The sequence below is a fragment of the Phoxinus phoxinus genome (genome assembly GCF_949152265.1).
Source record: "Phoxinus phoxinus genome assembly, chromosome: 5".
Taxonomy (NCBI): Eukaryota; Metazoa; Chordata; class Actinopteri; order Cypriniformes; family Leuciscidae; genus Phoxinus; species Phoxinus phoxinus.
In genome coordinates this window covers 15,579,820-15,723,998 of record NC_136880.1, presented here as the reverse complement: position 1 = coordinate 15,723,998, position 144,179 = coordinate 15,579,820, and the positions used below count along the sequence as shown (strand labels likewise).

At 39.8% G+C, this 144,179-nt stretch overlaps 1 protein-coding gene across 1 annotated transcript; it reads right to left on the bottom strand.

The window, feature by feature from the left end:
- Positions 1-34,184: 34,184 nt before the first annotated feature.
- Positions 34,185-95,913, bottom strand: tmtopsa (teleost multiple tissue opsin a). Its single transcript, XM_079613181.1, has 4 exons — positions 95,226-95,913; positions 84,941-85,269; positions 48,901-49,134; positions 34,185-34,902 (listed from the first exon to the last, which is right to left on the bottom strand). Exons 1-4 carry the CDS (start codon positions 95,704-95,706, stop codon positions 34,657-34,659), a joined length of 1,290 nt encoding a protein of 429 aa, XP_079469307.1. The 5' UTR covers positions 95,707-95,913; the 3' UTR covers positions 34,185-34,656.
- Between the last annotated feature and the right edge of the window lie 48,266 nt (positions 95,914-144,179).

Genomic DNA, 144,179 nt, shown 5'->3' with positions numbered 1-144,179 from the left:
TCAATGTACGTATAAAATAAGTATAAAAATTGTATACTATTTTCTTTACACATTATGTCCTATTTGTCCACCAGGTTTGTGCAAGTATTCTTCAGTCAGTTGCTAATAAAAGTTTAAACACCGAGACAAACTTTTAAATATTTAGCACAATCAGAGGTTAGCTTTCACTCAAAGATCAGGTATGAAGGTGTAGAAGCATGCCAAAAGAGTATTGATCCAAGATAAGGCTCTAATGACCCCAAATTCACCTAAAGACGGCAGAGGTCCCCGTAATAACAAACTAAAGGATTCCTCAGAGAGTGATGAATGAGACAGAAAGCTGAGACAGCTTAAAAATATCATAACAGCACTTTTCCGCTCTGCCACACTTCGCTACATTTTTGGAAACAAACTGATAAGCTCTGTAAAATTGCGTTGGTAGTAACATATGCTTGCCAAATTTTTCCAGGTGGGAGTTTGTTACTTGAAGCGAATAAATTCAGCACACTGTAAAACGTATGGATGATGTTGAACTATGTTGGACATCTTTGTTGTTGTGCACAGTTCCCCTCGTAGAAGCTGAAATGAGTCGTGTGGCACAGAATTCCCTCCTGAACAGACACCTGAGTTATTGAGTTATTGATTCATTCAGAGACTGAATGATATATGGACTCTACTCAAGGGCAGTCCATTTTTAGAAAGTAGGAATAAAGGAGGAAAATACTTGCAAAACAAAGATTTAGACTTTGTGTCTTGTGTTTCTCACTGGCTGCATGCGTTCATGTTATCTTGTTCTGTGTGAACATGTGGCTTATGAGTGACCCTCATTAGCTGCATGTTCGTGTCTTGTTCTGTGCACGCTCATGGCTAGCGATTGGTTATGGTTGGTCATGTGCTTGTGTGTGATTTCAGGCTTGTTCGACTTGAACCGGCGCTGCACAGACCAAACGGTGAATGACATCAAAGTACCGCGAGGGCAATTAGAGAGCAGGCATCTCGTATGCTTTTGAATCTCTCTCTAGCTGTATTTTGATGTCATTAACCGATTGGTCTGTGCAGCGCCGGTTCAAGTCAAACAAGCCTTTCATGTTTGATGTGAGCACATGGCCTGTCTTGTGCTGCCATGTGCTCTCCTGTCTATTCTCCCGCCCATCTTGTTATCTCATTATTGGTTCGGTTTCCCCACCTATCCTCCCTCGTTACCTGCCTTGTTTGCTATCCTATCCATTCCCCTTGTGTTTGCTGTTCTCAGATTGTTGTTGCACATTGTCACATGCTGTTGTTACCCTGCCTGTCCAATGATTCCTTTTTTGTACGTTTCCTGCCTAGTCAGTTGTGTTGTGAGTCTGCCTGCCTAGTCAAGTCTAGCCTTGCCTTGCCTGTAGTGTTTTTCCCCCACGGGGTAGTTTCTGTTTGTGTTTTGTTTTACTTTTATATTAATAAAGCCCACATTCCTCTGCATCCTTGAGTCCTCAATTCCACACCACCTCAACCCGTGACAGAACGATCTGGCCACAAGAGGACTCAGCGGGAAATGGGCACCTTCCTCTTCCCGTCTCCTGCCTATTTGAGCTCTGTTAAACAACAGATCCTTCATGTTGTCCAGCCACTTTCCCTTCGTCAGGGGCGATCTGATGTCATAGACTTTGCCCATGACTTCCTAGCTGTGGTGGACGACATGGACTATCAAGACAATGCTGAATTGAAAGAGGTTTTTAACATCTGCCTCACAAAGCCCCTCAGCATTTGGGAAATTGGAAGGCTGTGACACCTGCCATTTTGGGAATTTGTGTACCATTTACATCAGCGTAGAAAGGTGGACTGCTACCACACTAACTGTTACCTCCTTCCACCTGCAGTCAGTGGAAGTCACAGCCCTCCGATGACCTGTAAACAGAGGAGGAGGAGGAGGAGGAGGAAGAACCCGAGGACGCAGAATGTGAGCACTGCGAGTCATTCCCCATCAATATGTTCTGCTCAAGACTTGCCTTAGGGAAGAGCGAGCCTGGGCGTCCTCGATGAGGAAATCCTGGTTCTCGCGTGTTGATCTGGCTGAGGAGCGGGACACGGGTCCTTCCCTTTCTATTGTTCTCTCTCCGGATCGCGACGTGCTCTCCTCCGCTGCTGAAGACGGCGCTTCTTCAGAGCAGGCTGAGGACATGGGTTCTCTTCTCAATAAAGAGTCTAGTGGCTCAGATCTCACGGCCCACTATATATGTACATAATGCGAGGGAACTGAGTACAAGGGAGATTCCATTTCTCTCTTGTTCCTATGATCGCGTGCAAACAAATTGTGTGTGTTTGCAAGCTATGATTGTATGACTTGAAACTGCTCTAATATGAAAATATAACTATATTCAGCCTTTTATCCAGACCATTTTTACTTGTCTGGTTGATATTTGGCTGCATTTAATTCTGAGAAATTATTTAATACTCATCTGATTTGAAAAGTTAGATGTTTGTATTAATATGTTGTCTGGCTGTTCTTTGGCTACATTTAATTCAGAAGAATTCAATGGCGAAATAGACATCTAGAGATGGACTTTGAGAACGTCACCTCTGAGCGTTCCTCCCGCAATGATGAAGCACATGAGGAGTTACTCAAGGTGGTCATTCATGCAGTGGCCAGATTGCAGCTTTACTGGCCACAGGAGAAAGAGCAAGCGCTGTAAGTTAGAGCAGATTTCGTTTGGTGGCCAAGGGAAGGGGACAACACGGCGGTAGTCGCTTATATAAATTACCACGGCAGACTCAGCGATGGTATCTCCCCTTATTCAAGGATCTTCGTGCCCTTTCTAAAATCCAGGTTTATGGTAAGGGTTACGCACTGCGGGCTTCGTACCCTTTCTATGTCAAGTCAAGTCACCTTCATTAATATAGCGCTTTTAACAGTATGGATAGTTTCAAAGCAGCTTTACAGTGATAATAGAAATTAGTGTAACAGTGAAGTTGCGAAGATCATTAGTCATTAACTCAGGGCCGTTCAAACATAATTTTCTTGCAGAAAACCCCCAGCGCGCTCCGGCCGCCCATGGACAGAAAAAGAGCCTGGTGTCTCGAGAACACACTTCCCGAAATAGGCTTGAAGGTGCAAACGATTATCCGTTTTCTCTGCGCAAACCTCAAAAACGCAAACACGCGGAAAAAAACACTCATCACGTGTTCAGTCGATAGGTAAGCTTCCCTGTAGCTCAAACAGTAGAGCGCCAGTGCCCGCAACGCCAAGGTCATGGGCTCGATTCCCAGGGAAAGCAAGAACCGATAAGAATGCAAATGTGCACCCTGAAATGCAATGTAAGGCGCTCTGGACAAAAGCGTCTGCCAAATGCATAAATGTAAATGTTAATGTGAATGCACATTTGAATATATATGTGCGTAGGCATGTAGTTCACAAATCAACCCTCAACAAACTACTTGTTAGGCCTTAAAAATGTATCATTCAGAAATTTTGTCACGTCTGCGTAGCCACGCGAACCGGAATTATCCCGACAACGTTTTATGTGTAAAGAGGTAAAGGTAAGGAGGTCTTCACAGGGGAGAGACTAGCTGACACTTCAGGACTGCGTTGTCGTCGTGTCCTGATGCTGGTCCTTCATCAGATCTGGATCCGGCGGACAACGGTAAACCTCGGGATAAACAGAGAGACTAATATTAGCGTAGACGCCATCCTTCTTATGATGTACCAAGTACATCAGGATTAATGGGAAGTGTTCTGGGAATTGGGTCCTGACACATGTTGTCTAACTCCAATAGAGATAAGAATGTCTTTAAATGCCAATCCCAATTAATCTTTTTCGTTACCAACATGTATATTAAAACCACCAACAATTAAGGCTTTATCTGCAGCCAGTACTAACTCTGATAGAAAGTCAGCAAATTATTTGATAAAGTGTGCATGGTGCCCTGGTGGCCTGTATACAGTAGCCAGAACAAATCTCCAACGTGATTTATCATTTACACTAGATATTGTTATATTAAGCACCAACACTTCAAAAGAATTATGTTTGAAACTAGACTTCTTAGTAATTCTGAAAATATTACTATAAATTACAGCAACACCTCCTCCCCCTTTGCCTTTCAGAGGAGGTTCATGTTTATAACCGTAATCTTGTGGGATTGACTCATTTAAAGTAATGTAATTGTTTGGTTTTAGCCAGGTTTTTGTCAAACACAGCACATCTAGGTTATGGTCTGTAATCATATCAATAACAATACTTTTGAAGTGAGAGATTGAATATTCAGCAACCCAAGCTTTATCATTAGTGCATCAATTAAATTTTTACCAGAGAAAAATAATTCTAGTTATTGGACAAAAAACTTCCACACGTAATAACCTAGAATACTGTCTAACACTTGATGGCTGCTCTGTTAAGTCTTCGTCGTCGGTTAGGAACCTGGGTGTGCTCTTTGATACCAATCTTTCATCTGAAAGTCACGTGTCTAGTATCTGTAAAACAGCATTTTTCCATCTTAAAAATATATCTAAATTACGCCATATGCTTTAGTTAATTAGTTAATGCGTTCATGACCTCAAGGCTAGATTATTGTAATGCTCTACTGGGTGGTTGCCCTGCACGCTTAACAAACAAACTACAGCTAGTTCAAAACGCAGCAGCTCGAGTTCTTACCAGAACCAGGAAGTATGACCATATTAGCCCCGTTCTGTCAACACTGCATTGGCTGCCTATTAAACATTGTATACATTTTTAAATATTGCTGATTACTTACAAAGCACTAAATGGTTTAGCTCCGCAGTACTTGAGCGAGCTCTTAACGCATTATAGTCCTACACGTCTATTGCGATCTCAAAATTCCGGCCAGTTAATAATACCTAGAATATCAAAATCGACTGCTGGCGGTAGATCCTTTTCCTATTTAGCACCAAAACGTTGGAACAGTCTTCCTACCATTGTCCGGGAAGCAGACACACTCTGTCAGTTCAACGCTAGATTAAAGACACATCTCTTTGACCTGCATTCACATAATGCATTATAGACTTCTATAACTCAATGTTAGGCTGCATAGATTAGGTCAGCCGGAACTGGGAACACTTCCCTTAAATCCTGATGTACTCGTTATATCATAAGAAGAATGGCATCTACGCTAATTTTAGTGTCTTTGTTTATCCCGAGCGCTTAAATCAAGTGCAGCATCTTGTTCCCACTTTTTCAGGGAACAGGGTTAGAGTCAAGTAACCCGAGATGTTTTCATTTAAGTATCTGCCATTGCATTGGTGGGACAAACAGCTCTACCACTTAAACCAGTGGTAAGCCAGTGTTGTTATTCTTTGCTGACTACAATGGGCAAACAAACAGAGCAAACTATGTTTTCAAAAAGCATCGCATATTCACAATCCTTACACTTTTCAAGGAATTCAATGTACAATTGGCGTATTTATATTTGTAAATAAGTCTAACTAAATCTAAACATTTGCAAACCATAAAACTGAAAACTCATCTGCATTTCAGTGTCTGTTTTTTCATTCCTCCAAGACAAAATGCATTAACATTATCATCCATTACCATGCTAAAAATATCCCACAAGTTGTCATGACAGAAATTATATTAACTGATCCAAATATTCATAATTAATTATAAAAAGTTATAATGAATTATTAATATTACCCTTTTGAGCAAATTTGCTACACCTGGAAAAGTTGAAAAGAATATTGTCATAAGATTGGTTGTCTCTATTGCCTTGTGTGCAGACTGACTCCCCCGATTAAAACATGAAATCTTATCCTCTAAAGATGATTCCAGATATTACCTTTAACATTAATCTTAATGAATCTCACCCCAGAGGCATTATACATCTTATTGAAATGGCATTAATGTTATTAAGTTTAAAAGGCCACTGAAGATTTACATAACCTAAATTGAATGCCATTCTCTATGGGTAAAATCTAAATAAGCTTGATTGACACTTGTTTCTGCCTCAGCTCTTAAGCAGCAAATGATAATGTGAAAGGAGGCAATAAAAAAGGCAGTTTATTACTCCATTTATTAGTAGAATGGGTTTGTCCATATTGTATAGTAGACATCAGTTAAATAAGCTGTTTCCGATGTTGGGAGTTGAATTGGAAATCTAAATCTAAAAAAAAATGTTGTAAGAATATCATTAGTGTCTTTAAGCAAAATCACATGAATAATTTTTTTGTCAACAGTTATCAACAGTGCATCTTTAATATATCACTGTCAAGTTCAGTAATCTGGAAATGCCACCTTGACAAGAGTTATGTTCTTAAGGTTTAGCAACTTTCTAGAAATTTCTTACATGGAGTGATGAAAGGAGACATGATGCTCAGCATTTATTTCATTTGTCATGCACCTTTTCCTAGGTAAGGCAAAACCCCCAGCGACTCCGTCTCTTAGCACTGAGCTGCATGTCAGTCCTCTGCGACAGCATAATATACAGCACGGCAGGAGATCTAGCACAGACAGCGATGACTTTCAATTAACCCTCAAAATGCTCTCATTTATTCCCATTTCTCAAGCTTTTTAAAATTTGATTAAACATCTCTCCTGATTTCGAAGTAGGAACTTTTCTGTAAGTTTCACAGCACACAGAGCATACCAAATACCACGATTCTTTGATATGTACCATGGAACTGGATGATTATGTGCATATATGATGGTATTTACATGGTATTCCAAGGGTACTTAAAGTCCCTGTAAAGTCAAAACGAAGTTTGTCACACCACAGAAAAATGTGTTATTAGCCTCCCAAACAAGTTTGAATAAAAAAGCCGGCAAGTACATAAAAAGCTATCAAAATCTTGAAAAAATGAGCAGTAGTCTCAGCTCTCAAACGCTGGGGGCGTGTCCGCTGGCTGCGCTGAAACCACGCCCACTCGCGGGAAAGCTGCAGTCGCCACACTCAACTGCGGACTACCTACTATAATTATAACATAAGCACACAAGCCAACTTACACTCATTGGTGGGCACGCACTGCTGATGATGGCACCAGTTGTCGGAGCGTCGGGAGGATGAAGGCCGAGGCGGGAGATGGTCGGTTCGGCCCCATTCACCAGTAACAGCGGATTATCAGCGAATACCAGTTGTCTCCGACGAAAGTTTAGAAATCTATCCCGTGTAAAATTATCACTACAGAGGCGGGTTTTGGCGGCGATCCTCAGCTCTCCATTAAGGTGGCTCTTCACAAAATGAATACATCTCTTCTTGATGTGATCGTTTTTCGGAAATTTATTAAATAAGGACACCGATCTGTTTAGTACATGATCGCATCCAGGTAGTACGCATTTCCGTGACGAAGGCATAGCTAGCTAGCAAACTGTAGGCTGTAGTAACTAATAGTAGCTACTGACAGTAACTCGCGATTGAGCTGCAAACTGATGTGAATGTGCGGCAAACTGATGTGAATGTGCTCTATTGTTAGGGGAGGGGCCAGCGTCAGTGGCTACAGTGCATCATGAAGTAGGGGCGGGGCCAGGAGCTCAGGGGCTCCAGTGCATCATCGAATCACCGGTTTAGCCCCGCCCAAAAAATCCAGAACACTGGAACTCCACAACTCAGTACTTCACAGTTCCCAGTCTTTATAATATGTTTTAGAAATACATTCCTTATAATCTGTTTAGATTTTTTTTTTATGCTTTTACAGGGACTTTAAGAGAATCTGTCACAGAACACAGGAGAATGCGGAGTACAATGATGAAACAGTTTATTATAGAGTGGATGAATAATGGAAAAGTTCAAACCCCAAATTGTTCAAATTGCACCACACACACACACACATTGATAATCACTGATGATGATAATAATACTAATGTCTCTTATCTTTTTATGAGCTGAACAAAGATGATGCCAGTAAGTAGCGATAAGCAATACAGGCAGTCCAAATTAGCAAAGACAAGGCCAGAAAACACCTGTGTCTGTGGTGCTGGCTTTTATGGAGAGTTGATAAGTATGATGGTAGACAGGTGTGGTGATTAAGAAGGGTGTGCAGGTGATAACCAGGGAGGATTATGGGAAATGTAATGTGAAAAGGAAACAGGCATGATAACTGGTCAATGGTGATCCTGAAAAATACCATATTATCACAGGTGTACAAAAATTGAGAAAGATGTGCTTGCATGTACTTCTATTCTGCAATATATACAGTATAGCACAACTAATAACATGATTGTGGTGAAACAACAAATGAGCTTTTTATGATGCGAAATGTACAATACAATTTTACTAGGAGATTCAGATTCAGATCAGTATGATATTTTGAAAGAATTTTTGAAAGAATTCCAATTAAGGCTGCACTTATTTAATAAAAAATACAGGCAAAACAGCAATATTGTGAAATATTTTTACTATTTATTAAATCATTATTTTTTAAAGACATTATCACTTGCCATTATTCTAGTCTTCATTGTAACATGATCCTTAAAAAAATATTGTGAAGCATAGTTTTTTTCTGAATTTTTTTAAATACTTTGTATCATTTCATAAATATCTGTTATTTTAAATGATACACTATGTTGTATCATTTTAAATGTAGGCCTACCATCATTATGTATCAATTGAATGTATCCTTGCTGAATAAAAGTTTTGAACAGTAGTGTAGGCCTATATCAACTCAGCACTTCTATGCATTACTTGTGGCCCATTAATGTGTGTTTTAATGCTATAATCGAACTTTACACCCTTCCCTTAAAAACCCTTTGTATGCTGTCTCTCAATATTCCGGGTAAATTGATTTTTTGTAACCTTTAGCCCCATTTTAAAGAAATCAGTATCAGAATTAATTAATGTGCACAAGGTTCAGTGCTTTGTATTATGGCAATATTACACGATACATTACATCTCATACTGTATGCTGAAATGAACACAACTGAACGTGCATTACTTACAGTAGAGTAGCAGTCATACAGTTGCTGTTTTGAGTCATCTTTGAAATTGCTAGCGTTCCCCTGTGACAGCTAATATTGGTTTAGTGGAGTTGGGGTGAATTTCCCAAATGGCAGTTCAGCGTAAATATTATAAGTTCTTAAACTGACCAGCATTAGTGGATATTCAGGCCCATTTGTGGTAAGAACTGTTAAAGTTGGTAAAGAGGAATAAAGAACAATTGTGAACTCACCAACTTGGTAACACTTTCTATGAAGTCCATGCTTATATTGAATCATAGCACCAACACAACATGCTAAGCAGCACATGGCTTAGATATAGATTTTAACAAATCAAAATGACCATTTATGACCTCTAATTCATACATTAGCCATGAAAGACATAATTGATAACTAATTGGCACAGAAAACAAGTCTCTGGTGTAAATAAGTGTATAATGGATTATGAACATGCACATTGAAAAAGCAAATGCATGACTTAAGTAATTATAAAAAAATTATGCAAATGTAACTATAACTTTTCTGGTGATGCAGTTATGTCTTAATGAGTCTTTATAAATAAATTTATAGAATAGTAAAACTTATAAATATGTATAAATGGGGGTATAATACATTATAAGCATGGTCTGTCACGAGTGGGAGACGAGAGACATGGATTCAATGGCAGAGTGATTTAATAAAAAGACAAAAAGGTAAGGTACACTCCAACACTGGGGAAACAACGGGAAGGTACACACGAAACACGTAACATGTACAACGAACCAGCACAGGACAGCAAACACAGGAAGACTAAATAGGGAGGCAAACAAGGAGGGTAACGAGCAGGACAGGTGGGACAACTAAACCAATAATCAGATAACAAGGGGGAGGGACCAGACAATGACAAGAGCACATGGCCCCAAAATAACAAAACACCCATGTGCATCACAAGACAGGACAGACATGTGACATTACCCCCTCCCTACGGAGCGGCTACCGGACGCTCCATAAGACCAGGGCGGGGCGGGAGGGACAAACCAGGGCGGGACGGGAGGGACAGACCAGGGCGGGAAGGAAGGGACAGGCGAAGCGGACAGTTCATCGGGCGGCCAGGGCGAAGCGGACAGTTCATCGGGCGGCCAGGGCGGTGAAGACCCCTCGGGCGGCCAGGGCGGTGAAGACCCCTCGGGCGGCCAGGGCGGTGAAGACCCCTCGGGCGGCCAGGGCGGTGAAGACCCCTCGGGCGGCCAGGGCGGTGAAGACCCCTCGGGCGGCCAGGGCGGTGAAGACCAAAGCGGAACAGGAACAGACCCTTGCTCAGGAACAGTCACAGACACCACCGGCTCAGGAACTGCAACAGCAACAGACACCACCGGCTCCGGAACTGGGACAGACACCACCGGCTCCGGAACTGGAACAGACACCACCGGCTCAGGAACTGCAACAGACACCACCGGCTCAGGAACTGCAACAGACACCACCGGCTCAGGAACTGCAACAGACACCACCGGCTCAGGAACTGCAACAGACACCACCGGCTCAGGAACTGCAACAGACACCACCGGCTCAGGAACTGCAACAGACACCACCGGCTCAGGAACTGCAACAGACACCACCGGCTCAGGAACTGCAGCAGACACCACCGGCTCAGGAACTGCAACAGACACCACCGGCTCAGGAACTGCAACAGACACCACCGGCTCAGGAACTGCAACAGACACCACCGGCTCAGGAACTGCAACAGACACCACCGGCTCAGGAACTGCAACAGACACCACCGGCTCAGGAACTGCAACAGACACCACCGGCTCAGGAACTGCAACAGACACCACCGGCTCAGGAACAGCAACAGACACCACCGGCTCAGGAACAGCAACAGACAGCGGCTCAGACACCGGCTCAGGAACAGCAACAGACAGCGGCTCAGACACCGGCTCAGGAACCAGGGCGAGTAACTGGGACGGTCCCGGCAGGGCGAGCAGCTCGGGCGGGGCCGGCAGGGCGAGCAGCTCGGGCGGGGACCGGCAGGGCGAGCAGCTCGGGCGGGGGCCGGCAGGGCGAGCAGCTCGGGCGGGGGCCGGCAGGGCGAGCAGCTCGGGCGGGGGCCGGCAGGGCGAGCAGCTCGGGCGGGGGCCGGCAGGGCGAGCAGCTCGGGCGGGGCCGGCAGGGCGAGCAGCTCGGGCGGGGCCGGCAGGGCGAGCAGCTCGGGCGGCGCGGCAGGGATGGCAGTTACCTCCGGGCTGGTCTCTGGGTTAAAACCCACCAGACGACCCGATGAAGAGGCTCCTCTCCTTCTCCTCCTCCGTCTCCGGACCACCGAAATCGGAACAGCAGACACTGGCTCCGACTCAGGAACAGCAGACACTGGCTCCGACTCAGGAACAGCAGACACTGGCTCCGACTCAGGAACAGCAGACACTGGCTCCGACTCAGGAACAGCAGACACTGGCTCCGACTCAGGAACAGCAGACACTGGCTCCGACTCAGGAACAGCAGACACTGGCTCCGACTCAGGAACAGCAGACACTGGCTCCGACTCAGGAACAGCAGACACTGGCTCCGACTCAGGAACAGCAGACACTGGCTCCGACTCAGGAACAGCAGACACTGGCTCCGACTCAGGAACAGCAGACACTGGCTCCGACTCAGGAACAGCAGACACTGGCTCCGACTCAGGAACAGCAGACACTGGCTCCGACTCAGGAACAGCAGACACTCCAAATAGTCCATCATTGCCTGGGCGGCTCCACAAATGGTCATCTCTAAATCTGTCTCACACTGGGCAGACGGGACGTGAACGGTCTCTGACTGGGCAGACGGGACACGCACGGTCTCTGACTGGGCAGACGGGACGTGAACGGTCTCTGACTGGGCAGACGGGACGTGAACGGTCTCTGACTGGGCAGACGGGACGCGCACGGTCTCTGACTGGGCAGACGGGACGCGCACGGTCTCTGACTGGGCAGACGGGACGTGAACGGTCTCTGACTGGGCAGACGGGACGTGCACGGTCTCTGACTGGGCAGACGGGACGCGAACGGTCTCTGACTGGGCAGACGGGACGTGAACGGTCTCTGACTGGGCAGACGGGACGTGCATGGCCTCTGACTGAGCAGACGGGACGTGCACAGTCTCTGACTGGGCCGGCGCAGATCTCCTCCTCCTCCTCCGTCCTCCCCGACGGACGCCTGAAGACTCGAGGCTGGCCAAAACCACCGATGACGTCCCAACGCTGGATGGATCCAGTGACGAAGAATTCCTCTCCAGATTCCTTTGGGCGCACATCGAAAAATACTTGAACAAGGAGATCCCATTCTCCCTCTCTGCCGGACAAAGTTCGCTCCGCTGAATCCACATGTGGCTGGTTCGTTCTGTCACGAGTGGGAGACGAGAGACGTGGATTCAATGACAGAGTGATTTAATAAAAAGACAAAAAGGTAAGGTACACTCCAACACTGGGGAAACAACGGGAAGGTACACACGAAACACGTAACATGTACAACGAACCAGCACAGGACAGCAAACACAGGAAGACTAAATAGGGAGGCAAACAAGGAGGGTAACGAGCAGGACAGGTGGGACAACTAAACCAATAATCAGATAACAAGGGGGAGGGACCAGACAATGACAAGAGCACATGGCCCCAAAATAACAAAACACCCATGTGCATCACAAGACAGGACAGACATGTGACATGGTCTTCATGGAAAGTGTTACCACTGACTCTACTACCGTAGTATTCCTTATTTGTAGACTAAACCTGTAATCTTTGCTCAGAATCTTAACTTTTAAGACCCCTTCACTCCAAGAATGATAACTATAATGATAACTAATAGCACCCACACCATATCATTCTGGTTATTCTAGTGTCACTTAAATAGCTTGAGCTCTTTAAAGCAGGATGGATTCTGATTGGCTGTCAATATTTTTATTGTTCATTGCCCGGAAAAAAAGAGCTCTGCTATTCTTTTACATTGAGAACAGTTTTTAACGGTTTTCTTGGTGTACACGGGCCTTTAGTCTACTTCAAACCCTACATACAATATAGGGTTCTAAATCACTACTAACCACATTTCACATTTAGTCATTTAGCAGACACTTTTATCCAAAGCGACTTACAACTGAGGACTACAGCAAGCGAGTCATTGTGAAGAGGCAAAAACAATGCAAGGAGTGCTCAAAATACAAAGTTCAGGCATTGCTCAGAGTAGCATAAGCCAGACAAGGGAGGATTAAAGGATTTTTTTTTTTTTTTTATGTCAAGTGCTCACGGAAGAGATGAGTTTTCAATTGTCTTTTGAATGTGGTCAGGGATTCTGCATTCCGGACGAGGGTAGGGAGGTCATTCCAACAGCATGGAATCATGAATGAGAATGTTCTGGAGAGTGATTTTGTGGCTCTCTGTGATGGTACCACGAGCCGTCGCTCATTGACCGATTGCAGGGATGTAGACTCGTAGGAGCGAGTGAAAGTAGGAGGGAGCTGAGCCTGTGGTCGAGCTGTAAGCAAGCGTCAATGCCTTGAACTTGATGCAAGCAGCGAGTGGTAGCCAGTGCAGAGAGATGAACAGAGGAGTGACGTGGGCCCTATTGGGCTCGTTGAAGACAAGACGTGCTGCAGCATTCTGTATCATTTGAAGAGGTTTAGTTGCACATGATGGAAGACAGCCAGAAGAGCATTGCAGTAATCAAGCCTAGAGATAACCAAGCCCTGGGCGAGAAGTTGTGTTGCATGCTTTTTATGTCAAGTGCTCACGGAAGAGATGAGTTTTCAGTAGTCTTTTGAATGTAGTCAGGGATTCTGCATACCAGATGAGGATGGGAACCATAACGTTTTGGTTACGTACGTAACCCTCATTCCCTGAAGGAATGGGAGGAATTGGGATCGCCTTGAGAGACCAATCTACTTTGAGTGTATTCAAATGAGTCGAGTCGTCGAGGTAGTTGAGAATGAGAAAACCACGCTCGCATATTGGAGCAATAGCAACCTCTGCAACTTGACTGCGAAGACACAGGGTGACAGGGCCAGCCCGAAGGGTAAGACCTTGTACTGATATGACCCTCGAACGCAAAGCGAAGAAACGGTCTGTGTCAAGGGAGAATCGGGACATGTAGAGTACATGTCCTTCAAACCAATCTTGAGGATGGATGCATTTGAAAATGCTTTTCTGCGTAAGCATCTTGAACGGCAGCCTGTGAAGGGACGGGTTCAGGAGACGCAGGTCCAAGATTGGTCATCATTTATTTTGGTCCTTTCTTGGGTACAATGAAGTACGGGAAGTAGAAGCCAGTCTTTAAATCGGCTAGACGGACCGGCTTGATCGCCGGTAGTACAGCGATCTCTGCCCAGTGAAGGCCGGGGGACGCCGGTCGAACTGAATCGCATAGACAAGTCGGATGGCACGGATGAGCCAGCGAGACGGGCTTGGAAGCTCTAGCCTTGCTCCCAGGAACCGTGCAAGCAGGAATAACGGCACCACAGACGTACCCTGCAGTGGGGCAGCGCGGCGGAGGGCAGATACCCGACTCGGACGGCATAGCGGCCCGAAGTGGGGTCTGAGTGTGCGGTGCAACACTAACCTGACACCACCGACCGGCAGGGGATGAGTGAGACGGCATAGATGCGGCCTCGAGCACATCAGGCTGCCGCTGGCGAAGCAAGAAGGGGCAGAGGGTGGCAAGGCATAGCATCGCACACTGCCAACCTCGCTCCTGGGACCCAGAGATAGAGAAGCTGCTTTTGCTGAGAATTTGGTACCCAGTGGCGGAACAGAAAGATTCAACGAAAGGGCACGAGGGGGCGCTTCTGAACCACTAGGGTCAATATCATCTGGCTGAGGTCCAGTGCTGTGACTTTAAACACGGTCAGTCACCACACACAGCTCAACCCCGACTCAGAACTACCCTCATGCATTATGACTGTTTCGCCTTCCACATTATTATTATTAAGGCTGTCAATCGATTAAAAAATGTAATCTAATTAATTACATACTCTGTGATTAAATAATCTAAATTAATTGCATACATAATTTTTGCTGTGAAAGTATTTTAAATATTTCAATTCAAACGCATCAATGAATAATCAGCATATAGTGACATTAAAGTTCAAAAACTCTTTTATTATTATTTTCACTGTTCAAATAATGGCCATAACAATCAACAATATGACCTAATATGCTGAAGAAATAAATTCAAAAGTGCTTCAGGAAGAATATTTTATTCATTTTACATACAAGGCATCTCAGGCCACATTTATAACCTAGGGGACACAATGAATAGATTAACACTCCCCTCAATGTCAACACTATTTCTCTTGTATGTGCCATAAACTCAAAATCAACAAAATAAACAAAAAAATCAACAATTTCTCATTTTTAAGTTGTAGTTAGACACATCTGTCTCACTTCTACTTCTCCTTCAGCCAGTCACTGAGACAAAGTAGCTTCTCTACATTCTCAGAGCTCAAGGCTGCCATCTTTTTTTGGACTGTTTTCATTCTCACACACGCACATACACACTCACTCACATACACACACACACACACACACACACACACACACACACACACACACACACTCACGCACATACACACACACATGCAGATTTGCTAAGTTTGCGTTTCAGTGTTTGCTCCAGTGTTGTTTGAAGATGACGTTGACTACCAGAGTTGGTATCACGAGACGTGCTGGTCGTACCTCCGGATTAACGTTAACTATTGGATGCTTTGCATTGATGTGGTACTTGAGAGTTGACCAACTCCGGTCATATGCAAATTCCCTGCGGCAGACGATTTTATTTTTATCAACACTTCCATCGGGCCGTTTTTTCAACACGATCTCATTAAAAGTGCGTATCTATACCACGAATGTTATTTCTCATACCATTTATACGTGCATATATGCTACGCACTGAAAACCCTTGGGTAGGATTAGGGGTGGGGAGTGCGTACGTATTACACGCCATAAAGTGCGTATCATATGCACGCGAAAACTGCATATCATATGCACACAAAAACAATTTTTGTCGTATAGATACGCACTTTCATGAGATCGGGCTAGTTTTTTTATAAGTAAATATTCCAATCAATGATGGCGTTCGCGCTGCAAGCAGAGCAGCTGATGCAATTATCACATGCCAATGTGCATTGGCTCTTTTTAATACACTCAAAGTAGATGTGCATGTTTATAATCCATTATACACTGATTTATAAATGATCAAATATAAAGTAGTTCCAGAGACACTTGTTTGCTGTGCCAATTAGTTATCAATTATGTATTTAATGGCTAATGTTTTAATTAGAGGTCATAAATGGTCATTTTGAAGTAGTCTCTTAAGGCGATCCCAATTACGTCGTCATGTCGACGTAACGTCGAATGTGAGCGACTGAAAGGGAACTATATAAAAGTCCAATTAAATTTAAATGCTGCCTCTTCAGTTGTATACATAACTTCGTTATTTGGTAAATGGACTGCATTTATATAGCGCTTTCACAGACCCAATGGCCACCAAAGCGCTTTACATGTTGCCTCACATTCACCCATTCACTCACTCATTCATACACCGACGGCAGTGTCAGCCATGCAAGGCGCCATCCAGCGCGTCGGGAGCAGCTGGGGTTAGGTGTCTTGCTCATGGACACCTCGACACTTGGTCAAGTGGAACCGGGGATTGAACTACCAACCTTCTGGTTTGTAGACAACCTACATGAACCACTGAGCCACTGCCGCCCCAAGATTTCATAATCAAGTAAATTATAATTTTGTTCAAGAGTGCTGTGTAAATCTTTTCTTTCTAAGTTGATGTTAATATGTAACACAATAAAAATTGGATAAATACATTATAATTATTTAATGGGATGTCTAAACATGTCTATCTGTCCAGAAAAGTAATTCCCTGGCTATTAACACAACAGCCATTTTAAAAGACCTTTCATTCTTTCTGAGAGGCTGGACTAATAAATGATGGTGGTGTAAAACATAATTTGCTCTCAATGTGCCACCAGGTCCCAAACCCCTGGCAGATCTGTCTAAAAGCCTGAACGATGATTTCTTATTGGGGGAGCAGCAGATAAAGGTGGGGGAGTGGGGCTAGAATGAACCGTTGATCCCACCACTGCAATTTGGAGTAAATGTCAGAGGTAGGATGATTTATGGAGCAAAGGATGTGAGGTGCACCATCTGTTTTCTGGCCGATCACAGCACCATCATGAGCCAAAGCTGATGTCTGCGCTCGAGTTCTCTTGCCATTCTGTTAAACTATTACCATAGCAGTTAGTAATACTAGGACACTAAAGAAGAACAGAGATGGAGATGGCCGAGCAGTGAAAGCTGTAAAGACTAACTTGACCTGAAAGCATGCAAATAAGTTTTTTATTTGTATTAATTATAATAATAATAATCATTTTCAACTTCCATTTTTACCTCCTTCAAAACAAGAGCATCATCTGTATATATACTGTCACTTATGGTCTACCTTCTCCATCTTACAGTAAATGCACTTAAATTGTAGAATTGTAAATTAAGAAATTGTACTCTGCAGAATAACAATACAGTTGAATCTAAGAAAAAGAAGAAGAAGTCAAGTCAAGTCAAGTCTTAAGATGACTTGACTTGACTTGACTTCTTCTTTATATAGCACTTTTAACAATGTAGAAACAAAACAGAGATTGTTTTGGCTTTATATAGCGGTTCTTGAATAAAGACATTTTCCAGCTAAAGTTAGTTTTGATTGATTCACTTCCGTCGCAAGGACCATTAGTTATTAAATTAGACGCCGCTAAGACGACACCATTCTCTCTACACAGACTTTAAACGTGAACCTATGAGAAACGCTGATGTGAAGTGAAATAACAATACAAAATAATATTCAAAAAACGGCAAATAGTACATTATTTTTTCCGCCTTCTGTTTTCATTTACATTTCCAGATTAAAAGGTAATGATAACAGGGCAGAATGAATCAAAATAATTTGAAACCTCTTTATAATTAAAGTTTTTCATTAGGCAATGTACCAGCAAGGTTTACTGAATTAACCGGAGGGCCAGAGATTGTCTTTAGAGTAGTTTATCAGATTTGTTGGGAGAAGAGTAATAGAGACCATTACTGATTCAATTAGGCAATTCTAACCAGACATAGAATAATATGACCGTGTGTGTGTGTGTGTGTGTTGTGTGTGTGTGTGTGTGTGTGTGTGTGTGTGTGTGTGTGTGTGTGTGTGTGTGTGTGTGTGTGTGTGTGTGTGTGTGTGTGAGTGTGAGTGTGAGCGTGAGTGTGTGCGTGCGTGTGTGTTTATGCTCTTGTTGTTCAAGAGCATAAATCACTTGTTGTTTATGTGATTTATGTGGACACAAATTTGTATAATGACATGTGTATTACACTCGTATTACAACTTAAACGTGGTTTACTATCATTCCTTGTTGTTCATTTTGCTAAATATAACTTACTCATCAACATATATTAGATATTGTCTAATATTGCCTATCACATAAATCTGACATCGCTAGCTTTCATCTAAATAGTTATCGCTAGCACAACACGCTAGTATCTCGCTAGCCTGTTTACCTGCCATCCGTGCTTGTCGTCTTTTTTTTGCGCACACACTTGTGCCTTTTCGAGTCTATCAAACAACTGTGGTAAGTAGGATCAGTCAACAAACATGGTGAGTAATGTCTTCTCCTGTTATTGTCACTTGCACGTCGTGTCACATGTATAGTATAGCATTCTCTGTCAGCACTGAGGGCTTTACATGTGATAAATGCAGGGAGATAATGAAGGCTGACGGAGAAGATTTCAGAACTAGAAACACGCATCCAAACTTTAATCGAGGATAGTAAGAGTGCAAGGGCTTAAGATACTGCTTTGGATGTGACTAGCGTAGTGAACTCTGTACATTGTTCGGTTCCAGCTGTAGATCCTGTGCAGCAGGGCAATTGGGTGACCGTGAGACGCTGTAGTCGCGGGACAAAACACCGCCCTTCCGTTCCGATTACAATAACAAATAGATTTTCCCCACTCAGTGAAACACCCACTGAGAATCCTGCTGAATGTGCCCTAGTTATTGGCGAGTCTACGACACGGAACGTGAAAATGGAGACACCAGCCACCATAGTCACATGTTTGCCGGGAGCCAGAGTGCCTGACATCAAAAGCAAATGTAAAAGTGCTGGCTAATGCTAATCGCAAATTCTCTACGATTATTATTCATGTCGGCACTGATGATGTTCGACTTCGCCAGCCGGAGATCACTAAAATTAATGTTAAAGAGGTGTGTGAACTCGCAAGTACGATGTCAAGCACTGTAATTTGCTCTGGCCCCCTTCCTGTTCGCCGGAGTGATGAGATACTTTGTAGACTGTCCTCACTCAATGGCTGGCTTTCTAAGTGGTGTCCGCAGAATAATATAGGGTAATATAGGACAATTGGAAACGTTTTTGGGGCAGACCTGAACTAAAAGAGATGGTATTCATCCCTCCTGGGATGGTGCTGCTCTTTTCTCTAGTAATATGGCACATAGTCTTAGAGCTCGAACATGATGAATTAGGGCTAGATATCATCATATAGAGACTGTGTCTGTTCCCCGAATTAGGGGGAAAAAAAACTCCCAAACCCATTTAAGGGTCAAATTCCCTCAAATTTTTCACATTCAATCTTACTTCAAAAGCACTTATTGTTAATGATATGATTACAAATTATAACTTAGATGTGCTGTGTTTGACAGAAACCTGGCTTAAAACCAGACGATTACATTACTTTAAATGAGTCAACCCCACAAGATTACGGTTATAAACATGAACCTCGTCTGAAAGGCAAAGGGGGAGGTGTTGCTGTAATTTATAGTAACATCTTCAGAATTACTGAGAAGTCTTGTTTAAAATATAATTATTTTGAAATGTTGCTTAATGTAACATTATCTAGTGTAAATGATAAATCACTTTGACATTTGTGTTGGCTACTGTATATACTGCACCATACTGACACCATACATACTGATTTTCTATCAGAGTTAGTACTGGCTTGCAGATAAAGTCCTAATTGTTGGTGATTTTAATATACATGTAGATAATGAAAAAGATGGATTGGGATTGGCACTTAGAGACATTCTGAACTCTATTGGAGTTAGACAACACGTGTCAGGACCTACTCATTGTCGTAATCATACTCTAAATCTAATATTATCACATGGAATAGATGATGATGTTGAAATTCTGCAGCAGAGTGAAGACATCTCAGATCATTATCTAGTCTCGTGAATATTTCATTTAGCCACGGCTGCAAAGCCAACTCTAACAAATATGTTAGACCTATCACTTCTGCCACTAAAGATTACTTTATTAATAATATTCCTGATCATTTTAATCTCTTCAGCATCCCAGATAGCTTGGAAGAACTCGAAATTACAACTCTTGACTCTCTCTTTTCCAGCACTTTAGACAGAGTTGCTCCTTTGCGCTTAAAGCAAATTAAAGAAAATAGTCTGACGCCGTGGTACAACGAGCACACTCAGGCCCTTAAGAGAGCAGCCAGAAAAATGGAGCCCAACTGGAAGAAAATAAAACTAGAGGTATTTCGAATTTAATGGGAAAAGAGAGCTCGATTGCTTACAGAGAGGCTTTAAAAGCTGCTAGATCTGCTTATTTTTCAACTCTCTTAGAAGAAAATAAACAAACCCTAGGTATTTATTTGAAACAGTAGCTAAATTAATGAAAAAGAAAGCTTCAAGCCCAGAAGTTTCCAAGCAGCACAGCAGTAAAAACTTTATGAACTTCTTTACTTACAAGATTTATAATGTCAGGAATAAAATTATAACTGTGCAACCGTCTACTACAGTATCACATCAGGCAGTGCATTGTTGTCTCCATGACGAAAAAATTGATTCATTCATTGCTATAGTAGAGGAAGTATTGTCTAAACTCGTTCAATTATCTAAATCGACAACATGTATGTTAGACTCATGTATGTTAGAAAGCTATTGAAAGAGATGCTTCCAGAGGTCATATATCTTCTTCTTAATATCATTAATTAATCTTTGTCATTACGATACGTACCAAAAACTTTTAAGCTGGCTATGATTAAACCGCTTGTTAAAAAAACGCAACTTGATCCTACAGAATTAGTAAATTACAGGCCGATCTCGAATCTGCCTTTTCTGTCAAAGATACTAGAAAAGGCGGTATCCTCACAACTGTGTTCCTTTTAGAAAGAAATTGTATCTGCGAGGATTTTCAGTCCGGATTTAGACCGTACCATAGTACCGAGACAGCTCTCGTTAGAGTCACAAATTATTTGCTCTTATCATCCGATCATGGTGGTATCTCTCTATTAGTGTTACTTGATCTTAGTGCTGCATTTGACACTTTTGACCACAATATTCTTTTAAATAGACTTGAAAATTATGTTGGCATTAGTGGAATTCCATTAGCATGGTTTAAATCATACTTATCTGACCGTTGTCAGTTTGTAGCAGTAAATGAAGAGATGTCACCGACGAGTTCATTATGGAGTACCACAAGGCTCGGTACTAGGACCGTTGCTGTTCACTTTGTACATGTTACCCTTGGGAGATATCATTAGAAAGCATGGCATTAGTTGTCACTGTTATGCTGATGATAATCAGCTGTATATTTTTCACACCAATTTACGAACTTACCAATTCACAAAATTAACGGAATGCATAGCTACAACGGTCTTTTTGTATTGAGCAAAGGATGTGTAGTATGTTCAATGATGTATTGTATCATGTTTATTCACAAGCTACAATGTTGATATATCAGTGCAGGTTTCAAATTAATTAAATTTGATGAGTGTTGTCACAGACCAAAAGAGTTTACTTATAAAGGAAAAGCATTTTATTTTAGATTTATACACAACCAGAACAAGTATTATGGATATTTAGAAAAAGTTGGAAGGTTACGATGATCACAGAGGGATGTGCAGTAATACCTCACCATGAGACTCATGGCTTGGTATAAAAGTGAAAAGTGATTAATAATGCAGGGCTTTTCATAGTGTGTGGAAATCCCTTCCAGATGTTGACTAGAACTGCGATACTCAGTCAGAGCCAGTTATCTGAGCTATGCTGATGAGGATGATTATGGCTCCCCGATTGAAGAAGACACTGGGAGAACAGCAGTCTGTTCTATGTAACACTTGTTTGCTCTAACAGTTAAGCATGTTTTAATTCCAATCCTTCCCTCTTAGCACAGGAGAAGTCATCATAGTCCACATTACACAGTGCTGTGATGAGGTTAAATGAAAGAAACTCAGTGACTTTACAGAGGATGTCTATAAAATATACATGCCATTTTGAGAATATGGAAAGTGAGTTATAGAGAGTGACATACTTGAATTATGAACTTTCTGCCAAACAGCCCATCCAAAATAAGGCTAAGTAGCCAGTATCAGGTCAGCTTTAGACTTCGGACCAATAAGGTCATCTGCAAATAGCAACTAGAACTCTTTAAGAAACTTTCACCCTGTGAAGAGGAGCTCCCTAGATACTGAATGCCACAGTATAGGGAATATTTCCTTCCAGCCATCAAGAACGTTATGTGGAGCCTCTTAGCCACTTTTTGAGAAGCTTATAAACATACTGGGTCAGATTATTTTATTTTGAGGGAAAAAGTACGGTTCTTTCTCTTTCTCTTTATTCTTGATCGGTAGCATCATTCGGTTGGTGTTGACGATGACCTGAAAGGGGAGATTTTTGTTTATCCTGATCATATGTGCGTTGCGAGTATTTGCAGCACGCTTTTGTATTTGGGTGCACAGTCATTTCCCACCATGGACGGACATTTCCTTATCACACAACGCTTCCTACCATTAGCAAGATTTTCCAGCAAGATGTAGGGAGCGCTATTATGCATCTTCAGTACAGAAACTCCGGATACAAAAACAAGCGAAGATGCAGAAACATGCGATAGAAGCATTGCTTATGCACATGTAATATAATGCGATCATCAAACATTAAACAGCATTTAAATCAAAACTGCCTAATGTTACTGAATGAAATGTCGACCCAAGATTAGGTATAGCACTGAGCATGCTTTGGGGGTGTTAATAGACTCAATCTACTCCATCTATGTTTTTTTATCATCGTTCTGAATATGATCCGGACGAAGTATTTGACAAAAACGAAAATTTCACAACTTACTGTTCAAAATGTTTTTTTTTTATGTTTTTTTATTAAAACAGACCCACATTCAAGTGTTAATAAAAAAGAATGTCTCCGATGCATTTATCCAGATCTCCAAAGCAAGTTAATCTACATTCAAGGTTTTATCAATTTGAGTGTTCCCTGGGAATTGAACCCATGACTTCAGTGTTGCTTCTGGCTCCAAGTTCAATCGTTTGAGTCCTGAAGGATATTTCACTTATGTAAAGCAGGCTAGTAATGATTACATTTTCACTCTAGTTTTAGACCAAGTTATGCAAGACAGTAAATGACTGGGAATTAAAATAATCACTCATCTTTGTATTCATTAGGAAAAGCTGGAGCTGTCTCTGATAAGATGATAATGTCTTTTGTAATGGCAGCTAATAAACATCCTGTTGTGAGCACAGCACATCAGCTTTCTGTATATTCTGACTTTAGTCTTGGATAGCCAGAAGGTCCTCCATTGCAGCTTTCATTGGCCAAGGACCGCCCAAGAGTAAGTCAGGCCGATATGTAAAGCAAACACAGTTCGTTTTTATCAACATCATGTTTAGAGGCATGGAATTGTAAAGTCAATACATCCACAATAACAGGCCGGCGAGCAATTCATTCAAGAACATTTAATGTGGTTGTCTCACAGGCTCTATAAATATACTCCAGTTGGTTTAAATTGCTGCAGCAAGAGTGCTTTCTAGATCCAAGAAATATGTTCACATCAGCCCCATTTTATCTCGCCGCTCCCAGACTGTTGCAAAACCTATATCTGCCACACAATAATTGATACTTAAAATGATAGTAATCCGATCTGTAAAGCTACTTTAAATGTGTGTTGTGAAAAGCACTATAAAAAGAAACCTGACTTGATTTGTGCATTCTGATATGATATGAGCAAAAGTTTAACACAGCATGAAAATGTTGCAATTATGATGCAGTGGCCAAATGTTTAAAAAATGACTAGTCAGCTGCTAGCAGAGAACAACTGAATAGGCATTTTTTATTTTTATTATTATTGTGGCTTTGCAGACAATTGCTGTATGAGGATGTGTTGATACTACTCTACTACGACCACCGGTGGAAGCAATTTACCCTTCACAATACTGCAGTCTAATAATGGCTACAACTATATCTAGAAGACGTCAGGGAGAAAAAGTAGAGCTACGTATAATCTTTTTTGGTAACAGAGTGACGGAGTGAAAAGGATAGCCTACTGAAGCAAAAAGACATTAGTGATGGTATTTCATGGTCGTTTTATCAGTGGAGACAAGTGCCTCTTCAGAATTCAGAGAAAATTCAACCATAGTACACAATATAAAATGAAATGGTGTAGAGCTAATTGTTCTAAAGACACACTGTCCGAAAGCAACATCAGCTAAAGAATAAAGTTTCAGACGGAGGAATAATCTTTTGATTAATTTGTCATGAGCTCATTGTTTGAAAGTGAGGAAAGTCTGTGTCTTCAACACAGTCTCATGTCAATTTTTTAAATCTATATTTAAATCTTTAATATTTTTAGGTTATAACTATTTTATGTTTTAGCCAATTGGTGGCACACTCATTTGAAGTGTACAATCTCATTCTTACGTTTTCATAAGGTCTGCTTATGCCCCAGTCTACGATTCATATTGTACAAATTCATTCGAAATCACCACTTCTTAGGCCCCGTTTACACGATGGGAAAACGCAGATATTTCTCTGCGTTTTGGCCTGTCATTTACACGAAAACGCCGTTTTTATCCCAGAAAACGATTATTTCTAAAAACTCCGGCCAAAGTGGAGATTTCTAAAAACGCCGGTTATATGTTGTCGTGTCAACTGGGAGAAACGGGGTTTTAGGTTCTCTCTTGTCGATTCTGAGGATTCTGATTAGCTTGCATGCCTTTATCCTACTCCCTACACTGCCGCCCATAGGTTTGGCATAGCTATGACGGCACTCGACGGCGTATTTATGCGGGTTGTGTGCACGATGTTATTATTGAAAACGGAGGGGGGGAAATATTTGTTTCTCTAAATACCCGGCTATGTGTAAATGTGGCCTTAAAATACAGTAGTTGGTGCTTACGATCTTCCCCAAATGCTTGCAATCACTCCACAAATTGTTTTTAATGGGTCAGTTTGATGGGGCATGCGCCAATTACAACACATACATCACAGCTTTCAGTCACAGCTGAATAAAAATTAACTTGAAATGATATGTACTGTACTGTACATATTTTAAAATGTGAGGTGAAGGCAAAAGGTGAGGGAACAGCTTTCATTGAATTGCAATACAGATGGAACAAAATGAGTTTATTAGCTTTATTATAATTTAACAACTTATACTGAACATCTGGTACATGTACAATTAATGTCTGATATTGATCTTTCTACTGTTGGTTCTTGGTCCATTCTGGGAATGTATCCAAGTGTCTCAGAGACAAGTGTGGCTGTAGACCAACCGCAAAACAGCGCGTTCCTCCTTAGCTGAGATACACTGGACCGTTGTCTACATCAGATCTGTGTGGGTTTTCTTGAGTTCTTCTTTGTTCTATCAAGTCAACATGTTCCGAGGTGCCATAGGTCTCAATTCTCAGGGAAAGGCGATTACTAATGTATGAGAGTTTAGGCATTCTGTAAAGATTCAGCGTTAGAATGCTTTCTGTGATTTGTAAATCTGAAAGTTGCAACTTCTTATTAAACTTACTTTCTCTCTATAAAAGAATAAAATAAGATAAAAAGGAAAAGAAAAGAAAGAAAGACACTACACTGAGCTGTTTGATGTTAAAATCACTCTTTCGCCTCGTCTCGGTTAAGGATTCTACACCACAGACAGTAATTACACCTTTCAGATGAGCATGTCATCATCAGTAGGACAAATGATTATTCTGCTGTACGACAGAATCAAAATGACAAGTGTCACATGTATGGCTGAATTCCCCCTGTAGTGGTTCTGGCGTGTATAATATCAATCATATATGAAGGACCATATTGCATGTCTATCACCTTCACTTATTTCTGAATCTGCTTAGCTGTGACCACATGCTATTAAGTTTCAAAACGAGAACGGAACAGAAAGGGACAATCATTTGCACTTCATCTCCTTTACCTGCAGACACTATTCTATTTTATTTTATTTTTTTAATAGAGCTGGTGTAACCGCATTCAAAATGGCTCTAAAGTCATTTAACTATGTGGGGAATTAGTTATTTTAATCAGGAATATGATTAAGATATCTTGCATATTACAGTTACGTTAAATTATCGAAACTGATAATGGATCAATTGTATATATGAATGATCATAGTGCACTATGGTTCTTCATTAATATATCAATAGTCCAATTACAGATCGATTATAAGATAATTCTGATTGGAATTAAGTTAGTTACGTTCGTCCAGCGAACGGGCGTTCGTATTAATTCTCAATAGGATCATCGATTTTATAAACACAGAAGAGATCATCCTCTGGCCAGGAGAATGACGACTCCTATCCTATCCTTATAATGTGAGCTTGAGACAGTTTAATCAAATCATATTTGTATTTTAATGAAACTAAGCTAATGAATACATAATTCTACATCTAAACACGTGATATAGGTATTTACACGGGGTAACGTTACGTAAACACATAAGACAAACGGATAACGACATGGAGTTGCGCAGGGGAAAATGGAAGTGAATTAAAGCTAAAGAAGATTGGATATCATTCTCTAAATGATATCAGGAATATGAATTATTATTTTTTATATTCCTTTGCGAGCTGTAGGCCCGCGGCCTCATCTTCCGAAGGCGTCCCGTTCAGCACGTCAAGATGTTGGAACCAGAGCAAGGGCAAGAGAGAGAGAAGTCGGGCTCCTCGCTATTTGAGTGTGAAGCTGTCCTGCCCTCTGGGGGGGTGTGAGCCAATAGAAGTGCTCCTTTTGGAGGAAGATTTTATGGCTCTTTGTGTCCAGGACAGAGAATTTGAATAAGTAATTTGAAGGGTTTTTCAGAAGAGACCCTTCAAGGTTCTGATAACATACAATACTAATTCTTATAACACAACATTAGTTAAATGTAATGTAAATGAACCAGTGGCCGACGACGATTAGGGTTTAAAAAGACTAAACATGCAACACATGAGTGTGTCAAGTGAACATCAAGTCTTAAGCATTAATGAACACATAAAAAGGAATCCCACATTAACAAGTTTTACAATCATGAGATGGGAAAATTAGATACATGTTTAACACAATTTTCAAGTGGTTATATTTCTAGAATATAGGACGACAGGGGTTCATTTATCTTTCTCAGCAGGCATTGGGTTAATGGTCGACTCTCTCTGTGCATTCCTAAGCGTCGTAAATGGCTGTCGGTGCAGGACACCATGGGACACAGTTAGGTCACGAGATTTAAGATGATATTAAACACATCATATGAAAAATACACACTACATAAGATTTGCATTTTAGAAGCTTTCACACTTAGGTTGATGTACAAATACATTGTGGCCATTTTATATGATGAATTTAGAGAACTTGTGTGTGTGTGTTTGCCACATGTGTGTGAGTTTGTCACATGGCTTTCTCTCTTGCAGAGAGGAAGTGAAGAAGGGGGTTGGAATGTTTTTGAGGCTGGTCACATGGCAATGCGTGTTGTTTTAATTGGTGTTCAAACTAAATTTATAAATGTACCAACCATTGTCGCTACACTGGCCGTTATTTTTAGCCTGACAGAAAATAAATCTGTCTGTATCTATAAGGTGTTTATGTAAAACTACGTAAAGCAGAATTGTATGTCTCTATCATGATAATTTTGTGTTTGAATTGGTCTACAGTTCACACAGTTTTCCTAACCAACGTTCAACTTGGCACAGCAGTTCATTACACGTTCAAAAAGCACTAAAATTACTAAAACATTTAATAAATATCTCAAACTGTAAGCAATTCAATTATTAAAGAATTTCGGGCAAGATGTACATACATTTGCGAACGCAGCGTTAATAGCGCCATGGCCAAGGGTCAGAAAGTGCTTGATGTGAAACCGCATGTGCGTGTTATGTACCAAACCTGCAGTTCATCAGGTAATCAGCGGCTGTCCCCACCCACTACTATACCGTTAATTGCGCGTATTTAAACGCGCAATTGAATGGGCCTCCTCTCTTTCCATCCTGCTATGACTGTTTGTAATGATGCTGATGCCAATAATTGTAATGTGGCGAGGAGTTTAACAACTGCTGGAATGGAATGTGAACGCTGAGTCGGAGATTCGATGTCATCTTTGATTTCTTCCAGTAACTGTAATATTGCGTACACGGCAAACAATTATGGAGATCAGTGTTTAGTTTAGTTGGACTCTTGACCCTTACTCTTTTAACTTTAGATTTTGTTTGGCTGCTGTAACTCAGTTATAACAGCCAGATGAACAAAGGCAAAATGTGATCTGATGGTGTTAGTTGTGTTTTAACATAATCAATAGCCTGAAGCACTGAAGCACTGAACTCAAAGACAGCACAATTTCTGAAGCACTGAACTCAAAGAGAGCACAATTTCAGAGTTAAGTTTACCTTATGGATAACAGCAACACTGTCTTTGTAGAGTATGCCCTTTTAACCTTTTCAATTAAATCCAAATAATCAAATGAATTAAAAAAAAAAAAAAAAATCCTTCTTTTATGAAGGGTATAGTGAGAAGTCGTTCAGGTAGGCACACACAGAGATCAATAATTAGCGTAAGACTCTCAACAATGGTGACAAACAGATCACCTTTGAACATAAGCTCATTATGTATTCATGCAGCAATGCATGATAGGAGCCATGAATGAGATTTGATTGGTGGCATCCAGAATGCACTGCAAAATGCTTTATAATTGTCACCATTGTTGAGATTCTCAAGCAGATTCATGATGTCTGTGTTTTTAAAAAAAAACAAAAAAAAAACAGAAGCATCATCATGTCACCTTCTCGCTTTGTTCATCTGGCTGATATAACTCATGTAAAGCTAATGTTTTAAGGGTCAAGAGCCCAACTAAAACAAACACTGATGTCCATAATGGTAACATACCAATTACGATTTTCTCCTTCAGTGATTCTGCTTGTTATCATCAGGTGTCTTCAATAATGCTCAATCATAACTCAATTAATCACTTAATTATCTCATTAACTTTAACACTGCTTCAGTGTTCATTTAACACTCTCTGAGTGTGGACTCATATAAACACTTGAGCAGTGTTAATTTAACACTGGGGATTTTGCTGTGTAGCTGCTTAATCTGTAACGCTTAATGATTTAGTTTTCACTCAACTGAAAAAGTGTCTTCGTCTTGCTCGGATTACTGCTGCCATTTCACCAGGAGGCATATGACAGGAAACCCGCTTCCTACACCTGCTTTTAAGAGGCGGAGAATTTTCAGCGCAAAATAGAGGCACACTTTCACCGGCTTTTTCTGTACATAACGCAGAATACATAATTAGGCGCAGTTTACGGTTCCCCTCCCATCTCTTTATGTGACACTCCCACTTTCCCCTTGACCATCCCATGAATGCATATGCATGACACGAAAAGCGCATTTTGCCATTTTCAGTTCCCGCGACAGGCAGTCTGCGCTTTCATCTCTGTGCGTCCCGTTCGTACATACCCCGCCATGGTTTTATGTGCACTTTGCGAAACAAATACGTCTAAAGTGGGCGCAAAAGCGTTAGTACATCTGGCCTTCAGTCTTAATACCTTCATGTTTTATGATTCCACAGTCAGCGCAGCCCCATCTGCTATTCAGGCAACATGCCTCTCCAAAACCAGTCAGAACTGAGAGCAGTTCTCAGTTGCCATTCAAACGTGACACATTCATGCTTCCATAAAACAGAAAGCTGCAGCACAAAATAATTAAACTGAATGCAGGAGTCGGTTTTTAATCACTCAAAATGGTTGTCTGACATTTGTACATAGACCAATAATTAAGAAATAGTGCAGATGGAATGCAAGAACACATCAATTGTGAAAGGCCTCCAGCTCCACCACGAGTGTACAGTATTGACTGAATGGATTCCTGTAGACTGTTGACCATTACTATTATTAATGATCTAGAAATAAAACATATATACTGTTTATGCGTGTGATAATTGTGATCAATTTGATAAATCAACATGACATGTGGATGCAGGTAATTATGAAAAAGAGTTAAATTATGTTTCAAGTGTCTCAAGTGGTCCACTTTAGATGTTCTAATTATATGTAACTTTGCAACTACATGTCAACTGGCAGACATTATTCCAGACAGTATTATTAGACTCTCTGCTGACCGTTTTTCTTTACAATCTCTAGGACACATTTCTTGATACTTGGCTCACTTTTTCAAAATGATTGAGTACAAACTTTTGTGCTTTGGCACACAATGATGACATATTTCAATTTATATGAATTACTTTCTTACTTAGACACAAATAACACCAAAACTCCATGTACCTACTACAAGACAATTCGCATGTTTACAGACTTTTTACAAAAATGTTAAACGTGTTCAAAACACAACACAAAAATGAACAAGACAGCAATTTGCTACATTTCTACTTATAGTGAAACCATAGTGCAATGCGTTTCATTGAGTATTTTTATCACATAAAGTCTAAGACAGACTGTACTAAATCTTTGCCAGAGGTGAATACAACCAATATAAAACATGCTTGTCTTGTTTCCAGGAATTCCCTCCTCTTGTCATTTTACTGAATGTTAATTAGCTTATCCCTATTATAAGGAATGGACAATGAATGCTTGCAATTGACATGAAACATATTCACTGAACAGGATAAGTGAATCCAGATAAAAACTTAATTCGACACACAGCGGGCACAGGAGGAGCAGGTGAGTAATAAATAACTGAAAAAGTTTGTGGCTTTATTTAATGAAAAATAAAGCTCTTTTTCTAACTGATGACTGATGGAGAGCTGGCTGATGAAGCACACACCTCAGTCGACTGGCGTTGGAGCAATGAACAGGTAAGTATAGCAGGTGAATACACACTTGGAAGCTGATTTGGAAACACAAGAGGCCCTATTTTAACAATCTAAGCGCATGGTCTAAAGTGCACGACTTAAGTGCACTTAGGTTGTGTCCGAATCAACTTTTGCTAGTTTAACGACGGGAAAAATGGTCGGCGCACCCGGCGCATGTCTACAAGTGTTGTCCCTATTCTCTTAATGAGTAATGTTTTGTGCGTAACCTGCAATAAACCAATCGGAGTGTAATTTCCTATTCCCTTTAAAAGCCAGTTGCGCTCGCGCCATGGCGGATTCGTTATTTACATGGCGGAATTTGCAAGCGGAAAAACTGAACACGTCTCCAGAGAGGAAATGGATCTGCTCGTGACAAATTGTACGTGCGTTGTGGGCCCGCCTATAAGCGCAGGTAACAAACGCACTCTATAAATAACAAAAAAAATATTGCACCATTGACCTTGACCAGGTTTATGTTGGTCAATGGCGCAGTCTATTTCTGTTGCCTCAAAATAGCAACGCTCCAACAATGCGCCTGAACACACCTCGTTTTCAGACCATGTGCGCACAAATGGGCGCAAATGCATTTGCTATTTAAACAACTTGGCGCAGGACGTGAAAATGATAACTGCGTAGGGCTGGAACTAGCAAAATACACTTGCCTGTCGCTGCATTGGACAAATTGTACGCGTTGTGGACCCGCCTACTGGTGATTAGTACTCCAGCGACAGGGATCGGTGTGTGAGAGAGCCTGGTGATCCCATTACAGTAATGCATTTGGGAATTGATTAGTTCAGACTTGTAAATGCTCCTATATGGGAAAGGGAAATCCTAGAGATAGTGGCTGTGTCCGAAATCGCATACTTCCCTACCATATAGTAGGTGAATGACAGTATGTGACAAAAGAAGTATGTCCGAATTCACAGTACTCATAAAAGAGTTGGCTAAAAGTACCTACTTCATCCAGTGAGATTCTGAAGTGTGCATACGGTGGACACTTAACTATCCCATGAGGCCACAGGACAAGATTTATGAATGACAGTGAAGCGACGTACTCTAACTGATACTGGAACTTTACATGATAATGGCAACATGGCGAATGTAGTACATTCGGGTTACATTCATACTACACAGAACATACTTTTTTGGTGGTTGTGAAGTAATTACTCATTCAAAATAAGTACCTACTCAAGGGAGTATGCGATTTGGGACGCAGCCGGTGTGTCATTGCTCGTCTGGGCACATGGACTCCAAACAACTCTGATTTGTCTTATGTGAAACCAATGTTATGCTTTAAGATGCTGCGATTGGATCGCTACAACTGATTCTATCTCTTGTCCTTCATAAAAAAAGACTTTGATGAAGACTTGCTTTGAAGTGTTTAGACCTAAACAGGAACCGTCATGCATATCAGAAGAAAAACACGGCTTCTAGAGAGATGACATCTTTTGGTAAACCATAAATTCCTCTTTTGCCTGCTGACTGTTTGTTTACTTGTTTTGAGTATGTATTAGTATTATTATTCTATATAATGGCAAATTTAAAGTTAAAAGTTAACTTTAAAGCATAGGTTCATTTCTTAGGTCCATAAAAACAGAAAGTCTTCAAGAAACTTTTGCTTGACTAACAGTTTACACACTGCTATCATCTTTTACATTTAAGGGATGATTGAAGCTCACTAGACTTTTGCCTGTTGACAGAAGCCAGAGGTTATGTTCTGGAAGGCAAAAAGGGAAATAAATAATGAATTCTCATTTGAAAAATGCCACACTCCTTTCAAAAGACCTTTATTGATCAAACTGTGTTTGCAATCTCAAATGTAACAACTTTGGATTGAGATCTTCACACTTTACAAAGATAAATTAATACATTTCAAATCATATCTGACTAAACAAATCAAATGATTCACTTCACAAAGGTCATAGAAGTCTGTTTTCAACCTCTATATGACATTGTGAACAAGTGATGTTTGGAATTTTAGGAATTAAAAATGTGAACAATTTTTTACATTCCTTTCATAGTATTATTAATTGCACACGGTATAATTATAATAAATAAAAACACTTTAACAGTCTTAAGCTACAGAATTAAAAAATAAGAATTCAGACTTTAACAGTCTTAAGCTACAAAATTTGCACTTGATTTGCAGGTCCTCCACATCTCTTTTCCTGCCTGTAGTCCTTTATATGTTTATTGAGATATTACTGCTATGGCAAAAAATACTGTAACTGTGGGGTTCTCTGTATTATTCTGATATTTGTTATTACTGCATTATTGTATCAAACATAAAGCAAATGCAACTCCAGCATCTCTGGGTGAATGAACAGAAACACAGGTCATGCACAACTAATTAAGTTCATTTATATAAACCATACACTGAGCACAAATAAGCAAAGCTGATTAAAATGCTTAAAGGAGCTTTTAAAAACATCTTTCTCATAAAATATCACAGAGCCTTGAACTTGTGTTCTGCTCATCTAGAACATCTTAAATTTCAGACGCGTTTTTCTAAAAGGAATGTGTTTGGAGAGCGTGACTAATTGAATGTTAATTGAATGATAAAGCTGGAATTCTTCACCGTCTCGTGTACACACACGCATGCACACACACACACACACACACACACACACACACACACACACACACACACACACACACACACACACACACACACACACACACACACACACACACACACACACACACACACACACACAAAGAGTCAATTACAATAACTTCTAAGTCAAAAATACAGAAGACGCTTCCAACGTGGAGAACTAATAGATTGTCGGCTATAATAAATTGCTAGAGACCAGATTTGGATTTAAACCTTTTCTTTGTAGATATTTGAATGTAAAAAATTGATATTAAAAAATAACATACAGAGAAGTGAAGTATGCTTAAAAAAAAAGTGCTAATGTACGGGTTTGCAACAGTAAAGTTAAATGTCCTAACACAATAGTGTAATTTTTTCTTTTCCTTTTTCCTCTCTGTTTGGTCTAAAGAGCACTGGCTTATATCATGTAATTATATAATGTAATTTGTACAAATTTAAACAACAATAAATTAACACAAACATAAATTAGAAAATATTTTTAAGCTTTCCAGCTGTCCAAATATCTTTAGACTTATTCATGAATATAATATAATTGTAATTAGCCTGGAACATTGATCATAAAAAACATGATTCTGTACATTCACTGTATACAGGCCACACAGGTTTAAAAGCCATCATCAAACCCAACTTCCCTCTTTTTTTTGTTTTAAAAAAAAACAATACATGTAGAAAAACCCTTTTGTTTTAATACCATTCAAAACATTTACAAGTTGTACATTGTTACAAATATGTGTTTTTTTTTGTTTTTTTTCAGGGGGCTATTACAAAAAAAGTGTCTTTCGAAGAGAAATTTAAGAGCTGTTGTTTACTGTACTCAGAATAGTCTTTTGTTTTGTCTTTTGGACAGGTCTACAAAAATAGTAATATCAACATCTGCAGAATCTGAGAGAAAATTAGGAACTGCTACATATTACTACTAGAATATAACACCCTGTGGTTTATAGCAGACACATATTGAACACAAAAATAAACTCCAAAATCAGCTTCCCTCAGGATTCTTTCCTTTTCTCGTTTTTTTCATAGTACCGGTATTTAGACGCCATATGCCTGTAATATCCTCCAAATCTCACACTGCATTTCCCTCATTTAGTGTGAAAAGTTTATTCAAGTGTTGGCATTTTTGAAACAGAATAACTCTCAACCATTATAATGGGCCACAAGGGAGACCACTGCAGGCCTGGCGTTATCCGTTGATAGAGGGCCGTCCTCCACTGGGTTTGTCTCATTGGGGACGGCTGTGGGATCCACTGAAGCCACCACAAAAGTAAAGTTGTCTGTGCGCCGTCCAGGCCGAAAAGGTTTAGTTGCCTTAGAAGAACTTTTCATACTGGAACCTCGCTGGGGTTTGTCACAGCTGAGAAGTGCTCTGAAGCACCTGTAGAACTAACACAGATACACACACACACACACACACACACACACACACACACACACACACACACACACACACACACACGTGAAGGGCATTAGAGAACAACAATGCTGGAATTCATTCATGCACTTGCTATCAGTTTGCAGGAAACATACTGTTCACCTGTTTCTTTATGCTTTCATTTACACATTCCCATGCACGTCGAATGCGCTTCACGAGTCATAATTACTATGTAATTACTAACTTTTAAGGTAAAAAAATCACCCAATATGGTCAGAACAATGTCAGAAATGAATTCCACATACCATAATAAGTCTAAATGGAGGTATTACATGTGTATTCAGAAACAAAGAAGTTGGATTTTCATCATCATCCATCGGCGGCCATATTTGATTTGGCCATTATGTAATTCATGGCACTGTGGCGGACGAGCACCTCTGTGATTTTTCATGTCTAGGGACTCACTAACTCAGTTCAAGTGAGAAATTCCCACAACACAAAATTGCGAACTGGTTTACAGGCCACGTACTGGATTATAAATGTTAATAATACATTTCACACTTGCTGACGATTCTAGGATTTCGTTCAAATACATGTTAATTTCGGTGTGTATAAAACATTAGGGGTGTCACAGTATATCGCAATACAAAAATGCATCAATATGTATTATGGAGAGTGACAATATTTGTATATTAGTTCACCTAAAATAAAAATTACTGTGAGAGAAAAAAAAACGTTTTCAATAAGTTTTAGTGTCAGTACTACATTAAACTACTATGATGAATATGATGTATAATAATGCAATGGGGGAATATTTGTGTAACACGTTATAATAATGTTCAGTTGTAAGTCATTTATAAGTGGTTAGTTAATGATGATCTAATCATTTACAAAACATTCAAAAATGATATGCTAACATGTCACATTTATGTGTTTTGTAAATTCCGTTACAAGTCATTTACAAGTGATTAGTAAATGATTAACTAATAATTTACGAAACATGACTATGCATTCATAAATGATTAATAAGTAATATGTTAATTATTTGATGTTTTGTAGATTCAGTTTTAAGTCATTTACAATTGATTAGTTAAAGATTAACTACAAAACATGACTACGCGTTTCATAAATGTTTAATAAAAGATGTTACATTTTTTTTTGTATGTTTTGCTCACATCATGTGCACAGTGGTTAAAGACTCCATGTGTCTCAGAGAAGACATCTGTCTATACCCTCACCAGTCAACACTTACACTGCAGTACACACTACAGTGTCCAACACCTGAATGAATAATTTACAACACTTTCTGCATCCCCTAATCTAAAGTGTAAACTATTCATCACTTGTAAACGTGTTACACATCATTCGTAGATTACCACTTCAAGAATCAATACGGCATAAGGTCTACGAATGTTATCTACGAATGATGTGTGACTCATTTACAAGTGATGAATAGTTTACGCTTTAGATTAGGGGATGCAGAAAGTGTTGTAAATTATTTACTCATGTGTTTACACATCATTGTGTTGAACACTGTTTCTTAAATTTGCCCAGCAGCCATATCACCCTGTAGCCCAAGACATGATCATGACAGGACCTAACACCCCAGTGACGGGACACTATACTGCCAAAGAGCGCCGTCCTTCGGATGAGACGTTAAACCGAGGAATCCCAGGATGTCTTTCGAAAGAGTAGGGGTGTAACCCCGGCTTCCTGGCCAAATTTGCCCAGTGGCCTCTGTCCATCATGGCCTCCTAATCATCCCCATACACTGATTGGCTTCATCACTGTCTCCTCTCCACCAGTAAGCTGGTGTGTGGTGGGCGTTCTGGCGCAATATGGCTGCCGTCGCATCATGCAAGGGGATGCTGCACATTGGTGGTGGTTGAGGAGATCCCCCCCCCCCCCCTTCTATGTAAAGCGTTTAGAGGTCTCAGAAAAAGCGCTAAATAAATGTAACAAATTATTATTAATTATTATTAAATGATTTTTACATGTATACAAGGCATGTACAACACTTTCTGCACCCTCTAATTGCTACATAGCCTACATAAAAACAATTTTTTACATAATTTATTAAACATTTTAGAAACCCATATTCATGTTTTATAAATGATTAGTTAATCATTAACTAATCACTTGTAAATGACTTATAACTGAATCTACAAAACATACATAAAATGTTAGCATATCACTTGCTAATAATTTATGAATGTTTTGTAAATGATTAGTTCATCATTAACTAACCACTTATAAATAACTTACAACTGAACGTTCTTATAAAGTGTGTTACCCATTTTTTTATCATATGTTTTGGAGTATCGCAGTAATGTTGTGTCGTGAGTTCATAATCGTGATATGTACCGAATCGTGACATGAGGATATCATTACACACCTAAAAACCATGCAATATGCTTCAAATGTTTATTCATTTGCGTAAATATTCACTGACGAGAAGGCGATGTAGCTGTTGTGGAAAAAAAAAACTAATAAAGAATAGCAGTCGCAGCAGAAATAGTGAAATCGTTCTCCCCTCCGTCATGTTTAAGGCGCCCAACTCGGAAATCGAAAGTTTCCCAGTAATATTTACGATAATCACGATAGCACACGAAGTCAGCATAAGCTCTTTAAGCCTCTATATTATTGATGTTATTATTTAAATGTAACACTAATCTTTTTCATTTGTGCTTTGTAATAAAGCAATACTTCAGAGAGCATCGTTCTCATAACTTTGAAACATTGTATCAAACACTATAAGTTTGTGGTTTATGACTTTTTTAGATTCGCTCAATGCTTTGATTTCATATGACCTTGCAAATGAAAACATCCGCATTCATTTCAGTACCTGCACTTCATAAGAGCCGCGCGCCGCTAGTGAGTCGTTCCCCCTGCTAGCAACGAAGAATAAGCCCATCAGCCATGGCTGGGCTTAGACAACAATTACGGCTCATTTAGGATTTCTGATTAGAAAAGGGCTCTCCTCTTATCCAAACGTCCCCATTATCACAGCTGCCTTTTGCAAAGAGACTGATGTCCTTTTCATATTCATCATCACACCATTTCTAAATGATATCGAATCCTCCCTTAATCACGTTTAACGTTTACCTCTAAACAGAACAATTATGCAATTTGCAACTGAATAATTGCTGATAATGTACACCGGCTCTATCATTTCCATGGCCGTAATTAAATGTCTGCGAGCAACGTGAAGTAATTGCGTCCGAGTGGAGAAGAACAGGGAAGAAGGAAAAAGGGGGTCATTGGGAATGCAACAAAGGTAAATGACATTAATAGGCAGTGAAATCATAATAATAACTGGTCAGGCATAAAAAAAAGCACAAAGCCAGACTTATCATTTCATGGTGCTGTACCAATGAATGATTCTGTTTTTATGTAACATGAATAATAGATGTACAATTATTCTTGAAGACTGGAGAACATACATATTAAATTTTAAGTAAACAAAATAACAAAGGTTAAAGTAATAACCAAGTTTAAAAGTTTCAGACATTGAAGTGTACAAAAAGGACAAAAAACACTTTACAATAAGGTTTCATTAGTTAACATTAGTTAACTAATTTAGTTTATGAACTAAGAATGAACAATACTTCTACAGCATTTATTAATGTTTACTTCAACATTTAATAATATATTATAAAAATCAAAAGTTGTATTCATTAACATTAGTAAATGCACTGAACTAACATGAACAACTGTATTTTTATTAACATTAACAAAGTTTAATAAATACTGTAACTTCCTCATTGTTAGTTTGTGTTAGTTAATCCATTAACTAATGCTGACAAATGAAACCTTGTAAAGTGTTACCGGAAAAAAACGAAACTTTAAATGAAACCTTCTCAATAAGATTCTTCTTTAGACAAGTGAGAAGTTATTAAATGAAAGACACTGCAAGGTTTGTGATGTCACTTCCCTTAAGAAAACGTAGTGTACTTAGTATACGCTCTCTGTTAAGTATACTTATAGTCAACTACATTTCCTCAAGAAATAGAAAGGTGCAATGTTTACACATGGTGATCATTCACTGTATACGTGTGTCACGGGTAGTCCAAGAAGAAGACGAAGAGAGTAGCGGTGGATCAAAATAGATGAGTCTTTGAATAAAACAACACATAAGTCAAAGTAACAGTGGGAATGAGAAACCAACGAGACAAACTAATAATGGGAAACCAAAACTAAGCATACCTGTGATTAAGGGCAATCCTGCTCTACCAGACAAGTAAGTTTCAAACAAGACAAGTAAGGTTTTTTTGTAATCTTGCACCCTCTGTTGTTTTCTCTTTGTTGGGAAGAAGACTGACAGGTTGCTTGTTGTGTTAAGACTTAGCAAGTATCTGACCCTGCAGTCCATTCATTTTTAAAGAGGAACGGGAGATCACTGAACATCACTGGTTCATAACACTTCTGATTGGGTCAGAGACTCTCACATTTATTTGGCTCCGGTCAGAAAAGCCAGAGGGTTGTTTCACACCGCATGCGTGAGCAACAGCAGGCTTGTGATGTCCTTTCACACTGAGAGTGTTTCTGCTGCCGAACAGAAATATGAAAGCCTGTTTCTACCAGAGAGTAACGTAAAAAAAAGGGAAGTGACTTTATCCCTCACAATTGCAACTGTTTCTCGCAATGTACATTTATTTCTCATTTTATACTTTATACTTCATCTCACAATTTTGTATTTTTTTACTCTGAGGCAGAAATGGGCTTTCATACCGAAAGTCAGACTCAACATGAAACGAAAATTGCAATCATCTTCCCTACTGTTATATCAGAGTGAAACCAGGACTTGATTTTGTCCATCGAGAATTGATTGATTTCGTTGGATTGTTGTCATTTGCTAATCTCGCATTAGTGACAGGTTGCAGGTGTACGTTGAAAAGGGGAGGGGAAGTAAAAATGTTTTATTTAAAGTCCCCCTGTGGTGAAAATCTAGTTTTTAATGTTGTTTATATGTCTATGTGGTGTTTTTAATATGCTTTCACACAGACCATGTGCAAATTCATAAGTCAACACCATTGTTGAGTATTTTCTCTTTAAAACTGCAGTGAACCAAAGCAGTCTCAAAAATGCGGTTTGAAATCGCTGGTGTTTCTGACATCACAAACTACCTTGTAACCAATCACGTCAACTTGTGATCGTCAACGAGTGGAAAGGTGTGTTGGACATCGGCTGGATGTAACTGAGCGGCGAGAGTTGCCGGGGAGAAGCTGAAAACGGAGACGTGAAGTCGGACACTTTTTTCAATACTTTATAAGTTTTGCTTAATATAGCGTCTGTACAAGAATAAAGTTTTAATAAGCCTATACTATAATGTAGTGGGTTCTACATTTTTTTATCAGTTTTATTTTGATTAACATGACACAATATTACATTGAAAATACATGAAAAGAGATTATAAAATGAAAATACTGTTATAAAAAAACAGATTTGTAAGCATTAGTGGAACTGAAGGTGTGGGAATAAACACAGAACACACGTGATTGTTGTCATGCGGTGAATCCGGCCAATCGCTGCTCTCGAATCGCTCTCGCTGTACTTTGATGGCGTATGTCACAGTCATGTGGCGTCGGCGCTGTCTCAGCGTCTGACAGAAGTCTGACAGAATTTCGAACCGGCATACACTGCTTCAAGTCAGCCGCCGATCGGTCTGTGAGAGTCGAACAAGCCTAATCTCTGAACTGTGTGAGTGAGTGGAGGCGGGGATAATGGAGGTGACCCGATCTGGAAAACTTACATAGTGTGGTTATTGCAGATAAAGGGCCGCAAAGCGGAGGCTGAAGTGCCTTTCACCCTGTTACGACTTGATGAACCACTGAAACGATTTTGGAAACATTATTTTAAGGAAAAAAATCTTCCTTATTGTTGCTTTAAGGCATGAATATGCCAATTTTTTAAAGCGATCAAATTAATGACTATAGGGGGACTTTAAGCATTATTTGGGCATATGAATATGATTATTAATAAGAATATTATTTTATTCATAATTTCAGTGTGTTATTGACAAACAGGTTTTGTGGAGCATTTTTCCTAAGCTCTGCTTACGCAAACAGTATAAATGATGTAGCTTATAATTATGGTCAGTGAAATAAATATGTGCTGCTTACATATGCGGTGTGGAAGAGACATGGCATTTGATTGCTTTTACTTTCTTTTTTTTTTTTCACATTTAGTACAGATAAAGGCCTTAAAGAAAAGACTATTGTAGACATGACATTACTAATTATTTTTTTCACCAGAATAATATGGCAAGAAAACAAACAAACAAGCACACAAAAAAAGTAATTTCCACATGCAATTTTCTCTGCATGCTTAGATTAGTTATGAAATCTTCAATTTACAATTGAATATAGCTTACATTACTTAATAAAATGAGGACATAATTGCCTTCCTCTCCAGCAACATATCTGTCATCCACCATTTCATATGACAGCAATACTACTTAATTGGGTCTAATAAAATCTCAGATGTTGAGAACTATTCCACAACTGTGCAAAAGTGATAATAAATATTGATGGCTCACCACTTCCAAGAATATTTTGCTCTCTGAGTCATAAATGGAATGCGAATGTTATGCCAGGAGCACAGTTTTGCAACATCAGACATTAACATTTGTAATATGCATACTGTATTTATCCCAGTATTCAAATACATTCTGCTCTTCATTGGCTTTATACTGAAGATTACAGTAATTCAACAGTTGGTGAAAATCCATTGCTCAAGTTTCATATCTAACAGATGTTCGAGCCACAATCATCAAATACTATGGGAGAAAACACAGGGCCTGACTCACCGAAGATGTTCTGTTCCCGCACTCTCTGATGGACGTTGCTGGCCAAAAAATGTTACTTGTATCTGTACAGCATTTTTAGTCTTCAACTCGCCTCAACTCACAGTTTCCATAGTTACGGGCTGGGAGGAATTGAAGACTGAAAATGACATACAGGAGAATCTTTCCTCATCGACTGGAGTGTGATGTATATCCGGAAACATCACTCAATCCTTCGTATGGATTTGTACCAAACAGAATTTGTATGACACGTAACACTGTGCATGACTAACCCTTCATGCAAAAGAAAAAGGAAAAAAAAAGGTTTATATCCATCTTTGTGGTTTATTTTGAATGCAGACCATTTCTAAATTGATTTCTGCATCTTCAGTGACCTTCTGAAAGACAATTCTACTGTAGAAAATATTTTTGCAATTTATTGAATTTTAGACAACAGATGGTTCCGGCCTAGAACTTCCACCAGACTTAGCCACTGAATTAAAGTTCATGTATTACACTCTCAGCTCCCTCACATATGTGGACTGCCCGCTGTGAACTCGACAGTCATTGACAGGCAGAAAAGCTTCTCAATAGCCTCCTGACTGGCTAAACCCAGTTTCACACACTGAGGTTTGCGAGGGAGCAGGGGGTTTGTGATTTGATGGACAGCTAAAAATGTATTAAATAATTGAATCATTATTTAAATAATTTAAAATTAAATGTAAAATAAAGGCAATTTATCAAAATGTTTCCTTACATGTGACCATTGGCCATTGACCGATAACAGAGATCCATGACATGGGTTCACATGGGTTCAGACATAAAAGCTTGGGAATCCCTGGGTTGACAAAGAATCTGGCCATGGCCTGCAGACATGTTTAATTTTATTTATTATGAATTATTAGGAGGCAGCACACACAAGCTCTCTGTTCTCTGCTCATTTTCTGTTGGACAAGAACACACATCAGTCATTTGAGACTTGAGACTCGCTCTGACCAAATCATTAAATTATATGAGTTACCGGCTGCTATCAGATGTCAAATTCACAACATTGAACCATTTAATGTGATTTGAAGAAAAAAAAACAGCTCAAAAGGATTATATTAGAGTGCAATGGGAGATATTGATTTTCTTCACATAAAAATAAAGAGGAATGGCCTGTTTTTCTGAAATGTGGAGGACTGTAAGATATAATGATTTGGAATGTAGTGAATTACAATACATTTGGAAGTTTTCCAAAATAAATACTTGAAAGTGTATGGTTAGGGTTAGGGTAAGGGTTAATGGAATCAAATATTTGTTACTGTCCCCCATTGCTCAGAATTAAGTCATTTACAGAACTGTTGGATATTATGATGGACTATCAACATTAGAGTTGTCAAAAAAGTACTTAAACTGAAGTTTAAAAAATTTGACGATACCAGCATTTCCAGCATTTTGAGTGCTGTTGAACGGATTCAAACACCTTTGATTGGCCATTATGTTGACGTGCTCAACATACATGTCTGTGAATGGCCATTCTCTTGACGTGTGCTTTCAAATGCTACTGTGTGTATCTGTATAAGTGCTCTGTGAAGAGCGTCAAAGACAACATGTTTTTGAAGCATTGATCATTGTAGTCAATCACAGACATATGTTGTGCGTGTCAACACAATGGCCAATCACAGACATATATATATTGAGCGCGTAAATACAATGGCCAATCACAGACACATATGTTGAGCACATCAACACAATGACCAATCAATCACAAACATGTTGAGTGCGTGAGCGCAATGGCCAAACACAGACATGTATGTTGAGCACGTTAACACAATGGCCAATCAGAGTTGTTTAAGAATCCGTCCAACAGCGCTCAAAATGCTGGTATCATCACATTTTTTTAATTTCAGTACCGACTTGGTACCGAAGTCAGTACTTTTGACAACTCTATTCGACATAGACATACAGTATGGCAGAATCACAGCTGTTCTGATATTCAGCATATATTCGTGCGAAATTGCTTAAATGTACACTGTTCTAAACAGTTTTAAACAAGCACACTGCTTATTGAGGCTAATCTGTCAGAATATGCGATTCTTCAAACAGCAGAAAAATCTGAAAAAACATTCTTCAAAAGCTGTGCAACAAAGCGGGACAGATGTTTTGATATGATATCGCATCTGACAAGGGTGACTGAACAGTCTTGATAGATCTGTCCCAATGACAGACATGACTTTACATGCTTCTCAGCAGTTTCTTTGTTGTCTATGCTTTTGGTCCATCTGTATGCAACTGGCACAACATCTTTTCTGAACTACTCTGAAGTTTGCTCAACTTGGATAAAAGCAACTTGCAGTAGATCTATTCCTTCTACATTGACACACACAGCCAAAGCCCGAGCACTGTGTCCACACCGGAGGAACCGTGCTGACAGTGTTGCATTATCATTTATTTCAATAATGTTAAAACAGCACAATCAGTTGTTGGACGAAGCACATCAAAACAATGAGGTAATTAATCAAGCAGGATGAATGCTCTCTTCCTCTTTCCCTTAGTCATTGAAATACTATAAAGAAGTAAGAGCAGGATGCTTAGAGCTGGACACAAAATTAATTAACCTCAGCTGAACAAAATGCACTGATGTAGTGTCTAAACATCTCGAGACAGCAATATCTGCATTTCTGCTGGACCAAGCTTAAAGGGCAGTTTTGGGATCTCGCTGAATCAGAATCACAATAACACTGGGCAATAGAGACTGGATCAAACAACAAATTATAGTCAGCATATTTTAACTGTTACTCCAGGAGAGCGATAACAGTATTTCTGTCAGGACCGCTATCGTCAAATATGATTGACAATTAGCATACAGTTGGATTGGCGGTATGGTTCCGTTCTGGACTTGAACTCCCTGCGCATCCATGCAGCCTAGCATGGGTAAGAGCAGGGAGAGCAGCAATAACCCCCCTTAGGGTAAACCGAGCATAACCAACATGAATGTATGCAAATATAATTAATTCAAGATTTTAAAATACAACATAATTCGAGAATTTATTCTGATTCAAGAGGAATCAGAATACCACATCCTGACTGGATGAGAGGAGGAGCTGGGGATGGAGGAGAGTAATTCACTCCTGAGAAACGCGATAGCTGCTGATATTACTGAAGGAGCTTATATATGTATACAGTGATAGGCGTCGTATTCCTATAGATTCCTATAGATGTGGATCAGCTGAGAGTCAGCTGATGTGAGCTTGACTAACGTGACCTGCCAGAACTAACGCTACGCTTGATGTTTTGAAGGGTGTTATAGGGTGTTTTGGATGGTTGCTAAGTCATTGCTAGGAGGTTGCTAGGGTATTCTAGGAAATAGGTTGTTGACTTCAAGTCAAAAGTGCCAAAGACATCAGCATAGCTAGACACTTTTTTTTAGGAAAAATGCACCCCTGTCATTTATCTCAGCTCGATTAAAAAAGACTCCTCAGACTCCTTTAACCCCTTTAAAAATCTGTGAAAACAGCAACGGCAGTAAATTGTAACAGGCCATTTAACTCTAAAACATTCCCTTAGAAGCAGTTGAAAAAAATTTATTATAAGTTTGTTACATTTTTGTCCTTGGTTAGCACATTTTTCATTCCCTATCTTTCATCTGAACGCTCTCCATCCTAGGTTAAATCAGTTAGGTTAAACTATTCTAGGGTAAATCATTTACAGTCTCACAATAAAAGTGCTTAAAAATTTCAATCTGAATTCAATATAATAGGGTAATAGCCTACGGGGTGTGTTTACACTTGGCAGGTTTGGTTCAATTTGATCATTTGAATAAGTGTGAACGCTGCCATTTGAACCCTAGTCCGTACCAAACAAGCAGAACGAGTGGGTTTTGGTCTGTTGCCAAATTAACTTTGGTGCGGTCCGATTGAAATGTGAAACAGACCGGATATGTATTTAAACAAACCAAAAACAGGATGAGGTGTCACAAGATGCAACTCCAAAAAGGACAGAATGCTCAAGCAAACCTGTTTTTTTCTCGTCATAGTCGCGATATTGCCCTTTACAGTTCAGTACAGCCATCAGAACCACATCTTGCCCAGCACACAGCGTTGTGTATGGATGTTCGTTAAGGTCTGTCGCAAAATATACATCATAAAAGCCTTTTTTTTATCTTTAAGTTTGGTCTTATTTGGTCCGGACCAAAAAAAACAAGAGAACCAAACCAGTGATAATTTTGACAGCTATTTTTTATTTAATCTTAGTCTTCATCTTCAGACGAAAATGTTTATTAGTCTTAGTCACATTTTTGTCTTTTATTGTTTTAGTCAAGTTTTAGTTGACAAAAAAAAAATATTTCATTTTAGTCAACTTTTAGTAATTTATTTTAGTCAAACTGCAGTTATACCAACATTCATTTTGGTCACTATTTTATATGTAGTCTTTAGACAAAAACAGTTATTATAATTTCTCTCTTCAGACCAATTCAGTTAAGCTTATGAGAAATTTGAATCAAGGTAACAGGCTGTATTGACATTGCACTCTTAGCAGTAGCACTCATTATATTCTACATATTCCTAGTTGGATATCAGCCTGCACTTTCATCGCGGATTTAGTCGCAGCAAACACCGCAAGCGGTTCGTGACAGAACAAAGACCGACTGAATGACACTTTAATTTAAGCAGAATATCTCAATGATATTAAGAGAGCGCATGCGCATGGTTGCCAGATTGCAAAGATCAAGTAAATAACCGGGTAGAAAACGTGTTCTTTTATCAAAAAAGCTTTGATTGAGGGATTTAAATTCTTGAAATATGACCACTGTAGACATGAAAGCTCGTACACACAGTCTGTAATGTTGTGTCTCCTCCTTTATGCGATAAAAACAAAGAGTGATTTTTACCACATTTAGTCTCGTCTTTTTTCGTCAACGATATTGCATGTTTATAGTCACAGTTATCAATTAATGACGTTGGTGTTGTCTCATCATCGTCTCGTCTTAGTCATGGAAAAAAAAGGTTGTCAAAGAATAATTTTTCATCGTAATTTCATTAATGAAATTAACACTGGAACACACCACACCCTTAATGAGTGGCTACATATGGTCCATGTTTGGGATTTACAATCACTTTTACTTACAGTGAGTCTCGAAATGTTCCGTTCACAAAGCAGTTCACAATAGCATCTTGAAATTGCTGGAAAGTCTGGAAAGCCTTATCACATTTAGCACAACATGATACATTGGTTCCAGTCAAGGCGCATGTTCATCCATAAAATCTTAAGGCCACGTGTCATAATAACAAGAAACTATGCGTCTTACTACAAGTTTGTTGCTGTTTGTGATTTTTTGTTGGTACTATGATTTCAAGAAACAATTATTTGAAGTAGGCAGTGCATGTAAAAGTACAAAAATAATAATTCATGGCTGTACAAAAAAGTGCGTTCCAAAAAAAAAAGGTAATAGCTTTCCATTCTGTAGCAACATGGAATGTGCAGATGCATGTTGTGCTCTTTGGTTCATACACTACACTAGACAAGACAAATGACAAGCTCCATCAATCAAACCAGAGTTTTGGTACCTAGAGTGAAACATATCTGGGATTTAGTGGAAGTTAAGCATCTCTCTGATGTGGATTTTCAGACTGCAGAGCTGACAGACCGTTTATGACCTTTGCATGGCATTCCATCTTACTCCAGTGAGACCTACTTTCCTGCATTGAGACAACTCAGTGGAACACTCCACGAAAAAACAGACTTGCCCTAAAAAAACATCTCTCAGAGCCAAACAGAGTCAACTTTATTGAGTTAGGGGAGTGTTAACGTATAATGCCTTCTCCTTAGTTGGCAAAAGCTTGAATTGACTACATAAATAGTAGGTCCCTAACCACAAGTGGAAGTGTAGGGCTGCTATTTACCCTCTTCATCAGTGCCACATGGCACAGCTGACACTTTGACGGATGGTGCAACAAGCACAATGAATTGGATTGTTTCACATGAGAGTAGGCCAGTAAACCAGTCGCATCACTTTTATCAAGCTGACAGTGTAGATAGATTGGACCACAACATCCCTGGCACCCAGTTTCTAGAGACTCAATGAATGGCTCAGCACACTCAGCTTTGATGGAGATACTTTCTGTTCATGATGGTATGCAAAAGTCTGGAGAATCTGTAAGTTCTGAGCACGCCCACACAGAATGGGTACACAAAAAAAGTTTGACAAAAAAAACAAAAACCTGTGTCTAATAATGACGCTATGGGGGAACGTCCTTAACATGGAGTCAGAGCGTCGGAGCTCAACCAGTCCGAGCGTCATCTTTCCCCATGGCACAAAATGTGACTCATAGACCGCTTAGTGGAGCTACTCCCTAAGCCCAATGTTTTTCTCTAATAGCAAGAGAAGGTATCCTAGCTTCTATGTTATATTGCAAGGGAAGTCCTGGGCTTTACAACCGTCCTCCCTCCCTTGCAGGGCAAGCAAAAAGCCGTATAGCATCCAAGAGCAAAAGCTCTAATAAAGTGCTGTGTCGATACTTTGACAAAGCCCTTTAGGGAGTAGTTAAAGTTCCACTTCAACAGGAAAATTCATTTGCAGTATTTCTTGCCTGGTTTACCATAACATGCTAAACAAAGGATTGATCACTCAATGTACTTATATGTCCATTAACCATATCTATTGGATACGGGTTCTCAAGACAGTGGCCTGAAATAAAAAGATCATCAGATAACTTTTGGAAGGGTAATATTTTTAAGTTTGTCATTTTGAACAAGTGATTTTAGTTGAATGAACAAATTATCTTATGTTTATGTACTGTATAGTACCCATGAACCATTTTGATAATAGTGCCAAAGTGATTGTAAAAATTGGGTTATATGTACACGATTGTTCGCTCATGTAAATTAATACAACTTGAAATGTTAAAATCAAATGTATGTTGAAATTAACATCCAAGTTGAAATTAATAAGATCAAATTTTAAATGCAGAAACATCTGATCAATTGTACTTACATTTTATGGACCATTGTGGAAGGAAACATATTTGCCACAGAATAATTTATCTCAGTCTCAACATGGAGCACAACATAAAAATAGGCTTAAAAACATTATACAGAACGCCTGATTATGACCGTTGAATTTCTTTGTACAGAAATTATTCCACCATTCATTTAAATTCAAATTCACTTACAAATCCAATCCTGAAGTTCTGAACTTCTGATTTTTTCCCAACCTTGGGGCTCCTGCTTTCTTTATGCTCACCTGTTTATTCATGAAGATGTATATGATGGGATTTATGACAGTGCTGGACTTCGCTAAGATGGAGGGCACTATGCTTGCCTCCACAGTCACCAGTCCAGGGGCTCCAAAAGTGGCCAGCAGAGCCATTATCCCATAGGGCAGCCAGCAGAGTAGATAGAAGATCACCATGGTGATCACCATGAGAAGAACCCGGTGCTCTCGTTTGCGGCTCATAGTCGTGTTCACACTGCTGACCTTCATGGAGATAAAGAGATTGATCATCAGTAACATTGTTAATTAATAATAATATCTGTAATATAGATTTAAAAATTATCCACAGTATAGTAGGTTTAACTGATTATTGTAGGTTAATAATATAACAATACATATCAAAATAGTATACTATTTAAATTTTTAATCATCAAAATCTGGTATAGCACCAATACATTTTGGCTGAAAAAGAATCTGTTAAGTTAATTAGTTATGGTCAAGCGGTTAGGTGATGGATATTAAGTCATTCTCTGTAATGGCTAGAACACTGCTGACTAAGAAATCTTCCTTTCTACTGAATTGCCCCAGGAGGATCAATAAAGTATTAATCAAGAGCTAATCAGTATCCTCCCCTGAAATTGCTCAACAACTGTAGATGGAATGCTAAAGGTTTAGGGACTTCATTTGCCAAGGGAACCACAAGTAATTTTACTTTTCAACAAAGATTTTAAACGTTATCTCATTGGTACAGTTGTCAGCTTCGCCATTTATAATAGATTGCTGGAGGGATGATGTATTATTGTAGGCCAAAAGCCAGAAACCAGTTATGGGTGTATTTGGATTGGATCTTGGTCAAAAGCCTGGAGTAAGTTCTGTGGTTAACACAAGCTCACGATATTATCACATTTTATTCTACAACATAAAATACATCATTATTATCCCTTGTGATTTTTCTAAAGCTGTTACTTGTCTTGAAAAAGGCTATTGCTAAGGGCTCGTCCACTTCCCCCTTCCCCTAGAGACACATGGACTGGTAATTAGTGAAGAGAATCAGGTGCGCTCGTAGTAAGTGGAGCAGTTTGTTCGTGTTTGGCTTCGGACACTTCGGACAAGTGGCTCATAATTTATTTGGTATGCTCCCCGGGTAGGCTGTAATTTTTTATTTGTATTTTTTTTGGTGTATTCCGGGGTTGAGTAAACGGCCGTGGCTGCAGGTCTGGGCCGATAGTTCCAATAAAATCTGTCTGCAGCCTGCAATACTTCAAGTTACGCCCCTTCAAGTTACACCCCTTCAAGTTACGCCCCTTCAAGTTACGCCCCTTCAAGTTACACCCCTTCAAGTTACGCCCCTTCAAGTTACGCCCCTTCAAGTTACACCCCTTCAAGTTACGCCCCTTCAAGTTACGCCCCTTCAAGTTACGCCCCTTCAAGTTACGCCCCTTCAAGTTACACCCCTTCAAGTTACACCCCTTCAAGTTACACCCCTTCAAGTTACACCCCTTCAAGTTACGCCCCTTCAATTTACACCCCTTCAAGTTACGCCCCTTCAAGTTACACCCCTTCAAGTTACACCCCTTCAAGTTACGCGCCTTCAAGTTACACCCCTTCAAGTTACACCCCTTCAAGTTACGCCCCTTCAAGTTACACCCCTTCAAGTTACGCCACTTCAAGTTACACCCCTTCAAGTTACACCCCTTCAAGTTACGCCCCTTCAAGTTACACCCCTTCAAGTTACGCCCCTTCAAGTTACGCCCCTTCAAGTTACACCCCTTCAAGTTACGTCCCTTCAAGTTACGTCCCTTCAAGTTACGTCCCTTCAAGTTACACCCCTTCAAGTTACATCCCTTCAAGTTACGCCCCTTCAAGTTACGCCCCTTCAAGTTACGCCCCTTCAAGTTACGCCCCTTCAAGTTACGTCCCTTCAAGTAACGCCCCTTCAAGTTACACCCCTTCAAGTTACGCCCCTTCAAGTTACGCCCCTTCAAGTTACACCCCTTCAAGTTACGCCCCTTCAAGTTACACCCCTTCAAGTTACGCCCCTTCAAGTTACGCCCCTTCAAGTTACACCCCACTTCAAGTTACGCTTACGCCCCTTCAAGTTACACTTACGCCCCTTCAAGTAACGCTTACGCCCCTTCAAGTTACACACCTTCAAGTTACGCCCCTTCAAGTTACACCCCACTTCAAGTTACGCCCCTTCAAGTTACGCCCCTTCAAGTTACGCTTACGCCCCTTCAAGTTACACCCCACTTCAAGTTACACCCCACTTCAAGTTACGCCCACCTCAAGTTGCTCACTTTTTTTTCCGACTTAAAGCAGTGCTGCACAGACCGGTCGGTGTATGATTTCAAAGTACCGCGAGAGCGATTAGAGCGAACAGACAGTTCTGTATGCTTTTGAATCACTCCTGCATGAGTTTATTTTAAACTGAATATACTAGAGTTGATTAAACTGACTCTTAGCTGTTCAAGAACCGAAATGCTTGTTTTGGTATACAGTAAAGCAAGCTGCAATCTGCATTAGTGCCAGGGTACTGATAATGTATTGCAAGAAACCATATTGCAATGTATTGTTTTATCAATTATTTGTCCCAACTCAACTAAAGTGTGGAGCAAGCACAAATATATCCTTTTGGAATTGGGCTTTATTTCTTGCTTTTTTTTCATAAATATTTTTAAACCTCTTTTGATGTCTTATTGTATGTCTGATTTGCTGATGATATCAACAGCAATAACGAACAGCTAAATGCACCGCTGACAAACAAATCTTAACCCCTTAACGCCCACTGTCTCAAATATGCGACAAACCGTTTGACTCAATCAACCAGCCGAGATAGCGTCTGCATTCCCCCAATGCTTATTCGCTACGGACCTAGGAACCTTCGACAAGCACTTGTTTCTAGTGGGACCGGAAAGTGACGGACTTATTTCCTGTTTACACACCAGATTACTCCGGTCGCGAAGTTATGGATATTTTACTGTGTTTTTTGTTATCTTATTATTGACCATTATGCCCGCTGTTGCAAATTTGCGACATACCAAATTGACCCCAAATTCACCCCAAATTGACCATTATGCCCGCTGTTGCAAATTTGCGACATAACAAAATTTATATTTATTTGTTGTGCAAAAGTGAAATTGATAATCTCAACATTATTTACCATCTACTTAAAGGCGAAAACACACATACATTTTTTTTTTATATACAGCTATATAAATTCAGGCGTTAAGGGGTTTAAGATACTTTTTTTTTAGACAAATGAACAACAAGCACACCCATGACAAAATTAAAGGACAAATGAGGAATCGTCACCACAGCTGCACAAAAAAACAAAGAGGAAACGATTGTAAACTGGTATAGAAAACAATAAATTATGTGACATCTATGCATGTACATCTACAGTATTAGGGGACATCTTTACCCATGCATTTATATTTGGCAAGTGACCACTCCAGGGCGATCTACTACTATGTTGCGCTGCTGGCATCTGTGGGACACTCAGCGAGACAAGCTCAAAGTTCAAAACGCTTTGCTTTGCTCTTGCTGCAATGTAAAAAGCGGCAATATGACTTAGGCTATACTTCGATTTACACGGTTATCTCAGGAAAATATTCTTACCGTTGTGTCTATACGAGCTGGCAACTTGCCGACAACATCTCGTTTTGAGTTTGACATATCGTGTGGTTTTGTGTGATTTGGACAACTTCAAGTTACGCCCCCTTCAAAGTTATGCCCACTTCCTGTTACGCCCCTCTCTTGCAGTCCGCAGACAGGCCCATCTCTATAGTTCAGCTCTGCACCAGCTGTATTAGATTCTTAAAGAGGCTTGAAGGAAAGGAAGACTAGGAAGAATTAGGATTGAGTTAGTTATTTAGTTGGGATGTGGGATAGTTAGGGGGAGATTTGATTGTGAGCCGAGTTGTAAATGACGTGATTTTATCTGTCAGTCACCGTGTTAGTTTGAAAATGATTTGATTGGTTATGTATGGCGTTGTTAGAAGAATTTGTTAATTCCCCATCAGAAAAGGGAATGTAGGACATTATGGGGGATTCTTTTTTTTTCATTATTTGAGAGTGTGGTCAATGAACGAGATTGGCCTAATACTGATCGAACAATTATGTTTCAGTCAGAATGTCTAATGGTCCTCCAAAAGCTCTTTCTGACTCCATGTGCTGCCACTGCTTTGAAGAATGGTATTGGAAAAAGTAATGTCCTGTCCTAAAAAGTAAACAAATTTGTGGTAAGGGATCTATAAGATCGCAAAATGTTTTCTCCCCGGTATTATTGAGTGATTGTGTCCCCCCGAGCTTTGTCCTGCTGAGAAGCCGTTTCAAGTTGTCCCGCAGGATGAATGTCTAACCGGGTTAAATCCAAGTTAAGCTCTGTTTGTGATGAATGGGTCTCTTTCGATGCTAGGGGGGGCTGAAAATGTACCTGTTAAGATCTGCGTGATGCAGGTGCCTCGGGATCATTTATTTTGGAATCTACCTTACCGTTTTCATCAGCCTCGAGTTTGGAAAAAACTGTACTGGTTCAGGGAATAGCACGTCCGTTCCATTGCACAAAGTTGTTTTGCAATCTGAATTTGTAAAGGTGAGGTGATTATGGGTGTTCGACCATCACTGCCAGTGAAAAGAGTGGATGTGGGTAATAATCTGGCCGGAGAGGGTGTGTGGCCAGATGTATCTCCGTCACCTATTGTCGCTCCACTACCTACTGTCAATTCGTTTGATGTTGCTGCTGAGGAATATCCAGATGTGTTTTCATCATGTGCTGTGACTCGTTCTAAAACAAAAGCAGCTAAGAACTCTATTTATGGAGAATTTGATCAAGCTCCTGTGCAAAAGTCGTGTAATTATGCTGTTCCCGGCCTTTCTTTTCTTCCAGCTTCTTTTTCTCATGCAGAGTTGGTAGCTGCGCAGCGGGAGGTCTCAACGCTGTCTAGCTTATTTGAGGCTATGTTGTCCCCGGATGATGTGCAGAGTGCAGCAAGCTGGTATTTTGTGCAAGGTGGGACGCTGTTACGGAAATGGATGTCCCAGAGCAAAAACAGCGGGGGTGAGTCGTTGGTGCAGATTGTAGTGCCCACAAATTGTGAGATGAAGTACTCAACATAGCGCATGGTCCCAATGCAGGGCATTTAGGTGGTAAGAAAACTTCTGACCGCATTTTTTGGCCCCTATTAAAAAAAAATGTTTCGTGTTTTCAAAGCAGCTTTCCAAATCAGTCTCTTAAAGGGGTCATGACATGTTTTTTTTATTATTATTATTATGTTCCCTTAGGTGCAAATATAGTATTACTATAGTTTTTTTTACAAAAAACTTTTAAAATGTAGTTATTTATGACCTTTTCCCACCCTGTTTCTCATCCTCTGATTCAAACAGTCTGTTTTGGGGGTGTTTCCCCTTTAAGAGTTCAGTGTTAACGCCCACAGTTATGATTGGCTAACGTCAGTGCCTATGCATCAATTATTAACGCCCCCAGCCAGAACATTTGCGGATTCAGCGTATTTAAAAAGTAGTTTAAAGTTTTAAATACATTACTTACAGTTTGCGTCGTCGTTGTTGAGCCCAGAATAGTCGGCACGGACTTATCTTTGAGCAACAGTTTTCTGGCAAAGCCAGCATCATTTTGGGATTTGTTCTCAAAACAGTCATCCTTCAAATGTATAGAACAAACGCTTAAACTAACACTGTCGTGACTGAGACGTCCGCAAAAAATAAAGTGCATCCATTTTTCCCTGACGTCTGGATCTTTCGCAGCGTATTCAAAGATGTTGTTTGTCCACAGCCAGGAACAGCACATCTGCGTGGCATCGTAATTTCCCTGTACACAGACCCACTCGCTGTACGTCGACTGAACACTTGTGAGGCGCACAGCGTGCGGGCGCGACAATGATACGAAATGAGCGTAGTTGTCTTGCGCTTTAAGCGTAGTTGTCTTGTGCCTGGAGACGGTCATATGCAAACGCTGGTACGTCACTTCGTACCGTGAAGTCACTTCTTACCATGGATCCAGAACGAGCTGTATTTAGAGCTTGATTAAATAAATGATTTGTTTATAATGGGGAGGAAGTCTTAAGCTATGAAACTTGCAGGACGTTTTAATGATACAAAGACCTCTTATATACTAAAAGATCAAGGTAAATTTGGTTTCTCATGTCATGACCCCTTTAAAATGGCTCTGTTATGTCCCATACCAGCTATGGGGCAACCATTTGAGCATCTTTTGATTGACTGCGTGGGCCCGTGGTGTGAATGGGTTTAGGAGGAGATTGTTTTTGGCCGGTCAAGTTGCGCGAGAGAACTTGGAGTGAACAAAGAAAAGAAAAAAACGATTATTTGATCATGACTTCTCCAGGTGACCAGGTTCTGATATTGTTGACTTTCCCTGCTTCACCATTTATTGCAAAATTCTCTGGACCATAATACTGTCACTCGGCGAGTATCGGAGTTGAATTATCTTATTTCTATACCCGATCAAAATAAATCTGTTCAGCTCTGTCATGTTATTCTGTTAAAACCATCTGTTTTAACCAAGTTTTCAAAAGAGAGAGTTAATAAAGGTAATACATGAATGTCCAGCTTTGTTTGGAGATATCCCATTGCATACACATTTAATTGAACATGATGTGGATGTAATGCGTTACCAAATTCGTCAACATTTTTACCGTGGGCCAATTGTGAAGCAACAAGCATTAGAGGCTGAGATTCAGTATTTATTGGATAATGGTTTAGCGAAACCATATTGCTCTAGCTGGGCTTTAACGTGTTAACTCCTTAACAAATCTGATAATTCTTACAGACTTTGCACAGATTACCAAAAGGCAAAAATTACAAAGCCTAATGCTTTCCCCCTTCACCGGATTGAGGACTGCGTAGATAAAGTACAGCTAAGTTCGCCCTGTTAATTATACTGGCAGGTGCCACTAACATCTTGGGGGTAAGGAATCACTTCCTGGGTTATATGCTTACTCCGTTATGATTTTCAGATCAAGAAACGCACCAGCAACGTGATGAACCGTGTTGTGTCAGGACTTGCGCAGTTTATTTAGATGATGTAATTGTTTACTGCGATACCTAGGAACAGCATTTGGTGCGTGTTTGTTCTTTTTTTCCCCGTTTAACTGAAGCTCAGCTAATTGTCGATCTGACCAAATGTGAATTTGCGAAAGCAACTGTGGTCTACTTGGGAAGGGAGGTGGGACACGGTAGTGTGCGTCCGTTGCAAGGAAAAGTGCGTGTGATTGAACGATTCCATGTTCCTTCGACGAAAAAAGAATTAATGCGCTTTTTGGGTATGGCTGGATTGTGGGTTTTGACAAAAACTTGTTTGTCTGTAGTTTGCACATTAATGAATCTGCTGAAAGGATCTGTTAAGTTTGTTTGGTCTCCAGGTTGTCAAAAAGCTTTTGACAATGTAAAGCTTTTGCTGTCCTCTTCTCCAGTCTTAGCGGCGCCGCAGTTTGAAAAATATTATAAGACTCAGGTGAATGCGAGCCAGAACGGGGGAGGTGCGTCTCTTCTCCAGGCTGAGGTGGATGGGATTGATCACCCAGTTTGCTATTTCTCACGTAAATTTAATTATTATCAATCAAACGACTCTATCATTGAAAAAGAAGCACTTGCATTGATATGGGCCCTTCAGCATTTCGGTGTGTATGTAGGGGGAGGAGCTCAAATTGTCACTTATTCAGATCACCACTGACCTTTCTACATTTGTTGCAAAGCCCGTCAGCGGTTGATGAGGTGGGTTTTGTTTTTGCAACCTTATAATTTGCAAATTTAGCATATTTGAGGCACAGACAACATGTTTGCTGACACTTTGTCTCGTGCTCATTGCTCTGAATGATACAGGGGAGTAGGGGTGAGTGAGAGTCTCCTGTGTGGTAGTGCATTAAGTGTGCAATATCCCATTTGATGCACGGCTGCAAGGCAACTCTGGGCAAGCATGCATGTACATCTGTACTGGCACCAGACTACCATAGAAGAAATATGGCTTTTTAATAAAAATAAAGGTCCATGTTTAATAAAAATTTAATTAATGAAATTAAAAGTAAAATGTCAAAAATAAAGACATTGTTGTTTCATTTAGTTTTATATACAGTTCTCATTTCCATATATTTAGATCTAATCTAATGCCACAAGTAATAATCTGAAGGTTTACTGGGTTTTACACGATTCTTTGATTATTTTGCAGTGTGGGTTTGGTGAAATGTACCAAAAACAAACATTGTCTGAATTAAAAATCACCCCCTATACCCTCAAATAGGGCATTATTTGAGGGGACAGCCATTTGTAGGGGTGTCCGAAACCATAGTTTCAGTATAAATCATCACTCGTTTTCATTCACTCCAAGTGAACTGTAGGCTATTAGTTTGTAACGTAGAGAATAGTGAATGGGGGTTTAGGGGGCGATTTCGAATTAAGCCCCTGTGTACATATGATCCCAGTGTTTCCTGTGTACTTTGTCAGATCTTGTCCATGAATAGATATCTTGTTGGTTTCCTAAGTTTTGTTTCCTGTGTTCCTTGCGTTCCTTCGTTTCTTGGTTTTCCGAGTTTGGTTTTTGTATCTGATTTTTTCAGACAAACTCTCTGCATTTGGATTCTGCTCACCCTTGTTTCTGAGTTCACCGATGTTACAGTTAGCAAGAAAGATTACATTTTAAATATGTTTTATTTAGTGTATGACTGCATAAAATTAAATGAAAATGAAGGTGAAGGTCAAATGGACAGCTGGTTAGTGCTAGAGAGCAGATTGACGTGGAATCTGCACCTACAGAACAACTCTGCTATTACAATGCCTGTCAATCAAAGTTTTTTTTCCGGCATTCTGCATCCTTCAAATTTTTGTTTTATTGCATATTTTGGCTTAATTAATTATGTTTTCAGATACCATGACACTCTCAGCTCTTTGTAAGACATTTTACCATGTTTACTATATATTCAATTTCCCCCCAAAAAAAAATCTGTGCAGGAAACCACCAGGGAATTCCGCCTGGGCCTGCTGGTAGGGCAATAATCTTTCCTAAACACCAAGCCCAATACTCTTCAATGCTGAGAACAAAACAACAATTAGCCTACATTACTACAGTATATCTGGTAGGGGATGCAGGAAGGTTATACTGTATATATATATATATATATATATATATATATATATATATATATATATATGTTCAACCCTGTTGTTTCCATAAGTTATGTCAGCTAAGTAACCTTAGTAAATTAGGATGAAAACGGCACTTTTAAGATTGACCGTATTTTAGTTTTCTGTCAAATTGCCTTAAAAATCTTAAAAGTGGCGTTTCCATCCTAATTATGCTTTTAAACGAACGTTTACCTCGGGTAGATTCACAAAAAGAACCTAGGTTGCATTTTGGCGAAAGTTACGCTTAAGCTTCCAACAAGCTTGTTTAAAAAAATTTGTAAAATTCCTGAAATTTTTCATTAGAATGGTTGCCTGTTCATAAACACGATGAGGCTGTAGAAGTGGACTAGAGAGTAGATGAGTTTACCTGTTTGGCTGAAGAAATTTAATGTCCCAAAAAACCTCTGGAGTCTTATTTAGGCACTTGTTAGTGTTACAACTGGCTCACAATTGCAATATGAACGAGAGGCAACACGGAGGGGCAAGGAGTGAAATAATGAATTTATGAATTTAAGAAATAATCCAAATTAAATAAAAGTGTTCTAACAATCAGTAATCAGTATTAGTGGAAGTCATTATTGAAAGTGTGTCCCTCTCCCACGCTCCAGCAATCCGGATCACAGAAGGATACTTTTAAGGAGAAGGAAGAAAACGGCACAAGAACAATTACCGCTTACACCGCGATGACCTAATTTTTGCCGTGGACGCGGCGAGTATAAACCAGGCTTCACAGTACCTTTCACAAAGAGAATCATTGTACAGACCAACAGACCAGAGGAAGCAGGAAGATAGACAACATAGGTCAGAATAGGTCACACATGTGCATTTTTTTATTGTCCGAGTGATTTATTCTCTATTGGAGAGAGAACCTGATCTGGACACAGTCATCATGATCTATTCACTACTGAAGAATACTATGTGTCATCTACAACATTGGTGTCGAACCACATAAAAACTACCAAAACAAAATGGTAGAGAGTATTGATATTTTTACTTCTGATCCCAGCTTGTAGGATTTATACACCACTACTTGTCATTGTCAGTCTGTTTTGACTTCTGTCTTTGTGTGTGTTCTGTAAATTTCAGTTCTGTCTTTCTCCGCCCCCTGCCAGTTTGTTTCTATGGTGTTTGATTGATTGTTAGTTCAGTTCAGGTGTGTCTTGTTAATTCGCTCTTCAGTTCTGTCTATGCAAACCCTGTGTTGTCAGTTATTAACGTTACTTGTTTTGGTTGTTCAGTTCCCGATCTTGTTCCTGAGTGTTCGTTTGTTAAAGTTTGAGTTTGTTTTTTTGTTTAAAAAAACCTCCTGCATGTAGATCCTGCTTCCTCCATCTCTGCAAATGCTTGTAACAATACTCCTTTGTATAAGGACTCATTCACACTTAAATAGCCGCTGCGTTTAAAGAAATAGTGTAATGCTAGCCAGCTACATGGCTAAAACAAATCACCATAGTGGTGATTAAAGTATGATTGAGAACTGGACTCTCTCAGCTCATGAATATAACACAAATCACATTGTAAGAATCAATGTAGGCTAGCGGTTGACAAATTCATAGTTTCATTAGTTTGTGTGCTATTGGGGATCAGTGCAATGACTGATGGTGAAGAGCATAAACTTGTCCAACACATTTTATCCTGCCGTATCCGTCAGTGTTCAGAAGAAAAAGAGATGCAATAAAAGGTAATGAGGAAATATTACGCATGCACAGGGTGTGCTGGACAGTAATTGATTTAGGTGCAAAACTAAAAAAGTGGCTTGTTTGAGGCTATTTGGAACAAGCTGGAAAATCAAACATTAACCTCTTGTGTTCAAAGCTGTCCAGTGAAGGTTTTTCATATATTCAGTTTTATCACAAAATATGTGACAATATATTTACTTACACTGTATATCATAATGTACTGTATGCAATTTTATTAAATAATACTCTTCATAATATATAGATGTACACGTGATAAAATATGGTACTGTGTGTGTATTAATTTGTTTGAACATACTGTATATGCACTGACACTACATTATATATATATATATATATATATTTCACATTTATATAAGAACATGTAATTGCAATATGTGTACACATTAATGAGGAAAATATATATTGAGATATGTATTTGTGGAAACCAGGGCAGATTTTTTTTTATGCATGGGTGCACTTTTTTTGGACTTCAAAATCAGGAGCGCCCTTTAAAGGGTTAGTTCACCCGAAAATGAAAATCTTTCATCATTTACTCAACCTCATGATGTTCCAAACCTCTAATGGTGCGTTCACACTGGACGCGAATAGCGCCTTGATTTCAATGTTAAGTCAATGCAAAGACGCGTTACGCGCATAAAAAAATCCTGCGGCGCGAATGAGGCGTAGAGTGCGGCGCAATAGATGCGAATACGCCTCATTCGCGCGTCAAGTTCACGTGAATTGCGCGAATTGAGTGTCTGGCGCATTACGCGCAAATGATTTTATAGTGCTTTTTATGCATTCACACGTTTGACGCGAATTCGCGTCTGCCGCCCGAGTTGAAAAATCTGAACTTCTGCGTCAATTCGCGACGCATTAACCAATCAGGAGCCTGCTTGCTTCACGTGACATAGCATAACAAACTCCTGCTCGAAGTCACTCATTCAAAATGGAGGAGAAACTAATTTTAGCTGTGAGTGATCACCCGGAATTATATGACTCAAGTTCATACTTTTATAGAGACAGGAACAAAAGGACCTCACTTGGAAGAAGATAAGTGAGGAGATTGTACAACCTGGTAAGTTGTAAGATATATTTCACTTTTGTGTCACGTTATTGACCTACTAACTCGCTAGTAAGCTACCAGTTTACAACTATTTAACTGATCTATCAACATCAGACATCTTGTAAAAAGATGGCCACCAACGGGTTTCGAAACTTTCGCCTCTGACGCGCGTAAATTCCGCTTCAAATGTATGTTTTTACGCGAATGGACACAAAGTGATCAAGCGTATAACTAGACGCGGCAGGCGCGAATTTGACGCGCTATTCGCGTCCGGTGTGAACGCACAGTAAGACTTTCGTTCATCTTCGAAACACAAATTAAGATTATTAATGAAATTTGAGCGATTTCTGTCCCTTCATAGACAGCTACCCAACTACCACTTTGATGCTTCAAAAAGTTAATAAAGAGATTAACTAATCCATAAGAATTGAGTGGTTTAGTCCAAATTATCTGAAGAGACCCGGTCGTTTCATATGATGAACAGATTGAATTTAGGCTTTTATTCACATTTAAACATGTCAACCCACATCTCAGTTTTGGTAATTGTGTGAGAATGACGTGCGGTTAATTCTTGTGTTAGGCAGCATGTTTCAGCTTCTGCAAAAACGAACGAGGTTTGTTCTCAAGAATGTACGGTTGAGATGTTTGTGTTCGCTGAACTATGTCACTGTGAATAAAAGCCTAAATTCAATCTGTGCGTCTTATAAAGTGACCATGTTTCTTCAGAAAATTTGGACTAAACCGTTCGATTCATATGGATTCGTTTTACGATCTTTTTAAAGCATCAAAGTTGTAGTTGCGTAGCTGTCAATGGAGGGGCAGAAATCTCTCAGATTCATTACAAATATCTTAATTTGCATTCCGAAGATGAACGAAAGGGTTTGGATAGACATGAGGATGAGTAAATGATGACAGAATTTTCAGTCTTACTTATGGGCACAAGGGGGATTGATCAGAAATGTGAACAATAAGATGAATAATGAAGAATTTAGTTTAATTTGCATTCCCAATTGCAAGCAAAGTCGGATATTCTTGCCATTGCAAAATTTAGTGCATATTGTGCATTTTATGCACAATAGTAATTTTCCTATTTAGGCAAGGCATCTTTAGCAAGCCTGGATGTGAGCTTAATTTTAATTGATTGTTTTTACATTTTTGATTGCGAACATTGAAGCCAGTTTGGACCAGTGCATATGGACCCCTGCCAATCACTTCCAGTTAAAGTTCTCATGGGATCATTTTCTTGCCCATCCACATAATCTCCATAAAACCAACTGCAATAAAAGCAATAGTAAAAGTAAAGCTGACCCCATTCTCAAATTGAGCCAGGCTGTATCAAAAGAATCCAGTAAGTCTGTCTCTAGTGAAGTTTACAGTCAATAAGAAGACAGATGGTGTCTGAGAGAGCAAGAGAGAGTCTTCAGCGAAGGACATGCACACGGTCGTCCTCAAGGTTCTCATTAGCCCTAAGCTATAAAACATATCCTACTATGCAACCCACAGCTGATTGGAAGTCCAAATTAGGGTTCTGGACTGTAGAAGTAGATCCGAAGAAAAGAAATGAACTCGCATGGGGGGCTTTGTGTAATCTGTGCTCGCAGCCTGAGCTGTCACCTCTTTTCATCAGAGAGATACGGACCAAGGTGGTGATTATACTGGACTGAAGGGAGCCATGTATAGGTTTACCTGATGAATACACTGAGAAACACAACTTGACATGGAGCCTATACACATATTTCATGAGTTTGGCGGCAGGCATCTCTACAGTTTTCTGTCGTTGGCCCTAGAATTGCTCAAAAACAACCTTACCAACAAATAATATGATCACCCTCAGTCAGACAGTTGAGTTTGAGTTTCAGATTCTGGCTATTAGTGTTGTGGTTTTGTTGGACTCGCAAAAACAAACTGAGCAAAGTGAATATGACATATTGCTGCTTGCTCAAGAAAAGACAAACATATTGCTACCATCATATGGGACCTGCCCATTTGAATTGCAAAGGCAACACAGACTACGTTCACACTAGGAGCCTTAGTGATCAATTCTGATTTATTGCTCCGATTTTTTGTATAGCCGCTCACATTGTTGTTTTAAATGTGGCCAATATCAGATTCCAGTGCAAACAGATAATGGTCCTTTTATTCCTCCTATACATACAGTAAATTATATTCAAGCAGTTTGTGACTGTAATTTGTTCTTATATGCGTGCGTGTGTGTTATACGTTTGCGTAGAATTAGTGGTGTGGGGTGCGTGTGTATTACACGCAATGAAGTGCGTATCAAATGCACGCGAAAACTGCATATCATATTTGTAAAAACTCGTTTTCGCGTATAATTTGCACGATAAACACTGCGTGCTATAGAGACGCATTTACAGTACGTGAGAACAGGCTGTAAAACCTTAGGTAAGGTTAATGCTAGAACAAAAGCTCTTGCTAAACTAATTTTTTATCTACTTGAATCATGTTTAGTGCAATGTAATTTTGAGTATGCATGCATTTCTTGGATGTCTTATCTGTCTCGTGTACGGTTGGATAAGTTACAGAAATCGCTAAATAAACTGATAAGTTTGGTTTTAGGTTTTAATAGTTGTGCGGGTGTTGATGTATCTCATTTTAGACATCTGGATTGGTTACCAATAGAAACCAGAGTAGCACATTTTAAACAAAAAATGGTACACAAGTTAATTAATAAAAGAGCTCGTACATATTTTAACCCATATTTCTCTAGTCTAGGGTAAGTGAGAGACATCTTTATAAGGCAAAGTCTCATGGATATTACATTTTATCGATTTAAAACTATGGTCTTGGTCTTTTGAGTACTCAGGGGCTCAATTGTGGAATTCATTACCTCTGGATATCAAAAGTATTTCTAATATGGTTGGTTTTAGTGCAAATGTTAAAAGTTGGTTATTAAATGGGTTGTTTTAGTGATGTATTTGTATTAGTGATTAGTGTGGATGTTTAATTGTGATTGTGAACTTTGCAAATGTTGAAACCTATTGTCGCTATATAATAGTATGCAATGCCAAAGTAAACTGTCACTATGAGTGAAGTTTGTGCTTTACATTAAGGACCGCAATGGAAACAAGTTTTTAACTTTATTGTGTTATCCTTGACAAATGAGTGTATTTGACTATTTTGTCCTATAAATCAAATCAAACGATAAAAAAATCTCACGCAGTACGCTGTCATATGGAAGTAAACATGGAGAAAATTAAAGTAAGTGATTATGCGTTTATAGTGTGATCTGCCACGAAAGACAGCTAATTTATGCGCAGGCAATATAAAAGGCGATGATGCGAAAAAAGAGTCGAGTTTTTAAACATTTATGATACGAGCCCTCGTGTTTTGCTTTCATGAGCTGTCAATGTAATAGTTATGAGCTCTGACACACCACTGTCCTTGACTACCTTTCACAAATGTCTCGATAACGTCAAGTATGTTAAATCTATGAAGTGACCGTGACCCGCATGAACGCAGAATTGTGATGCAACCTATAGAGCGACGCAATAGTCGCATGAATTTCGACTTGAGAGTTCACTGCATTCGTATTGCAAAACATCTGACCTGTATCAGATTTAGTACCACAGTGCCGCAAATCAGAACGGAAAAGATCATATTCCATGTGCTTTGTCACACTGTCATGAGAAAAACGGTCACAAATGGAAAAAAAAATGGATTTGGGCCACATTTGCTTGCAGTCTGAACGTAACCATAGTCAAACAAAAGGTGAATTCTAAATGGTGTTTTTGCTCCCTTGAAGGGCACTTCAAGAAAGATGAAGGGTAATTCCAAATAAAAAGAAAATTATGTTGTTTTTTATTGCTCGCATTTCATTGCCACTTTATGAGACACTATTGCCTAGCTCCCACCAGAGTTCACACTTCAAGGGTTTCACTTCAAAGTGAGCAGGGCATAGGGAAAGAATTTTCACATTTACACATTAGGCAGACGATTTTATCCAAGTAAGGATACACAAGTGATGGTATTTAAAAAAGTTATTGCTTTCCCTGGGAATGAAACCCATGACTTTGACATTGCCCGCACCATGCTGTTTGATCTACAGGAAGACTTCGCCCAAAGACTCACCACACTCCCCAAAATATAGTACAGGCTGAATCAATCCATAAGACCGTCTGACAAACAAATAGAGAAATGGTGCCGCTTCTAAACAGAGAAAAAGAAAGAAACACAAAGAAATGGTCAACAACCACATCAATCCAGCCGTCCTAATTATCTGCGAACTCTCTTACTACAATGTAAAAATCGGAAACTGACTACAAAATCACTCAAACTCATTGTCCTTTTACCCAATATTCACTGCATTATAACTTGAATCTCTTTGTCATAGAGCACAGTATTTGCGTTCCAGAAATAAATAGGCTATCCCATTCATTTTCTCAGAGAAATAGATTTTTCTGACAACTCATAAAGATAGACCTATGAGGGCAGAGGTTGTTCATTGATAATACATATGCTTTTGTTGAAGCCATCACTCTGCGTGATTTCAACTTCATTAAAAATACCAGTGAAAGTTTAACAGTGAACAAATACATTAAAGGTGCACTGTGTAGTTTTTTAAGTATTTTATTAGCTATGTCCTCATTGGTGTATATATATTTGCTTTATGCGCACTGTCATAGCCAGATTCACTCAAGAGAAACAGAATAAAGAGAAATTCATCTCAGCCTTAACTATGTGTCCACACTCCACATGGAGTATCTGTCAATCTTGTCTCTTTTGGCCTTAATCTGACGGACTGAATGCCCAGGTCTTTGTGTGTTTGCTGACATGGGGCTTCTTCACCCTGTCAGGACTTCATGTCTCCAGCAAAGACAGCGTCAGGCTCCTCTTCAGAAAGAAGCCTTTGCTCAGTGTAGACATGCTCGATACTCCCTACCCATGTCTGGCATGCCTTTTAAAATCTCAGTACGTTGCAGTGTTGCCCTATCCTCGGATGGGAAACATTATAATCCTTTAAAAAGACAAAAAAGTCAATCAAAATGAAGCTTTTAAGGCATTCTGTTGAAAAACACTGCAATCTACGATGCCTTGAAGACGCTGAAAGTGGTAGCGAAACAGTTATAGCGACTCCTTTTCTATGTTTCTAAGGCCTGTTTCTAAAGCATGCGGCAAATGCATCTAACACTTATTTCAATCCTGTAATTGTGATGTCCACTTACGAAGAAGTCCAAAAGCTGAGCAAATGCACCCTTATTTTTTCAAGGAAAATTGCAGTACTGACAGGAGTAAATGCTTAGACTGATGCATTGTTTGTTTGCAGCTCCCAAACTAAAAAAGAGGTTTTGAGCCTTTGAATGCAACTATGATGCGAGAAAAAAAAAAGTGGTGCCTCCCAATGAAAACAGATTGCGCATTATACTTTCTGATTCACTCACGTACTCAGTTTTGCTCTCTTGTTAATCAGTGAATTCAGGTATCTGCAAAAAGCCTTGTGATGTCATGAATATTGAACAGAGACTGCATCCTACTAAATATAATGAAGTTTTAGCTGGTGTGACAGTAAATCTCATTCCTACGACTGAATAAATACAAATGCACTTATGCTGACATTAAGCTGGCTATAATCATCTTCAAACAGCTGATTATTATTCATTGGATTATTATTCACTCCATCATAATATCTTGTTAGAACACTAAATTTTTTAGTAGGAAACTAATTAAAATTATGAATAATGTTATGTTAAGCAAATAATGGGACATGGGTGATTAATAAAGCTGAACAAACATACATTTATTACGTTCCAAAAACTCAAAAAGAGATCGGACTGAACAGACAAACAGTACAAAAAAAACATTTCTGTGATTCTGTATAACTTTTTTTTTTAAGTAGCTTTACCTTCAGTTCACCAATATGTATCCTCAATTTTTCTTTTTAAACAACTGATGAGTATCAATATCGAACCTAGTGTGAAGGGTTAATTTGGTCAACAAAGGGAAGTCATTAATCCTAAACTTGGAATCACCTTGCATGGACTGTATAAGCACTGTGGTATTATTTGGCAATACCAGCTTAGATGTGGCTTTTAAAATGTAAACTTTAAAATCAGTAACAATAATGGTAGTGATATTGTTATTGTATTGACCAATAATTGCAATTGCCAATAATATATCCCTTATAGATAAAGTAAAGCTAGTAAAGCTCTGATTTTAAGTTGAGATGCAGATACATTTATTGATTTTAACATCAATAACATCTGAAAAGTGAATTGACCTATCAATTATATAGAGCAAATAAGTTCAAGCATTCTTAGAGTGGGACTGAGTTGGGACACCTTCATTTTAAAGGATTAGTTCACTTTCCAAAAAAAAAAATCCCTGATAATTTCCCACCCCCATGTCATCCAATATATCCATGTATTTCTTTCTTCAGTCGGAAAGAAGTTTTTTGAGGAAAAAAATCCAGGATTTTTCTCCATTTAATGGACTTCCATGGCAACCAAATATTCCAATGTTCAAAGAAGTTTCAAATGTCCGTCTCAATGCAGCTTCAAATGCTCGACACAATCCCAGTCGAGAAATAAGGGTCTTATCCAGAAACGATCGGTTGTTTTCACACAAAAAAAAAATTAATTATATATTTTAACCACAAATGCCCGGGTGGTTTAAAAGTATATAATTATTATTATTTTTTAGAAAATGACGATATTTTCGCTAGATAAGACCCTTATTTCTCGACTGGGATCGTGTAAAGACTTTGAAGCTGCATTGAGACGGACATTTGAAACTTCTTTGAACATTGGGATAGATGGTTGCCATTGAAGTCAACTCTGTGTAGAAAAATCCTGGAATGTTTTCCTCAAAAACCTTCATTTCTTTTCGACTGAAGAAAGAAAGACATGGATATCTTGGATGACATCGGGGTGAGTAAATTATCAACAAAAACAATTTTGAAAATGAAAAGCAAAAAACTAATCCTTTAATGTTCAAAGTATCAGTCATCTCCTGGATAGAGTTTTAAAAATATATATATGTGTATATATATAAAATATATATATATATATTCAATGCTGTTTAGAATGTCGGTTTAATGTGTTTTTTAACCGGTGTAAACACCTGCAAATTTGACTTCTCACAGAGAGTTTCCAATATGCTTGCAGAAAATGATTCAAAATACAATCAGAATTTGGTCATATCCTGTTTATGTACGTCTGGCAAATAGTGCGAGGCCGAGAGCCGTGGGAGCGGAGCAAGGCCGGTGGAGCGAATGTTAATGAACGTGTCGACACCTGCGCGACACAACGGTCTCGAATCCCATGGAGGAGCTCTGGAAGGATATAAGGAGGTACGAAAGATGACCAGGTCTGGGACATTTGAGTGGTTGTTTCGTTTACATTTATTCATCAGTCAGGCTGTGATGCAGCTGCCGCTTACTTTCGCTTTATTGTGTTTGTTTATTTTGTTATTCAAATTGACTTTTAACATTTGCCGGTTCCCACCTCTTTTTTCCCTGAGCCTTGAACTTTGTTACAGTAAGCATCATGTTAACACATTAACCTGATCATGCCAATTTTCGGTTTTAAGCCAATAATCTGGTTTCTAGAATTCAATTCAGATCACGTATTTACTGTATACATGTAGGAATATTCCAATAGGTGTTAAGCATGTCAAAAAAAAAAATCTTTTTTTTTAGTTGAACCACTTTATTTGGAAAATAATGTGCATGTAAATGTGGTCAGTATAAATCCTGGAATTAATACCTACCTATTTATACAAGTATTACAAGTGCATATGTGAAAGTAGGTCGAATGGAGCATTTGATAATCAGCTCGAGTCCCTGCCCTGGTTCCTTCGTGCAACTCCCAAATGAATTGGGATTGATACTCCCTGCAGGAGAAATTAATAGTGACAGTATACGCTGAATCCCAGTCTCACTCATTTACGAGGACCACATGTCATTAGCCGTGTCCTCTTACAAATGCCAGGGAGTGAGGACACAGGCTGTTCAGCACTTTCTCTACTCATTTGATTTTGGACTGTGGCTGTGAGAGAAAGGGCTGTAGTACTTCTTCAATCATCAAAACCACAGTGGTGCAAACAACCTAAATGAATTAGCAAGGCCTCAGTGACTAATTTCACAAATTTTTGGCAGAAGGCGAGGGACCCACATGATGATCAGATGCGAGATTCAACTCCTTTGCACAAAGGATCTTGCGATGTGCCATTTCTTTTGATTGCTGCAAATTAAGGGAATTATAGGACCTGGAAGCTGACTGGACTTTATGTAATGTGCAGAGACTACTTGACTTATCCAAAGGAATGAGAATTGCCTCGGATACCCTTAGCTTTCCACACAAAAGACTTTCAGTCATGGCTTAAGATACAGTTTTAAAAATGGTTCTAAATGTAAAATAGCAGGGTTATTTTAACCAAGGTTAGAACAAAGCTGTGAGGGCTGAAGGTAGAGAAGCCAGTTGCAGAAATGAGAGCTCAGTCAGGGAATACACATAATGTTTCATTTAATTAGTCCAGAAAGTAACTCCAAACAGAAATTCCAAATTTTCCAGAGGAGTCAATCCAAAACAAATCCAAAAGAGGGTCTGGAAACATCAAATGGTAAATGATGTTTCTCAAAAAGGTAAAACCAAAATCCAGAGAAGTTCACAAGATAAATTTACCAAAAGACTGGAGAGGTTGGTATCAACATAACAGACGCTGAGCAAAAAACAGAGGCTGCGTCCGAAATCGCATACTCTCTTGAGTAGGTACTTACTTTGAATTTGAGTAATTGCTGCAGGGCTGCTAAAAAAAGTATGTTCTATATAGTATCATATGCACACCATATCTCGCTGGTAGTAGTAGGTCATCCAGGTACTTTTTTGCCTACTTTTTTATCAGTACTGTGATTTTGGACGTATGGCTTTTGTCACATACTGTTTTTCGTCTACTATAGTAGGGAAGTATGTGATTTCGGACGCAGCTAGAGGCACAGAGCAACTTAAATACACTCACGGGAAATGAGGCACAGGTGAGAACAATAGCACATGATAAAATGGCGGGAAACTGAAATGAAAGCCAATGAGGGCCTCTAGCGGCCAAAACTCATCCAAAAACCTAAAACAGAGTCCACATCACAACTACAACAATGGTGACACTGAAAAACATTATCATTGCTGTGTATGCTAAATCGTTATCTATATAGTTATTGCTCTTAGTGTGAACGGCCCTTTAGTCTCGAGACAGACTAAAGGGATGGACATATGTACTGCATGTTTCAGCTTAAACCCTCAAGATCAATTACTTCAGAATTGAATTGTCGCTTCAAAAATCACAATAAATTGATTGAATTAGTTTGTCACTACAGCAATCATGTCCAAAACCATTGGTGGTTTGTCACTGTGTTGGAAATTCCAAATGTGTCACATCTTCATTTGGGGGTTGGATGGAAGATAGAAACGCAGATGGTGTGCGCTGCTTGACATAATCATCTGGCTCTCTGTTCACATGTGAAAAAGTGTTTACAGATCAAAACACAGCATCATAATTTCACTCTTGGCCATTACTGCAGTCCTCTCCAGATGAAGGTTTTTATTAGAAAACTGACTTAACCAATTAACTCTCATATAGCCTAAGCTGCTTTTGGTAAATGTAGAGATAGATTAATTGACTTGTCTTGTTTTTGAATGCCTGTCCATCTATTGCCAGGCTTCTGAATTTGAAATGGAACATTTTTAAGATATGTATATCCTTTGTATTAGAGCGCCAATAGGAAATATACATTTTAAATTTCCAAACAATTATCCACATTTTTAAATAAACAAAGTGTCCTACTACAGAAGGTTAGGCCCACACAAAGATCTGATCTCACCATCATTGAGTCAGGCTGAAATTATATGAAGAGACAGACGGCCTAAATCCAGTAGAACTGTGACAACTTATGCCAGATGCATGGAAAAACATGTTAAACAAATTCATCACACTGTTTTCAGTCAACTCTATACATTACAATTACATAACACTTTTATGAAGTTATGTAACACTTTATTTTACAATGTCCTTGTTACACATTGCATGTGCTTGCTATAGTAACAACAGTAAATTTGTAGGAATTACTATACATTGTGCATAATTGCATGCAATTAACCCAAAAAAACACACTAATCCTAACCCTAGGGTAAGTACTAGTTCATTATTATTACTCACTACATGTCTCGAGTCGTTTGCAGCATCTCACGCATGACATTGCGTTCTAAAAACTCAACGCTCAAGTCAAAATCAGTTAAACTTTTAAAAAATGAGTCTCGAGACCTTGCGTTCCACTTTTCCCTGTTCCACTGGCCACGCTCTATGCGTTGAAAAACATGTTCTGTGTGAATGGCCCTTTAGTCTGTATATATACTCCCTGTTTTGTTCAGTTCTCTGTCCGTTCTCATTTGTGGTATTTCTCTGTGTTCTCAAAACTGTGTTTTGTAATTCAAAACTGTTCTATTGGATTTTCTTTCGTTGTGTGATTTATATGCGCTGTCATGATCCCAGGTCCATGTCTTCTGTTTTGTATGGACTTTTATGTTAAAATGTAGCCTACTCTCTGTTCTCAGTGTTTCTGTGTTCCCTTCCTGTAATTAGTTCCTGTTCCCTTGTTTGCAATAGCTCCATGGTTTGCTCCCATTGTAACACTTGTTTGTTACCATAGTTACCCTGGTCAGTTCACACCTGTTGTTCATTAGCCCATTTTCTTATGTACTTAAACACTTGTGTTTCAGTTGTCTTTCATCAGTTTTTTTATTGGCGACTATCTGAGCCGCTCAGTTCAATCATGCAGGTGCATGACCCTAATTGGACTTTTATATCAATCTGGCACTGCAGCTAAGCGGCTATGCATTCACTGTGGGAGTCGCGGAGGAGTGCCCAGCCATCATGGCCGCCACACCAGAGCCTCTTCATGACATGGCCGCCATTCCAGAGTCTCCAGCCATCAAGGACACCACACCAGAGTTTCCAGCTATCATGGCCACCATGCCAGAGTCTCCAGCCGTCACGCTTGCTTAGGCAGTTCTCCTCTGGCCAACTGACAAACAGTGTATGATTATGATTTAGGCAGCATTACAGGTCAGAAGTCAGATTGGATCGGAACAATCAGAATATTATCCAGTTCCATCTGGTTGAAGATCGGAGTCACGCCGGTATGGAGACGGGTTTGTTGAGGATCCGTGCCGATTTCTGTTGTGTCGATGAGGTCTTCGCAGGGGAGAGTCTAGTTGACACAATCTCTGCTGACACTTCGGGGCTGCGTTGTGGTCGTGTCTAGGCACAGGTCTATCATCTGATCTGGATACAGCCCAGATCTGGCTGACTACATCATGCGTTGTGGTTGGTCTAGCTGCAGGTCCACCATCTTATCTAGATACGGCCAGAATCCGGCTGACTACATCATGTGTTGTGCTCGAGTCTAGGCGCAGGTCCACCATCTGATCTAGATAAGGCTTGGATTCGGCTGACTACAGTAAACCTCGGAATAAACAGAAAAACTAACATCAGCCTTTCCTAACTTCTCTGTCCTCAGTACTCTCGGTTACAGCGACAGCCATGTTGTGTGTTTGGGCTCTGCTCTCCAGCCCATGAGTTACTGTCCCAGAGCTCAGTCCTGTGTTGGTTCCAGTCCGTGAGCTCCGTCTGCCCTGATACGACCACGAAGGTCGTCCTTGAACTTCCTGTCTGCCCAGATACGACCATGGAGGCAATTACCTGCCCGTTTCATTCCAGCCAGAGAGGCAGTTTTGGGTTCCTGTGTTTCAGCCGAGGAGGCCGTGATGACTCTGCCTGCCTTGCCAGCCCTGTTATGGCCACGGAGGCTATAATGGACTATTTTGACACAGTCCCTGAGGGCAACCCTAACCTCTCTGTGCCCTGTGTTCCAGTTTCGCCTGATCATGTCATGATCCCAGTTCCGTGTCATCTATTTTGTATGGACTTTTATGTTGAAATGCATTCTCTGTTCTCATTGTTTCTGCTCCCATGATAACCCTTAGTTACCCTGTTCAGTTCACACCTGTTGTTCATTTTGTTAGTCATTTTTATTGTATGTTTGTGTGAAGCTGTTGTGTTCCCAGTATTTGGATGTTGTTCCGGTTTCTGGTCTGGAATTTCAGTGCGTTTTATCTTTGTTTGCGTTTGCAAAAAAAACTGTTCTGCAATTGGATTCTTGCTGCTCCTCGTCCCTTTGCACATACACAACCGTCCCGTGACATTGATGTCTCGATGGCTGGTAATTGTTTTGACAATAAAGAACAATTTACAGAGATGTGTAATCGATTGATAAAAAGGTCTTCTTATCATGGAATAAATAGGGCTTTATGTAGCCCAACTTTATAACATAATTGTTAATGTTTTGTAGCAAATTGTTTTGTGGTAATGAAATACAAGTACAAAACTAATAATTACACTAATAAAATCTGTGCGTTTAATTCCTCATCCTCTTTTTAATTCAAGTTCCAAGTATTGAATTGAAAAGAAGTATTTCTTAAATTCAGAATTTTGCCCAATCCTAATAATAAAAGATACTATACTTTATATGGGTGTCAAATCTTAGAGCATCCCTCCACCACCTCAATTCCATTTTTACTTGTGTAATTAAAGGAGGGAAACTTGTGCTTGAGATAAATTATTACATAAAACCTGAAAAGGGCATTGTGAAGGTTATTTAGAAAACGCACTCACTAAACTCATGTTTGTGACAAATTGTTTTCAGCCTGGCCGAAGGACTGTAAAATACTACATCTGAGTTCTGCTGACTTAAGGAATAAGCGCTGGGCATAAATAGATAGTGAATTCATAGTGAAACTCTGCACATGCACCTACACAAGATCATTAAAAATATATTTCACTTCATCAGTCAAACTTAGAAACGTATCGTCTATGTGCATGGATGGATTCCGTGAACTATTGTATATACCAGCCCATCACAAACCTCAGCAGTTAATCGTTTTTACAACAATGTTAAAAATTTTGATTCTTGAATGGTAAAAATCTCACAATTAAATCATTACCATGCTCGTTCAAATCGAAAATTATTTTACAATAAACTAAGAAGTGCAGTTTTGTTGTGTTACTGACATTAACCTGATCTGTACTGTAACATCCATCACACACTATGCTCAGCCCCTCACAGGTGAGGAGAGACTCATGTGCTTGCAGAAGTAAGATGGGGCACTCTGACACAAATCATTTTCAATGAGAGCGGCAGGTGGAATTTAGAGCAGGCACAATCCCATAAAACTGCTGTGAATGTGTGATAGATAAGTGGAGTGTGCGTCTGAAGGATGCAATGCTGCCTACAGATATTGTCTCTCCAGAATCCGCAGCCTAATTAGGCTGGCCCGATGATGGGGATTTTTTGTGTAAGTTGGTACATTTACATTGAATACATTTGCTTTCGACAGCTGGCTCAATTAAAAAAAAAACATTTACATATAAAACTATTTACATATCCCCGGTAACACACAGACACACACTCACACTCACGGCCCACTTTATTGGGTACCTTGCTAGTACACGGTTGTAGGGCTGTCAAATTAAATTAGATGATAGATAGATAGATAGATAGATAGATAGATAGATAGATAGATAGATAGATAGATAGATAGAGAGATAGAGAGATAGAGAGATAGAGAGATAGATAGATTTAACATATATCTATCTATCTATCTATCTATCTATCTATGTTATAAACATTTACATTTTCTTGGTGCCATATGAACGCCATAAAAATATTTGCTGTAAAAAAAAAAAAAAATTACTCAAAGATCTAGTTTTCTCACACACTATACATCATATTTTGCAGTTGTTATATTGTCACAGGCCAGTAATTTTAAGCTATTTTCCTTTCCAAGAAACAGTCAACTGTCATCTGAATAAATATTTTGGATACCTCACAATTTGCGAACAAAGACATTTGGATTGAACAAATCACAGGAAATTATCTGAGAAATGAAGCTGTCAACCCTTATTCCTGCAATTTCTGCAGAACAACCTGAGATGTGGGAGGGAATATAATTGAATGTAAATTACAGGCATGGGACACTGGCTTTATTGATGAGATATGGATGGAAGGCCATATGCACCCTGTCAGCAATTGAAAACGTTCCTCAAACTCAAGTTCCTGTCACAACCACTGTCATTGACTCTCAAAAGAAGCCATGTACAAAAGGATTTCTCACAGGTAAATTATGTATTTTTGCCTCAGTGTATCAGTCAAAGCTCACACCATATGGAAACACATTTGAATTAAATAAAATGACAGTGAATTAATAGGAAACCTGCTTTCAAGGATTTTTCTTTTTTTTCTTCAAGTGCTCAAAGATTGCATGATGTTATTCCCCATGAACTTTAGTTTCCCGTGATTAGTCCATATAATGAAATGCAAATTGCTGAAGTTGATAATGCCTGTAAGTAGCAATAATGGGCTTTGGGTGTTATTAGCATTACATGTATCACTGCTCACACACACCTAGGTTAGAGAGGCTTGTATTCAACATGAGCAAATCTATAAATTAAAAATGTTAACCCTTTACGCATGATGTTATGCACAATACGTCAACTTTTTTTTATCTATGAGTTAGATTAGTCTCAGAAATACTTTTGTTAAATATTTGTAGTGTCTTTCACGTTTCTCACACACACCTTAGGGACAGAATTTGGTTGATAAGCATGAATATGCAAAAAAAAAAACTAAAACATTTCTTTATGAACCTGAAATTTTTTTTCAAGTAAAATGCATACATTTTGTTTAAAAACATTCCAGTAGTTTTTTATTATGAAATTCATTTGTAAGTTCCAAAAAGTTGGACTGTTTTTGAGCAAGTTATAATATAAAAAATAATGTCGGTAACACTTGAAGGGGTGTGCATAAGATGCAATATGAAGGAGGTTTTATGCATGTTTATGACAACTGTCATTAAGTGTCATTTGCTCAATTATGACATTTTTAATGCAAATATGACACTGTTAGATATGTCTTTGTCATGACAACTTGACATAAACCAATACATCATAACCTGTCAGTGTCTTTATCATGACAACTTGACATTACCGAGACAACATAACCTGTCATAAATATGTCATAAACATATCAAACTTAAGAAACTACTTAGCTTTATGGATTGAATTTGTCATTAAAATTACATTTTAATGACAAATTAAATGTCTACCACTGTAGTTGAGGTCAATAAAAGTATACATGACACTGTTATACAATTGTTTGACAGAGTATTAACACTTAATGACATTTTAATGCCAAATTCAATTTGTACCACTGTAGTTGAGGTCAAGAAAAACATTCATAATATTATTATAGTTATAATGGCCTCTGTCAAAACCAACCACATGACAGTTTAATGTAATGTTAACCCATAAAGCTAAGTGGTTTATGTTTGACATATTAATGACAATTTATGCTGTCTTGGTATTGTCAAGTTGTTATCACACTAACAGGTTATGATGTATTGGTTTATGTCAAGTTCTCATAACAAAGACATCTCAAACAATGTCACATTATTTGCATTAAAAATGTCATAATGGAGCGAATGACACTTAATGGCAGTTGTCATAAACATGCATAAAACCTCCTTCATATTCATGACATATGTCAGTATTATGCACTTCCCTTCAAGTAAAGTGTTACCATAATTTCCTTTAGTTAATGCTAGTAATTCTCAGGATCTTAAAAAAAAATCATATAATGACATTTTTTATGAATAATTAATATTTGTCTTGCATCAGTGTTGTTTTCTGTTGTTCATGTTAAATTTCAAAATTCACAGAAAATTGAATTGATAATTAAATTAAATGGTCGCATTCCTTTTTTAAGGTATCATTGTTACAGTGTAATTATGCATTTAAGTACTGAGTAATAATAGTTAACTGCATGTACAGTAGTTATAGGGTTAGGGTAAGATTAGGATTTGGTTGAGGGTTTATTGCATGTAATTGTGCATAATTTACTGTTACTATGGTAAGTACATGTAACATTTGTAACAAGGAAACTGTAAAATAAAGTGTTACGTTGGTTTAGGGTTAGTAACTTGTAATTATGCATAGTTTACAGTTATTAAAGAAAGTACATGTAGCAATGTGTAACTGCATCACCTTAAAATAAAGTGATACCTACATATCTAACAAAAAGACTATTTAACAAACTACTACAAAATATACATTAGAACCCCTATGACAATATGATTATATATGCTACTCACACCCAGGAAGGGGAAAATAAAATAAGTTGGCTACTCATGCATACTCATGGCTTGCTAATGACACATGGTGCACACAATCTGCCAGGTACAATTTATACTAATACGAGGATAATATGTTCCCCGGGCATGAATAATACACACGCACATACTGCGTTCACTGCAAATCATAGTATGTTTTATCTCAGCATACAATCCACAAGGTGCTAAGTCATTGGAGTTCCAGAGGAGGCTAATTACAAGCCAATCAGAGTGACCGTAACCTGATGTAAGGGAAGCCTGAGAGAGCCACTTCCTGAGCTTACAAACATCGATTACATGGTCATATACTTCGAACCCCAGTAACATTAGCTGTAGCTCATAGCTGATTAAATCCAATCAAAAATCACATCGTGAAAATCCTTGTAGAGTTTTTCAGTAGAGAATTACCAGCAGGAGCGCTTGTTTCCTTTTCTATTTGCACGCTACACTTTTTTCTCTCTCTCTCTTTCTCCCCTGTAGGTCTGAGTGTTAGTCCTCAGGCTGTAAAAACACGTGTGGATTTGTATCTGTGCGCGAGGAGCCTTGCGCCCAAGGCAATGAGCTGGCCAGAATGTAACCTCCACACAGCTGCAGCAGGACTGATAATATCCAAAGCGGTCCGTCCAACGTCTCTGTAGGCCCACTAACACATCCAGCACCCGAGGCCAAACTCTTAGTTCTGTCATGTCCTACACTGTGCTGTCTCAAAGTACTGCTGAATCACACCAGTGCAGGCCCTGTTGGTGATGCAACCCAGAGCAGTGAGGAACCATGCACCAGTACAATGGCTTTTTAATTAGAAATTATATCTACACATCCCCAGCTTCTTCTGACAAGCAGCACGTGTCTCCAGACCCCCGTGTTCTGACACGTGTAGACGTTGCGGTACACGTAATAGTGTTGTTTACTATAAAACAAGTGATATTGGTAGCAGCCCGTGTTTTCTGAGCATTTGAACTGTCACGTTATCGTGAGCAGCATGATGGATATAGGACATTCTTTCATTCTCTTGTTATACAAACTTACAACTTGTACAACAAGTGACCCTTGTGAATCAAACAATGATCGTCGAATTCACTTTGACAGCTGTCACGCCATGACACACTTGACTGACCTTTTCATGTTGGCATGAGATCAATTATCTATCAAGAGTTTCTGCTCATATTAAAAGTGCTTTAGGTGATTTCAGTCATTTTGTTGATTTCAACCACACACCTTTACTTCGCAAATCCAAACACATCCAAACACATCATAAAGTTTTGCTCTTTACAGGGCAATGAGCTGTCACAGAGCAGAGATATGTGGGATTTTTCCAGGAAATTATCAAATAATTTTAAGTCATATGATCAAATTCAAAACTAAATTGTTGATTGAAGACATTTGTTGATGTCGTATATGAATCAGAACGTTAGCCGCTAGTACACAAACATACAGCATTGGAGATTACTTTAAATGCTGTCAAACATGTCAAGTTGATGGTTTAGAAAGCATGCCTAAACAGCTGCTAGATCATAACTCTATGGTTATGATCAGTGTAAAATATGCACGAAAACAGTGATTGAGATGTCAAAGCAAGAGTCAACACAGAGAATGTTTGACAGAACTGCATAAAGATGTAAATATCCAACTTCATCCAACTTCTCCAGAAAAGTTACGAATGAAAATATTTTTCCTGAGTCTGTTTAACATTTTTTTTTTTTTAGATTTGATGCTAAAAATTACATTTAGGCCAAACTTAACATATACTGATGAGCCAAAACATTATGAGCAGTCACAGGTGAAGCGAATACCGTGATCATCTCCTAACAAGGCCACATATTATGGTCTGAGGAGATTAGATGCAAAAAATCGGTTAGATAAATGTGTTGGATGCAGGAGAAAAGGCAGGAATAAAGATGTGAGTGACTTTCACAAGGGCCAATTTGTTATGGCAAGGCGACTGGGTCAGAGTATCTCTGAAATGGCAAGGCGACTGGGTTGATCCTGGTCAGCAGTGGTGAGAATTTACCAACAGTGGTCCGAGGAGAAACAAACCACAAACCGGCAACAGGGTGTTGGGCGCTTAATGCTCATTGATGCATGAGGGCAACGAAGGCTATCCTGTTTCCGGTCCGAGCCAACAAAAGGTCACTGTGGCACAAGTCTCAAAAAATTGTGATAATGGTTATGGGAACAATTTGTCACAACACACAGTGCATCGTATTCTGCTGTATTCTGCATATTTGGCACGTGTAACCTTCCTAAATAATGTTAAAAACCAAGTACACCCCTTCATGACAATGGTTATCCCTGGTCGAAAATGTCCTCTTTCCGCAGGATAATGCACAGTGCCACACTGCACACATTGTTCAGGAATAGTTTGAGGAACATGAGGTTTGAAATGAGTTCAAGGTGTTGCCTTGGCCTCCAAATTCAGAGGTTAATCCAATTGAGCATCTGTGGGATGTGCTGGACTAACAAGTTTGATCCACGGCGGCTCCACCTCGCAACCTGCAGGACTTGATGGATCTGCTGCTAAGGTCTTGGTGCCAGACACAACAGGACACATTCAGGTGTCTTGTAGAGTCCATGCCAAATAAAACTTTTATCTTAAATTACTTTTTTTTAATACTCAGAATTTGGACATTCTATTTTTTACTGAGGCCTAGTTAAAAACCAGGGTGCAGATTGTGCCCGATTCATATTTTATTTCTGTGGTATTCAATCAGTTCACTTTCACTTCAGTCTTTAGCTGAGATCATTGGTCAGCTGAAATCTACTCAAATTGCTGTTGTGATATTGTTCCATCAAAAATCATTAAAGAGTTTACTGACGTTAGTTAATAAAAGTCTCACATCAGGAGTAGTTCCAACGAGTTTTAAATATGCTATTGTACAGCACCCCTTGAAAAGAACAAATTTGGATCCGAGTGTTTTATCAAATTATCATCCTATTTCAAAATTGCCATTTTTATCTAAAGTCTTAAAAAAAGGTTGCAATAAACCAAGTGCAGGCTTTTCTAGTTCAAAATGACATTTTTGAAAAAATTTAATCTGGGTTCAAAGCAAATCACAGCACAGAAACGGCCCTGGTTAAAGTTTAATTATTTTTTTATATAATTCTGGTGATTCTAGTCTTGCAGACCTCAGTGCAGCGTTCAATACTGAATGGTTTAAATATTTTCTCTTTAATAGGACCTTCTCAGTTAACACTGGTCAACTTTACTCCAAATCTGCTTCATTGATTTGGGGTGTTCCGCAAGGCTCTATTCTTGGTCCAATTCTGTTTTCACTTTATATGTTACCTTTAGGTTCTTATCAAAGGCATGAATGATCTTTTTACTGTTATGCTGACAACACTCATGTGTAACTTCCTGTACAAAAACAGGACAGGAGGTCAATTGAGTCATTGCTAAACTGTTTACAACTGTTTACAAGTTAAATTAAGGATGTCAATTATTATTTTTTTAATGAAAGCAAAACATTAATGAGATAATGTTTCATTATAATGTTTAATGATAATGTTATGAGATAATCTGGTTCGGGACCACGGTTTCAAAAAATCTTTCTGATATGGGAAATGTAGCTCCCCTCTGCAAATCAGTGGTTAAGAATCTTGGGGTGCAGTTTGTTGATCTGTCTATCATGGGTCTGAAGAACTCTCCTCGTGTGTTTGCATTTTGCAGAATGATGCATTTAAAATTGAATGACCAAACATTTAATTTCAAAAGTTCTGTGCTGTTGCAGATAAAATGTAATGTGAATAACATTGAATAAATATATTTTGTCAGGTTAGATACTGATAATTATTCACTTTAACCCCTTTATCTAAACGTCGGACTTCCATGCCCGCCACTTTTTATTTGAGTTTGCAGTGATTGTGATTGTAATTGTGATTGTGATCTGTGTCCTGTGTCCTGTGTCCTGTGTCCTGTACTCTGTCATTGTTTGCCTTGATATTAAAGGGATACTTCACCGCTGGAAAGATAAATGTGTATTTAAATTGGGTCATGCATGTAGTAGAAATGTGAAATTATTTTAGAAGTTGGTGCCTTCTAGACTGAGAAAAGCCTCTTGGATGTGGATGAAAGACAATAACTCCCAGAATGTACCTGCTTCGCTGCCACGTCTACCGGTTACAGAGGCCAGTATTGGAAGAATTGATACATATAGGTTACAAGTTGACTCGAAACTGAAAAGACGCCGTTTTATTGTAAATCTCAGTGACGAGTCTGCCCAGGCTCTACCTCCTGACCGCCGGGTGGGTCTCGCTACTCTGCTGCAGCGGCTGCTCCGGCTACCTCTGGTTCCTCGTCCGCGGCTGTTCCTCGCTGTTTTGCGGCTCGTGCGGGTGGTCACGAGCGGCGGATTTGCTCGCCGGATTTCGGAATGTCCGGGATTCGGCTTTTGGTTTCTGCGGTCACCATTCATTATGTTTATATGCACACCTTTCGTTTGATGTGCGTTGTAGCAATGCTAAGAAAAATTCCTGTGTTTTCGTCTCGGTCGGGATCCGCGTGAAGCAGAATGCATGACCTCAAAGCTGGCACGAACGTGTCAGTGTCAAATAATGTAGGCGTAGTGAATGGCGACTCTGGAAAGCAGGAGCCGAGTCCCGGACATTTTGGGCCATCTCGAGGTCTGGTCAGGTGCGTGGGTCCGATGCTCGTGGCTGCCTGTGCGGGCAGCAGTGCAGCGGGGAGCAGTTGCGGATGGTGGGGGAGCGGCCGAACATGTCCGTGAAAAAGATATATGGTCACCCCTACTACTCCGCTTTCTCCACAGAGCAAGACCCTGTTAGCTTAGCTTAGCTCCAAAAAGATGGCTGACACTATTTGTACATTCTGTGAGTGAGATCCCACCCTCTATGGGCGGGCTGAAAACATGCGGAACTAGCTCCTACTACTGGCTGTAGTTTTTAGCCTCTGGCCAGGAAATACTCAGATGATGCAAAATGACGATTTTTGCGTCATTGGATGATTTTTTTCTAGACAAAAAATACATAAATACATAAGTCTCAGGGGGACATAAGGGGGGGGAAGCATGGTCATTCAAAAATATTACCAGGTTTCTACTGATACAAAGCTTAATGCTAATCAGTGGAGTATCCCTTTAAGCCTCTGTCTGTCACATGAATTGTGATATTTGGATTGGCCCAAAAAAAATGCATTTGATTCTTTGAAAACTGATTTAAGCTTGTATTTCAGTTGCCTATAAGAATTGTAGTAACGCAATACGTAGCTTGGAGTTCTTTCATCAACTTAAACATACATCTGTTAAGATATGAGAAGCTATAAGAAATATAAAACTGAAGAGAAGCCACAATTGCCCCTCAAGAAGAAGGAAAGAGATAAAGAAAGCAAGAGAGAACCCACACAGTTTGTCTACTTGGGTTTCCAAGCACACACATCAACAGCAGCCAGCTGACCTCTCTAATCAAAGTACGTAATGTATTTTCACAAATCTCTCACACATCTAACACAGCGTTCTGAGTGCATTCAACAATTCCTGTGAACTTAACATGAACAGCTAGCACATTCAAGCAAATTAAGTTGCATACAAACTAGTCAACCAACTCCAAAAAACTAATGACAAGATTTTGGCAAATAGTCTCATTTTGTGACAATGAAATATGTCATTCAGAGCACTTATTCCCAAAGGTAACAGCAGTCCTGAGCTCAACTTCATGACTTCCACTTCCAACTTCTTCCATAATGAATTATTCTTCTGTGAAAAGCCAGAGAAAGGACTAGTCATCTAATTTAAAGCAGATTAATTGATTTTACTCTCACTGCATCATACAGTCAAAAGAAGATCGCTTTATTAAATCGGGAATTCAACACCATTAGCTAGTTTGATTTATTAGTGTGCTCTCTGCAACAAGGGAGGACACTGCAGTATTTGTGTAGAGAGTCCAGATGTATGTAAATTAGCTAAATAAATAGATAAAATACCCAAAGAGTGCTATTTTTGCCTGTAGCTGCAGCAATCTTGAGGATGCATGGGCTTTGTGAAGTCAGACTGTCTTCATCTGTGAAAGAACGACACTAGCGATTATGATGCAATGGTAAAGTGAATGCTAATACAGTAGCAACAGAAGCTTTCACTAAACTGGACAGGCCACTTAAAAGATTCTGCAAAGTGACAACTATTGAGTGCAGAAAAACAGCCAAAGAAAGACAGAGACTGAAAAAAAGATATAGTGATTTTTCCTTCGACTTTTCCAAGTGGATAAGTAAACTTGTGGGATGGCTTGAAAACAATTTTATATCCTAAGTAAATACACCAGAACATAAAAGAAAAAAACAATCTGTCACAGTCAGGCTGAACCAATGTTCTTAGACACACACTCAACTTATTTCACAAGTTCACATTCATAAGTTATCTCGCTCTAAATTCCACCGACCGTCTCATTGAAAATGAATTGTTTCCTAAGAGGCAACTTATTCCAAATATCTCCTCATACTTCCCTCCCATACAGTCTCCTTATCTTCAAGATGTCGAAATTGTACATCCTATCCTATCCAACCTTGCTAATTCCACCGCTCAGCTAATTTCTAACGAGCTGATGGTCCGAAACAGGTGTGTTAAATAAAGACATGCAAAATATCAAGAGTGGTGGGTCCCAAGGACCAGAGTTGAGAACTACTGGTTTATTGTAAAGTAAAACATTTTCATCTGGGATTTCCACTTGGGTGTCTATGATTTCATTAGGGACTGCAGATGTAAATTAGCCTAAGGCTAACTCTGGTGTAATGCATCAAATGTTTACATTTATGTTTTTAATTACACATGGTCCCTTCTAAATAAAATATCAATCAATCAATCAATCAATTGTGACATTCGTTATATGACCATCTAAATCAGAGTCCATTCCAAGACAAGCTTCCTGTAGAGTTCATCTTCAACCTTTTCCAACACACCTGTCTGGAAGCTTCTAATAGGTCCTGTCTCAATACCCACACTTGAGGTCTTGGCCACTTGAGAGCGCATGTAAGTATCAGGAAGTAAATGCGCAAGACTGTCTCAGGTCTGAAAAATGCCAAACCTCTGTTACCTTAATGCACTCTAAATCCACGCTTCATGTTTGCTGAAAAAGGTGACTGCATTAAGTTATAATAAGTTGTTCCACTACTTTTACCAGCAGTTAAAATCCATCTGTCACATTATTATCCTTCCCTCTGAGGGCCAGTGGTCGGTACGCACACAATTTGCATATAATTTCTCATCTCTCTTCAAAGCGCTTTGCATTCCAGTGAAATCATAAATAAATGCAACCAAATGAGATTATACATATGCGTAATATACACACACACAAACACACACTCACATATATATATATATGGCAGAAAGTAGTTTCAGTGGGTATCCACTATACATTTAGGTTGGGCAACAATTGTCCAAGTAAACTGAAACCATGAAAAAACGTTGTATGAAGACCAGAAAGATATTTAATCTTCCCATCTGCTGCATCTCTCAAAATGTTTTCATTTGGAATCTTTTACGAAACTGGTGACGAGACATGCAATGACTAAAGCCATTTGCACCATTTATTTTCAATCTATTTTGGAGACATTGTTGAATACTGATGAAGAACCAAAGCTATTCAACCACTGAGACATGTCATATGGACAACTTTTATGGTGCTTTTATAGTGTTATCGTAATGGTGTTGTGTTTTTCATAGCTTCATTGATGCAAAAGGAGATGTTGAAAAGGAAGATTTTGGGGTGAACTTTTCCTTTAGGGATCTTGGCTGGCATCCAGAACTGGAAAGTTATTGAGATCCCCTACCAGAATTGTGCCCTTGCACAAGGAACATAACCCCAGGTGGACTATAAGCAGCTGCTAAATGACAAACAACCTAACCTTAATCAAATACTGAAATGCTAAGGACAAATGCAAAGAGGTTTAGCATATAAACTGATTTCAGAAAACCAATGACAGTGGATAATGTTTCACTCACCTGTTTAATGGCATGTAGCAGCTTACCATAGCAGAAAAGAATGACCAGGAAGGGGATAATCAGGCAAAAAATAAAGAGGCAGATGATGTAAGAAATGTTATTGGCGGTCTTGGTTGTCCAGTCTACAGAGCAAGTTGTTCCAGGGCCTTCCGGGCCATAGCGACTCCAACCAAATAGAGGGGGCAGAGTCCATATTAAAGAGTAAACCCAGGACATCACCACCCCACAGGCAACCTTCTTGTAGTTGGTGGCATCAGCTTCCGTGGAGCCCATCATTGTGCAGTAGCGTTCATATGATAGCACGGCCAGGGAGATAAGCGACACAATGCCTGCAGAAAAAAAATATAAAGATATTTCAATAATGTTATAATTTGATTTAGATTTAAATAGTCGAATGTGACATTCCATTACCAACAGACTGCTGCACATTAAGTTCAATTTGGAGTATTTTTCAGCAGGCATATAAGACATTCAGAAGAGCAGAACTCATGTCTTACTATTAATTCAAGACCGGCACTGACTGATAAAAAGCAGATCAAAAAGTATTTTGGTAGAGTTCAGTTGAGTTGCCTGATAAGTAAGGCTTTGGTTCTTTATAATTTGTTGCACAATTGTAGGTGAAAGCAATCCACAAGCCCATTCTTAAAGCTGAAGTGTGTAATTTTTGTGCCACTTTATGAATTACAAAACTTTATGACATTAAAAAAAAAAATCCCAAGCCCTCTTTGTCACAGTGTCTGGTTTGTGTATCCCCGGGTATCCACTAGAGGTCCTCGTCCCCCACGGTGTCTGTCACATTATGAACTGCATTCCCCACAATCCTTGTCTGCACTAATCACTGTTCACTGCACTCAGCTGTTCCCCGTCATCATTGTTCCCAGCTGTTCCCTGTTTCATTGTTAGTTCTGTGTGTATATATACCCTGTCTGTTTCAGTGTTTGTCACGGAGTCCTTGTTTAATGTCCCCACACTTCCGTTCCTGTTTCGGCCTGTTTCTTGTGTCTGTTGGATTGCTTTACTGGATTTTGACCCTTGCCTGGACTGTTTTGTGAGTACGGATTACCCTATTAATAAACTGCTATTGGATCTTACCTTTTTCCTGTGTGTGTGTTCGTGACAGAAGGACTCCGTCACACCTAGATCCAGCAGTATGTGTTCTAACCTCTCTTCCCCAGCCATAGAGCGGGAGAGGAGAGCTTTTTTTGAGGGAACCCGTCTAGTTATTTTTCGTGGGACCCGGGGAGGTCGCAGAGTTGGAGGGGGTCGAGAACAAGTTCAACACCACCCTCCACCTTGGCCCCCCTTCGTCCCTGGACTGGTGAGGGACGGATCAGAGCCACCATCTCGCCATCGCGGGCGGAGAAGGGGAAAACATATGTCCGCCCATCCGGAGACTGATCACACCCCGGAGGCCGTCCCCTCCGAGCAGCCCGCTGTCGTCCCGGAGGCCGTCCCCTCCGAGCAGCCCGCTGTCGTCCCGGAGGCCGTCCCCTCCGAGCAGCCCGCTGTCGTCCCGGAGGCCGTCCCCTCCGAGCAGCCCGCTGTCGTCCCGGAGGCCGTCCCCTCCGAGCAGCCCGCTGTCGTCCCGGAGGCCGTCCCCTCCGAGCAGCCCGCTGTCGTCCCGGAGGCCGTCCCCTCCGAGCAGCCCGCTGTCGTCCCGGAGGCCGTCCCCTCCGAGCAGCCCGCTGTCGTCCCGGAGGCCGTCCCCTCCGAGCAGCCCGCTGTCGTCCCGGAGGCCGTCCCCTCCGAGCAGCCCGCTGTCGTCCCGGAGGCCGTCCCCTCCGAGCAGCCCGCTGTCGTCCCGGAGGCCGTCCCCTCCGAGCAGCCCGCTGTCGTCCCGGAGGCCGTCCCCGAACAGCCCGCTGTCGTCCCGGAGGTCGCCCCGGGGCTGTACACCATTAGTCCTGCCACGGCAAGGAGGGCTGTCTTCCTTTTTTATGTGGTGGTTGTACTGCACAGAGGAAGCACATGAGTTCCGCCCAGCCAGAAACTTCTCACATCACGCCTGCCGAGCCTGAGCTTCGCGTCACGCCTGCCGTGCCGGAACAGCCCGCTGTCGTCCTGGAGGCCGTCCCCGAACAGCCCACCATCAGTCCTGCCACGGCCAAGAGAGCGGTCTTCCTTTGTTATGCGGTGGCGGTACTGCATGCGTGGAGGAGGCACAGGCTGTCTGCCGTTCCAGAGACTGTCCACTTCACGTCTGCTGTTCCGGAGCCAGTGTCTGCTGTTCCAGAGCCGGAGCCAGTGTCTGCTGTTCCAGAGCCGGAGCCAGTGTCTGCTGTTCCAGAGCCGGAGCCAGTGTCTGCTGTTCCAGAGCCGGAGCCAGTGTCTGCTGTTCCAGAGCCGGAGCCAGTGTCTGCTGTTCCAGAGCCGGAGCCAGTGTCTGCTGTTCCAGAGCCGGAGCCAGTGTCTGCTGTTCCAGAGCCGGAGCCAGTGTCTGCTGTTCCAGAGCCGGAGCCAGTGTCTGCTGTTCCAGAGCCGGAGCCAGTGTCTGCTGTTCCAGAGCCGGAGCCAGTGTCTGCTGTTCCAGAGCCGGAGCCAGTGTCTGCTGTTCCAGAGCCGGAGCCAGTGTCTGCTGTTCCAGAGCCGGAGCCAGTGTCTGCTGTTCCAGAGCCGGAGCCAGTGTCTGCTGTTCCAGAGCCGGAGCCAGTGTCTGCTGTTCCAGAGCCGGAGCCAGTGTCTGCTGTTCCAGAGCCGGAGCCAGTGTCTGCTGTTCCAGAGCCGGAGCCCGTGTCTGCTGTTCCTGAGCCGGTGCCCGTGTCTGCTGTTCCTGAGCCGGTGCCCGTGTCTGCTGTTCCTGAGCCGGTGCCCGTGTCTGCTGTTCCTGAGCCGGTGCCCGTGTCTGCTGTTCCTGAGCCGGTGCCCGTGTCTGCTGTTCCTGAGCCGGTGCCCGTGTCTGCTGTTCCTGAGCCGGTGCCCGTGTCTGCTGTTCCTGAGCCGGTGCCCGTGTCTGCTGTTCCTGAGCCGGTGCCCGTGTCTGTTGCAGTTCCTGGGCCGGTGGTGTCTGTGACTGTTCCTGAACCGGTGGTGTCTGTTGCAGTTCCTGAGCCGGTGGTGTCTGTTGCAGTTCTTGAGCCGGTGGTGTCTGTGACTGTTCCTGAGCCAGGGTCTGTCCCTGTCCCTCCTTGGTCTTCACCGCCATGGCCGCCCGAGTGGTCGTCTTCACCCTGGTCGTCTCCGCCATGGCCGCCCGAGTGGTCGTCTTCACCCTGGTCGTCTCCGCCATGGCCGCCCGAGTGGTCGTCTTCACCCTGGTCGTCTCCGCCATGGCCGCCCGAGTGGTCGTCTTCACCCTGGTCGTCTCCGCCGTGGCCGCCCGAGTGGTCGTCTTCACCCTGGTCGTCTCCGCCGTGGCCGCCCGAGGGGTCTTCTCCGCTGTGGCCGCCCGAGGGGTCGTGTCCGCCCTGGCCACCCGATGGACTGTCTGCTTCGCCCTGGCCGCCCGATGGACTGTCTGTTTTGCCCTGGCCGCCGCTTAAGCCGTTCCCCCTTGTTCCTGTTCCCCTCCACGGACCTGGCCCTCCATCCCACCCCCTGATCCTCCACCTTTCCACCTTCCGCCTGTACTCTTGTTTTATTTGTTATGTCTTGGAGCGTCTGGTAGCCGCTCCGTAGGAGGAGGGTTATGTCACAGTGTCTGGTTTGTGTATCCCCGGGTATCCACTAGAGGTCCTCGTCCCCCACGGTGTCTGTCACATTATGAACTGCATTCCCCACAATCCTTGTCTGCACTAATCACTGTTCACTGCACTCAGCTGTTCCCCGTCATCATTGTTCCCAGCTGTTCCCTGTTTCATTGTTAGTTCTGTGTGTATATATACCCTGTCTGTTTCAGTGTTTGTCACGGAGTCCTTGTTTAATGTCCCCACACTTCCGTTCCTGTTTCTGCCTGTTTCTTGTGTCTGTTGGATTGCTTTACTGGATTTTGACCCTTGCCTGGACTGTTTTGTGAGTACGGATTACCCTATTAATAAACTGCTATTGGATCTTACCTTTTCCCTTGTGTGTGTTGTGACACTCTTTGTGTTTTCTGTCTTCCACTGGTGTTTGAGAGCACCACAGAGCCCAAGCATTTACTTGTCAAGGGAATCAATTCAAGTCTCTGAGATTCAACTTTACCTCTTACTGGTGTTCGATTATCAGAGAAGTGGACTGAAGTAGTGTTGTAATTTTAACCATGACGGCTGTAACTGGCCTGACAAAAGTCTTGGCATTAACTGCAACACTTTTGACCATTTCTCCTAACCAGATTAATGAATATGAAAGTGCACGTAACTAATGCGTTTTGTTCTGAAATCAGATTATTATTATTTAAAGCTTCAAGCTATTGTTCATGAGATATTTGAGATTCTGCTTATTTGTTGAGCTCTATGTATGTTGAGCAGTGTTTATGTGTATAAAAGTCTACATTAACCCTGTTTATAATATAAAGCAATCATGTCTCTTCAGAAGACCTTTTAAGCTTGACAATGTTGTTTGAGTGGACTTTCAATGGATGTGTTAGCCAGGTGCAGGCAGATAGACAGACGGTGATCAGGAACAAAGTTCAAATGCTGCGTTTAATAACAGTCCAACAGGTAATACATACACTAATGCAAACAAGAAGGTGAGGAACTTTATACACATGGTAATTACCTAAATGACGAACAGCTGTGATGATGATTAGTGTCAATGGGAACTGATGAGTGGCGGGAAACTCAAACCAAGGAATACATGTGACTAATGCAAACAAACTAAAAGTCCATGAAAACGAAACTAAGAACAAACACATGTGAATAAGTGTAACAGGGTAGGATAAAATGAAGAGAGATTAAAAAATTTATTAGAAATATAATTTGTTTGTGGTCTGAGAGGAATGAAAGTCTTATGGGTTTGGAAAGACATGAGGTTGATTAAATGATAACAGAAATGTAATTCTTTATTAAAATTTAAAAATGTTAATTGGGTGAACCTGATTACGTTGGTCAGGTAAAGGTAGTTAGAGTTGGTTTAATCTGAAGTTAGTGAAGACCTACTGTAGATATTGAGCTCACCTCACCGTGTGATGGTGTGATAGGGAGGGCATAAACTCATAAACTCAAGGTCATGACCGCAGCGGAGCTCACCCGAAATCGAATCCTTCTACAGCCCGATTGCTGATCCATTAACTGAAAACCACTAGACCATGCCATAAGAACCAAACAGTCCATCTCTGAGAATCTATAGGGAAAACAGCTTGGTCTGTATATCTCAAGATGCATTGGTCTGACTAATATGGTTATGTGACACCTTAAAATAGCACTTCCTTAGCACTTTCTAGAACTTTCTAGACTTTTCTAGGACTGTTGAGAACTTTCTAAAATGTTCTAGAACTGTTTTCCTAGAACAATCTAAATATTTGTACACATTTACCATTTGTACACTGTACATATATATATTGTAGAGAGGGACATAAAGAGAGGGAGCTTTATGAGCAAACAACTCAACTTGATACTATTTGATATTTGTTTCAGAAGCAATATATAATGTCCCACAAGACAAGTGATACCACCTTACAGAAAAACAAAGCTATCTGGACAAATAATATAGTGAGATTTCAGCAATCACAAAGTGGAAGTGTGCCTTTAGAAGAATCGTCACTAAAAGAAAAGTGCAGAATGCTACTCCAAATGCAAATTATTGGAAGTTGACAGTTTCTTGGAGCAGAAATCAAAGGAAGAAAGGAGCGAAGAGTGGAAATGATCATAGAAGTCACATATTAATTATGGAAGAATCAATTGAACTGGAAAATTGTATTTATTCTTCCATAATTTACATAAACTCAACTTCACATTTATGTCACAAATTGAGAAATGAAATTCTAGTTTTAAATGTTTAGTGGTTTAATTAGAAAATACTGTTCATTAATGTTGTCAAATAACCCTTAAAGGGGTGATGAACTGAGAAATCAAATGTCATATAAGACATTTTAATATAAGACATATAAGACAACTTTTGACATATAAGAGGTCATCATACTATAAGAATATCCTGTAAGTTTCAGAACTGAAAACTTCCTTGTTAGTCCAATAAAAGCTTTTATTGACACCCAGACTCAGCGAACGATGTTGCATTACATGCAACTCATTATAATATGCAAAACTGTTATCCAATCATAGCAGTGGGCATTTACTTTCAAGTCTTCAATGCGGCACGCCCATAAAAACAGCGTTTCAGGAGCTAGGCTCAAAATCAGGGTAGAAAATAGCCGATTACTTATTCATTTTGATGTTTTTGAATGTAAAAACCAAGCGAACATCATTAGTTGACCTCAGACAACAATATAACCAAATTAAAAAGCCAGTTCATGACCCCTTTAATTCCAATCATAACAGATTCAGACCCATTTAAAACAAACAAACAAAACAATCTTGTTATTGTTATATTATTCATCATGATCAGTAACCACAGTGCTAATAGAAAAAAGAAAAAAAAAACATGTAATACAAATGCATTTATTTTCTCCACAGTTACCTTGAAGAGTTAAGATTTGTGATGTGTTCCTCTGGGACGAGTGCTTGAGAACACAGCCCGTATGAAATTACATTTTGATTACTTTCTTCAAAATCAAGTGTAGCGTTAGTTCTGGCGGGTCACATCAGTCAAGCTTGGATCAGCTGACCCTACCCATCACAGCATCCCTATATAACGTCCATTCAGTATTATCAGCTGCTTTATCGCGTTGCTCAGAAGCCAATAGACCCTTCGCAGGGAGCTTGATTGACAGGTGATCTGACCATTCATACAACGCCATCCGCCATTTTGTCCGACAAAGCCGTCAGGAGAGTTAGTAGATTAACATGGGAGGATTTGAACTTGAGAAACGGAGTGTACTGACGCCTTTCCGCGGTTAAAACAACATTCCTTCTGATGTTCATTCATGTTTATTTGATGCTATAAATGAACTAGAAGGAAGAGATGATCGGTTCACGAGCAGCTTTAACTGATGCTCTACAGCGATCTGTCAGACACATTAAAGAGCCACAAAACGGTATTTATTGCTTAAATTTCTTTTAAAAAATGAGAGAGCGGCGTAGCTTGTCGGACATAGCGACAGTAACTAAGGTGGGCGGGTCTTTGCGAATGGTCAATTACCCTCCTCCATCCCCAGCTCCTCCTCTCGTCCAGTCAGGACTCGGCCTTCTGATATTACTCTTCGAATCAGTCTGTCATTTATCTTTATTTATGTTGATATTACATTAAGAACATTAATGATATCTGCAATACATTTATGTTCTGTTCTGTTTACCCTAAGGGGGTTATATTGCCCAGAACAAAATCACACCGACAATATGCTACTTGTCAAACATCTTTGACAATAGTGTTCCTGACAGAATTGAATCCAAATAAAACCAACAGTCAAACATTTTATGAGACACGAGGCCTCTTTTTTAGCTTGTTTTAATGATAAATTGTCCACATAACATCTCAGAGGAGATGAATCTGATGAAGTAAGCATCTGAAAAATTGCATAAGAGCTCAAGCAATAGAGAAGTGGATTCAAAATCTAATATTCTGGCTATGTTAAGCTGCCAAGAAGTGATTTTCCCACAAACAAAGCAATCAAATGTGATTTGTCTTGCTCTGTTGCATTCGCTGGCAGAAAAACATTCTCTGCTCAAAAGAGACTTATTGGAAAATATAACAATGGTGATTCTTCTTTAGACTTTTTCATTTTTTACCTAAATCTGCCGTGGCGTATCTTGATCCTCAAGCAGAAGATTTTTTTTTAAATATATTTTCAGGTCACATAGTTTGACTTGTGATGCAGAATCACACCGTGTTCTTCCAGAGGAGAACTGGCACACTGACTGAACCTGATGTGAAAATAGCTGGATGGCAATTTTGAATTTGTTTCATAACTTATTAACTCTGCAACATCAACACTGCTATTGAACTGAATTTAATCAACACTGAACTGACTTGTGCTGAATAATGACACTTATCAAACTTCTGTAGAGCTGATTATAAATTGAATTACTGTACGCTTGTTTCATAATTTGATGCACTATTATTAAACTAAACTGAATTAACACTGACTGACTTGAGCTGAATAATCATGCTATTATCTGCTTAATAGTTGAACAGTTTGCTTCCTAACTTTACATTCATACTGTTATTAAACTAGACTGAATCAACACTGAATTAAATTGAGCTGAATAATGACATAGTGCTTACATATAGATGTACAGTATTCATTTCATAACTTAAGAACATTATTTCTGTGAAGAAGCTGATAAACGATCTGTATTGCATAAAGCACTATATAAATAAATGTGATTTGAGTTGACTAGACATCAGATACTGTAAAACAAGGTAAAGTGTGAGGTTCTAACATGGTTAAAAAAAAATTGCAAATATGATTTATACATCCCCGAGGATGCGAAAGCAATGTCCCTCCAACATGTTAATGCTTTACTTACTGAAGTTTATCTGGTGTTTAGCAATAATATATATCATAAGCTATTTCCTATATTTCCTCCCTGCACAATTGCAGTGACTGCATGCTGACACTAGTATTATTGCTGCGGTCTCACTGAGTTCTGTTTTCCTGGCTGAACGACAGATGACAATATCTGTATTAATATCAACATCAATGTTATTATCTTTACAGCCATCTGAGTCCTTGATTAGAAGAGACAATCATTTCCAAGACATTCTGCAAAAGGAAATGTTAACAAAGAAATGTATTTCTCTATCACAACCCCACTATGACCACCATAAAATATAATTTTGCATTCCAAAGCTCACATATGTGCTGATAGTGAATAACCCCAAAGATGCTGTGGTGCTCATGCTGTCCTTTCCCTGGTCTCTGCTCTTGGACTCTAGCCTTTCTCTTTACCCGCTGAGCTCTGTCTATCAATGCCATCTCTCTTTCTCTCTTCTGAGAGTCTTTATTCCATGGATCCTTCTCTCACGTTATCACATTTCCCTTCTCCTAGTTTTCAGACAATATAACTAATGTAAGTTGGCATGCTAGTCAAATGACAACAGTTAAACATGGTGAAAGTCATCCACATCAAACACTTCATGCCTCATTTAAGTTAATTTGTGATAAAGGTGGACACAACAATTCTTGAAAAATGTTTAATCGTCATTTATCAGTCTGAGATACTGCATTTGCTCACAAATACAGTTTACTGCCTTCAGAAAGAGCCAATGTCATCACCTTTAGATGCATTTGCAGCTATAAACTACACCTCTGGCTGTGTGTGTGTGTGTGTGTGTGTGTGTGTGTGTGTGTGTGTGTGTGTGTGTGTGTGTGTGTGTGTGTGTGTGTGTGTGTGTGTGTGTGTGTGTGTGTGTGTGTGTGTGTGTGTGTGTGTGTGTGTGTGTGTGTGTGTGTGTGTGTGTGTGTGTGTGTGTGTGTGTGTGTCCTTGTGGAGACATTTTTTGGTCCCCATAAATCATACTAAGTGATTTTTTTATTTTTTTGAAAATGTAAATACGTAGAAAGTTTTCTGTGATTGGTTTAGGGGTCGGGTTAGTGTAAAGGGATAGAATATACAGTTTGTACAGTATTAAAAAATCATAATGTTCTATTGAATGCCCCCATAAAACAACTTGGAAAATGTAATGTTTATAGGAGCTGGCATACTCTTTAATCATTTGTTTAAAAAAACTGCAACACAGTTTTGATTTAAATATTCAAATATATCCACAAATTAAGAGTCAATGTAATACAGCCAACGTGCAGAAAATCATTTGGTTGTCACATGATGAAATCAAAAGTAAAAAAAATGCATATGACATTTGTATGAAAGGCAAGTTTTAACAAGCTTATGGTAACTGGTAACTGTCTGATAAGATTATAGCCTTGAAAATAGTTATTTAGTTGTGCACATTCACGCGCATTCCAAGTATTTTAATTATTTTTCATTTATGCTTACACAATTAGCATTTTAAAGTCATTACCGGTAAATCAAGATATTTGTAGAAAATGGTAGACTAAAACCTACATGTTTTAGAATAGTAAAACATTTATGTACGTAACATACAAAAATAAAATGTCTAAGAACTTAGATGTCCGCAACACGAAGATGCCATATAAGTTTTGTTATCCCTATTCATCAAACTAAACGTTCAAACGGAGACAAAGCTGGACACTGTGGGTATTTATGATTAACATGTTTTTATCATTTTAATGATTTATGCCAGATAAAAATAACAAATCCCGATAAATCAAACTTCCATGCATGCATGCAAAACCATAACAGAATGATACAATGGACTACGTGTAGATAGATTCCACAAAAGCACTCACCTAACAACGAGTTGGCAAAGCCGTACCACACACATCCACTCTCGCCGATGAGCCATCGCCCTTGAGTGCTCGCCGCGAAGCTGAACGGCGTGCCCAACACGCACACCAGGAGATCACTCAAGCAAATATTCACCAGCAGAAAGTTTATGGGGGACCGCAGCACCTTGTAGCGGCAGAAGAGCACGAGAACCAGGAGGTTGTTGAGGAATCCGAAAGTGCCGATGAAGCCCAAGCTCATCGCCACGAGCAGGTGGCCGGTGGGACTGAGAGTGCTGTAGGGGGAGGACGCCTCCAAATGTCCCTCCACTGCACTGAGGCACAGCGCGCCGCTCGCCCGCCTGCAGCTGATCACACTCAAGTTGGACACAATCATCGCAATCCGTTCTGGGTGCACATTGAACAAAAAGTCACTGCCTTGTTTTCTGGGGAAAAGCGCAACATTTATAGTGCTCTTGCGTTTTGACAACAGAATACAATCCATAGAGAGAGGATATTATTTGGAGAAGAGTTTAAGTGTTAGAAGAGCTTTTTTGTTTTTTTTGCAATTGCTAAACTTTGTTGCTCGGTTCATCCGTTCAGAAGTGGGAATAAAGTTTGGCGTCCCTTTGCTCCACCGTGTGGTGATGATTACACTCCTCATATGCGGTTGGAACTGTACTGTGTAGATGTTAGTACCTCCTTCTCAGCTGACGTCTGAGTCTGTCTGCTCTACTGAGGTTTACTGGATGCCACATCCAGGTCACAAGGACAAAAAACATCTGCAGCTCAGCTGTTCTGTGTCTGCTCTGTCACACGACGTATGGGAGAAACGTGTATCTCGTGAGGAATGCTCAGAGTAAGACTGGGGAAAGTTTGAAATCCATTTGAATTTCCAAAACCATTGTTCACACGCTTGACCGCTGTCCATGGTGCTAAATGTTTATTCTATGCAATGTGAGAATTATTGGCGACGCGATCATAGCGTATATTTGTATTAAAGAAGAAAACAAAAGTGATGCATTTGTAATGTGTACATTTAATAAACTGATAATGACAGTAGGCTACTTGTGTTCCGATTATCCGATACCGATCCTATAACGGATGAACTGTTGCCATAGTCAGTCAAACGCGATTTTTGTTCGCCAGCGTATTTTTAGAGGAAACCCAGACAGCAATTTAACGTTTAAAAGACGTCTAATAGCCGTCCAGACACAGGTCAGACGTCTAGGCTAAAACAATAGAAAATTCGGGCTTTCAGTGAAAATGAAATAGACACCTAAACCATATAGCCCATCAATTAGATACCAAAGAAATCAAATGAGTGAAGAAATGAAACCAAACACCTATCACGGTTTACTTTGCTTCCAATATCATATATCTCTCAAGTTATTTTGGCAAAAACGACATGTAACACAATTTAAGGTTATTTTGGCTAAATGGGTTACTCACAAATTAACCGGATTGTAGCTACAACACGATCTCATGAAAGTGCGTATCTATACCACGAATGTTATTTCTCGTGTATGCTACGCACTGAAAACCCTTGGGTAGGATAGGGGTGGGGAGTGCGTGCGTATTAAACGCCATAAAGTGCGTATCATATGCACGCAAAAACTATTTTTGTCGTATAAATGGCACGAGAAATAACATTCGTGGTATAAATACGCACTTTCATGAGACGTTGAAATGACGGCTATATTGCTTGCTGGGAAACTAGATTTTGCAGTTAATGAAATGTTGATGTAAGCCCTGTTGAAACTTATATACCTCCAAAATTATCGACCTTTGGTCGATCAGACCTTAACCACACATAATCCCTAATATGATGCCCTGATTCAGAGGTTTGGGACTTTCCATCTCAATACCTTTGTCCAACACTTTTTTTATTTTTTTATTTTTGCTTGTGATTCTGTTTGTTCTTCAATTTGGATCTCAGGGAAATGTATGAATGGCTGTAAATCCGCCCTGACTAAAACAGATGCTTGTCCACAACACAGACTCCTAAGGGGGAAAGAACAACCAACCCTCTGTATTGATCTTGGGAGAAGAGACAGTTTAAATACATCCTAGGCTGCTGACGGCTTTGTTTGTTTTCAGACGGATGCTGGAGAAAGCAAAGAAAGCTTGTAAAAAAAAAGCTTGTCATTTCTGATTTTAAATGTTGAGTGTTTTACAAAGGAACATTCATCAGTAAGTAAACGTGGGCTGTAAATGTGACCTGTGGTGGTGACATCAAGTATCATGGAGCAGAGAGAATGAGGCATTGAGTGAAACATAATATACGTTTTATTTTTCATTAATTTAATTAATGATCCTCAACACTTACTGGGCTAGTAAAAGTTCTCTCAAAGAACGGGATTCTGAATGTAAATCACACTGATCACCGCATAAACCTTTCAGTAAGGTCTAGAAGGACCTTGTTCTTCTTTGGCAGTGAATATAGTTTGTCTTTTTTTTTGTGAGATCCAATTAGTTCTTCTGCACTGTCTGCCGCCCAAGGCAAAGAGCAAAACACCAACACCTGCTGTTATAGTCCCTTAGAGAATAATCATGTCTCAATACACACCTCATAAAATAAGTTAGTGCTAGTTAAAGAGATTTCCAGTCGATACGCTGGGCAATTGAAAATGTTGTAGTACTATTAAAGATTTTTTGCAGCCTTGCAAAAAAGAAAAAAAAAAAAGCCTTGCACATCATGAGGTAAAGTGGTTTATTGTACAGCTTGTTAAAACCTTTTCATACTGTAATTTGCTTCTGGTTCAATTGGATGGAAAATAAAAGAAGCACATGACAGAAAACAACAGCGCAATGTTCTATTCTATAGCTAAATTGGACCAGTGTTCTGTTTTACTCAGGGTGAAGTTCAATTTCTACTCTAAAAGTGTGAATATGGTCACTGAATGAATAATGCTGTGGCCAAAAATGAACAAGGACGTTTTTACGGATTGTGTCTCAGGCAATTGCAGGAGCTGCGTCTGAGAGCATTAATCTAGTGTATAACTTGCAGAGCATGCAGAATGCAAATTGCTAAATACATTACATACAAGTAAAGTGTGGCAAATATACTTTTTCAGACCAGTAAAATAAATGAAATCTTTTTTACAAAGTGATAAATCAAAGCCGGATTGTGTGATAGTGGAGGAATTAAGTCCCTGAAGGGGGGGGGGGGGGGGGGGATGGAGTGACGCAAGTTTGAAATGACATAATTTTCAATATTGTAATTAATATTATAAATAAAATGTGTTTGTTATTATAAGGCTCACAGCCTGCATGAGTCAATGAATGAATCCATCTATTGAACATACAGAATAAATGCACTGATCTTAAAATATATCTAGAATTTCACAGGCTTTTGCATACAGCGCTGCTGCTCAACATTTTGAGTTGATCTGAGATCAAATCTGTGTGCTTTTCCGCTCATAAGAAGCAGCATGAGGGTCCTCGCTGATCATCCTTAGAGGAAATATTGCTTTCAATCTTTCAATCTTCAATCAGTTTAGTCTCTACTTAAGGCAATTTGTTTACCTTGGAGTAAGCAATATATTTCTCCACTTACAAGAGCCATGATGTCTGGAGAATGAGACGGATACAGAGTGAATCACATTGATGGGCTTCATGGAAAGTGGAAAGTCATACAAAGAGCTTGCTGGGGGGAGCAATGTGCCAAGCAATAAACTTAGAAGATATTTTACTTGATGTTAGCAAATGAACAATACAAGAGTTACACATTCAGTATAAGCAAAAGGCCTAACAGTTTAAGCTCTCTGTTGCAAGAAGGCTAGCATGAAGTTCATTCATCAATTTGAGATCTTAAACTGCTTAATAATGCCATTCTGAGAACAAACAGGATTTCTGGTATAGGCTAAGGCATTCGGAAAAATATTTTCTTTGCTATATTGACTTTTTTTGCAACTACATGTCAACAAACTCTCAATAGAGTATTAGTAGACTGTGCTTAATATCTGCTAACACTTTATTTTGATGCTCCCAAAAGACATTCTACTGACTATAAGTAACTTTTCAAGTACTGTACATGTCAACTACCAAACTCTAACACCTAACTCTAGCCTAACAGTTTACTACAGACGATGTATACTTGGTTATACTTTGTTTTAATAAATAGTACATTAATAGCATTGTTAGTGTAAAAAAAAAAAAAATTTTTTGGTTTCCTTTTTTTATGTAACTTAAATGTTTATTAAACCAGGAATATTTGACAACATTAAGGGTAACTGGGCTTTTACATTTGATTTTTTATATATATGTTTTTAATTCAGAACACCTGTGCACACCACTGATCTACTGAGGTTTTCTATTACAATGCTCTCTTACAGTCAAGATGCAGCCTCAGCGTTTATAGACAGAGACGGTGAAAGATTCATTCACCATTTAAATACCATTTAAATACTTCAATGGGATATCACATATGGGAGCGGGATGGTCCCATCACACACTCCGCCACAGCATTTGTTGCCCATTTTTGCGAGGTATTTGCCGGTCCGACAGGTGACACCCAGGCCAGGGAACAGCCTCGTCATCTACAACAAGGAATAAAATCCTTAATAATATGCCTTAATAATATGACGTTTCGCATTCTCGCAGCAGCCAGTGGCTAGAATTAGCCCACACTGTTGACAGCATACTGCCAGGGTCTTTATAATGCTCTCCGACTCCATCTTGTAAGGGTATGATGACTCCATGGGGCTGGAAAATTTAACAATCCATCCGATTGGCGCACCAAATGCAGTCTTGTTTACCTGGTCCCACCTCTGAGCCACCTGTGTTATCTCTCACTCTTTGGAGGGTTTGGAAGAACCTTTGCAACTTAAATGCAATGTATTTTCCAAGTTAAAGTAGGTTTGTGAAACGCCTACAATTTGAACCGCATTAGAAAGGGCGATAACCATGTTCATCACTCCCCCCCCGGCCACTATGAATACTGGGTTATGCCATATGGGCTGACCAACTCACCATCTGAGTTCCTATAGTCTTCCACGACTACATCCAGTGCTTCGTGATCAAACAACTCACAAACTGACCTTGGTTCCTGGCTACAACACACTCAAAACAGCCTTCACACAGCCTGTCCTCCAACATACAGACCCCATGCCTCTCGTCGTGGGAGCAGTGCTCTGCAGCGCCGTGGCAATCCTCTTAAACTCTTCTCTTGTGCCTTCTACTCCCGTAAGATCTCCCCTGCGGAGGTCAACTATGATATTGCTAACCAGGAGATGGTATCCATCAAGCTAGCGCTGGGGAAGTGGCGCCAATGGTTTGAGGTTTCTCATTTCTCTTTTCAAGTAATAACCGCACATGGCCACTAACGATGGCCTACCCCTAACCCCGCCCCTAAACCTACCTGTCACTGGGGTTAAGACCAATCTGGGATGACTATATGGACTATACGGGACTAAAAGACACACGTGTGGTCCAGATAAACCGTATAATTGCTTATTTTTTTCAATTACGCATGAAATTTATTTATACTTAATCTTAAAGGACTAGTTCACTTCAGAATAAAAAAATTCTGATAATTTACTCACCCCCACGTAATCCAAGATATTCATGTATTTCTTTCTTCTGTCGAAAAGAAATAAAGGTTTTTGAGCAAAACATTCCAGGATTTTTCTCCATATAGTGGACTTCAACAGTAACCAACGGGTTGAAGGTCCAAATTGCAGTTTCAGTGCAGCTTCAAATGGTTCCACACGATCTCAGCCGAGGAATAAGGGTCTTATCTAGCGAAATGATTGGTCTTTTTAAAAAAAAAAAAAAAAAAATATATATATATATATATATATATATATATATATATATATATACTTTTTAACCACAAATGGTCATCTTCCACTAGCTCTGCGATGCGCCAAAAAGGAAAGGTCATGTAGGGCAGGATGAAAAACGTATTTTCTCCTCCAACTTGAAAATCGTCCAACATCATTGTTTTACCTTTTATTATTTGAGCATTTGACTTAGTCTTTGCACGTTCACTTTGTAAACACTAGGTCGGTACTTCCGTCTACGTCACACACGTGACCTTCATCACAGCTATAGTGCATTTGTGGTTAAAAAAGTATATAAATGTTTATCTCTTTAAGAAAATGACAGATCGTTTCGCTATAGATAAGACCCTTATTCCTCGGCTGGGATCGTGTGGAGCCATTTTAAGCTGCATTGAAACTGCAATTTGGACCTTCAGTTGGTTCCTGTTGAAGTCCACTATATGGAGAACAATCCTGGAATGTTTTCCTCAAAACCCTTAATTTCTTTACGACTGAAGAAAGAAAGACGTGAATTGGATGACATTGGTGAGTAAGTTATCAGGACATTTTTATTCTGAAGTGAACTACTACAACAGGTTTCCTCACTTTTTTTAAGTTAAGTCAACTGGTCACTTTTCACAGTGTAGTCAAAACCAAAATACTAATTTGAGACAAATTTTTCACTTTTATAAATGGCTCCAGGTAGCCCATAAGATCTGATCCTGGACCTGCTGTCGCAGGACGGAACCTTGGAACCTTGTCAAGACAAAACTGGCAGTATCTACTTCATGAATGGACGTGGAGCACACAACATTAACACTCTCATGCTGTGTCTCACTAACCTCTCTCCCCACAGGGAGCCAGCATTTGCCTTACTTCTGACAACGACCTTGAGTTGATCACCCTGCTGACTGAATTTAATATGCTACTAGTAGAGTACACAAACCAACTGCCTCCAGCTGCATTGATTTTGAGTTTCTCTACCAATGGACAACCCATCTGTACATTAAACGTAACTCAGATGTGTCCTTTTTTTATTTATAGTTTATGTTTGTCTACTAAACAGATGGCCAGAACTTTTTATGCAAATTAGTAAGCCATATCAGAAATTCAGCGTTAATAAAATCCTAGGCGAGGCACATTGTTAATAGATAAGAATCATACCTGGGGTTTTTTTTGTTGTGTTTTTTAAATGCCAGAATTTGAGTCCATCTTTCGGAAAAAAAAAACTGAATACCTGATCTGGATAAATATGCAACGTTGCGCATACTTCGTCATCAAGGGAATTAGTGGCAAGGTAACGTATCATTAAGGCCTTGATAATCAAAGTTACTGCTTGTCAAAGCAGATCAAGAAGAGTGTATAGAAGTCAATACACAGTGGTGTTGAGCCAACCTCTTATTTTGAAGCCAAGGTCTCATTTCACAAACATGACGGACAGGCAACTATCATGCAGGTGTTTCTATTGTTGATCATGCATTTGAAAACAATGCGTGTGTGTTGCATGTTTATGGACACACTGGGAAGAGGGAGATTGATCATGGCTGGTGTATTGAAGTGGTCTTGGTCTGCTATAGGCCTACTTAGTGAGTTCACTATAATTTTTATATAATCACCTCACAAATATAGACGACAGATTGTATCGGTTGGCAAACAAATCAGATAAGTGTGCTTGGCATGTAGGGGATGTACTAGTTGGCACTCTGATTGCTTCAGTGAATATTTCCCACCATGCGTTCATTATTAAAAGATTTTACAAAAGAACATACCTTAAAGTCTTGGCTTTCCAATGTCATTGCCCAGGAAAAAAAAGATACAGTTCATTAAACACCATCAATTGAGAACAATGTAGCCACACAACATGAGGTAAGTTGTGTGATTAGATTGATTCATCCCGCTCACTGTTTTCTCTGTGTATATAAGCCCTCAGTTTGGGTTAGTTCCTTTGTCCGGTATTGTTTGTGTTAAGTATATGGTTTTGACTCCTATTCTTCTGCATGGTTTCCTTTGAGATTAAAAGACTGTTATTTGCTTATCTTTGACTCGTGCGTGTTTGACTACACATGACAGTATACCGCAGGTCAAAAGATTGAAGGGATTTTTTAATAAAACATACAGTAAAACTGTATTATTGTGAATGATTACAATTTAAAGGAACTGTTTTAATTTTTTTTTTACATGTATGAATGGAAGCCTTGACCCTTTCGTCATGCAGGTTTACGTATCGGTAACATTACTAATGCTCTACTAACACTCTAATGATAGTTAGTAGACATGAAGGGGCAATGTTACTTATAGACAACAGAATGTGTTAAAGGGACCAATAAAGTTGAAACCATGCGTCTCTTCTGTTTCTTGCCATATTATGGTCCACCATTACTTTTATGTGTGTAAGGATATGTTTACTCAGCACCAAAGTCTTCCTTTAACATGTCCCTGAAGGCAAAAACAAACCAAAATAAAAATCTGGGGTCCTATCTAGCGCAGATATAAACATAAATGTACACTGAACATTTCCTACACAGGCCGTTTATATAATATATGAGCCGTTTTATTCATTTTTATGAGATGTGCGATTTTTACAACCCTGTTACCAGAGCTTCTAAATGTATTTGACAAGAAATTAGCTAGTTGGGACTACATGTGTTTGAAGTCAACAGTAAAACGTTTATTTCTCACATTAATTGTCATTTTATTTTTTCTTCTTCTTATAATGTACCTGTCACATGTGGTTATACAATAAGAAATTATATAAGAAAATATAAATCAATAATCTTTCAAATAAATGTCCAACAAGAACACAATGGAGAACTGCAGGCAAACACAACCAACACATTAAGGAGACAAGACAAGAAACAGAGGTAAACTACTTGGTTACTAACGTAACCTCAGTTCCCTGAGATGAGAAAACAAGTATTGCGTAAGGCTAGTGTCAGGGCAATTCGCGCCCTGACACGTCAGAGCACGCCAGAATGGCCGTGATCCATGACTCTAAAGGGACCGGACCTCACCTAGGAAATCCAGGTTAAATCGACTGAAGTGATCCCAGATCAATGCACAGTACCACGGCGGGTTACGCAATACTCGTACCCGAGTAGGGATAGGAATTGATAAGGATTTAACGATTCCGATTCCATTATCGATATTGCTTATCGATCCGATTCCTTATCGATTCTCTTATCGATTCTCATTGGATGAGGGAATAAGAACAAATTTGTTTGTTTGTATTAACTCGCTTTAATATCTGATCAGAAGACACAGCACAGAGCACATGTACACACAAATTATGTGTAGCAACCTCAGAACAAACCTAAAAGTAGGTAAGCTACTTCTCAAAGGAAAGTCCAGGGACCTATAGCCGCAGTGTTTCTCAACCAGTATGCCATGGCACGCTAGTGTGTGCCTTGAAAGATTATCAAGAAGAGTGCCTTAGTGCCTTCGCATTCATTGGTCCAGACAAAAAAACAACAACAAAAAAAACTGCCATTTTTGTGCCATAAAAACGAAAAACACAGACTGAAAACAGTCAAGGAAGAGCTTGTGCCTTTTGGAATATTAACAGTGCTCATTTGGATTCAACCTGAAACAAAACGTGTGTGCGCTAGTGAGTGAGCGAGAGTGTGTGCGCGCGCGTGTGTGTGTGTGAGACCTTGTGTGTGTGAGTGAGCGCGAGATAGTGTGTGAGTGAGCATGTGTGCGTTTGTGTGTGTGTGTGTGTGTGTGTGTGTGAGTGAGTGAGTGAGCGCGAGAGAGTGCGTGTGTGAGCGCGAGAGAGTGTGTGCGCTTATGAGTCAGCGAGACTGTGTGCATGAGCGCGAGATAGCGTGTGAGCGCTAGTGAGTGAGTGTATATGTGCGCGAGCGTGTGTGTGTGAGTGAACATGTGTGCGTTTGTGTGAGTGAGTGAGCGCGAGTGTGTGTGTGTGCGAGTGAATGTGTGTGAGACGGCACGCGATGGCTGGTCGGAAAGCAACATGGCGTCCCGTTAAATGCCTCATTATACTTCTGCGTCGAACTTCTGCCTCTGCCATGTTTGCCGCGTTCTGAATCAAAACAACGCAGCGCGTGTGTGACGTCATGACACATTTGCAACGAGCGGAACCGATACGCGGAATCGATACGCAGGCATGCTAACGGTTCCAAGGAATCGATTCACTGGGCACCGGTTCTGAAGAAGAATCGGTTCTCGGTTCCCATCCCTACCCGAGTAGTTCCCTTTCGAGAGGTCTCTCGTATTGCGTAAGGCTAGCTTACGCTATGGGAACCCCCTTCAAAACGCTGTGCGTGCTACCTTCGCTCCTACTATAGCCCAAGGCAGCTGCCTGAGACTCAAGAAGAGTAAAGCATGAGTCCTAATATAAGCCGGTCATAACGGGCTTCATACACTTCATGATTTGACAGCAACCACATCACCCTGTAGCCCAAGACTGGTTGCCCACTGAAGCTAAGCAGGGCTGAGCCTGGTTAGTACCTGGATGGGAGAATCCCATTTACCGCCTAAGAGGAGGGGGCTGGGAAATGTTTGAGAAGTCAGAGATTGGTCCGGCCTCGGCGAGACTCAAATTCTCCCTTTTCGTTCTCACGGCTAGGAAGGCTTGCGAGGCTCGGGGTCCAGTGCAATCCTGGGCCGGGGAGGACATCCATGGTGTGGAGCGTCGAAGCAGCTTGACCAGCGGCGGTGTATGCACGGCTAGCGTGGGCTGAAGTGGCGCGTCAGGGTTTAGACAGGTGCGACACTTTAGTCCTAGCTGAGTCCTATCTTCCATCCTGCAGCGGTGTGCGGACAGAGGTGAGCGGCCACAGCCTCCTTGAGGAGAGAGAGAGCCGCCGACAGAGGAGAGCGCTGAGGAGAATGAAGGCTTCAAGCGAGCTGAGTAAGGTGCCTTCCATGCCTTAGTCAGTTCGTCGTGGACTTCTGGGAAGAAGGGGGCGGGTCTCTGCTGAGGTGCCTGACGGTGCCCCTGCAGGAACTACTCATCAAGCCTGCTGCGTGAGGGCTCCTCAGGCGAACACCATTTGAGCCCGAGGTCTTTGATGGCCCTGGTCAGCACGCGGAGAAGCTCATTCTCGCACCCGTCCACTCGTCGCATTCGGATGCAGCAATGGAAAAACTGTCATCCTTTTCCTCTTCCTTGTCCAAAGCCCCGAGAGAGACGAGACCCGCCACTCGCAGAGAGGGGCGCTGGTCCGCCTGTGTGAACAGGAGCGGCGAAGGGGATTCCTCAGGAGAGAGCGAGGCACGCGGGGACTGGCCCGGCGTGTGCTCGCTCGCTTCCGTCCACTCTGGCATCCTTTGTTAACGGCGCTTCTTTTTGCGCAGCTCGAGCACAGGGTGAGAGAGGGCGGGTGGTGCAGGGTCGTCGTCGGTGGATCCAGCCAGACGATCCCGCAGTGTAGAGAGGTCCATCACGTCACACTCAGGGCAGCCGCCCTTGGTGAGTGCAGCTTCCGATACAGATACAGAATGGGGTAGATACGCAAATTTTCACAATGCTTTTATCTGTAGAGAGGTAAAGGGATCCTCCATAGGGAGAGGCTAGTTGGCACTTCAGCACTGCGTTGACATCGGGTCCAGGCGAAGGTCCTTCGTCAGATCTGGATACGGCCTGGATCCGGCAGGCTGCGGGAAAACCTCGGGATAAACAAAGACACTAAAATTAGCGTAGATGCCATTCTTCTTATGATGTAACGAGTACATCAGCTATTCAACTAAAAATGTTGCCGTTAATTTACACGACGACCGCATTTTAGCAGCCTGATAACGCAAATCTTTGAAAGCGGGTATCAAAGTGCTTTTGAAAATAATACTTTTATCATCTCCATGTAAACGTATAACTGCAAAATGCCACAAAAGAGTTTTAACATGGAACTGAATCAGCACTTCTGTTTCAGCTCAACAAAAAAAACTGTGCATTGTGAGAGTCATAATCCTGGAATTTACAGCAGGGATGCCATTCGGAAACTGCTCGTATCCAAGGCCATCACACAAAAACACATGACCATAACTTCTGTAAGGAGCACAAAACCTGGGCCCAAAGGTATTTTCTTTTTTACAAATGTTCTGTTGAGTCATACTGAACCCTGTTTGCTGTTACTGATAAAGAATGGCCCAAAATGCAAGCAAAACAAAAATAACTGCTGCTGACTATAAAACTTTAGGGGACTCATAATGATGCGAGAATCTAGTGGGAGTTATTAGATCTGATTATTTCTTTGTTAAAAAAAAAAAAGCCAGCAGATCTAACATCATTGAAACATTATGGAAGTTCTGGGTGTTTCAAAATACAAAGTAGGGGCAACAAATCTGCTTCTTTGCTGATTAATGTCCCATGGCATCTTGCCCTCTCCCCTGTCATTTCAGTTTAGCTCAGAATTACATCCTCACTCCTTTCCCGTTTACATTTACATTTATGCATTCGGCAGATGCTTTTATCCAAAGCGACGTACATTGAATTTCAAACACATTTTACATTCTTATCAGTTCTTGCTTTCCCTGGGAATCGAGCCCATGACCTTGGTGAAGCGCCAACGCTCTACTGTTTGAGCTACAGGAAAACTTTCGCATGTCATGTTCATCTAAGACTGGTCATGGACATGACACACGTGCACGGCAGTGCTCAGACGTTACTTGGGTGCTAAGACTAGTGTTGGCACAGCACATATGTGAAGGAACTCAAACAGCTGTTTCAGCAGAAGAACATAAGCAGATGCGACTGAGCTGTATCAAAAGGTCACACTTAACTCCCGACCAAGCCACCGGAGACACAAGGAAATCATTTTGTCAGCAACACAGGTTCAAAAGCCAGTAAGAACAGATAGGTCACCTTCAAGTACTTTTATTAACAAAACAACCATCAATAATAGAATGGGATAAATAGCCAATTTAGCTTTAATTGAAATGTTAAAATCCAATTTTGGAGATCTGGACCTTATATCAAAATGTTAAAATCACAACCCACCACTTAAAATAGTACAGGTTATGCCAGGCCTGTGGGAAGAGAAAGAAGCAAACTGGACCACAACCCACAGTCTTAAGGGGACACACCACACATGCACTGATATCTAAATCACTAACAAATAACTTGAAATAATTGCAGTGAACAATACAGGTCACTCTACACCCTCATTTCGATGTACATTCTGTGAAAGAAAACCTCAAACCACCATGCAGTGAAGAAAGGAAAAGACTCAGATGACCCCATATAGGCTTGCTCCTGGAACACAGAGAAAAAACTCTCCTTTAAACAATAACACAAAATAGACCTCAGCAATTGGCTCAACCTTATCTCAGGTTTTAAAATCACACACTTAAAACCAAATACAAGAGTACAACTTGCAATCTTTGACAATGCGATTGAATTATGTGTATAAAATACAAAACTTCAACATACATGAAATAAAACAGGATTGCATCTCTATGCATGTTTACATGAATTCAACGAATAAGTATTTAAAATATAAAATCCTTTAAATAAATTCAATTCACATTTATTTATTTGTATAACGCTTTTCACAATATCACATTCAAAGCAGCTTTACAGAAAATACATGTCTACATTACAATTTAGAGTGATCTGTCATCAGAGGTGTCTGTGTCAAGTTATGTATTTCAAAAATGTATACAGTATATACAAATCACGCATTTAGCTAATAATGTACTGTATTAATTCAAACAATGTATTTATGTAAGGCAGAAACAGTGAAGTCTTAAAGGGTTAGTTCACCCCAAAAATTTAATTATGTCAGTAATTACTCACCTTCATGTTGTTCCAACTCCGTAAGACTCGTTCATCTTTGGAACACAAATTAAGATATTTTTGATGAAATCTGAGAGCTGGCTCACTCCTTCATATGCTGCTAGGTAATTTAGCTAGGCGTACCTGCGTGTCTTCCTTCAGACATTTGAAGCTGATGACGTGTTTTCAGGTTCCCTTTTTGTATGCTGTGCAGCACCTATCGACATAATAACTGCATTGGCCATGATTGGCTAGTTGGTATATTTGTCTCAGACACTCCTGCGGGACATATCCCCATTGCATTAACTAATGCGGCGTCTCATTCCCCTCTCAAGGAACCCTGGTTATATGCATAACTTGAGAGATTATCTTACACTCCAAAAACTCACCAAAAAGCTTCAACTCAAACGCCGCAATCATAATATATGACGCTTCAGGGCCACAACATCGGAAGTCAGTGGAAAAAGGTCAGAAAATTATAGCATCCTACCCAACCTCAGGCTATTTATAGGGCAAAACAAATATGTACGCCCTGCCATTCTTATTTATTTGCATCTTCACAATCCACACAACAACACTCAAGGCCAGTACATGGAAGATGGAATAAAGGTGAAACATCAGGGACAGGCTTCAAAATAGTACGATGTACCCGTTTTACCTATGTACGCTTATCTAAAGGGGTGATAGAATAAACATCTCCCCCCTCAGTAGGCACTCGAACCACTTTATACTTTAGCGAACTCCACACATCTTGTATTTTGTTCCTGCGGCCTTCCCCGATTACTATAGTCCCTTTGATAAACCAGTTGTCACTCTACTGGTCATGCCTCTCTTTCCTCAGCCTGGCTGCCGCTTGAATTCTTTACTGAGTACCATCAAAGGCCACTTGTTTCCAGATCAGATGGTGGACCTGCGCCTAGATACAACCACAACGCAGCCCTGAAGTGTCAGCAGAGATTGTGTCAACTAGACTCTCCCCTGTGAAGACCTCATCGACTCGACATTCATCAGCACGGATCCTCAACAAACCCGTCTCCATACCGGCGTGAGGACTCCGACCTTCAACCAGATGGAACTGGATAAATATTCTGAATGTTCCGATCCAATCTGACTTCTGACCTGTAATGCTGCCTAAATCATAATCATACACTGTTTGTTCGTTGGCCAGAGGAGAACTGCCCCCCCCTGACTGAGCCTGGTTTCTACCAAGGTTTTTTTTCTCCATTCTGTCACCTGATGGATGTTTGGTTCCTTGCCACTGTCGCCTTTGTCGTCTTTGGCTTTTGGCTGTAAAACTGCTTTGAAATAATCTGTATTGTAAAAAGCGCTATATAAATAAAGATGACTTGACTTGACTTGAAGTGCTCCCAATGCTCCTCCATCCAATCCATTACTCATTGTTAAACTTCACATGCTTATGACAGATACAAAACAAAACAGACAGTGGTCTTTCTCACACAATTATCCCTACAAAAGAACCCATGTTTTGCAAAGGACATATTAAAAAGACAAGCTAATTGGCATCAACCAGTAAACTGTCTGGTCCACCTAAATGATTAATGCCTTCATCTTTAAGTATAACCAATATGCTTAACATAACATGCTCCACATAACTGAATTTAATGTCAAATTGTACATTGTTGTCACTCATGGGCGGCAGGTGTGTCAATTTTATTTTCTTATCTTCACTGAATGGAGATGCAGCCATGCATTTTTTTTCCTTCTAATGGGCCAGAATTCCAGGCACGGAGCTCAAGCTATAAATGTTTAACAGGTGGTTCCTCTCATATGATAAAAAAGGCATCTGTCGGATGACATCTCCCAGACCGACCGGAATGATCACAGGCCCACTAGAGCCACCGCATGAATTTTCATGGGAATATGCAGCCCTCGACAAGTATTGTGAGTGTGTGCCCATGAGTGTTCACAAGTGTGTGGAATATGAATAAGAATGTGTTGAAGCTCAGGGTTGTGGGCAGGTGTGGAGGAGATAGGAAGGATATGGTTAGCTTGTCTTTTGCTTGTCAGGCAGGCTTAGGGTGCTTTTACTGTATGGCTCCCGCATGTTAAGTACAGTTTCTGTCAGCTAACCTTTTTTTTCACTATAAATAACCTTCATGATCTGGAGGTAATGCCACAAGTCGAACACAAGCTGAGTGCCAGAGATGCACACATACCATATGCAAATGCATGCAGCTTAACTAAAAAACGAGAAAGATGATTCTTAGAAATGGAACAAGAATGCAGCCACTTATCCAGATAACCTGAATAGGACAACATAATGAAGAAGGGGAGCTTAGAAAAGAAATAAAAAAGGAGCAACTTTTGACGAAAGAAAATAGGGCACTTTCTAAATTATCTCATTGGTTAAGTTCTGACTTTGAGTCATTTCCCAGCACTGTGGGTGCCTCATCTCCCGGGAATGTAAAGCTAGACATGTAGCACTCTCCTTTAAATATAATAGGGCTGCGTATTCGACTGGGTCGTCAGGCCACTGCACAGTCATTTATCAAACCACTGCTTATGTAAATGCAACACTCGCAGCAAGGAACAGCGTGGTATCTGTATTCTGAGTGCCAATTGTTCATGCTGAAAAAGTCTGATGCTTTACAAAATCATTGAGAAGAAATTATCTGCCCATTGTCATCCCTGCACACATCCTCGTGATAAATTGAAGGTAAACTCTGATGCTGTTTCGGGGGCAAGCAAAGTATACATCATAATCCATTAGCCTCTAGGCACACAGAGCTAATCGTTGTGTCTGACACTTTTTAGCGAATCAATACGCAAAGTTATGTTTTCATAATGCAATTCCACAATCAATTGCCATTGGACGTTGATGGAAGTTGTTATGCTGCGTGCAAAAGCAATCATCCAGGGAGTGTGGCATGATTACCCCTCTGGTTCTTATATATCTTGTTCACCTGGAACTGGTTGTTTTTGTCTCGAGGGGATTTAAAAGAATTCTCTTAAATCAAACCACCGCAGAGCCATACAATCATTCCATGAATCTAGAACCGTAAACTATAGTTTTCTATTTCATGGACAGGTAAATGGGATTCCTACTGTACATCAGTACAACCAGTAACCTAAGACACCAATATGCGGTACTGATTATTGCAATTCAGAAATTGGAAATTCATTATGATATCAAAAGAAATTAAATGTGTTTGTTTTTCATTAAAACAATTGTTTTTATTCAAATTACATAGATGGATGATGATAACATTAAGCCTAAAAATCTGAAGTTACAACTTTCTGAATTGCAATAAAGCTACTTCAAATTATTATTATTTTTTCACCCCGTAGCTCATTTTAACCACGGGGTGAAAAAATAATAATAATTTGAAGTAGCTTTATGGTTTACAGATATATAATCCAAAAAGTGTTGTAGACAAAATGGGCCCTATTTTAACGATCTGAAACGCAAGTGTCAAAGCGCAAAGTGCAAGTAACTTTGTGGGCGGATCCCGGCGCTGTTGCTATTTTCCCGGCGGGATAAATGACTCTTGCGCCTGGCGCAAATCTAAAAGGGGTTGGTCTGAAGTAGCTTCATTATTCATAGGTGTGGTTTGGGCGTAACGTGAAATAAACCAATCAGAGCGCCATCTCACATTCCCTTTAAGAGCAGGCGCGCTTGTTCCATGGCGGATCGCTATTATAACGGCGGGTTTGCCAGGCGCACGCCAGGAGCGGTTCACAGCCGAGGAGAGCGACGTTCTCGTCAGGGCCGTAAAACACAGAGAAGTGACATTGGGGATGATGGGAGAAACCCACCCAAATTAGCTTCGGTTAAACAGGCGTATAATTTGGGTAAATGTGTAGCCTAATCTAGATTTTTTTTTTTAAATCTAGATAGATCTTTTTCACATCTTCACGGACACAACAATGATTTCCCTCGTGTGTTAATATTTTTCCTTGCAATAATGTATGATTTGCAAAAATGAAAACTGCTGCGTCTGTTTATATTAGAGAAACAAAGTGGATGCGCGTTAACACGCTACATTGTGACCAAGCACGCACCCTTAAAATACCATATCACTAACGCGCAACGCGCCACTGTCTTTAGACTGTTTTTTTCCTGGTCAGTGGCCCAATTGCTTTCTAAAACTGGAAAATAGCACCAGGGAAGTTTTGCGCCGGAACACGCCGCCTCTTTGCGCTGAACCGCCCCCGCGAGCGCAAGTTCATTCCCTAATTTACCGACGTGCGTCTGTGGAGGGAAAAGTCCGCTGTGCACTGGTGCAAAATAGGAATGATACGTCGGTGTTCAAAGTCAATTGCGCTGGGTGCAAGATAGGGCCCATCGTGTTTATACAGAAGTTGGATTACTATTATACTGTACAGTGCTATGCATAAGTTTAGACACCCATGCTAAAGTTGCCTAAAAAGAGGAATAAAAAATCATCTTTTGGAAATTGATCTTAATGCCTTAATTTAAAAAATGAGGAAAAATCCAACCTTTAAGGACACCAATTTTCTTTGTGAATGAATAATGTATCGTTAAAAAATAAATGTTCTTCCCTAAAATACAGGGTGCATAAGTTTGGACACCCCTATGTTAAATTCCCATAGAGGCAGGCAGATTTTTATTTTTAAAGGCCAGTTACTTCATGGATCCAGGATACTCTGCATCCTGATAAAGTTCCCTTGGCCTTTGGGATTAAAATATCCCCACATCATCACACACCCTTCACCATACCTGGACATTGGCATGGTTTTATTTCAGTTAGCCTAACAGCTGGTTTGATTTGCATTGAAAGATGATCTTATGGAAAGTACCCCATGTCAATCTCCAGGTATGGTGAAGGGTGTGTGATGATGTGGGGCTATTTTAATCCCAAAGGCCAAGGGAACTTTATCAGGATGCAGAGTATCCTGGATCCATGAAGTAACTGGCCTTTAAAAATAAAAATCTGCCTGCCTATATGGGAATTTAACATAGGGGTGTCCAAACTTATGCACCCTGTATTTTAAGGAAGAACATTTATTTTTTAACGATACATTATTCATTCACAAAGAAAATTGGTGTCCTTAAAGGTTGGAGTTTTCCTCATTTTTTAAATTAAGGCATTAAGATAAATTTCCAAAAGATGATTTTTTATTCCTCTTTTTAGGCAACTTTAGCATGGGTGTCTAAACTTATGCATAGCACTGTATATGCCATTTAAATTTTAAAAAGTGTACAATTAAATTTAAATTGCATTAGCCTACCTATGAATCAGCTGGGTTAGGAATTCATCCATACCTATATCGAAGGGAGAGGGACACCATTCACCATTCATAGATCCAGTACTATATCCTGATGTAATCATATCTGAACAGTCATCCATCAAACGGTAACATTAACCTTTTTTTTCTGAAAACAATAATGAATAGTTTATTTATATAAGGACTGGTGCTGTCTAACTATGTTTAAAAAAAATGCAGATATTTAATGTTTAGCTTACAAAATTGGTTTTGACAGTTGCAGTCCTTAAAGGTACAATAAGCGATTTCTGAGAAACACTGTTGAAAGTAGATTGAATCGAGCACCACAACACACTTGTAGCCAATAATCAGCAGTAGGCGTTGTGTCCACTCATGATGGGGGAGGGGAGATAGTGAACAAGAGGGAGATTTGAACAAAGACTAGAGTGATGGCTGAGAGACAATACAAAAAAGAAAAGTCAGAGGAATATCACTAGAAAAAGAAGAGTTATGATCAGGCAAGTGCATTAAGGCCTATGTTGATATTAGAAAAGCTTAGAGTCACATTAAAGTCCCCGTGAACCGGAAGTTACAAACGAGTTTTCTCCAGTGTTGTGACGTATTTCCAAGTGAAAGGGAATATTGAATAGAGGGCAGGGTTTTAGCCTACTTCTGCGCTCCTCCTCTCCATCTCTCGCTCATAGCAGACTAACGGTTTGAGGGGAGTTGCCACGCCCTTTTTATTTAAAAAAAATTAATGAAGTGCACCGATAAATCATTTATAATAAAGACTACAATATTACATATAAAAATACGAATTGTAAAATTTGATTTCATGGTGACTTTAAGTTTACTGTTTCACAGAACCAAGATATGCTATTGTTAGCTAATGAATGAAATGTTAGCTAATAGTAACAACCAACTCTTTTCTTGAATATACTCTTGTGTATTGTTCATTTTTTGTTCTTCCTTGCTCGTCATCTTCGCTTTATTTTACGCGAAGCATTATTTTGCTGCTGTATAATATGGAGACATCCACTCTTGCACTGTGTGTTTGTGCATTTTGGGGGCAGAGCAATGACGGGACGGGCGTGTTTGTTTGGGGTTGATTTCAGATATCAACAGTTTTCTCAGAAATCGCTTAATGCACCTTTAATGCAGCCTCAAAAAAATAATAAAAAAATCAAGACTCAGCGATGTAATTTGTTATTTTCTACAATGCTTCCAAGAGCAAAGACTGCCAGCAGGTTAGCTGCAAACACTCCAAACATTTTCAAATGCACTTCACTGATGACTGGGTGGAAATATATTGATCAGCTAAACATCACAGTGCACCTCTGCCCTCAGTGCAAGAGACAGCAACTCATCAAAGCCACTGAGTGATAATAATTCAGACTGGCACTGGGCTAGGCTTGCGAAGCGAGATGGAGTGCATGAGGACAGATGGATGGCTTTTTTGCAGACACAACCAAGGCTGTTAATCACAAGACAAGAGGTCCCTATGGAACGGCAGACATTAAAGACCGCCTTCCTGAGTTCAGTCAGTCAAAGACATAGCAGCTGATGGTTAAACTGAGAAATCCAGATTGTCAAACTGTCAGAGTGCCAGAATGTCAGGTTTAAGTACTGTGGATTTGATTTAAATGTTAAATTGCCCTGAATAGAGAGACAACAATCATGTTCACATTATGCTGTCATAAATCCTCATTCATTGTGATCTCCTACAGTTTCTGTAGTCCTGTCTACTTACTTCACAAAATAATTAATGGTTTCACTTTATTTTGATGGTCCCTTTGACGCATTCGGTTGACTATAAGTAACGTTGCACCTACATGTCTACTACCTCTCAGAGTGTTAGTAGAGTCGACTGGTGGGTTAGAATAAGTTGACATGTACTAGCAAAGTTACTTACAGTCAGTAGAATGTCTGTTGAAGGACCATCGAAATAAAGAGTTAGGAAATATTAAGCAGACAGTCTACTAATACTCTACTGAGAGTTAGTTGACATGTAGTTGCAAAGTTACTTAAGCCCTTTTCACACAGAGATTCTGGAAAATACACAGATAGTGTGTCCCGGGATCGTTTGATTTTGGTTCATTCACACTGCCAGTGATTTTCCGGAATCTGTGAGTGCGTTCCACACACATCCCGTAAAGATCCCGTAAAGACACGTGACGTCAGGATGAGACGTGTAACGTACAGTACGTGTCGAAAACATGTACACTAACGCATTGCGTACCAGAGGTGGACAAAGTACACAACTTCCTTACTTGAGTAAAAGTACAGATACTACTGGTCAAATATTACTCCGTTACAAGTAAAAGTTTTAAAGACCGATTTTTACTTAAGTAAAAGTACAAAAGTACTAATTTTTAAAAGTACTTCAGTATAATAGTAAATGTCAATGCATTTTTTTATTATTGTTGCATTGTTGCATGTAATAGCCCTGAATATGCCTCTGAATCTGTGCCTGCCTACCCTCATATCAATATCACATTTATTTCTAGAACACAGTTCCAGTCGTGGGATTGAATAAGTCACTCAATAACGTCCACAATGGTTTCGGATGCCCAAATGCCTGTTCCCAGTTGTTTGGCTTTTAGTATGAATATGTTAGCCTTGTTATCTATAAGCTAGTGTGCTCCAATGACAAAATTCGCATTTAGACCAAACCCAACGTTGAAAATTAAAATCAGGTTGATGTCAGAATCCAATGTCAGATTGACGTTAATCTCCAACGTTGGACAGACGTTGTATTGTGGTTGAAAATCGGTTGACGTCAGAAACCAACATCAGTCGAGTTCTGACGTCAACCCGACTTTCATTTCCAACCAAAATGCAACCAAAATCATTCCTGACGTTACTACTCTCTACTCAAGGACCTTGACAGAAATGTAGTGGAGTAAAAAGTACGATATTTGTCTTTCAAATGTAGTGAAGTTAAAGTAAAAGTTTCCAGAAAAAATAATACTCAAGTAAAGTACAGATACTCAAAAAGTTTACTTAAGTACAGTACTCAAGTAAATGTACTTTGTTACTGTCCAGTGCATACCATTCCACAGAGCTGGCGAACGATCTCAGCTTCAGCGCGGATAGTAAGGAGCTCCAGGAGCAGACATTTTTTCATTCTTTCTTTGTTGAAGACGAACACAAACTTTCTTCTAAGAGCAACAGAGTCGCGCAGTGGCACGTGCGTCATCACTACGACAAACCCCTTACGGCATTGGTCCTGGCTCCGGGACTGATCCCCTCAATGTTACTAGGTCCCCATCCGGCATCAATCCCGGGACGTGTTTGCGTTCGCATAGAAGGCACTCCAGCAATTTTACTGCAATTTCCCGGGATCATCGCACTGTGAACAGGGTCTGAAGAAGATTATCCACAGAAGAAACAAACACAACAGCTTACACACATAGGTGAAAAAACACAGGATAATGAACTAAGGGCTTAAATACACATACTACACATATGATAATGAGAAATTAAACAAGACACAGGTTAACATAATCAATGAGTTACCATAGAAACAAACTAGAAACAAGAACTAAGCAAACTGGATTTAAAATACAGGGAAATGGATCTAACAAATTAAAAGTCCTTTGCAAAGGAAATAGAAGCAGATCAGGCTATAGTTGTTACAGCATCATGGCCACACACAGAATGTTCTGTGTTGTGATAAGTTTTTTTTATCTTCAAGTCTCATACATATCTCCTGCATTTATGAAGTTCCTATAGAATTGCTACATTTGGACTGACATCGCTGAATCGCTGTCCCTGGGCAAAGGTGCTGACAACACTGCCATGATTATTTGGATGTGTTCCACATAGAAACAGCCACACTGTAAATAAATGAGATCCATATCATCTCCCTAAGAGGCCGTTTTCTCCCCTGCACAGGGCTCCTCATTGTTTTATGCTCTCCGCCACTGTGGTAAGCGAGAATTTAATCAAATTGACTGCCACAAAGGGCTAAGGACACGGAGAGCAATGAATTACCTGAAATTTCTATTTCATCTTTCCTCATATAACCTCAGAGAGTTCAAATGCCTTTGGTTTTGAGTGCATTCAATGTCGTTGGGAGCTTATGTTGCCACATGCAATTGTTTAATTCTTTTTCAATGCGCTTTGTTATTTATCGCAAATTAGATGAGCGCCTCAATTCGTTTTTATATTGACAAGGGTGTGAATTTTGTGTTATTAAGGCTTATATCAACTTAAGTCAAAACCAAAAGTTGAGGAGTTCTTAAAGGTAAATATTATTATTTTTACACATACTGTATATGGACATTTCATCAGCTTTTTCCAAAATTGTTTTAATAACCACACAAGTTAGATCAAGTTATTCAATTCATTCACAAGCTGAAATAAAATGTTTACAATATGCCACTTGTACACTTTTTGTTAGGATTCAAATGTAATTAGATTAGTTTTTACTTAGAATTTGATATACAGTCGTGCTCAGAATTAATCATACCCCTGGTAAATATGATCAAAAATGGCTGTAAAAAATAAATCTGCATCGTTTATCCTTTTGATCTTTGATTAAAAAAATTGGCAAAAGTCTAACCTTTCATTTAAGTAAAAGAATTGAAAGTGGGGGGGGAAGTCACATTATTAAATAAATATTTTTCTCCAAAACACGTTGGCCACAATTATTCATACCCCTACACTGTAAAAAAAATCCCGTATTTTTTACGGAATAATGCTGGCAACTTTGGTTGCCAGAACAATTATGTAAAAAATACATTAAAAGTGTAATCACCTTTACGGAGCAGCATGTAAGTTTTACATTTTAAACTGGTATATTTAACAATGGATTTCAGCAATATTGACATGGCCATAAAGTTATTGAACAAATTCCTTCAGTAAGAATTGAAGACACCTGGGGCCTGTTGCACAAAAGTAGAATTAAGACATCCGGGATAAATGACTCAGCTGAGCTCAATGAAGCCAAAACATGTGCATCCAGGCTTAATTGGTTGCACAAAGACCAAGCCAGGATGAGCAGAGACGGATTCATTAAGCCAGGTAAACCAATCCTGGATAGGTGCGCTCTCACGGCTCACTCAAATAGACCCCGCCACAGATCACAGATTAACTGATTTACCATGGCAACTAGAGCCGCGTACTTTTCCCCGTCGGAAGCGCAAATCCTCATGGAGGCATACGAGGAGGTAAAAGATATAATTAAGAAGAAAGGCAACACCGCCACAGTGATAAAGCAAAGAGAAAAAGCGTGGCAAAGTATTGCAGACCGCCTGAATGCGTAAGTAGTGCACAATTACACACTCACCGCTCCGCTGAAACATCACAATTACAATTCAAATATTTAATTCACATCTCCAAAAACGCATTTGTACTGTAATTATGAAACGGTTAAATTTTTAATTGAAATGCACTGCAGATATGAATGAAATTATGTAAAGTAACTCCATCACACTGTATAAAGCTATGATAAATTATTATTAAAGCCTTACATTATTATTTAACGTTACTACGCTCAGTACGGTTTAATCTTAGCCGTTGTACTCTGCTTCTTATGTTGTCCACCGTTTTTTTGTGTGTGTTTCTCCTGCTTTTATTAATGTAAAGCTGCTTCGACAGAATTAAACAATTGTGAAAAGTGCTATATAAATAAAATTTAATTGAATAAATAGATGAGCTATAATAATAATCACTTTAATTTATATAGTGCCTTTCAAAGGACCCAAGGTCGGTTGCTCACTGCACTGCAAAAATGTATTTCTTACTTAGTATTTTTGTCTTGTTTTCAGTAAAAAAAAAATATCTAAAAAAAATCTTAAATATTTTCTTGAGCAAAATTACCTAGGAAAATAAGCAAAAAAATCTGCCAGTGAAACAAGAGAACTTTTCTAAAATTAAGTGTTTATGGAAAAAGTAAACTTATTTCAAGAGAATTTTTCTTATTATATTGACAGATTTTTTTATTTTTTTGCTTGTTTTAAGCACACATTCACTTAAAGTTTATATTTTTTGTCTAAACTATAAGGAAGGAGAGGGCCCCCAGAGTGCCACCACCCATGGACTGGGACAATCCGGCAATCTTCCCTGATGACGATAGTGGTTGGCTGCTGAGGGACCAATATGTGTTGAATTATTTTAGTTAGTATGTGTGCTTTCAATTTTGGTTAAATATGTCCTGCGGTGGCAGAGGAATTTGTTTTTTTTTGGGTTCGTTTTTTTACGAATTTGGCCTCTTATGATGTTTGTGCGGTATACTGTGTGTAATACAAGGCTGCAGGGAGGCTACTGCATCCATTAATTTGTCTGTTCAGTTGATGTGTATGGATTTGTCCTGCATTTATTTTAGTGTGCAGACATGCAGGGTGTGTTATATACAGACCTTTGAATGTGTATGTATCATTTTGTATAATATGCTTTGATTCTGTGCTTTCCATCTTGTAGACTGTGACTTCAGTTTCGAAAGGAGCTGATGGTTTACCTGCTTTGTTTTGTCCTTATTCAATAAAGGAACATAATGTTACACATTGTGTTTTTATATTCATATGGAATGTGTATTTGTTTATATGACAGAGTACTATAGTTATAGGGTTATAGGGCCCTATAGGGCCACACTGAAGAAAAAGGATAAAGTCATACATTTATGAGGCTGGTTGAGGCTGGTTCTTTCTGCAGAAAAGCTACATATTCTTTTTACAGTTTTGATACTTATGACAATGTGATACTTAATATTCTGCCACATCAGCATGTCTTTGTGAAACCATACTGAAATACAATTTCACGAAATGCCCCACATCTGTCATTTTAACAACTGTCCTCCTTTAAAACAACTGGTTACAATATTATGACTTGTCTTTTTTTTTTTTTTTCTGTGGCCCTATAATATTCTATAATTTTATATATAGCCTTATAGTCTATGGGAAACTGTAAATTATCTAATGATAGTAATATCATCTAAAAATCATTATTTATCCAAAATCATTGAAATTAATGATCACAAACGTTTAAATAATGACAGTGGGTCTAGTTATATGTGATAACACTGTATAGTGAGCAGTGAAATAAATAACCATTTGTGGTGACTGCTGACTGACATTAGGGATGAGATTAAATAGATCCTGGAATTTAGCCTGGTCTGGAGCAGGCTAGCTCCACAGAATAAATCTCCATGGTAATTTATACCATAACATATCCTCCTGCCCCCTATCCAGCTTTAGTGCAACCGGATTACGGATCAATTGAGCCAGGATCACCAAGATATCCTGGCTTAATCCCTTATCCTAGTTTTGTGCAACAGGCCTCTGATGTTAACAAGCAGAATCACTGAAGGAGAAAACCATAATTAAAGTCACCATTATGGAGATCAGTGTGTGTTTTAGTTGGGCTCTTCACCCTTAAATTATTAACATTAAGTTTTGTTTGGCTGCTGTACATGAGTTATAACAGCAGATGATGAACAAAGAGAAAAGGTGATCTGATGATGTTGGTTGTGTTTTAACATAATCATTATTTCACAATCATTTAACCTGAATCACTGAACTCATATGAGTTAGGTATATTTTATTAATTTTAGCTGCATAATATGTTTAGCCTTTTCAATGAAATTCAAATAGTCAAATCAATAAAAATACAAATAAAAAATTATGTATCCATATTAAAAAATGTTTTGGCAACACAGACATATCAAGATTTAGCATATGAATCTCAGCAATGGTGACAAACAGATCACCTCTGATCATAAGCTCATTATTTATTCATGCAGCAATGCATGATGGGAGCCATGAATGAGTTTTGATTGGTAAAACCCACAATGCACTGCAACATGCTTTATAAATGTCACCATTGTTGAGATACACAGGCTGATTATTGATGTCTGTGTGTCTCTTTTTTGAACAAGAGAAACTTTTTAGAAATTATTTGGATTACATTGTAAAAGTTAGTAGTATTATAGTGTTCAATGACGGTACCACTATAAATAATAAAGTAACCTAAATCATGAATTGGACTCTATATGAGTTCAGTGATTCAGGTCAAATAATTGTGAAATAATGATTATGTTAAAACACAACCAACATCATCAGATCACCTTTTCTCTTTGTTCATCATCTGCTGTTATAACTCATGTACAGCAGCCAAACAAAACTTAATGTTAATAATTTAAGGGTAAAGAGCCCAACTAAAACACACACTGATCTCCATAATGGTGACTTTAATTATGGTTTTCTCCTTCAGTGATTCTGCTTGTTAACATCAGGTGTCTTCAATTCTTACTGAAGGAATTTGTTCAATAACTTTATGGCCATGTCAATATTGCTGAAATCCATTGTTAAATATACCAGTTTAAAATGTAAAACTTACATGCTGCTCCGTAAAGGTGATTACAGTTTTAATGTATTTTTTACAGAATTGTTCTGGCAACCAAAGTTGCCAGCATTATTCCGTAAAAAATACGGGATTTTTTTTACAGTGTAGAATTTTTTATGAGTAAAGTATCTCTGAACTATATTCCCATTAATATTTACCTTTTTTTAGCACACCAGGGTGACTAGGAACATGAAATTGTCTAGCTATGACTTCTTGTTTCACAGGAGTTTGAATATGAGGAAACACAAAGGCCAAATTCCCTTAATCATCCATCACAATGAGTAAAACCAAAGAATATAGTTCTGATGTGCAGCAAAAGATTGTTGAGCATCACAAAACAGAAAGTGGCTGTAAGAAAACAGCTAAAGAATTGAAAATCCCCATTTTGACCATCAGGGCAATAATTAAGAAGTTATAATCAACTGAAGATGTCACGAATCTGCCAGGAAGAGGACGTGTGTCTATTTTGCCTTAATGGACGGTGAGGAGGACGGTTTGAGTGGCCAAAGAGTCTTCAAGGATCACAGATGGGGAATTGCAGAGATTAGTTGAGTCTTGGGGTCAGAAAGCCTATTAAAAAAAAATCAAACGACCCCTACATCACCACATGTTGTTTGGGAGGGTTTCAGGAAAAATGCTCCTCGCTCATCCAAAAACAAACTCCAGCATGTTCAGTTGTCAGACACGACTGGGTCTTCACACGGCACAGGTTCTGTGATCAGATGAAACTAAAAAAAATAGCTTTTTGGCAGAAAACACGCTAGATGGGTTTGGTGCACACAAGGATAAAAAGTACCCCATGTGTACAATTTAATATACCGTTGGATCTTTAATGTTGTGGGCAAATTTTTCTGCTGGAGGTCCTGGACTTCTTGTTCAGATGCATCGTGGATTCTATCAAATATCAACAGATAAAAAATCTAAACCTGACGCCTTCTGCTAGAAATCTTATAATGGCCCGTGGTTGGATCTTCCATCAGGACAACGATCCAAAACAAACATCAAAATCAACACAAAAATGTGTTAAGGAGTACAAAAGGAAGCTTCTGCCATGACCGTCCCAGTTCCCTGACCTGATGAGTGGAGTGAACTGAAGAGAAGAAGCACCAACATGGATCTGGGAATCTGAAGGATCTGGAGAGGTTCTGTGCGGAGGAATGGGCTCTGATCTCTTGTCAGTTGTTCTCCAAACTCATCAGGCATTATAGGAGAAGACTCAGAGCTGTTATCTTGGCAAAAGGAGATTGCAAAAGGGTATTTAATAAAATGGTATGAATAATTGTGGCCAACGTGTTTTGGATAAAAACATTTATTTAATAATGTGACTTCCCCCCCCACTTTCAATTCTTTTACTTAAATGAAAGGTTAGAGCCAATTTTTTTAATCAAAGATCAAAAGGATAAACGATGCAGATTTATTTTTTACAGCCATTTTTGATCATATTTACCAGGGGTATGATTAATTCTGAGCACGACTGTAGATATAATATTTTTAACAGCCGCATGAAAATATATACACCACAAGTAACTTAATTGGGTTCAGAATGTTTTAAAAAAAATCAGGGATGTCAAAAGAGCGGACATAATGACAAAGGGGGGACTGAAATATTTATAGATGACCTTCCTCTCTCAAATGTAAGGTGGCATCTACGTTAGAGAGTGACATATTCCTGAGAGGGGTGATGACATTCACCTTCTTCTCAGAGAACAGCTCTTCCTATGCAAACTGACTGCCCTCATCACCCGGACACATCACCTTGAACAACCCCATTATGTTTGTGACATATTCTCTCAGCCTTTTACCATTTGCGTATTCTTTTTATTATTATTCTTATCACTATTATTTAATAATAATTATAATAATTACACAGAGACTTGTTTAGTAGTTATGCCATCTTTCATGGCTGAGAATTTAAGAATTGGCTCCCTTTTTCAGCTCACGAGTTTTGTGAAAATAATTACTTTAGATTGAATGATCAAGCCTATTTTTTCCCCGTATGTTTCATAAATTATTTACATTGTTATCAGACGTATTTCTCTAATCCTTGTTTGGCAGGCTACTGTGAAAACAATTAACATCCATCAAAAGATTTGTGAAACACCACTACAAAATTTCCACCACAATGATTTCAGATTATAAAACTTCATTTAATTTGTTTAATCTGCAACTAAATTGATATCGATTTGATTGTATAATACTGTATAATGAGCAATAGGCACACGAGTGTTATAACCATGTTCAAGTACACATTTCTATAGGTGGCATTTCAAACATTGACAATCTACTATTTCTGGAAGTGCCCCTATATAGAGCATATCAAAATATGTTTATTAGTAATAAATACTGGAAATGAAAAGTATTATTTAAAACCAACAGCAGTTCAATTAATTTATTTTCATTTTTTTCGCTAGTCGCTATACGCTGTTTACATGGCGGAATTTGCAAGCGGAAGAACTGAACGCTTCTCTAGCGAGGAAATGGATCTGCTCGTGCGCGAATACAAATATTTCACATTGTAATCCTTTCATTTGTAATATTTGGGATGTTTGTGTGCTACTGCGTGTCCCTGTGTGTGTAATAAGCAGAGTATACACACATTGTGTACCCGCCTATTGGCGCATATAAAAACTGCGCCATTGACTTTAGACCAGGTTTCAGTTGGTCAATGGCGGAGTCTATTTCAAAATAGCAACGCGCCAAATATGTGCCTGAACACACCTCGTTTTCTGACCAGCCGCCCATGGGCGCACAAATGGGCGCAAATGCATTTGCTATTTAAACAATGTGGCGCAGGACGTGGAAATGATGACAGCGTCGGGCTGGAACTAGCAAAATACACTTGCGTCCCGTCTGGAGCCGCATTGCACTGGGTGTATGATAGGCCCCTATTACTAACAGTGTCATGTATGAATGGCATAATCTGCAGTAAATGAAAAATTCCTATACATCAGTTAGTTCAAGTGTCAGGTCACTCGTGGATAGGAGCTCATAGTGAAGTGATCCACTGTGCTACAGACTGCATGCAAATGAACAAGCCCAGATAGAGACATTGCTCGCTAACACTGAGAAAATGACAGCCGCGTCCCGATAAAATACATTTCGCCCTTGCCTGCTCAGCGACGCAGAAGCCGAGCAGACTCTGAATCGCTGAGGAGGTAATGAGTGATTTCACAATTCCCTGTATTTCATGGGTGAGAGGTACTTGTTCTTCCATCGCGGCAACATCTGGTCACATAATTACAATGTGCCTCCCTGAACTTTTCCCGGAGACAATTTTCAACTCTCTTGGAATAAAAAACAAATATGTTAATTTGGATATTTATACATTAGCTTGTTTTCACTCCCCCTTAACTTGAGGTTACTGTGGATGATGGACGCATGCAATCTGAGCATCATAGGCATACAGATCATGTTGACATTAAATTCTCATAGGAATAGTGTTGTCCATCAATTCCACCAGCCGTGGCATTGGTAGGATGCTGTATTTCAAGTGAAGGGGAAAAGGGACATAGGCTCATGGATGCATGAAGCCTGTGATTTCAATCCCAATCCCATTAATAATACACAACCCTCCAAAGACACCTGTGCACGTAACCCAACCAGCAGTGCAATGTGATTTAAATTGAAGGAAAATGAAAACACATACATCGAGTTGTTCTTTTTTATATATAGTTGTCCTTGGCTTAATTTGTCTATCAGTATTCACAAGACGTATTTTTTCCTCATGATACCAGTGATGATTTGGGTGCAAGACAACAAATTATGAGACCATTTTCAATTTACACACAAGTATAGCAATGGCAAAAGTGTGTAAGTGTGTGTGTGTGTCCTGGCAATTTCCAGAAATCTTTTACCTTGTGGGGCCTTTTTTTTCTTTGTCCCTATGATGAAAACAGCTAATAAATCATAGGAAATTATGTTTTTTGAAAATGTAAAAATGCAGAGAGCTTTCTGTGATTGGTAGGTTCAGTGCTAGGGGGTTAGCGGGTAGAATATAAAGCATAAAAGCCATTATGTCTGTGGAAAGTCCCCATAAAACATGAAAACTCAACATTGGCCTGCCCCTTTTGAACCCGGTTTCTTTCTCAATTCATTTATTTACATGTTTCCCAAGCCACACGCTATTTATATGGCAGCAGGTTTTACCATCTTTTCTCTCTATCTTTATATTGAAATGTAGTTTATTCTTTTTGTTTATGCTGACTGGTTTAGCATATAGGCCTACTGTAGGTTTTTATTTGTACACACGCAGTCAAACATTTTAACTTATTATGTTTCTCATGATCTTAACCAATTGTCATGTTCTATATATAACAGAACTACTTTATGAAACGTATATTTAGCATATTTTTGCATAATTTCTAGTAATCAAGCCCACAAATGCTTGATTAGGATGCAGTAGTGCTCAGGCACTCGTGTGAAGAGAACCTGTGCAATCAGAGTGTTCCAGACGTCAGACACTGACTCGGAGCACAGTCGGATACATTTATCTGAATGGCATACAGTTCGATTTTGGCAACATTCAAGAGTCACTTTGCAATCACATCACTCCAAGTGTAGTATTGTAAATACACGGTTTTGGGATGCTTAATATGGTGTATATGTGACATATCTCCACTGTTCTTCAGTTATATTAATTGGGGCGAGGGAGGGAGGATCAAGTTTTGCACAATACCCTATTCATAAAGATAATAGGTGAATAAGAATGGTGTAGAAGACTTGCCAGCTTTGTTTAATGCGTTGACGTAATATCCACTGAAACAGGGAGCTAAGTCCTCCCCCTTTTCAAATAGCCAACAGCGTTTAGTTTACCTCACAGACTGCAAGTCGTACTTGACAGCACAGTGGAAGCGAATCCGAGCGCTAATGAGACGTTGGATTTAATAGTAGAGGTGTGGATAAATGAATCAACGTACAGTTGGAAAACGGAATAAAACTTGAGCGTTTGAGAGCAACCGAACACGCATCTCCAACCCATATTGCTCCAAAAATTGTCAACGGTCGCTTTGGCCAGGTGTATTTATAGCATAGAGGGCGGGACGGTCCTGCAAGGATGTTGATCCAGAAACATGTTGTACACGGTGAAATCATCCCCAGCATTACGGTCATTATCACTATCAACTACATTATTAATGTAACATAGCCACTAACTCCAATAACATTAGCCTTATAAGGACCCAATGAAAACAAAATTGGCATTTGTTCATTTCTGTGATGTAGAGAAAACTCTGTTTCAAGATAAAATACTGTCACGGTCACTCACCATTCGGACATTGTTTTTCAGTTTGCACCTTTTTCTTTGTTGTCATGGTTTCTGATTTGAGTCTTCATTACTGATAGCCGTGTGTCGTTAATCACCTCATTTGCACCTGTATTTAAGTTCCCTTGTTTCTGTTCATTGTTGTCAGGTCTCATCTATGTTCTATGTTTTTTATTTATCTTAAATATATATCTAAATTGCGTCATATGCTCTCAATGAAAAATGCAGAACAATTAGTTCATGCGTTCATGACATCAAGGCTAGATTATTGTAATGCTATTATGGGTGGTTGCCCTGCATCCATAATAAACAAACTACAGCTGGTTTTGCATAGCATTGCATTGGCTGCCTATTAATCAGCGTATACATTTAAAAATATTGCTGATTACTTACGAAGCACTAAATGGTTTAGCTCCGCAGTACTTGAGCGAGCTCTTAACGCATTATAGTCCTTCATGTCTACTGCGATCTCAAAATTCCAGCCAGTTAATAATACCTAGAATATCAAAATCGACTGCTGGCGGTAGATCCTTTTCCTATTTAGCGCCAAAACTTTGGAACAATCTTCCTAACATTGTCCGGGAAGCAGACACACTCTGTCAGTTCAAAGCTAGATTAAAGACATATCTCTTTGACCTAGCATTCACATAATACATTATAGACTTCTATAATTAACTTTAGGATGCATAGTTTAGGTCAGACGGACCCGGGAACACTCCCTGATGTACTAGTTACATCATAAGAAGGATGGCGTCTACGCTAATATAAGTCTCTCTGTTTATCCGAGGTTTACCGCTGTCCGCCGGATACAGGCCGTATCCAGATCTGATGAAGGACCTGCGTCTGGACACGACGACAACGCAGTCATGAAGTGTCAACCAGTCCCTTCCCTGTTACTGAAGTCAACGAGATCCCGGCCGTATCCAGATCAGATGGTGGACCTGCACCTGGACTCATCCATGACGCATCCCTGAAGTGCCAGCCGGCGTGATGACTCCGACCTCCAACCAGATGGAAATGGATAAATACTCTAAATGTTCTGATCCAATCTGACTTGTGATGCTGCCTGAATCATAATCATACACTGTTCGATCGTTGGCCAGAGGAGAACTGAACTGAGGCTTTGAAACAATCCAACACCATCTCCATGGTGACCCCTAGTGGTCAGAACTAAAAACATTTACAGAACACTGTAAATGCTAAAAAAAAAAAAAAAAAAGGCCAAACATGCTTAACAACACCTTTTACAAATCTATTGCAATTTTTTTTTTTCGAAAATCTTTCAAATGCAATTATCTAATCCACCTGACTTTGGCAGTTTGATACATGCTCCGGACCATTGATTCGGAACAAACAATTCGTATAGGTTTCGAACCTTCATGAATCAGTGTTTTGAAATTGCCATCACACCTTCATCTTCGTGTTTGATTTGTTCAACTTCTAGCAACACAATCCATTACAAATACATCACCTCAGTTGAGTAAACTCTCTTTAATCTGTGTGTTGCTCTGGAATCAGCGTATTAGTTTTCAGGCTCTGTTCCACATGTAGTAGCTGTAGATTAGTAGTAGTGACCTGTCTTTCACCATGTGCTGTTTCACACCCATTGGCCAATAATGGGAACCCTCAAGGGACATAGGGGCTGGTTTAAATACAGGAGGGATGCAGTTTAATAACAGCCGTATGCCTCCCTATCAGGAACTATCCATTCAACATAGCTCCAGTCCAGACAATCTGTCTTCCTCCTCTGTTTCTGTTCTTACTTTGACCACATTTTGCCTTTTGACTTTTCTACCTTCCTTCTTTTCTCATTTCCATTCTTTATTTAAAGAAATTCTTTTTAAAGCATAATTCTTCCTAATAAGTAAAAATATATAATAAATAAATAAATAAAGCCTGCATAAACTAGCTGGTGTAAAGGGTTAAAATTCTTTTTTAGTATTATACCCTATTTTAGTAAGAACATCTAGCCTGGGTTTCCGCATGCTTCCTTTGCGCGCAGCGCGATTTTATTCACGCTGCTAGGCAGCCTGGATACCATGGACCAGATTTTCGCCTCAACGAGGGGACCAATCACAGAACGGGGAGGGAGCAGCAAGACGATGACGACGTCTATGCGACACACCGAAGCAGTTTGTTTATATCAACATGTGCACTGCAGATTTACCTTCTACCCTCATGTTTGTCTTGCACAACCGGCAATAGTCGCTGAACGCCATCGTGTACACATAAATCTATGACCCATCGTCTTCTTCCTCGTCGAATTTCTGTCGCTCTACATACGTCATCTGGTATAATTGAAACGATTGGCTATGAGCTACGTACAGGCGCATTTGATAGACATTTGTAACGCCCAATAAACGGCTCTGGGCATTCGTACACCTCAAATACGAGAAAATGAACATGTGGTTGCCAGACCACGTCTCAATGAGACGAGGTCTGACGTTAGCCAGGCTAAAGAACATCACCAATTTATATGTTCAATGACAATAATGTCATGTAAAGAAAGATAAATGACAGTCTGATTAGTAGAGGAATATCAGAAGGCCCAGTCCTGACTGCGGACGAGAGGAGGAGCTGGGGACGGGGAGGGCAAGAAGCTCATGAGCAATGCGATTTTTCAGAAGTTGTACTGATATAAAAATTATAATTACACTTTATTTGAGTAAATAAATTAAATTTAGTATACCAAAAGTAAAATTGCCGGGTATTTATATTAAGTATGCAATATGTAAATATATTTGTAGTGTAGCCTACTTAGAATAAAATAAATGTATTTCAAATGTATTTGAGTATATTTATTTTTCACTAGGGGTGACTGTTCATGCTTATGGAAACAGTTTAAACACACTGACCAGGTTTAAAAGACCTTGGCTCAGCATTTAAGAGCTGTCCCCTGGCACCCACATATTTTACACACACACCATCTGCAGTGGGGTTTGTGCACCTGCTAAACCTGAAACATAAAGTATGTGTTTTATGTAATCTTCTCAGAAAAATATACTCTCACACTCACTCTCACAGATACATATAGAAAAACAGGCTGTGCTGAACTGCTGTGGGAGATGAACACGAGGAGGAGGACACGCAATGGGGTTTGTTCCAAACTTCATGAATCTCCCCGTAGAACAAAAATGATTAAGGACTTGGCTTTGCCCAAATGTGTTTAGCATAATCACCATTATAAATATCACTATACACACTCATAATGCAGTGCGGACACTGGCAGCATATTGATTTGTTATGGTAGCTCTATGGAACACCAAATTAACTGCTAAAATATTACCTACATGCTTCTACATGGGAAATAATAATAAAAAATAATTAGATTCATGTGTCTTGGCAAAGCTCAAGTGGTAATTCGGAAAGATTTTGTGGCTGTGGGTCTTTCCTCCTGATCTTATCCTGTACCTCTGTTGACCACCATCCATCGGTCAGTGCATTAGTAAGTGGGGAATTGATCTGTTTATCTGAATAGAGGAGACCTGGAGTGCAGAGGAGAAAGAAAAGAAATAAAAAGGGTGCAAGTGAGAGAAAAGAGACTTAAAGGGTTTAACACACTCCATTTTCAAGGCATAATACACTGAAGCTCACATATGTGTGTAGAGAGACAGATAAACAAAGTGTCTTTAGGTGAAGTAACTAACACTATTGACTTTAACAGCTCGTTGACGTCCGGTGGAGTGGAAGAAAGCAGGCTTTCTATGTCTTACACAATGGAAAGACTCAGGGAACTTTATTTGTAGAATTGATTTATTCAAGAGTGATTTGCTATTGGTTTGTCCTCTTCTTCTTGATTGTTGCGCGATCCAATAATCAACCAATGTATGTCCCCATGCTAGAGAAGCGATTTCCAATGTGATCCTTTTGATACCATCCCAGCATGCAACATTAAACATGTTGTGCACTGTAAATATTCTACAAACAATCATTGATTAGTGACCTAACTGTTTTTATTATTATTATTTTTGAATACTTCCAGCTTCTACACATTCTTATGACTTTCCCTTTGACAGAGGCATTCTTAGTTTCCTCATAAGGAACAGTTATTTACAAAATAAATGTGAAATTAAAAAGGGATGGTTTTCAAAGGAAGAGGTGCGTATTTGCATTCTTATCTCATTTTATCTAATTATCCATTATCAGAATAAATTTCAGTGAAACGTTTTTGTTTTTATTTAAAGACATGAGCGCGCAAAATGTCCTTGTCTTCCAGCATGATTTATTCACAATCGTAATGTATTTTAGACCATACGTTCGCTCATATTAAAGGCATGTATGTAACGATTATCTGCTACAACATCCTTGAAATACTTTTCCGAGTGTCCCTTTCCAGACATAGGATGATGACTAGGCTATCAAGGTAATATTACAAGTAATTATTATCACTGTCTCCATTACAGGAGGTCCTGTGGAGCTACAACCTAATTTTCACAGGATCTAGAGGAAGATGGGTTTGTTGATAACCACTCTCAGTCACATACGGAGGGGGCTTTAAAGAAAAGTGGCATCCCAGATGATCTCTCTCATATAGGCCACCGTGATTACTTCAGCCTCTCAATGGACATGCTGACACCTAATCCCAACTTCATGGCCATGGATTAGATGTGTCAGACCAGCATGAAAAATGAGGCTCAAAAAACAGAGCCGGTTCACTCTCTCTAGGGTGGGTTGAGCGTTTATACAGCCAATGGGATGAGAGAGGAACTTCAGGCTGGGATGCGTAGAGATTTGTCATTGTGTGCTTTCCCTGCAGTGTTCGTCTACTCTGTGCCAGGAATCCATTAAAGAAGTCAGTCTGCATTGCAAAACTGTAGAGGGCAGATCGAAAGCAGTCCAGTAAAATCACCTCAGTGGAGGTGTCAATGGCATTAACCCACTTAAAACACACAGCGGGTGCAAGACAGAGCTCTGGTCACACTCGATTTCCACATTAACTGCTGATATGCTTCCAACAGCCTGGGAAGCCTGTTGTGAACCTCGGCTATTGGACATGTAAGGACCACCCATTAGCCCAACGACTGAATCCAATGGTGTGGGAGAAGGTATAATGTGTGTAGGTGTTTTACTTGCGCTACTGTAAAGTTCACTTAATTTATTTGAGTTCCATTTCAATTTGATTCTAGCTCTGTGTTTAATCTGAATCCAATTTCAAATTAATTGGATTTTCACCGCCATAACGCTAGGGGGGTTTGTGGTTCGCGAATCTCTTTGCTAGTTTGCTGGAGCTAATCGACGTTGAACAACAAATTATTTTATTGCAAATGTTTAATCGCAGAAGAAAAAGAAGACGTCATTGAAACAAACAGTGCAGTGGCCACTTTAAAAATGGCGGTATAGCGGGAGGGGGAAACCGGAAAAGCTACACTCCGGAAATTAGGTATAATCTGACCAATCACAGCCCTTGCGTTCTGCGTCGCCTCGACACGTAGTTAAAATTTTTTGGAGGTGCACGTCGAGGCTACGGCGGAGGGGTCGGAGGAGACGCAGAGGGGTCTGCGGGGGTACGCCTTCGATTCGACGCAGAAGCATAAAACAGGCTTAAGGGGTGTGTCGTGGTGATGACGCACGCGCCATTGCAATGACTGTTGCTCTTAGAAGAAAGTTTGTGTTCGTTATCAACAAAGAAAGAACTAAAAAATGTCTGCAAACTGGAATGAAGCAGAGACCAGGAGCTCCTTATTATCCGCGCAGAAGCTGAGATCGTTCGACGCGTACCTTACACGTCACATCCTGACGTCACGTGTCTTTATGGGATCTTTACGGCATGTGTGTGAACGCACTCACAGATTCCTAAAATTTCACTGGCAGTATGAATGAACCAAAATCAAACGATCCGTGTATTTTCCGGAATCTCTGTGTGAAAGGGGCTTTAGTCGTGTAACTGCAACTTGCTAAGTCAGAGACAGAACTCAAAAGGCCCCACATGATGTGCCACATTGTTCCTTTCATTGGGCCTTTAGTTTTACCTATCCTGGACGCAGATTTGCGGAACACACCAGACTCCACTTAATCTACTGTCATAATGATTTCCGAAGAATACAGAATAAATCCAATATGACATTTTATTCGCAAGGTAAAAATGTATCATGCTAATTACACATTTAAAAGCCAATACAGATATGATCAATAAAATAACATAAATTGCTCAATGATGAATATAGAGTGAGAGATGCATACCTGAAAGGAGAGAGATACACAGTGGTGTGTGAGTTCTGAGTGCAGGACTCAAGACACACAGCGCTGTGCAGTGGTTTTCTGGTTACCGGATCCCCATTACTCTTCTGCCAATCTCCCTTAGATACCCAGACTAGAACAAAAGAGCTGTAAATATTTACTACACAAATATATTTGGAATTGTGTTGGGCCTATTCATGTACCCCAAAGTGTTGCAACTGGTTTCAGGGGAGAGGAGCAATGATTATCAGATACCTTGAAGGGACACACCACCCACAAAAGGAGAACAGAATCCCCTTAAATTTTAAGCTCCGCCACTCACTTCTGTCCTGTGGCTGTGGGTCTGGCGCTGCTGACGCTCCAGTGCAGCTGAGCTGGTTTCTACTGGCCACCCCGACTCAACAAACCGAATCTGTGGAATTGAGTAAGGAAATGTCCTTAAAAAAGTTAACTAGATTTTCATATTATATATGATTTCGCTATATGAATAGGGTAGCAAATGCTTTGGGAAAGTACATGGAAGCATGTACTTCTTAAAAATGGACAGAAAGCAATCCTCTATACAGCTGTGAAACACCCCAGCTCCCCTTAGGATTAAATGATTGCTTCACAACAATGTAAAACGTGGCTATATTGTTACTGTTTGTTGTTAATTTATATAATATCACTTTTGGTGATGGGTGATAAAAACGCGTGCCTTCAGATGTGTCAAGTATAATAATGCTGGCTTGGTGTATATATTTGATATTCTCTGCTGCAGCTCATATTGATAGGGAATGAATGAATAGTAAAATGTGGTTTCATTCTGTCACGTAGGGTAGTAAAGAGAGAAAGAATGCGTACCAAAATGTCTCTGTCTTCAAGTCCAAGTCAAGACTCCAGTCAGTTGTTCACGAGACCAAGTCAAGTCACAAGTCATTTTTTGCAACTTAAGTGTGACTCGCGTCCAAGTTGCAGATTCGAGTTTCCACCTCTGCTTTTACAAACCACCTGATCCCACTGAAAACCTCAGGCCTTCTGATTTCATTTCCTCTTCCTGTGCTGGCAGACAGAATTCTCATTATGCGGTCAAGGTTTTTGCCCTTAGACGGTCTGCCCCAGATATGACAGCACCATTAAAGCCTTCAAATCTCATGCAACACTCTGAAACAGGATAAAAATATTTTTTTTAAATTGTAACAGCCCTCTGAGGAGCATCCGTCACATCTGCTCATAGCCGTGAGTGGAGAGACATATCAGAGCTAAACATACAATCCTGACAACAGCATTTTGTTTGATTGGATCTCGACGCAGGAATGTTGGATCCAGTCACTTTACCAGATCCCGTCAGAAGACATCCGTTATGAATGGTACCCAAAACCAGTCAGCAGAGTTTTGTCTGATACCCAAAACCAGTTAACAGCAAATCTAGTCTGGTACCCAAAATCAGTGTTTTGTGACGTTTTGCATGTTTGCGCATGTTTTGTGGTTTGGTGTCTGGAGTTTAGAGAAATGCAGCCATAGTTTCAGAAATTGCAAGCAAACGTTTTTTTTATTTTTTATTCTCTTGTCTCTTACTTGTGAAGACACTTTAAACCACACAATCATAAGATTAAACAATAGTAAAGATTACAAAAGCAAGGAAAATGTGTAAATTAATAAAAATATAATAAGTTATATAATAAAAATGAATACATACTTATATGATTAAATTAAAGAATTAAATAAAACACAGATTTTAACAAAAACAGTGAAGTTAGAAGAAAAAACCCCTACATTTTCAAAGATTTAACTTTAAAGTAATTTACATTAAATCAATTATTTCATAATTGAATGTAATAATATTACTTAAAAAATATTAATATTTTTTAATATTAATTAAAAAAAAGTAACCTCTTCAATATACGGACAACCACCTTAAATCACAGGTGTAAAAGAGAAGGTGCACAGTGTCATACACAGAAACACAAAACCAAATCATGAAAACAAGCATGACACTAAAATAATGCAGTAAACATGATTTAACAACAGAAGATGTAACATGAAACACCTGTAACCCTGGTTCCCCGAGAAGGGGAACGAGATCCTGCAACTTGGTATTAACACTACAGGGAACGGTGTGTGACCGGTGTCTGTGTAAACAAACACCAATAATCATTGGCAGACAGTAGTCCATGACGTCACTCACGGAGCACCTGCGAGTATAAAAGGGTGCCCGAGTTACACATCACCAACTATTTAGTCTGAAGAAGACACGCAGGCAAGCCAGAGGTCAGGGCCGGATTAAGAGTTCAGAGGCCCCTGGGCACAATGACTTTGATTTTTTTCTTATTTTTTTCTACTGTTCTTTCACTTTAGACATAACCAACTTTGTTTATGTAAACCTTGTGTGTATTTGACAGTATTAGAGCAATAAGACTCGAAAGATAACTTAGTCCAGTAGCATGTTAGACAGGCTTTGCATGTACGCGTCGGGGTGTAACGTTATTGCGCTCAGAAAAGCGCCCGTTAGAACAGCGCATCAGCAGCGAATGACATGTTTAACCAGCAAGGCTTTAAAGCACATGCAAATAATTACTTTTTATAAACTACAGTGTCCCGTTCCTCTGCATTTCATGTGGATATACGTCACGCTGTACAATGTTGAGACGGAGGCGCCAGAACTGCAAACTGATAGAATGCACGATCCTACGATATTTCTTCAAAAGCAGATCGTGGAGACATTTTAATCGTAATATTTGACATAATATTTGACGGTGCCCAGGGCCCCTTAGATGTCCTGGGCCCCTGGGCAATTGCCCAGTTGCCCTAATGGTTAATCCGGCCCTGCCAGAGGTACAGTATGACAACGAGGCCCATCACCTCATTCCCTTTCTTAGGGAATCGGGATTACAGTCTTAACATAAGAAGTTCCCTTTTAAAGTGGAACTTTGATGCGTTTGGTATTTACACCATGGGGAACCAATACCCACTACTCCATGCTGAGGGAATGCCTGCCTCGTTATGTTATTAATACGCACAAACATAATGGGCATAGTATCAACTGACTATGTATTACTCCAGAGATTCCCAACCAAATTCCCCCCACATTGTGTCAGACAAAGGAGAAATGCAAAATGTGCAGTGTTGGGGGGGCTCCAGGAATGTGGTTGGGAACCCCTATATTACTCAGCCGCAGTCAGAAGCGCATCAACACTATGAGCACATCCCATGTGAATCATATGGTGGCATATACTCCCTACTCGGTCCTGGAGGACCGCTGTCCTGCAGAGTTGAGCTCCAACCAGGTCCAACACACCTGCCTGAAAGTTTCTAGTATGCCTAGTGAGACCTTGATTAGCTGGTTCAGGTGTGTTTAATTGGGGATGGAGCAGAACAGCGGCCCTCCAGGACCGATTTTGGTGATCCCTGCCCTAAGCCAATACTCCCCGATACTAGGAAAGATCCCCAAGCTTCTATGCTCTACAGCAGGGGTGCCCAATCCTGCTCCTGGCGATCGACTGTCCTGCACAGTTCATTTCCAACCCTAATCAAACACACCTGCCTTTAATTTTCAAGTGATCCTGACGTGCTCTGAAGACCTTACTTGGTTGCATCAGGTGTGTTTGATTAGGGTTGGAGATGAACTGTGCAGGACAGTCGATCGCCAGGAGCAGGATTGGGCACCCCTGCTCTACAGCAAAGGAAGTCCTTGCTGTTACACCTTCCTCCCTCCCTTGTGAGTCAGGCCTCAGCCTTATACGGCCCCAAGAGCAGGACTCTAAGGGGAAAAACCCCACATAGCCTCAGCTGTCTCAGGTATATCTTACCAGTATGTTGACAAGGCTCTTAGGGAGAAACCTACCGAAGGGAGCATTTTTAACTACAACCTTTGGAGACCTATAGAAGCACCTCACCAATAGCCTGGCTAACGCCAGACCCAATTCTCGTTGAGACTTGGGTCTGGGAACCACATGTGCATTTTCTCGTATTTGAGGCGTGGTTTACGAATGCCCGGCGCCGTTTATTGGGTGCTAAGAATGTCTATCAAAAGCGCCTGTACGTAGCTCATAGCCAATCGTTTCCATTATACCAGACGACGTATGTAGAGCGACAGAAATTAGACAAGGAAGAAGACGATGGGTAAGATATTTTTGTGTAAACAATGACGTTCAGCGACTATTGCCGTTTGTGCAAGATAAACATGAGGGTCGAAGCTATATATGGATATAAACAAACTGCTTAGTTGTGTCGCATAGATGTCGTCATCGTCTTGCTGCTCCCTCCCCGTTCTGCGATTGGTTCCCTAGATGAGGCGAAAATCTGGTCCATGGTATCCAGACTGCCTTTCAGCGTGAATAAAATCGCGCTGCGCAAAGGCAGTATGGGGAAACCCAGGCTACCTCACCAAAGGGGAGCTTACATCCCTTCTTCAAGACCTGACAACAGTTGTAAACAAATATGATATATTGTTGATAAACAAAGTAGAGGGGATGCTTTCGTGCCCACTAATTCCATTTACCTTGCATAAACCCTCAGGGCCAGTCAGCCCTCATGGACCCCCAGAGAGCGACATATCTCCTGAATCCTGCTGACTGAGACCCCAGCTCTGTAAAATTCTCCACGCTTGCCTCATCGGCAGACTGAAGGGGTCAGAATGTGAGATCATTCCAAGACATGGGGCCCAAACCGTAAGGTGCAAACACCTGACTTTCAACCCTCCATTAACATGCTCCATTAGCAACACAGGAGCCTTAAAAAGGAATGCAGCACCAGGGGAGAGATAGCTCGCAAGTTGCTCTTCAACTGGGGCATTGTCACATATCGCTGCTCACACGGTCTCTTCACACATGATTAGTTCGACTACATGGGAGACACTATATGAGCTGAATACAAATCCCTCCATTATGTGGAGATATATAAGTAATAAAGCGCTTACAGACTTATATGCGGGACAGCGGGATGATGAGGTTGATTTTTAATAACACCTGTTTCAACTCTCTGCACCTAATTCCTCAGAATTAGACTCGTCACTTCAATGGTCGCAAGAGGCCACCGAGCAGCTTCCTGAACTTTCATGAAAGCAATAGAGCTGACAGGAGCCAAAAAAGGGGGAAACTCCCTCGTTTCTCATCCTTCATAAGAGGGTCTAGCATGGGTGGAGCTTCCCACAGCAAACACATCACAATGAATGCATTCAGCGGTCTATAGAACCGAACATGCTCCGTACAAACGCTGGGATTCTTATCCCTCTAGAGAGAATCAAGCCATAAGATAGCCTTTTACTGCGAATGCGTCGACATGATTGCCTTAAACTCCCTCAAGAGCCGAACATGCTATGTGCAAACGCCAGATTTTTCAAGCAAGAACAGAAAGTCAGGGATCCAGCCCCCTTGAGAGTCAAATGCGCTCCAACAGACTCTTATCTTACACATGAATACAAACAAACGGCTTCTGAAAACAAAAAAGTTGATGATGTGTAACTCAGGCGCCCTTTTTTCCCATAGCGTCAATACCAATATACAGCGTCGAAGTTCCACTTTGAAAGGGAACCCTAATGTAAATAACTAATAAGGAAAAAAAGTAAGACGAAGCAGTTATTTCAATTTAAACCCATAAATGTGAGCTGTCAGAAAGAATTTTTACAGTAATTTACAGTAATCTACTGCCAATTTACAGTAGAGACAATTCACTGTAATTTATAATATTACTTGTTCTTTTCCACTTCCAAAAGCTGTAAATGTAACTATTTTACTGTAAAATTAAAAAGTGTCCCATTATATCGATTAATTTTTTTTTTTTACTGTATACAGTTGGTAGCAGGTTTTTACAGCAGCATTTTTACAGACTTTTACAGACTTAAAGGTTAGGTTTAGGATTGGGTTCAAGATTTGTACCTTATTATTACCAAGTTATTATAATTGTAAGTACAGAGAGTGTACATGCAGAACAGGACTGGAAAATAAATTGCTACCACAAAAGACTTATAATGTAGAGTAATGTACTTACCACTTAGCATATTTTTTCTTTCAAAAAAAGCGTTCGAAAGGTTTTCACTCTGACAGCAAATGCAAATGCACAGAAAATTATTCAAGCCTGGATTCAATTACATAGCTTAGGAAAGGGGAAGCAGTGGCAAAGAAAATGTGCTTAAAGATACAATCCATGTGTGGCGAGTGAATTGCTTATCATGCGCATGTGCCATATTGAGGCTTTGTGTGACATTTCAGAATGATGAGATTTTTGTAAATGCAAAGGCCATGAATCAGAAAACAGGCCGATTCAAGCTGATCTACCCATAGCCCCTTAGGTTAAGAGAAGATCCATGGTAATCCAGTCTGGTAGTGCTGGGAGGGTCTGACACACAGATGTACAAACAGCCTGAATGTGTGAACGGGTGATAAACCTGGCAAACTGAATTATGGTTTATATATGCTTTCAGCTTTTATCCTGCCAAGCAATAAAATTACCTTAAACATGTAAGCGTTTTAATCTGATTTATCCTGCGATCAATACATTTCATTTTGTACCTCCAGCCAGATGAACAGGCTTGTTGAGTAAACTCTGATTAAAAAGCACGTTCTCTTTGGCAGATAAAATTCATACGTCGACACAACAAGAGAAAAGCTGTGCTAAGGGGATTGGCGCCCGACACGGTGTGAGGCTTTGGGGATAGATGTGCGAATGTAGACAGAGCCTGTGGCTATACAGGATCAGTTTTGTAATGCAGACTGGACTTCTGATGTTTTTAATAATAGAAAGACACATTTCCAGTGAAAAAAAAAAAAAGACAGCTAACACTGAACACGCTTCACTTGGGAGCTTCAGGAAAAAAAAGGGAAGTGTTGGGAGAAGTGGTTTGGGAGGACATCAACGCTTTTTATCTTTAATAGTTGATAATACGATTCAGAATAACATTATTTATATCGCATCAAAGTGACCCATGTCTGTTGTGTAATGTAAAACATGTTTACCTTTTGAGTTTAGGGTTGAAGGAAAGAGCAAAAACAGGAAACGGTAGCTGAGGGTAGATTTGATTAAGCAGCCATCAATCCGCTTGTAGATGTGACAAAAAACATCTGGTGCACAAGGAAACATGCTCGGAATTTCTTTATGAGTGTTATGTATGCAGACTGTTGGTCTCACATCTATCAGGATCAGTGTGCACTTTCAGCATAGAAGATGTGTTTGTGGTGTCTTGCAAAAACAATGTTGCCCATTCTTTATGAGACTAGACTAGTGATCAATTCTCTCTCAGGGAATTCACTTGTGAAAAATCAATAAATACTTTAATACAGGCTTATTGCAGACAAAAGTAATATATATAATACAACGTTTTGGTATTATTAGGAATGAGGCATTGATAATTCTCATAGTTCTCTATTGCTTTTTGACATTTAAGAGTGAAGTAGATCGTTAATAAATTATTTTTAAAAGTTTCTGAAGTTTTGTTCACAGATATTGTCAATTCACTCCAGAGCTTATTATTAAAGTAGATTGAAGTATTAAATGTTTATTTACATCCACTCACTGGGTGGTTTTAAAAAATAAGTCTGATGAGCAAATAAATATTTTTGTTTATTAAAATTTGTATTGTTAAAATAGTTAATTGTTAAACAGTGACATGCATAAATGTCACTGTTTAACATAAATAAATGCATAAATAAATATGATAGTTTTTCAAGTGTTAAGGGGAGGATTTGTGACTGAATAAATCTTAGCATCTTAATTTGAGTACTGTGAAGCCCTATAGATAAGACCCAGCTAAACCTTTCCATACAACACTGACAGAATTATATATTTTTTTATTGTACTTTTAGGTTGTCACTAAACAGTTTTCTCAAAGGTACCCTTGTACCAATTGTCATCTATTGTACATATAGATACGTTACAAAGGTGTCCCTTTGAGATAGCTTCACATTCACAATTCAAATTTTTTTCTGACAATGTGACTATAAAAAACAAATCCCCAAAACATAAATGCACTGCTACAATCAAAGCCTTCGTAAGCCCTATGATTTCCAACCCCCTCAATACAAGCTTGTGGACATGCCCTAATGAAGATTTTAGGGATACACATTATTTTTTACTTAACCGGCACAGCAATTTGTAAAATGTAAAGTTTCTGGCTTCCGGTGTCGGTGTTCCAGTTATTTTTTGCTGTACAAAACAGCTTGTTATTCTGCTTGGTATTGCAAACTGGTATTTCTTACTGCAACGAGGTTTGTGTTCAGGGAAGGAGGAGGCGGGAACCGGCGAACCTTCAACATACTTTAAAATCAGAATAAACAAACACAAAACGATAGTAAAGTGGCAGCCTCTCACATACAACTGCCGCACAAACATAAACAAAAAACAATGTAAAGTCCAGACCTGGTCCTCTCTCATCGCTCCTCCTTTTGTCCTTCCAGAGCTCCTCCGTGAGAGACACGAGGCCAGTGTGGCGCACAGGAGACACTCGTTAGCAATCGTGCTAATCGTCCTGCCCTGCTTGCCAGACTTACCATATTAGTTCAATGTTTTGTCGTAATTATACAAAATGGTTTGTGCGCAGGAGGTAGAGAGGGGCACAACAATACAATTCTGCTTAGGGCACGGATTTGTCCAGCAGCGGCCCTGGGTTGCTTCAGTCCTGGGGGAAACACCAGTTGCACACGTATTTGGCACTCCCTATTGTTGCGGGCGTATAATTGACATGTAAAAGTCTAGACGCTGAATATAAGATGACCCCTTTTTATCAGATGAATTTCCAAGAAAAGGAACCTTATATTCGTAACAATACAGTATTTTATGAAGATATATTTGCGATGTGAGACCCAGTCTTATGTGTAATTTTTGAAATCTGGATAAATAAGCTTTCCATTGATGTATGGTTTATGATAATAGGACACCATTTGGCCAAGATACAACTATTTGAAAATTCGGAAATCTGAGGGTGCAGAAAAATCTAAATATTAAGAAAATCGCCATTAAAATTTTCTGCATCCACTCACAAAAATACAATTTTGATATATTTAAGGTAGGAAATGTACAAAATATCTTCATGGATCATGATCTGTACTTAATATCCTAATGATTTTTGGCATAAAAGAAAAATCGATAATTTTGACCCATACATTGTTTTGTTGGCTATTGCCACTAATATACCCGTGCGACTTATGACTGGTTTTGTGATCCAGGATAAAATATAGCACATCACATTTTACGGTAATCTGCATGCTGCTCTAGAATGGCACTACTGAAGTTTTTATATCACTCATTGCAAAAATCACAAAATGAAAATAATTTTTTTTTTTTGAAAGAATGATCCGATACCATACAATTGAGCCGAATCCTTGGAATGTGTAGCGGCCTCAAAAATGACCTTCGAACCCAAGCCTATGAATTGAAATCCACGCATATTTAGGTTTGATGGTTTGCAATCATTAAGTGTCTCATCTGCCTGCAAGGGTTTACTTAAGTCAAAAAATAAAAACAGACCAGATGCAGATAAAGCATCTGCATAAAGGTTCACAACCATACACATATACACACACACACACACTGAACAGAGCTGATGAGCTGATGCACAGTTGGAGATGAGGCTCGAAACATTCCCCCATAAGACAGCAAACACAGCAAGCACTGCACCTGAGCCCTCAGGAATACTGCATTACCAACACCAACAATTGATGAGCTTCGAGCATTGCACAACAGGAACAGTAAAAACAACAGAATTATTCATGGACGAGACTCTGAGAGGACATCTTCAAGGTAACAGGCTCATTTTCTTGAATATCAAACCATAACTTAAAAACCCGAGGTTACCTTTACATACTGATACTGAGAAGAAAAAGAAAAAGTAACGTAGAACCTTATATACAGATGATTGAATTAAGGAGAATTGACAGAGTATGTGTAAATGGAAATAAAGAAAAATAAACAGAGTTGACCTTGGGGTGAACTGACTGCTGTTGTTGTGGCAGCTATTAATCTAGCCATCTCTCTGACCGCTGCAATGAGAAAGCAGTTGTTGTTTAATGACCTCTCCAAAGTAACTTACTCTGCGCTCACACTTGCCACTACCCGCTAATCACTCACTATTGATAGGCCAAATACCTTGAAGAAAGGATTAAGAAACAAAATGAAAGTAGCAAAGTGTGTAAGGAAGGAGGATGAGAAAAGCGTACCTTTTAATAAGTGAGCTAGAATGACTATGAAGGCTAAGCTTGTCTGAATTTGTTGGAATCAGAAAAGATATAAGATGTGGTCATTTGATGGGATGCTACTACGATATAATTACATTAGTCATGACAACATAATATTTAAAAAATGCGTCTTTAGCCGTTTTTTGAAAGCAGTAGCAAACAGTGTAAAGGTCAGTCAAAGTGATTTTGTGCTTCTATGGGATGGCACCACACAGTGGTGGAGGCAGGATATTGTCATAGGGGTGGCCAGGCAAGGGGCAGCAACCAGTTTAGGGTGCCACTGAAAAATGAGTTTGACTAAAAAGTACTAGGCTGTTTTAGTGCCTACAACACAACTGAATAAAATAAAATAGTTCTCCA

Coding starts and splice junctions, on each gene's coding strand:
- tmtopsa (XM_079613181.1), bottom strand. CDS start 95,706: ATGGATTGTATTCTGTTGTCAAAACGCAAGAGCACTATAAATGTTGCG. Junction 85,270..95,225: donor CTTTGCCAACTCGTTGTTAG/GTGAGTGCTTTT, acceptor TTTTTTCTGCAG/GCATTGTGTCGCTTATCTCC. Junction 34,903..48,900: donor ACATCTTCATGAATAAACAG/GTGAGCATAAAG, acceptor TATCTGTGTTAG/TTCTACAGGTGCTTCAGAGC.